This window comes from Fundulus heteroclitus, chromosome 12, assembly GCF_011125445.2.
Source record: "Fundulus heteroclitus isolate FHET01 chromosome 12, MU-UCD_Fhet_4.1, whole genome shotgun sequence".
NCBI lineage: Eukaryota > Metazoa > Chordata > Actinopteri > Cyprinodontiformes > Fundulidae > Fundulus > Fundulus heteroclitus.
This window is the reverse complement of record NC_046372.1, coordinates 29,724,037-29,826,014: the sequence shown is the minus strand read 5'-3', so window position 1 is coordinate 29,826,014 and position 101,978 is coordinate 29,724,037. Positions and strand designations below refer to the sequence as shown.

The 101,978-nt window shown below is 39.4% G+C and overlaps 3 protein-coding genes across 3 annotated transcripts; 2 read left to right on the top strand and 1 right to left on the bottom strand.

Annotated features, from left to right (window-relative positions):
• Window positions 1–41,476: 41,476 nt before the first annotated feature.
• Window positions 41,477–51,216, top strand: LOC105925492 (arrestin domain-containing protein 3). Its single transcript, XM_012861366.3, has 6 exons — window positions 41,477–41,849; window positions 44,571–44,628; window positions 45,742–45,889; window positions 48,274–48,370; window positions 49,837–50,093; window positions 50,257–51,216. The coding sequence occupies exons 1-6, from the start codon at window positions 41,594–41,596 to the stop codon at window positions 50,824–50,826; spliced, it is 1,386 nt and encodes a 461-aa protein (XP_012716820.2). The 5' UTR covers window positions 41,477–41,593; the 3' UTR covers window positions 50,827–51,216.
• Window positions 51,217–55,097: 3,881 nt separating this feature from the next.
• Window positions 55,098–68,108, top strand: LOC105925438. The gene is made up of 6 exons (XM_012861292.3): window positions 55,098–55,278; window positions 57,718–58,100; window positions 58,202–58,340; window positions 59,130–59,252; window positions 59,509–59,599; window positions 64,755–68,108. Exons 1-6 carry the CDS (start codon window positions 55,224–55,226, stop codon window positions 64,951–64,953), a joined length of 990 nt encoding a protein of 329 aa, XP_012716746.2. The 5' UTR covers window positions 55,098–55,223; the 3' UTR covers window positions 64,954–68,108.
• Window positions 68,109–89,831: 21,723 nt separating this feature from the next.
• aqp3a (aquaporin 3a) lies at window positions 89,832–96,765 on the bottom strand. Its single transcript, NM_001309963.1, is given in 6 exon segments — window positions 89,832–91,272; window positions 92,115–92,332; window positions 92,419–92,534; window positions 92,651–92,788; window positions 92,994–93,120; window positions 96,633–96,765. Coding segments are annotated over 6 exon segments (909 nt in total). The 5' UTR covers window positions 96,741–96,765; the 3' UTR covers window positions 89,832–91,070.
• Window positions 96,766–101,978: the final 5,213 nt, after the last annotated feature.

Genomic DNA, 101,978 nt, shown 5'->3' with positions numbered 1-101,978 from the left:
GCCAAGTATTGACATCTAATTGTTTAGTTTAGTATGAACTGTGGGTTTTTTTTTTCAACTCAAGTAACAATGACTGAAATCTTAGGTACAAATTCCAGAAGAGGAAAATTTGACTATTTACCTTAAAAAAAGTGAAAAACGTTTAAGAATTCTTTATATACGCTTCTGTAATCAGATAATTTTCACAATATGAACAGAATAAGGTGTAAAACAGGGTTGACATATCAGTACAGAAAAATATTTAATTACAGGTATGGTAGAAAGGTATAAAATAGTGGACCGCGTTCACGGAATAGCAACAGAAATTCCGAAAGCACACAGATCCCTTCAATACGAGCAGAATTATGCCAGAAAAATACAAAAAAAACGTGCATTAAAAAGAGCTACAGATAAGTAGGACATACAATTAAAAAAAAACCTTATGAAAGCTAATCTAAATGTGTAGATTTCTAAAAGGGGGCATTCTGTGGTCATCTGCTTAAAATGCTGTGCATAGATCCTATAGCTTCTCCTCGGCAAATCAAATATTCATGCTCTACCTTGTTGTCTCTCGTCCTTAGGGTAGAGATGGAATTACACATGCCCCACACGCATCTTCATGAATCATATAACGCTGTATACCAAGACATGCTTATAGAGGCCATTATGGGGTTCAGACGCAAACACCCATACACAACAAGGGGGAGACGTGTATGGATGCAGATCTACATGTGAATACAACTGTCCGGCTTTCAAGTTTCACTCAGCCTCTGGAGGAGAAGTCGGGATTTGAAAGAACAGGAACAAGTGGCTGAAGGGAAGCGGGAGTCATTTCAGGGCGATGTGAGTAAGTGTAGAACGTTTTTTTTTTTTTTTCACATTTTCAAGACGATGGCCTTTCTCGGTGCCATCGACGCAGCCCCCTTCAATTAAGCAGGAAAATTGATGTGTATCATTAATTATGTCAGTAATATCATAAATCATCACAGGGTGCAGTAATTAATTATTTTCTAGTCGTGTGAAGAACATGACAGAGTAGAGATAAATAAGGGGCCGGGAAAGCTAAGAAATTGTAGGAGAAGGAGGATGGAGGAGGGAAAGAGGAGGGAGGGTAGGCCATTCGTCCGTCAGTAACTTAGGAGGAGGGGGGGGGGGACTCTCACACGCTCTATTTACCGGACCATTGGGATGTGACGGGAACGTGACAGCCCCCAACACCACCACCACCACCCCACCGTACCGCTCTCGCTTTACCAGCCTTCTCATGGAGGAACGACAATTAGGCCTGAACGAGACGGGCACTTCCTGGAACAGATGCTGGCGTTCCCCGTGAAAAGCGACCCCCGTCCTGCATCCGAGGTTAAGGTGTGTGGAGCACAGTTACCGTCGCCTTTAAATGAACTAACAGCCTCGTGATGGACCATTTATAATCAAAGGGCAGCCTTACAGAGAGAAGTATGCCTGTAAGGCTAGTGGAGCTTGTCTGAGGAGCTGAATGCATTTTATTGTTCAACTCCTGCTCACCATTATAGGGTGGAACGTTGTTTTTTTGTTTGTTTTTTTCGCTTTTTGTGGCTCGTGTGTGATAGATCTGAGGTTCACAAAGCACGTCTCACAAAGAACTTGATGTAGAATGTTGTTTGGTTTTGCAGGTGGTCCAGACAACTCACACAAATGTATGCAGGATTGGTATTTATTTTATGACACCCGCATTCCAGCGCTGTGATATGGTTCTAAAGGAACCAAGGAGAAAAAAAATTATATATTTGAGCACCAAAAAACAGAATCAATTAACAGTCTATTTTAATTGCAAGCAAATTTTGACAAATTACAGAAGATGGGAGAAAATATTTGCTGCTTCTATAACTCAGTTAATGTATTTATTTTTATTTTAACACCCCTTGTACATAAAATGTCTATTTTAATCTTAAGCTCAAATAATTTTACAAAAAGAAGATGATTGTGAGTAAAATCCATTATGATTCATTGTCTGCCATAGCAGATTGATAGCTGATTGTGTCGGGTTTTAGACAACGTTTTGAAAGAATTTTTTAAGAAGTCCGTTATTTTTCTTAAGTGTTTCACAAAAAGCATAAATAAAATATATGGCATGCATTTGTTCTCAGCTCACCAGAACGCAGATTTTGCTGCAGCTACAGGTGTAAGTCTTTTGGGATGTCCTTTTGCACATCTGGAGACAGCAAAGCCACAATATAGATCAAGATGAGTCAGATTCCACACAGGGCGTCTATAAACATCAATTGTCAAGCCTCGTCTCTAATTCGCATTTAGATTTAGGTCCGTACTATAACTAGGTATTTCAAAAACAAATATGCTTTGATTTAGTCTATTCCATAGTAGCTCTGGCTGTATGCTTAGGGTCAATATCCTGCTAGAAGTTGAGTGCCCAAGTCTCTGGCCTTTTGCTGCGTTTTAAAAGGTTCTAACAGGTTCTAACAGGTTTTCTTCCAGGAATGCCCTGCGTTTTCCTCTATTCATCTTCTCATCAACACTGATCCGCTTATAGTACGGTACTACACCACATTTTACTACTCAACTACTCTCCAATTTGCATTGTTTGCTGTCATTTAAATTATTAACTTTATGTTATCTCTGTTTTTCTTTCTTCAAAGTAGCTACATCGTGGCCTGGCATTCTGTTTAGCTCCGATGCCGTCCTGGAGGGGAGCCCACCGCTGAGCTACAGCTACCAACGACTTCACATTTTCCCTCCACAGAAGACACACATGGCCCTGTCTTCCAGTTAACAGTTAACCCTGATTCTCTCATGGACAGAGCTACTGGCTGAGCTTTTACTACAACTAACTGCATGTGCTCTCTTTCATCCTCTAGACTAGAAAACTTGCCCAGGGCTTATCTGCTCAGTTGTGTTTCTCTCCGAGATGAAGCCACTAACGGAGCTACGGCTGCCATTACCCTTTTCACTTTTCTTCGTTCTACAAAGTCAACGGCACAACGCTTGCGACTGTCCTCTGTCGCTAAATGCTCCCCCGAGAGGAGGGAATGCTTCAAGTCAATGATTTGATGCAATCTGCTTGGTTTTGTCAGATAAAAATAATAATAATAATAATAATAATAATAATAATACTAAAAGTTCCCACTAATTTGAATAATAAACTGAACTAAACAATCTATGATGGACTAGCGAGCTGTCCAGGTTATACCACGCTTCTCACCACCAGCAGACCCCAATAGACGATTGGATGAAGGAATCGCTACATCCCCACAACATGATGTCTCCACCACCATGTTTCCCTGCTGGGATGGCGTTTTCAGACTGACCTGCTATATGTAGTGCATTGCATTTGGCCAGCTGGCACAAATTCAGTTTTGATCACACACTTTGGTTTTGAAAACCACATTTTAATTTCCATTGCACTTTTTTCCTTAAACTATCCACTACTATGTGTCGGTCTGTCGCATAAAATTCCAATAAAATACAGTGAAGTTTGTGGTTGAACGTGTAAAACTGTGAAAGGGATGTGAATACTATTCCAAGGCGCTGTATAATTCTGCCTTCCACCTACGTTACATAAACTCTGCATCTCACACCACACAGATCTGGTAAAGTGGGAGGAAAGGTGATGGAACACGAGCTGTACCCTGGGAGATTTCAGCCTCCATTGCCTTTAGCTCAGTAAGTGTTGACTGACTCACATGCTCGTATGCCTTCTCCTGGACCTTTGTGGATGCAGAGTATTGATCCGGAGGATGGGGAGGAGATGAAGGGAGGAGAACCTGCGCTGAGAAAAAGTAAACATCGCTCCAGATGACAAAACACTGATCACCCTGGAGACCCGGACCTTCCCTGCTCTCTCTTTCTCTATCATTTATTGTGACCTTTGGCACCCTAAGCTAAAGCAACGATCTGCCTTGCTCTTGTGCCATCCGAGTCAATAGCTTGCCGTGTTTTCTGCCCGTGTACGTCCAGTCAGACATGCTGGCAGCAGAGAAGCACATTCTGTAACTTGGCGGTGCGCGTGCATGCGAGGGAAGGTTGTAGCAGCGTTGAGTTAAGAGCTGTTTGGGGAACATGGGCGTCTAAGCCAGTGTTTAATACAAAGTGTGCGCCGCAGATTTTAATCAATACCAGGCCTCTTTTGTTCCTAGCCTGCTGAGGGGAGAGCAGCGGCCGTTCTCTCTCAGAAAGGTTAATGCTGGGGGGTCAAGTGATTTCACACCCACACCAGAATCCTCCATGTCACCACAGCTACCCCGCCTCCAGCCGCCATGACACCAAGCATCCTGATTTATATGTTGCGAGAGTGCGGTGGGATTGGAGGTTAGGGAGGGCTGTGTTATCATATGATAATGCTGTCCCTCTGCACTCCACAGAGAGAAGGGAAGCAAATGAGAAAATATGGCAGACAACCATCCTGGAACACACGTGGGTGTTATTTATTGTTTTATTTTTCCTTTTTCGTTCCTATGTCTCCTTTGACAAGCATATTTTGTTTCTGTGAGCACAACCTGCAACAGAACTAGAATTGTTTCTGTAATAGTTGCTGTGCATCTGCTTGTCCACTTGTAAAAAAAAAAACACTGATGCTTTGTGCAACATGTTAAGTACACCCCAAAGATGAGACTGCACGTATAGAGCGCTTGGCAAGATCTTCCACACATTTACTAACTTTAATGTATCTTGGACCAGCATGTGACAAGACAACAAATTATGGTGCATAAAGTGTAGACTGGAAGAAATACGATGCATGTTTTTAAAATGTTTTGCGAATAACATTCTTGGACTGAATTTGTGTTAGCCCCACTCAGCCTCTGACGGGTTTTCTTCCAGAATTGCTCTCTGTTTTGCTAAATCCATCTCTCCATCAACTATGGCCATCCTCATTGTCCCTGCTGAAGAAAAACTATTACCACAGCATGATGCTGCCATACCATGGTTCCCAAAGTGACGGTGCGTTCAAGGTGCTGCGCAGTCTTTTTTTATTTATTTTTTGCCATGGCTTTCTTTTACCAGTGTTTTCCTTTTTTATCATACAAGACATGACTGTGGAGTGCAAAACTAACATTGTCTTGTCAGTGGACTTAAAGGATTGAGTTACTGAAACAAATTAACTTGAAATGTATTGAATATGACTATATCTGAACAGGTGTTGGGTGTATACTTGAAATTATATTAGAAGCATTCATAATGACCAATATTTTTTTTATATTTGTGAATAGAACACACAATCTGAGGTCCCAGAGTCTGCAGGGCAAGCATCTGCCTAATGTGAGAGGGATGCTTCATGAGGTGCCACAGAAAGAAGAAGCAGCAAGGGAATTAACCAGAGGACTTATCTCACGCAGGCCATTATTTAAACCCTCACTTTCCTAAACACACCACTCCTCCAATGAGAAGGACAATAAATAATCCTTCCAAATAAAATCTATTCCCTGCAATTTCGCCAGGATACAGGCCATCATTATCAGTGGGAGGGGACAGACAGCAATTAATAACACAGCCAACCATCTCTTGAAAGGCATCCATCTTACTTTCATTAGGTCTATTGGGCGCATATGTGTGAGGAACTCTGTGTGAGAGTATGTAAGAAAGAGTGTGCCTGCGTCTACGTCCATGCATATAAATGTGTTGCTGAGCTCAGCCAAACCGCCGCATACCCTCAGCATTTACTCTGCGGGGCAGGACGTATGCTGTTTTGGTTTAATTTGTTTGTGATCCCGCCTTTAATTTTTGCAACGCTTTATTAATACTCTACCATATTCACCTTTGATTATACTCTCTGGATATCCTGCATCTCCTTCATCTCGTGTTTGGAAGCCGTGTTGTCAGTCCAAAAGGGCAATTGCACTTGCAATGGCATCCTCTGGGTCTCTTGGGGTGACAATAGCAATTAGCTTCAATGACGGAGCGATATAAGGGGCTGCTGATTGACAGTTGCCCCCAGAGAAGGGGCTGACTGAGGTGACAGCTGGGCTCTCCACTCTCCCTGGTCGCCCCAGGCTCTGGCCCCGCGTTATCCAACGCGCCAGCCAAACTCTTCCCCCAGCACACGGTCACGTGTCTCGTTCCATCCTGCACATTGGCCGTTCCCTTCCCCATCACTCAGGCTTATGTCTTGTTATATCCCTTGTGTCAGTTAAACCCACCTTTTCACATCGCTCCATGTCTGTTTCTTGTTATTATAATGCAGCACAATGTGACTCAACACTGACCTTTCTTTTTCCCTTTTCCTTCATCATGCTGTGTGCATACTCCCATCCGGAACGCGTGTGTGTGTGTGTGTGTGTGTGTGTGTGTGTGTGTGTGCGTGCGTACATGTATTTGCGTGTGTCTCCGTCTCTATCCTCAAACAGTGCGGCGCGGTGGTTTGTATCTCGTCGGTGTCAAAGCAACAGCTGCGGCAGCCCTGACACATCAGTGAGCGTTTCTTCAGTGGAAGCCCGAGGAAATGAAGCGCTCCCCATCTATTGATCCCCCTACACTCCGCTGTGCATCAGGGAGACTTTGTTTTCACTGCCTAACAGAAACATAGCTCCATCAATACCGTACAGTACTCCTGCTCGACACCGGCTTTTCTCTCCGCGCTCAGCAGCATCCCAGGAGGCATGTGATAGACTCCACTAACTGTACACAAACTGTACGGAGAGAGAATACAATATGTTTGTGTGTATTGTGATGCATTTGTCAAAGCACAGAGGGAGCCTTGTGATGGCAACAGCAATTTAAGGAGTATGAAAGACATATTGGCAACAATGGTTTGTGAATGATGTATTATGTAATCTGCCCCAGGAGTATATCTCTTCTACTCCATCTCCTTTACTTTTTCTTCCCTTTCATCTCTTTAGCTGTTTTCCCCCCCCCCAACTTTATCTTCCTCACTGTGTGCACGTGTGTGCATGTTTGTGTGAATGATTGTGTTTGTCTCTGGCTTTTAAGGCTCGCTTTCACACGCATCAAAATAAGTGGCAATAAACAAATCACTGAACTAAATGGTATCAAGGTCACATCAATCTCAAAACAACAATGCTGACTGGCTTCACTAGAGTCTATTACGCCAGAAAGGAGGGGGGGGGGGGGGGGGGGGGGGGTAATAAGCAGGCACTGGGCCAGGCTTCATGCTTGTGTGTGTGAGTACAAGGAAACAGACCTTTGTCAGCACCGATAGAGCTCTACCACCCTTATTTATGGCATACTGTACTCCATGTTCAGCATTCAGGCTAGCTTTAAACAGGACAGTGATAAGGAGTTTTGACCAGAGGAACATGTGCACAGCTTCTAGGAAATAACACCTGTTATAACAACGGTGTCACTTTACTCGTGTCATCATCAGACTTCATTTGGCTTTTGATCAAGTGGTCCATTTGAAAGTAGTCATAAAATTTAGTAGAAACCCTTCATTCCTTAACCTCACAAGCTGCTGATAGAATAATTCAGTAACTTTTAGTTAAACTGGAGGCTTAACTGGCAAGGCTGCACGGCTCTGCCTGCTGAGCCCTGACATAGTCAAATAATTGCTCTGTTGTTATTGAAAAACAAACTTCTATTGGGATTTGTTAAGATGAGCACTGTATATGTACACGCCTTCAGTGTCTCATGCAAAAAAAAAGAAAATTAAGTGCAGGATTTCACAGGTTATTTAAATCAAATCAAGCTTACAGTCTTTGTTAAACAGACCATGTTAATATGCCAGAACACGTTGTATATTAAGAACTGCCATTTTTGGTTCTTCTTTTTTTTTTACTTTAAGTAAAAAAATATGTTTCTCCTTTATCGGGGTAACCAAATGTGTGCTAAAAATAGCTAATCTCATATGTTAGAGTACATTTGTATTTTTGGCTGGGAATTATTTGTGGTGTCAGAAGAGGTGGACAGTCAAGATGTGGTAGCTGAAAGAACACCACCCATCCCTTGTATAAAGGGGACAATATTTTAAAATTACACTTTGGCAAGCCTGGAGTGGGAAGTCTCTTAAAGACAAGGCAAGGATAATTTATTTGTGTAGCACATTTCAGTACAAAGGCAACACAATGTGCTTTACATGATTAAAACATAGGAAAATAAAAACAGAATAAAAACAGTTGGATTAAAATGTAAAGACATTGAAACAAAATAAAACATGGGAAAATGGAAACTAAAAGCAAATATTAAAAACAGTTGGACAACAAATGTAAACTAATGATGTTTCAGTAAACAGTTTAACTAAAACAGTCAAAGGCTAAATGTGTTTTTGATTTAAAAGAACTCAGGCTTTCAGCACTATCACAGCTTTGATGAAGTTTGTTCCAGACAAGTAGAGCATAGGAACTAAATGCTGCTTCTCCATGTTTGGTTCTGGTTCTAGATATGCAGAGAAGGCTGGAGTCAGAAGACCTGAGGGGTCTGGAGGGTTGATACACTGATAACAAGTCTGTGATTTATTTAGGTGCTAAGCCATTCAGGGATTCATAGATTAACAGAAGTATTTTAAAGTCTATTCTCTGAGTTAAAGGAGCAAAGCGTAAGTTCCAGGATTTCTGCAGACATCTGCCCACTCTGGCGGCAAGTTGAAATGAAACCAGTGTTGGGAGAAGAGGAAAAGCATCTGTTGCAACGGCACAGGTCTTTTGTTTAGAGGTGTAATGTATTCTGAGGTAACAAAGCTATAAATATTGAAGTTAGCATGTGTTCTCTTGCATCGATTATGGCGGGGACTCAACAAAGTAGCCAGGTGAAGCAGAGCGCGCAGCACATCACACCTACACCCATGCCCAAAGGATTCAGCCTGAATCTCTCTCTCATGAACTGGGGGAAGAAAATAAATATTAATCTAATGATACTAATTATAAAAGTTGTAAGAAAGGCAAAACTAAAACTAAATCTTTCATCTTTGCTCAAGTCTATGAATTAAAATTAAAATAACCATAAAATGACATCATTGTGAGTAAAATAATTTATACGTTTATAGAGTATTTTAGCAGCATTTGAAATAATTGTTGTCATTTCTTTTTGTTTGTTTTAAATTAAAGCATTTTGATCACACTACACATTTTATCTTTATTTTTTTGTGTAATTCCCATGTCTGATAAAACTCACATTACAAATCATAAATCATATTACAAAGCCCAATCATTCTCTGCAAAAGAACTGTTATGAGATTTATAACACAAATGTACACAAAAAGCAAACAAATCCACACATTTGGGTATAGCAAAGTTCCTTTTGCTTATTAATTCCATTTTAAACAACCATAAGCTATGGATTTACAAAAGTAAACATTTAGTAAGGCAGCATAAACCTGCTCTAACTATCGCAGATGAAACGCCAAAATTCTGATACAGCAACCGTCTTTTAACCAGACATACATTAAATAGACCTACATTCAATGACTAACCCCTTGATGGACCCATCCCTTATGTTTTTTCTAAAGTGAAAAAGAAATCAGGAGAAGAGATGGAGAAAAAGAGAGGGAGGCGCATGAGACAGCTATTATGGGAGAGAGTAAGGTATGGCAAGATGGGGAGCGATATTTCTGTGTGTGGGAGAGGTGTAAGGGAGAAAAAAAGCACCTTATTAAAGGACAAGCTTTTCCTGGTTTGCACTAATTAATTGCGCGCCGCCACTGACTGCTAATTTGTTGGGAAAAATGCATCCCAAAAGCAAAGGGGGCTCCTGCCTGAACTTTGCTTCAGAAGCACCTAATTCACCAGTGACTGCAGCTGTGTCCCTCTCCTAGACTGCAACACTATTAAATTAGAGCGCCTGGACCATCAATTTAATAAGCGCTGGAGCAGATCATTTGAATAAGGACAGTATTAGTATTCTAGTTGAGCACAACTAAGAGCAGCTGACCTTTTTCCACCACAGAGAAGATCCTTGAACACATCCAGCTAAATCAGAGAACACAGTAATAAGCCCGTCAATGCTTAACATTGTCAAAAAGGAATTTTTTTTTTTTTTCCTTTCTACCCCTCTTCTCTGGCCAATCACCTCTATCCCTATGGTATGGCAAGTTACTGTGGTCTATCAAGGCAGCCAGGGCCTCTGCAATTTAAAACAGACGGATAAGCGGGAGGGAAAATTTAATAAGCGAAGACGAGGCGATAAAAACACGCTCACACAGTGCCAAAAGAGATTTATGATTAATTATGCTATCGCCTCTGCAAGTCCAGTTGTGCGTGTGCGTCCGCACGTTCCAGCGCGCCGCGTGCACAAACGCATTCCTCTTCTCCAGATGCCGAAATTGATTTATGGGCACGTTGGTGGTGTGGAATTGATCAGTTCACTTTAAAATTCCCCGTGAAGTCCTACATAACAAATCAGATCCCGACCTTTAGCCCTGACATCTTTAGCTCCTGATGCACACCTGGGGGACGGCCTATTATGCAGAGTTTAGACACATGCTGTTGCTGTTTTTGAACAGTAACTGGGGTGAAACATTAGCAGAGGTAATGCATCGGGCCTCCAAATAGATCATATGCAGTGACAGTTATGGTGACTGTCACTCCGTGGAGAAAGTGATTTAACTCGCTTTTTGTCTGCATGAAATAAACATTGCACAGGAGGTTAAATACTCCATCATATGACTGCTCGGTGACGATTCGAGCTCTTCCTAAGTAGCCACAGCACTAATGAGCACTTGGTAGAAAATACTGAAAGAGAGAGTGAAGAAAGAAATTCACATTTATAGATATACAGTACATTTTTGCTAATTTTACTTAATTTTATTATGACAAGCAACAGAGTAATCAATAGAGAGTAGTGAGTACAACTGCTCAAAAAAGGGAAAACAAGGGCTTTAGCTGGTCATATGACTGATTCATGTTTTCTTTTTTTTTTTATCCAGGGATATAATAAATAAACAAAATGGCTTCTCATTCACTCACCATGCAGCACTTAAAACGCTGTGGACAAGAAAAATCCATAAATAATGGGGGAGTTAGATGGTAGATATATATTAGGCCTGGGAAATGGTTGGGCTCTGTGTTTTATGGAGCCAGTTGCAATGTTGATGAATATTTGCCAGTTCGGAATCATAGCTTAATGTCAGGCCACAATTTGTTGCAATTAGCGGGATGATTTATAGGAACAGTGAGGCCGAGAGCATGGTAACAATTAGCGAAGCTTTTTCGGGGGGCTTTTTATTAATGGTGTGTCACACCAGAAGAAGGTTTCACCCAGAGCGAGTGCGTCTTTCAGGCCTCTTGATGTGTGGCATGGTCCAGCCGCAAAAACGGAGCGCAGAGGAATCATGTCGTCTTTTTTTGTTTCACAATTTGCGTTATTGTTTGACTATGAGCTTTAAAAACAGATTTCGGCATATACTGGGTGCTGTCGTTGAGCTCATTTTCTCTCCCTTTTGTGTCATTGTATATACATGAGTACGTATGCAATATTTAACTTAAAAAAAAACTATGCTATGAGACAAAAGGAACCAAACAGCTGTTCCGTCTGGCAATAACAGGGTTCAAGTGGAGCGTTGTGCCCCTAAACGGCTAATAAACGGCACAAAATGAGCCTGCAATTAAATTTATACACTTGATTGCACTGCTGTCATGTCCACTACAGGCTTATCGAACACCTGGGATCTATTTCCTAATAGAACCTTGGGGAGAGTAGAAAAGAGAGAAAGCAATGGGGAGAAATGAACAAAGCGATAGTTTGTTGTTTTTTTCCTCGTATTTTTTGCAGGCTTTCTCAGAAATTCTCAGCGATTTTTTTTAAAGAAGCACAAAAAAGGTTGCTTTAATTGTTAATGCTGCAATTGCACTGCTTTACAAGCTTGTGGTTGTGACTAAACTGATTGATTATGCATCCTAAAGTCAGTATTTTGAACAATTATGAAAAAACAGAGATTAGTATAAAGGGTTCTTATTAGGGTAGGGGTAGGTTTAGCTGATCTGAAAAGAAATGAAATGAAATAAGCTTTTCTTATAAATTCATAAGAGACGATCCCCCACTGCAGCACATTTAAATCTAAAGTATGCTAATATAAATTAAATATAAGTCAAGCTAACATCACATAAGCTACTCTACGCTAATGCTTCACATTACACCCCAAAATAAAGCGTTACATTTTTATCAAGGATGTGTTGATCCACTGCAAATCGTCTTCAAGGGTCAGTATGAGAAAAGGCTAGAAATTTTCAAATTAATAGATTTTAATATATCTGTGTTTGACTATATTAAATCTAAACTCTCATCTAGTAAGCTAAGCACTCAAAGGCTAAGCTAGGCTATAATGACCTAAGATTACTTTCTTTATACAATCGGGATAAATTGATTTGTCACAGCCATTGAACATAAAATAATATCAATGTATTTTAAAAAGTATGTTAATAAACTATAGTCCACATAGCCATTAAGAAAAAATATTTAGATTAAGGAAATTAGATAAAGTTTAAAAGATATAGCTACTGTTATAAAAAAAATATAAATACAACAGAAATTGCACTGACACACACATACAGGTATACATATATATATATACATAATGTCAAAAGTTTGTTGTGTATGCAATGTTATGGCAGTTAGGGGGCTTAATGAACCCCCTTTACAGGTTAAAAGATTAAGCTTTCATCACAATTACGTTGATTTATTTCTTTTGTTAGACTGCCATATTCATCAGAGACAGTGAAAATAAAGTTAAACTTTTTTTTTTTTTTGCTTCTTTAGTCTGGGCGCACATTCTTTTGACCATTGCAATTTCACACAAACCACATGGCAGTAGGCCAGTAAAAATTTGGCTAACTCTTTTTTAATTGTGGGAGGGTCATTCATAATACCCAGCAGAAAGCATTAGGCACTGAACTGAAACCGACAGGGTCAGGTTTCCCACCAGCAAGAGGTGCCTTACAGGCATACGAAAGAAGTGACAAAACAAGTAGAAGGAAAAATGACAGATAAGATGAAACCAAATTTAAAGGCACCATTTTAATCAGCAAAGAGTATTTGAATGTTTTCCCAGTTGTTTCTTGTGCTGAATATGAAAGTTGAATCGACTCCTAAATAAAATAGACTGATTGCAATCAAAACCATAAATAAGTCAGTCACATGCTTATTTGATTAAGTTTTGTGACCTTGTCATGCAGTTACATTGCAATCTCTGCCTTTTTCTCTACTTCTCTGGTTCACTGAATAGCTAATGGTGTGTTAACTTGGCCAAGTTTTCTGAGCTTTTGTACGGCATCATAAGGTAACAAGATTAGATGAGCATGCTTCCCTATTTATTTTTCTAAAGCTTATTTTTTATAAGTCGGTGCATTGTAAAAGGGAAATTCACAAATATCGCGCAATATACTTACACTCTTCCCTTAAACTATCCTTTTTTTGTGACAGCTGACCAACAATTATCACTACAGCTTACACAGTCACCTGTGAGTCTAGCCATAAATCTTGTTAAAATAACCAAAACCGTTTACCGTGCTTTTGCTTTTTTTCCCCACCAGGAGCAACCTGCCTGTATGCACCGGCCATCTGTACATAGTTAGATCCAGGCACACACAGATGGCAGCCAAACACTCCCAAAGTTGCTCTGTCCGCACATCTAACCTTACAAAGCAAACTAATTAACAGTAAAATGCAGAGAGAGGAGGAAGGAGCCGTTTAAAACAGAGTTGCAGTGACTATAATGAGGAGGGAGAGAGAAGAGCCATCTATGTAGCAATGCCGGAGGGATACGAGGGGGAAGCGCTTTCACCGAGGCTTTAGCTTTACGGCCCTCTCAAAGATCCATATTAAATGAGGGCTACTTATCGCCAAGCCTCTGTCCCAGAACGCAAGCTTTTAACTGCATGGCACAGGGCAGAGGGCAGGCATCTTAAGGCCGTGAGGGAAGTCAGTGCCAGGAAGGGAGAAAACCTTGATTTGCTAAATTAGACGTTGCCAAAAGCACGTCCTCTTTCACTTTGTTGTCACACACAGGACATCAGAGTTGATTAATGGCAATCAGGTTCACAGTATAGTTTAAACTTATCATTGCCCACCATTGTTGTGCTATGGCAAAATGAAACGGAATGTATGCATGCTTGCTAAATTATCCCAAGACTCAAAGCATATTAACTTAGCTGAATTTTCTCACATTACCACCACAAACTCCAAAGTATTTATTGGAATTATGTTTATGATAGACCAACACTAAATAATGCATGACTGTGAACTGGAAGATATAGGATGCTTAATAAAAAAAATATAATTATCTGAACTTGCAGCATGCATATGTTTAATCCCCATCGCCATTTCAGCTACAAGGGCTTTAAGCTATATGTCACTTTCTGTCCTTTTTAAAGAACATTCTTCTTGCATAAAGACCAATATTAAACTGGTCTATATGCAAGAAGAATTGGAGCACCTTCCTCCATATGTTTGCTGTCTCCCCTGCACTTCTTATAATTTATATTGCCACGGGGAATTCCTTTGGCCGTCATTTAGGTAACAATAATCTTACCTATCTTCCACAGAGGCAACGCATGTGGAGTGCAGGATTAATATTTTCTGTCCATGTCCTTTTGATAGATTCTGTCACCTGAACAGTGACCTCTGCAGCTCCTCCAGAGTCACCACTAGGCTCTTGGCTGATTTTTTATCATGGATGCTCTTTTTGCCTGTCTGTCGTCAGCCATGCTTGGTGGGTCTGCAATTGTGACATATTTCCAAGGGGACTGACACGGATATTGTTATATAACCTAACCCTGCACCAAACATCTCCATGACTTTGTTGTTGACCTTCCTGCTGTGTCCCTCGGTCCTCGTGATGCTGTTTGTTCACTGATGGTCTCCAACAAACCCAACGAGGCCTTCACAGAACAGTTGAGTTTATTTATTGGAGGCTTTATTGTGCGCAATTGCTTGCATGAGATTTTATTTAGGGGTAAACTGATAAAAGGTATTGATTCCATATGCAGACCACACCATAATTTTATACGAAAAAAGAAAACCGTGTGTCATTTTCCTCCACTTCAGATATCCTCTACTTTGTCTTGGTCAACAGCAGCATTCCCAGGTAAATACACGGACCTTTGTGGCAAGGCAGTGCATCTGCATCTTTTCCTTATTTTCCTTGACAAAAACCAGAGGACTTATGAATTGTTCCGGATGTTTTCTTTGCCCACCGCCGAGATGAAGTGCATTTATTTGTTTTCCCAAAAAAGGAGGACAACTCCTTGGAAAGTTAATTAGTAGAAAACAAGCGGAGGAAAAAGCAGGAAAACGAGAAATGACCCAGCTGCCAAAAGTAATAACATTTTCATTATTTATTTCATTATTCATTTATGGATGTGTTCAGAGAGAATTAATAATAGAAGTCCCTAGGAGAAAATGTTTGTGCTGGAACCCTATTACATGCAGGCCAAGTCCGGTGGCACAGTTAGTTAACATGCACAAACGCACTGCCCCTGACAAATAACACATCAAATGGAGCCCTGGATTATTTTGCTCACAAACTTCTCTTTCAATTGGATTTTCTGGTTTTGCTCTGGGTTTTCAGCCAAGGTTAAGGTTGCTTTCTGTAACTCGGTGGCAGCCTCCGCAGAAATAAAAAAAAAAAAAATCTTAACAATTTAAGAAAAGAACAAAGAAATGGAGCAAGCAGCAAGATGCTGTGAGAATTGCACCACAGCGATCGCCACATACTGAAGTGAGATGTCCAGATCTTTCTGTGAAAACTAGTAATGTAGCACAGAATCAATTAGACGTCCCTTCGGAGACTGTTCCGTTACACGCCGCAGCTTTTTTCAGTCCAAACGTCACACTGAATGATATTCCCTGATCTGGGCGGTGTTTGCTTTTTCTTGCTGTTTACTGCAACACGTCCAGGCCAGCTTAACGTTTAATTTCCCCCTGCTGAGTTTCGGAGCACATTTCCAACACACACCCTGGAGAAAATGAGTCCGGAAAAGAACTCTGGTGGCAAATCATTCAAGGCTGTCCAAAGATCTATTACAAAAGCATATTTTATTCTCACTTCCAAGGCAGACATCTCTCTTGCAAAAAAAAAAAAAAAGCATTAAAAAAGGCAACTGGGAGTGCTGGTTTTTCTGTTGCCATATTATTTTTCACTTATCAGATGAGTTTTTCTCACCAAATTCCCAAAGTATGAGCCTCCCACCCATTGCCTGGTTTTACTACATGATGGTAAATTAAGAACGGATGGTGACGGACAAAGTTTCTACATGAATGTAGGTATACATCTTTAAAGGATTAGCTGTCTGTTTGGGGGTAAAAACGGACAAGTAAAAACGACGAAGAAATAATAATATTACTAATAATAAGAAGAAAGCCTTGGCCAAGTGTCAGTGGAAGCGTTTTTACATTATCCATGCACGGGGCCTTTTCTTTCTCGCTCCCCTACTCCGGCTGCACTCAAAGCGCCAGGGCCACAGCCATGTGTGAATAATCACACAGAGGGCCTCAGCGGTGCCCTCGCCATTTTACAAAAGGCTGGGTCCAAGGGCAGATGGGGGAGGCATAGGTTCAGGGAGTAGAGAGATGGGGAGGGAGGGAGGGGGGGGGGGTTTAAACGTTAACACGTTGAGGATTTGGATATCCTCACAAGCTTGTCTCATTAGCGGCTAACTGGCAAGACTTTCCCCTCTCTTTTGTTTGATTTGTGTTATTTTTTTCAAGAGGGAACCCAAAGAGAAGTGAGGAAAAGAAAAAAAGTGGAGGCAGCAGAAGGATTGACCTAATATTTCAAGCGTTTCCAAATTCTGATAAGAGAGAGTTTGTCCATATCAGATCGACAATTTTATTTTTTGTGTTGATATGTCATCAATGTGGTATTATATTCTGTTGTATACTAGACTACATGTTTTAAACCTCTAACTAACTTGGTGTAGGGATTAGAAAGAAAAGTTAGACAAAATAAGAATTCACATTTTTGAGAAAACTTGAACAGAACTAACCATTTTTTCTTAAATTAACTCCTTCAACTGGCCCAACGTACAAAAACTGGGTGCACAGAATGGCCGATACCTTTCGAGTTTCCTTTTGACAAGCAATAAACAAGTCCTAGGCGAAAAGCAATTAAAAACATGGACAGACAGCTGGAGAGAAACACAGGAGATGAAAAAAATAGAATAAATAGCCTCTCACATTACTAATAGACTAGACTTGTTTACACACTTTCAGGTAGTGCAGACGTCGGACGGCATGAGATGCTCACAGTATGATAACCTGGAGTAAAAATACCACAGTTAACACCAAATTTAAAGCAAACATTTCTGGCAGATTGAATTGCTTTTATGCAACACAAAAAAGTTCCTATTGTAAGTGAAATAATATAACACTGATTATTATAGTCGTATGACATTGCTTTATTATTGATTTATTCATCAATCCTGAAGCAAAGTTTTAGAATAAACACCTGCCAAATTCATCAGCTGTTTTAGTGGTTATTGTACAGAGACACACACACACACACACACACATACATACATACATACATACATACATACATACATACATACATACATACATACATACATATATATATATATATATATATACATATACATATATACACATATATACATAGTGTCAAAAGTTTGTTGTGTATGCAATGTTTTTGTAGTTATACTATTTAACCGTTCTGCTGAGCATAAAGCAACACAAATGTACAGAGCAAATTATGACCTGGTTAATTAGTCGAGCCATCTGCTCGAGTGGTGCGTGTTTGACAGACATGATCGCAGCTTGCCAAATTTAGCTTTGAAATAGTGTTACCTTCGTAAGAGTTGCGGAGGCGCTCCTTTAGATTCCACATCTTGAATGTTTTTTTTCAACGCAGCCAAATTTGTATCACTTGTATACGAGAGACAAATGTAGAAGCCTTTCGTTCAGCCAGCTGACTGGCAGAGCTCATCAAAGGAGGCTGCTTTCTCTTCACTTATTTGGTTTCAGGGCCAAACAATCCAGAGCTAACTACCCCAGCTGTACCCAGCGTTTATTGGACATCACTAAACCGATTGGAAAAGCTTGGTGTCTCTTTGTGATTGCTGTAATTCCCAGGATTTTTATGATGACGTGGAAAACAGAGGACGCATTAAGTTGTATAATAAAGTGCTCCATAAAAATTTCTTTATAACCACTGTGCACACGATCACATTGCAGCATGTTTTTTCTCTTTCTTTCTTTCTTTCTTTTTAAGTTAGGTTGAGAGAGAGAACGTACGTGATGAGCTGAGCAATGAGGAGAGAGTATCTGAGGAGTGCATAAAACTGGTTTGATGCTCATAAACAGCATGCAGCAGAAACATGCTGGAAAAATCTGCAAATGCTGTATGAAAGCGAGCGCTCTGTTTTATGTCAGGAGCAATGTCAGGGAGGGTTAGTGAGCTGATTCACAGCCTCCATATGCTGTTTAACACCTGTGTGTTTCACACACAAAAAAGCTGCATTCACCAAGTTTGACTCATATGGAAAAAGATAAGAAGAAAATTATCTGGGAGGATAAAGGCAGGACTAATTCGAAACAGTTACATTTCTGTCAACCATCTAATAACAGCTTGAAAGCATCTCATTTACTACATTTTACAATTTGCTTAGATTAAACATCTAAATAAAAAAAATATTTCCTGATTAGAGCTATCTGACTGATCAGAATGCATGGCTTTCAGAGGAGCAGCGTCGCCAGTGGAAAAAAAATAAAATAAAAACAGAATAAAAGCGCAGTGAATCAACAGCAGGCACCCTAGTAGTCGGTCTCATCCAACATGCAGCAGATCAAGGGCCTTGAACTAAAGTGGTATTGACAGTGACCCCACCAAGACCCAGCAACTGAAACGGTTCTAACAAGGTATTAGCAGGCACCTCTGTACACCCTCCAACTCTCAGTCTGGGTCTAAAGAAACACAGCTGCTCACAGAGTTTTCCAGGGTGGAGGGCAAACTGCGCGCAACGGGGTGCCCCCGGATAAGCTCAAGGGCGAAGCAGGGTCACAGATTCCAAAGAAAGAGCAGGAGCATTTTAGTGGCACTTTGTCTTGTTGAAACAGAATTTAATAGTTTATTGTGTAAAGGTTAGGCATGTAAATCTATGTAAGTGTTCCATATAAAACATATATATGCATTTTCAAGTTTCTTTAAAGGTTGGAAAGAAAAAAAATCCTTAAAAGTCTAAATAGAAAATCTAAAATGTTATCTTTACAATTGCCGGAGTGGGGAACTGATAAATTAGCTGAATATTTGTTTCTAATAAAAAATATTAATAAATAAAGCAATTTAAATATTGGAAAAAAATGTATGGAATAAAATGACAAAAGTGTAACACAACTAACTACAAAGGAAGAAAATAGATATTACTTTTATCATCAGCTGCAGCAAAACTTATCAACCTTTGAATGTTTAATAATGACTGTAGAAATTTCTCCTCTCATTACCGATTCAGTGTTTACTTGTGGGAACATTGAAAAGATGTTTGCCGTTCAAAGGAAACCAATTACGCACAAGAAGACACTTTGGACCAATGCAGACACTGGAAATGTTGAGCAATTACTTGGATATTGCTGGACAATAAAGTTGTCCTCCAGCAAATTATGCTTTTTTATGAAATATGATTTTATTTATAATTATGTCATTACTTTATGTTTTTTTGTTGAAAGTACAATTGAGACGCAGAGGTCCATTTTAGGAACACCCACTATCTCTTGGCCAGACAGTAGATGGATAAATTGAAAGATGATACACCTCTCAGGTCCAGTTTCAGGTGGAGGTTTGCCCATTTCTTAAACCCTTTTAGATTCATCTGATTAATTTCTACCAGTTCTTAAATTGTATTCCACACAACAAAGTAACAGCATACGGCACGACAGCCACGCATTGTACACCACATTGTTGGTGGAAATACTTTTACTTCTTTTGATCTTTTGGAACTATCATATATATATATATATATATATATATATATATATATATATATATATATATATATATATATATATATATTGACATACATACAGTATATAATCTTCTAAAAGCCTCAGTCGGTCACAGCAGATGGACACTCACACTGAGCCAAGTTCTGCTGGAGGTTTCTTCCTGTTCTAAGGAACGGATCCTTTCCCCCGTCGCCACATGCTCACTCCGTATGACGCGTTGGTGTAAAGTTAACAAATCAATCCAATCAACCCGGCTTCCTTGATCTGATAACTTTTCACAATGGGCACAATGAACACAAATTGGCTGAAATATAAACAGAAGTTGAACATGAATCTGACAACATGATTAAATTGATTTGATTGTATGTATATGTATGTAAGTTGAAATGTCTTGTAAAGTGCCTTCAGATATTAATGATGAACTTTACAGAAAAATCAAAAAATTTCAAATCTAGGAAACTTAATACAAAGCTACTAATTCTGTATAACTACACCTTTGCAAGTTGTTCAGACTTATCACCTTCCTTAAAGCTGCTGTTTTATGTTTTTTTTTTTTTGGCTGATGAAAGATTCACATTTCTATGTAAAAAAAAAAAAAAGTGGGGTAAAGTGTTCCTCTGTAATTGGTCTGGAGCGAACGTGAGTGAAATAGTGGTCACAGTCTGAAGAAACTATTTAGTGCGACTTTTGCATTATTCCTGTAAGTTGCTTTAAAGTATTATAAGAAAGCCAGGGTACTTAAAAGCAAAAACAGAAAGACATTTAATCATCAGGAAATTATGCAATTTTGCAATCAATCACTCATTTCTCGCTTTTCTGAAATCGGAAAGATAATTTGTAACATCAGGGCACTCGTCATTCCACTTCATCACAGTTAGCTTTTTAAACAAATCGTCGTGGTGTCTGTCAAGAAGCTGAGATGTCCTTAGAGATGAATCATCTACCTTCCTATCAATGCTCAACTGTTACTTAGCTTTCGAAGCAACTCGCCTGTCAGTCAAGAGTGTGAGAGTCTTGAATTTATCATTTTGGACCTCCATTTTATTCTATAGTTGCAAAATAGGAAATGTGTTCATCCCTATAAACATTATATATTCCATAACAAGATGACTCCAGTCTACAATCACTCAACATCTCTGGCCTCGACTACTGTACATGTCAACCAATCTGATCCAGGGAAACCAATCAATATCAAAACACATCAAGCCGAGTACCGACAGCAGGATCAGTCATTTTACGAGTCCTGGTAGATTAAAAAAACTCACAAAAATACACGCAAAGCAAAACTTTGAATGGATATTGTGTGACAGAGAACCTTTGGTGTAAAAATTAGCAGAAACAAAAGAACTTGATAAAAAAATGATTATCCTTCTATGGTAAAATATACATGAGTTCTATTTGTCCTCTAAGAGTCATATGCAGCTAGGTGTTTCATTGTGTGTGTGTGTGTGTGTGTGTGTGTGTGTGTGTGTGTGTGTGTGTGTGTGTGTGTGTGTGTGGAAGTGCAAGCAAGCATGGTGGTTGTCTCTGTCTGAATGTGGGCGTCTGGAGGAGAGAGAAGCCTCATCTGTTACCAACCCAGCCCGGCCGGCCCGCCGCATGAAGTAGAACGACAGGGTGTCACCACCGGCGACAGTGATGGATGCCCTGAATTCTGTAGGCAACTTGGGCAATTGGACGCATTAACAACAGGCACCTGCTTTCTCCCGTACAAATCTATTAAAAGATAACAGTGGCAGCGGCTCCCACACTATTAGTAAATTATAGCTCTGTCTGAGTGTGAGGTAAGTGTGGGCCTCCGTTTTCCCCACCTTTACCCCCTTTGCATGCTCCTACTCTGTCTCATAGGCAGTCTTACAGCGCCACCCAGTGGAAATATTTGTTTTCACTTTTTTTTTCAACAAGCAATCTTCGAACAAAATAGGTAATGAAGACTCAATGTTGTTGTTTTATTAAACTTCATAGCTATTGTAAGACACTACAGTGAAACTGACCATTTACATTTTATAACCTGCTCTTACAAACAAAATTGCTCCGGCATCAAAACAAATCAGAAATGTAAGTTAGTATTCATCATCTTAATATTGATTTAAACAAAGAAAAGCAAGTTTGTTTACACGACATGAACATCTATTATTATTGTAACAACAACCACTAATTTGTGGTCTTCAAAACCTAAAAATGAGTCTGCAGTGCCTTGCAATAGTACAAACTATACACTACAAAGTATTTTTTTAGGGGTACTTTATAAGAGACAAATAAATATATCATAATTGTGATATACATGCAAAATGATACATGGTTTTTAAAAATATATCAAAAAATCTATAAGTATTACTTGCATTTATATTCACCCCCCAAGCCAAATTATTGTTAGTTCTTCTTGGCATTAAAGCTAGCTAGCTCAAGCTCGGTTATATTGGATGGAGAAAGACTGTGCACAGCATTGTTCAAATCCTGCCACCAATTTTAAATCGGTTTTTAGCTCTAAGGCATTCTACCACATTATGCTTTTACCTAATCCATCTTATTTTAGCTGTGGTTATGTTTAGGTTTATGGTAACACTAGAAAATAAGAGCTCCACCCAAGTTTACATCTTTTGCAAAACAAGTTTTGTTTCAGATTGGCCCTGTACTTAACTCCGCAAATCTCCCTATCAACTCTGAGTTTCCCTGTCTTGCTGGGAAAAAAAGCAGCCCCAAAGAATGATGCTGTCGTCACATATGGGTATAATGTGTTCAGGGGGGTGCAATTGTTTTCCATGCTGGCCAGAAAGTTTGAATGCCTGGATATATGAATTATGCCCTTTCTGTTGTGCCTTTCTCTTTCCATTTTTCAGATAATGGACTGAGAAGTTGTTTAAATAATAAGATGTAAGTTTAAAATTGAATCCTGCTCTACACTTCTCTACAACTTAACTCTTGACCCCCCTGACGTATTTCTTGGTCTTCATAATGGTGGCTTTTCACTAATGTTCATTGAGAAAACTATACCACCTTCATATAATAGCTTGATTTATACTGAGAATAAATCATAAATAGCTGGGTTCTATTTACTAATTAGGTGACTTGTTATTGGTTGCGATGGACTTTATTTACGGGTATGAGCGTAAAGGGTGTTTCAGATTTTTATCTATAAAACACAAAAAGAAAATCCTGATAAAAGGTTGACTGACAAAATATGGAAAAGTTCAAGGGGTGTTAATACTTTAGCAAGGCGATGTATTAATAGCCCCTGAGGTGACACAGTGTAATGTTTCAACAGCACATCTTAGAGTGATGGAGAGCTAGTTTCACTCAAAGCAGGTCATACAAGTTGATTTGTGCATCTTCTAGATTTCTTTTGAGAGCTAATTTTCTATAAACAAGACCATCACAAAGCTGAGTGGGCTAAATGGCTTGCATTCAGAGACAGTGCAGCTGACATAAATCCATTATAGCCAACTCAAGACCTCCTCTTAAAGCATTAACTGGAAGAACTGTATTATCCCCATAACACTCTCATGACATGTCTAGTGCAACGGCTCTGGTGCGCTGAATAAATGGGTGTTAAATGAATGTGCCGTGGATAAATATTTCTGTGTCTTCCAGGGGTTATATGTTTGTGAGTTGGCCAAGAATAAAAGGAGGACAAGACCAATAAATACTTTTACAACAGGCCATTTGTCAGCATGTGTAAATGTCTCCAAATCCCAACAGCGTATGGGTAAAATTTACAGTCTCTCTGGAAGTGACAGTGAACAAAAAAAGCACCACTTTTTTACTCCCTCTCATCTCCCTTAGACCACTAAAACCTTCCCATAAATCTCCCATAGCCTCCAGATGACTGCTGTTGTCAGATATCATGCCTTGACAATGCCTTCCACCATCATTGTCTTGACAGAAATATGATACGTGAAACTGCAATGTCACATCACTTAACATGATTTAGCCTAAGCCAGGCTGCTTCACTTTAATCAATCAAAAATGTCACCTTTTTCCCTTTAATGATGGTGGAGGTATAGGATCCTTGTGTTGGGGTGATCTATAAGACTTATCTGGCCTGCTGACTTATGACTACTGCCAGCTAATGTACAAAAGGAGTTTCCACTCCTCTTTTCACATGGGCTCTATCAAATTGACAAATAAGTATGCCATATGGTGTGTAAAACCCAATCTTATTTTGCCACCATATAAACCTGTTCTTGGAATGTTGTATAATTATATTGCAAAGTAGGTCATACATCTCAAATAGTAGTCTTTAAGCTTGCATGATTTTCTGTTAGAACGCACAGAAAATGTGGTAGAAACATTGCTTCTGTAATGATTATTCCTTCAGGTAATCGATACTGTGAAGCTGGCGGGATTTTTGCTTATACTTTTGTAATTTGTAATGATGCCTAACCATAGCAACAAGGTGTTTTTTTACTGCCAGTAGCAGCTGATTAACCTTTAATGCAGCTTCAAAGGTGGCACAGTATCATGTGTCCTATTTTGGACTCCCAAGTCTGGATGAATGCAGAGGACTGTGTCAGGAAGGGCATCCGGCATGGAACTGTTACCAAATTTACCATGTGAGTCAATAACATGATCTTCCTACTGGATCAGTTGGGGCCCAGGGTTAACAACGACCGCCACTGATGCTGGTTGACCGACCGGATAGTGGTGGAAAGTAAGCCAATGTTTGTCAGCAAAGAAGAAGAGGAGGAATCAAAGTCATTCAAAGTTTATTTATATATCACTTTTCAACAGTCCATATGGTACACAAAGTGCTTTACAAGCTAAAATACAAAGAAAAAGATGCTGAGGCAAAATAGATCAAATATAAAAATGTATAGGAAAATAGCGGGATAAAAAGAGATACAAACTAAAAAGTGCATTACGGCACAATTCAAAACAATTTTAAGATCTACATAGAAAAATAAAACCACAAAATAAAAAGCCCGTCTGAACAGATGTGTTTTTAGCTGTGATTTAAAGACTCCTAGCTCAGTGATGGATTGTAGCTCTGGTTGCAAAGCGTTCCACAACTTGGGAGCAAAAACAGCAAAAGAACGATCACCCCATCTTATGCACCTAGTCCTGGGCACATGCAGGGTTATAAGCTTTGATGAGTGTAGAGCCATAAAGTGGTGGCAAACAGTTAAAAGTTCAGACAAATATGCTGGAGAAAGGTGATTTGTGACTCTAAAAGCAAACAGCAGGAGTTTAAAGTCTATCCTAAAGCAAACTGGAAGCCAGTGGAGAGCAGAGAGAATGGGGGTAATACGGGCAGAAGAAGAGGAATATGTGTCTGTAGCCAGAGAGAGATGAGGAAAGACAAGAGGTGTAGGACTGAGAGTAGGGACTCTGAATGTTGAAACCATGACAGGAGAAGCTAGGGAATTGTCTGACATGATGCAGAGAAGGGAGGAGTACATACTATGGAAACCAAGTGGAAATGTAGCAGGAATTGTCTCCATTCCACCTGGTAATAATTGCATCAATATGAACTCTATTTTTCTCCCGGTCATTACTTGTTTTTTTCTGTTTTGGTCACTTTCTCTTCCCTCTCACTTGGCAAAGAGTATGGCTGGTCCTCCATTTCAACAGAAAACGGCAAATAAAATGACTAGAACTTACTTGTGTTATAATCCAACCTCCACCGATATGTATATGGCGGACAAGTTTTTCCTCTTTCAGCTACTGAAGTCAGAAATAGCGACGTAATATGGCGCCTCCCAGTAGGTGCACCGCCACCTATGCATTTATAAACAGCTAACTCTAAGCTATGAGAACGCTTTCCTTTTCGATGAGATGTTATTAGATTTACCCAAATTATGTATTTATAAAAGCAATACTAGATTTTTACTAATAAAAAGCAGAATTTGTTACAGACTGTCCCTTTAAGCAAATAATCACAGCTTTCAATCAATTCAAGCAAGAGGAGCAGCAAGGACACATTTGAGTAGTAATAATGCTTATAGTAATGGATGTTTGAACCAGCAGTCATCAGCCAGCAGAGGGAATGGCTTAAACAAAAAGCCATAAAATACCAGCAGGGAAGGAAAGAGTGAACAAAATTAGCTGGCCCAAAATTCAGCAGCTTGATTACTTCAAATAAACTCAACTATCTAAACTCAGGCTTCCGGACATTTTAAGATTGGCAGATTGTCACACAGGTTACCTATAAAACAAAACACAGTACAAAAACCAAACATTCAATAAAAACTTTACATAGGAGCATTCAGCACATGATCTGAGGCCAATGGTCAAAAACACACCAAAGTAAACAGTTGAAATGGTCTTAGGGTGGGCAGGAAGTGCTTCCAGATGACTGGAACACTACAGCTAATGCCATCATGGAGACAAGTACAGGAAAACTTGGCACTTCTTCTGGAAAAAGTTGACCAGGAGACCTGGTGATGGAAGGAAGTACAAGAGTGTGTTCGGAGAAAGAGATCATCTAAGAAGTGTGACACTGAAGAGAGTCACCATGAGTACACAGAGATGCAGCATAAAGTGAAGGTAGTGGTACCTAAGGGCTTTCCTGTTTCCCCATGATCTGTTATTTATTTGGCCAGTTGGCTGTGTGCCTACCTCTACTCTGCTCATTAGTGTGAGCAGCTACACCTGTGGCAGCTTGTTTCCCTCATCTCTTCCACCTGTGCTGTTCCCTTTTTATACTGGGTGCCACTCACCGCCAGATAACCCGAAAACACAGGTCCAGTGTTCCTCTTTGCCTGCCTTACCTAGTTTTGAATCAAGTTCAAGTTTCTGGATTTCCTTCTTTTGCCTTTCCTTGTTGGACATCTCACTGGTTTTCTGAACATTGACCTGGGGTCTTATTTATAAAGCTTGCATACACAAAAATGGGGTCTGAAACGTGCGTACATTGCTTCCCATGCAAAAGTTGGGATCTATTAAAAAAAAAACTTAACAGGAAAACATGCAGTCCTCACGGCAATTCTTACCCAGTCGTAATCTCATTTTGGAGACAGGAAATTACCGACGCATAAATTGGGAATTATAGCCAAACTGCATGATAATTCCTCTCAGACGTTCAATTTTACTCTAAATCAGAGTTTAGTCATAGATTGACTTCATTATAAACTTTCAAAACCGCAGTATTATTCATTACACATAACTATACATAAGCACCCTTCAAAAATATATATAAAAGAATGCCTAAGCCATCTGAAATCTGAAATAAAAGTCTGCACAACATTTCATCTACCCTCACATTTCGTTCCCCAATGATCTCCAGGGTGGCGTGTACCACAGATTAACAGATTATTGTGACAAGGTGTGCGGTGATTACTTGCTGTAAACAGTCAAATACACTCGTACATAATGCTGCACGTTGGACACATTGGCATGGTTGGAAACCTTGTAAATGGGAGAATTAGGAGGGAAAGCGGTTTCAGCAATAAAAGGTTTTCTGATCAACGATGATGACTGACTGCTTATGCTGCTTTAGACTACAAGCATTGCATTCTGCTACAACATACAGGGGATAGTCAGTGGCTACAACCCCCCTAGTTTCTGGGTCGAAAGCCCCAGAGCACAGCGAAGCAGGTTTTTTTTTGGAAGGGGGTTCTTTATTATCCTGGGGGAAACTTCTCATTCCTCGAGGCTCCACCCTCCCTTCTCTGAATATCAATCTGTACTGTATTTCAACACAGTACGGCGGTCATCCCTTTAGAACTGCAATCACATTAACTTTTTAACAAGTGCTTATATTGTGTTCAACATATATGCTTTTACCTTTTTTCACATGTAATGAACTCCTCTCTGTGACTTTTTTTTTTAGGGGGGGGTGGGCGTTTTCCATGGTCTCTATAACTATACAAGATACACCTCATGGATGCACTGGGACGCATCATCAGTGATGTATCCTGGGGTCATTGGGTGTTTCGGGTCTCGCAACATCATACACCCTCACCCAGGCGACCCAGCCGGGGGTGATCAGGCCCCGACTTGCGTCCCAGTAGCTGCCCACGGATCTGCCCTCCTTATCCAAAGCCACCTAGTGGCCTTTTCAGCGGCTTCACTTGCGGATTTGATGGCCCTCTTCTTAGATGCTCCTACGATGCCCAGGCGGCTGAGGACCTTACACAGGGACCTCCCTGCAAAACCCCTACAGCCTACCTCTATAGGCTCATAGAATGTCTTCCAGCCTGCCCCCCTGCACTCCTCCACCAGTTCCTGGTATTTAGCCCTCTTCCTCTCATTGGCTTCCTCGATGTTTTCTTCCCAGGGCACTGTCAGTTCCAGTATGATCAGATGTTTTGATGACTGAGAGGTCATGATCATATCTGGGCGGAGGGTTGTTGTTGCAATGTGCTGGGGGAACCTTAGTTGCTTACCCAGGTCGACCTGCAGCTGCCAGTCAGATGCTGTGTAGAGCAGGCCTATTGTAGCCCGTTGGTTTGCTCTGGGTTTTTCTCCAGCTCTGACAAAGGAGATTGCCTTCTTTGGAGCCTGTTGTTTGTTGCTGGAGTTGATGGCTGAGGCTACGCTCTCAGCGACTGCCTTGAGCACCTGGTCATGGCGCCAGCGATAGCGACCATCTGCCAGAGCCTTCGGGCAGCCGCTAAGGAGGTGTTCTAAAGAGCCTCTACCAGAGCATAGCGGGCAGGAAGGGGTCTCACTTTTTCCCCACACATGGAGGTTTGCTGGGCTTGGCAGGGCATCGTAGACAGCCTGGACCAGGAAGCGAACCCGCTGGAAATCTGGCTGCAAGATGTTTGTCCAGGTAATCCTTCGCTGTAAAACGCTCTCCCACCTTGTCCAGGCCCCCTGTTGCCGTAGTCCTACTGCCCTACTCACACGCTCTTCCTCCACACCTGCTCTGACTTCCTCCTGGATCAGGTGGTGCCTTTCCTTCCTTCGTGACTAGCTTATGAGGGTCTTTGGGAAGTATCCCAGGCCTGCTCTGCCTGTTGCCACAGTTCCCACTAGTGCCTTCTGTCGAAGGCGCGACTCTGCCAGCTCCAACGCTTCCCTGGCCTTCCACTTCCTTCCTGTTCTCACCTCTATGCCAGCTGCTGAAACTTTGCCGTCCTTCGAGTCCCTGTACTGCAGCGCTTCTCTGGTGCGTGCCACCATGAATTCTTCTGTGAGACCACTGAGAGGAAGCTGCAGGATGTTACTCGTCCCATACAGGGCAGCGCTGGTGAGGCTGCGAGGAAGTCCCAGCCACTTTCGAAGAAAGCTGCTGATCTTCCTCTCTAGGGACTCCACTGCTGTCATTGGGACTGCATAAATCAGCAGAGGCCAGAGGATGCGGGGCAGGATTGAGTGCTGGTAGATCCAGGCTTTAAACCTACCGGGTAGGCCAGACTTGTCTACCTTGGTAAGCCAGGCTCCAAGTTCCAAGCTGGCCTTCTGGATGGCTACTGAGTCCTTCAGGGTGGAGTCGAAGAGTTTCCCCAAGCTCTTCACGGGTTGCTCTGTGATGGTTGGGATGACAGTTCCTGAGATGGAGAACCGGAACTTGTCCATCATCCATTTCATCATAAAAAAATAAATAACGATCAGCTGACCTATTTTTATCCACTTTAACATGCATGAGGTGCTTTGCATTGACCATTCATGGTTGAATCTGAGCACGTTGAGGCCAGTACCTGAGGCAGAACCCGGTACGCAAACGTTCAGGTATAGCTGTGATCTATAAAGGGAAATGTGCAGGTGTGCGTGTATATGGTTTTATAAATCAGATTTTCTTTGCCATACACCATTTTCTTTTTCTTGCCGTATGTACACTTTTAGTATGGATTCTACGCAGTTTTATAAATGAGACCCCTGCACTGTTTCCTGACCACAATCTTTGCCAAGCCCGTACAGATCTGTCTGCCTGTCTTCAAGCCTGTCTTGACGTACTGCTTTAAGCTTCAGCCCCATCTGTCATCTGGTAACATTTTTCAAGAACAAGGGCGATGTGGAGAGGTGTAGCAACTAAAAAAGCATAAAGATGATGAGTCATACAATAAAGTTATAGGAAAAATATTGGAAAGTGGACTGAAGTCAAAAATGAGCAACTGTGAGAGCAGCAGTATAGTTTCCTGCCAAGAAAAAGTACTTCAGTACTGCGATATTTGCTTAGAGAATGTCGACGAAGAAGCACAGAGATGGGTGTGAGAGAGCTGCATTATGTTTTTGTAGATGTAGAGAAAGTATATGCAAGGGTGCCGAGAAAGGAACTTTGGTATTGTATGAGACATTCTGGAGTACCAGAAACATATGTTAGAGTGCTGCCTGGCATGTAAGACAGCGGTGAGGTGTGCTGTAGGTGCAACAGGTGAGTTCAGTAGGATAGTGGGCCTCTATCAAGGATGGCCCCTGAACCCCTTTCTTGTTTGCTGTAGTGATGGACAAGTTTACATATGAGGTTAGGCAGCAATGTCCATGGATTATTATGTTTGCAAATGACATTGCAGTGAGAGCAGGTAACTGATGGAGGAAAATCTAGAGAGATGGAAGTTTGTTCTGATAAGGAGAGGGGAGGAGAAGGTTAGCCTTAGGAAGACAGAATACATGTGTGTGAATGATGAGGTTTCATAGAGCAGAAATAAAGAAGGTGGAGGATTTCAAGCACTTAAGGTACTGTTCTTAGGATCAACAGTCCAGAGCATTGGCGAGTGTGGAAAAGAGGTGAGAAAACATGTCCAATGAGGTTCAATCGACAAATGGTTGGAGAAAAGTGTCAGATGTGTTGTGTGAACAAATTGTATCAGCGAGAAGGAGAGGAAATATGTACAAGACTGTGATGAGACCTATGATCTGGGTGCGATTTGCTGGGGGGGATTTACCCCCCCTCTGTTTGTGATGTCCCCCCCTCTGGTCATTCATGTTTTATCCCTGGGGGGGTTACATATTCCTCTCCCCGTCTGGTCTGAATAGGTAATATTGTGGATTTTTAAAAATGCATATAAATTAGGGCGGTCAGTTTTAACGCGTTAATAACGCGTTAACTTTGTTAGACTACAACGCCGACATTTTTTTTTTGTCACCGTTAATTGCGCGTCAAGACACACACTCCGGACTGTGTTTCTTTTATCCTCTGCGCTTTCCGTAGTTTCAAGAGCACTAGAGAACTGCAGCAAAACAGAGCCGCGCTCACTGTTGCACAAACTGTTTATTTCATGCGATGGTTTACAAGCAGACCGTTTCCATGGCAGTCGGCTGTTAAGTTTTGATGTTGATTTTCACAGAAAATAGACATTACTGTGGCTGTGTCCTTGATGTGAACAACTCGTCACGAGGGCTCACAGGCACAGAGAGCTGAGAGTGTTCTCCCCAATTCTGCCCAAGCATCGGTCAAAAAAGAGAGATTGTAGCATGGCTAGGGGGTTTATACAGTGTCCCCCTTGCAGTGAGAACAGCCATTTGGGAGGGGTGACTGCAACAGTCCCTTATCCTTGTCCTTATCAGAGATGGACATGAAGGTGAGTATAGGGAGATGGTAGATCGCTTTGTGGCATGGCGTGGAAAACAATCATCTAATTGATGATCGTAGATTTCAGGAGAAAGAGGATTAAATCAAACCTAATCTCCATCATGGGAGATGAAGTGGAGGTGGTTGAGGAATATAAATACCTCGGTGTTCATCTGGAAAACAGACTGGACTGGTTCTGTTCTGGGGACGACTGTGGAACCTCTGGAGATGATGATGCAAAGAAGGATTTTGCATAAAATCAAGAAAATTATGGAAATCCTGAACGTCTTCTTTATGACATTGTCATTGGAAAACAGAGTCTCTTCAGTCAAAGGCTTCTTCATATTGGTTGTAAAATGGACCACTTCAGGAGATCTTTCCTGCCCACAGCCATCACCATCTATAATACCTCATTGACAATTTGCACCCTCTCTTTTCTGTCTTGCTTCATCAACGTAGATCCTATACCTGGTCCTGGCTGAGGCAACAGATGTCAGTAGTTTTCTTGTAAGAGGCACTTTGAGGACCCCCCACAAGCTCTAATGTTGTCACAGACTAGTCTCTGGGCCCCAACAGTTTCTTTTTTTATGTTGCAAGTCTCTACTTCCCTATTAACAGAGACTGCTGAAATCAGTTGGTTTTTGAAGTGTGGGGCAAGTCCAAACTTTAAAATGTAGCAAGGTTTGTCCTTTACACAGGCAAAAGATTTGCCTATTTCTGAATCTGGAAACATTGCCTGGAACAATTCGAATACACCTTCATTAGAAGCATATGAGTGGTATTGCACGGCTGTGTTCAGACACCAGGGCACCTCTGCATGCAGCGTTGGATTGGATCCAAATATTACTCGAAGACCGTCTGATTTTCTGACGTTAGTGGCGGTAATGCTTGCTCCAGCTGCTGCTCTGCTGTTTGTGATGGTTGTGGTAGCTACTGCAGACGTGACTCTGTTGATTACAGAAAAGTAACTTGACATTGTTAGCTGTTGTCTGCCCCTTGCAGCTGATCTGTGACTGTCCAGCTGCTATGCATGTGAGATCGTAAAGCATTGACACCCATTGTGCCAAGCTTATTTTTTTTTTACAAACATGGCAAAATCCTAAGTCATCTTTACCGTCGACGGGTTGCAGCCATGCCCCGAATTCCTCAATTTCCAGCCACTTTTGTTGAAACTTGCATTTTCCCATTCTCTAGCTTTTTCTCTGCCTCGACCCACCACACTTCTTTTCTAAACATGTGGCTTTACGACCAACCGGAAGCAGATTATCAATTATAATTGAACCAATTATATCCGATATGATATATTGGATATAGGGCTGCATAGTGGTGCAGTGGGTAGTGCTGTTGCCATGCAGCAAGGTCCTGGGTTCAAGTCCTACCCTTGCCCTGGGTCTTTCTGCATGGAACTGCTTCCTGTGCATGCGTGTGTTATCTCTGGATACTCCGGCTTCCTCCCACAGTCTAAAAAACATGACTGTTAGGTTAATTGGCTTTTCTAAACTCTCCTTGGGTGTGAATGTTTGCAAGAATGGTTGTTTGTCCTGTTTGTTTCTGTGTTGCCCTGCGATAGACTGGCGACCTGTCCAGGGTGTACCCCGCCTCTCGCCCATTGACAGCTAGAGATAGGCACCAGCACCCTACAAAGGATAGACGTGTTAGAACATGGATGGATGGATATCTGATATGTCCAACAAAACTGTTGAAACATACCTGACCTAAAAATAAATTTTTATAAACATGTTTTTCATGAAAAAAATAAAATAATACTACTGACAATCACATTTAATGAGTTTTAATGCCATTTAAGGCCTTAATTTAAAATATTTTGATTTAATTACTTTTAATGTGTACTTAGATGGTTCATTCACCTAATCAGGAAGCCTCCTGGCGACTCAGAAAAGACACATCACCCACTGACTAGAGGGATGCCTTTAGCATCACCAGAATTAGCTTGGAAATGTTGCTGGGCAGAGGCGTGTCTGTTTTGTTTTTTTCTAGTCCTGTTACCCCCATGGGCTGATCTTGGAAAAGGGGAATAGGATGGATGGATGGATGGATGGATGGATGGATGGATGGATGGATGGATGGATGGATGGATGGATGGATGGATGGATGGATGGATGGATGGATGGATGGAAAGTTAAAATAAAACATTTGAATACAAAAAGGAGAAGGGGTGGTATGCTAAACACATTTGAACAAAATGGGTTCACAAATGCCATCTATCCATGGCTATAGAAGCTAAACTAAATTATAAATAGCAGAACATTTCCAATCAAAAGCTGACCATCATCTACTTGAAAAAGTTCTGACCAAAAGAAAATTGTGTTGGTGAATCCAGCTTGAGAGATCTTTTTGAAAATACTTGTAATAACAATCTTACTATGTGAACTGTACACATATAAGACCACGTGGAATTTATGTTAAATAGATCAGTTATCATACATTTCACAAATAACATCCATCCAAATACATATATTTTAACATTTTCTAAATGAATCACCAGCAACTATTATTTTGATTACATTGAGGTGACTTGATCCAAGTGCTAGCAGCTTTACAATATTCAACTCAGCCTTGGGAAGATGTTTCAAACAAAGATATTGGACCGTTGTCCTTAGTTGTTAATGCCCAGCTGACACAAATTGTGTTCTAATCTTATTAAGTATTAATAAGGCAGGGGCTTTTATAACCCACAGTAAACATGTGATTGTACAAATATATAATGCCAAACGCAAGATCTCAACTGCATGGTGTAAAAATGATTTATACTATGACAGTAAATAGCACAAAAATGTTTGAGCTGTTTAATAAAAGGGGTCCTCTAGTCAGCATCAAGACAAAATAAAACCACTCAGAAGTTATTGGCCTTATTTGCAATAAACTGCATCCCCAATATGCATCTCAACATGTTTATTTATTCACACTTTGCCCTCTACACTAATAAGAATATGACCTCACACACACGGAGACGCACACTGAACAGTGTTTGTGCATTCAAACACACACACACACCCCAAAGCAATATTACCAGCACACTTCCATCCGACAGATATTGGAATTTTCCAAAAGAGCAAACCAATAGATAACCTATTACAAAACTATAAGAAATCAATACCTAATTTCTTTGCATTGATTACCACTTGGGCATTTAACATGCACCCTGTGGCCACAGTGTGTTCCACAATCTCACATCCCTATTGGCCCTCATGAGTATTAAAATTATTGATTCAGCAAGAGGACTTAAAATGTCAAACTGTTCATTAATCTTAATAAAGACTAGACTTGACCAAGACCCATTTTCTCCAAATGCTGGAATACAACTTACACATTTAGGACCACCCATCCCAAATAGATTAATAAGGGATGTGATTTGAGTCTTTGTCATTACCAAATCAATCGCAATAAAAATAAGTATTTTATAACTGTGTTAGGCATTTATTCTTTACAGAATCGCTTAGAATCACAACTATTTGCACAGCTGAAAAATCATTGTGAACCCAAACATGTGGCAATAAATTCTTGTGTGAAATTAAGCTGCATGGAGTTGCATTAAGGTACAGATGGCACTCTGTGGTCTATAGCGAACAAATGCTTTCATTCATTGGCTCCACCTTAATCTCACTAATGTAGATTAATTTAAAAGAATGCTTTATTCATTTATTTCTACAGTACATTTTAAAAGCAACAGGAGTAGCCAAAGACCTGCACATTAAAACAAGAAAAGGTTAAAAACATACACAGACAACATCAAAAGCCAAAAATCAGGTACGTTCTGCAAATCATGCAGAACTTACCTACTCGTGATTAAGTTTCAAGGCTGATTTTGATTTGCTCTCCAAGACAAAGCCTTCTTTTCTAAAAAGATTATGGCAGGACAGCTTAGTTTTTTTTCATAACTTCATCTAGGTCTTCCAGAGCAACAAGTAAGATCAAATTAGAGATGCCTGGTCATGATGCAAAATGCTACTTTTGGCAAAATCCACATGCCACATGTTACATTTATTCAACAGCTGATACCAACAGGGCAGCAATTGGATCATTGATCATGCTAAAATACTTGTCGTTTTTATCTTATCCTTAATAATGTCTATTTCTGCTCTTAGTTTACCAGGTTTGCATTTATTGAATTGAATTGTACTGAATTCCTTTTATGCCGTCCTCGATATGTCTATTAATATCCTGACGGCCAGCTAAACTTTTTCCCCACACCAAGACTCTGAAGGTTCATTCTAGTTCGTTCCACAGGTTTATTGGAGTTAGAGAAAAGGTGAAACTGCAACATACAAACAGCAAAGACGAATCAGCGCCATGCTATTCTACCTCGACCACACATGGATAAAGGCTCTTCAAACATAAAAATGACTTTGAAAAAATAATAAATATCTCCACACAATCTCAAAAACCAAGTATACATACCGACGATGCTATGCCAGAACACAAGATGTTGAGAGATGCGGTTGGATATGCATGAATCTAAAACAAATCACCGAAATGCGCGAGTTGAGCGCTTACTTCCTAACTACGTGTCAAGTCATAGGACATTTTTCAACAACGCTATCTTGCGTGAACATGACCAAAATAGAAACACCTTAGGAATCTGCATTGACAGCCAAAAGTAAAACATATTTAACTTCTGAAAATTAGCTTAATGATATTTTTCCACTCATAACAAAACAGTTCCAGTTCAGTCTGCCCAAGTGAGCAGCGCATCTGCGCACATTCAAGCCAGGGTTCTTGTCTCAGGGGGTAATGACAGACTGACACAGTGGAGGCGGTGAATGGAATAATGTAACCATTGTTGCATTATCAGTCTTACTACAACCGATATTGTATTAATGAATGTAGTATGTTTTGATGACGGTCATTGCTGTGCTGGTAAATTGTCTCACTAAGGCCTATGTTACTATTTTATAGAAAGCTTGTATATGTATGTATTTGCTATATCAGAATAAAGATCCTGAAATAGTTTCTGTGTTTCTATAAATAACAGATTTAGGATTTGGTTTATTTTGTAAAGGAAGCTCGGTGATAAAAAAAAAACAAAAAAAAAAGAATTATGTACTTTCAATGGCAACTTTGATGTAACCCTATAGACCCCTTGCATCTGACGTCACAGTCACGTGATCGGGGGTGCGCGCCTCCATCTTCGTGGGCACGCTAGCCTGACAGCCCGTCTACTACATGACAAAACGGGTGATTTAGAGCGTACTTTTAGTTAGTTTATTTTTGGAATCTAAGCAATGCCTACGACTTGTTGTGCTCCCGGTGGCACACAGAGGCATTCCAAATCGTTGGATGTACGTTTCTGTCGTTTACCGAAGGAGGAAGGATGAAGAAAGAAATGGATATTTTCAATGAAAAGAGCGCAGGCAGACACTCCCAATGGGTGGGGGGGGGGGGGGGTGGGTGTGGCGCATCATACTACGAGAGAATTTGCAGTCTACACTTCATCTCCGGTAAATAACTTAATTCTGCTCTATTCATTGTTCTACTTAAATAGTGGCGGAGGGGAGGTAGCGATCGCTACACGGGCCGGAGAGCCGCTGTTGCTGCACCTGTTCCTGCTGCTCCAGACAGCGGCGGCTCTCCAGCCAGTGTAACGATCGCCACCTCCCCTCCGCCCGTTCACGGGCGTTAGTACTTCTATGTTTACGCTGCAATGTCGCCGACACCCCCACCCATTTTAACAAGACAAAAACACCAAAATAATCCGTAGTGAGTGATGTTTTTTTAACCTACCGGGCGGGTCTTCCTCTCTGCTTTGTGCTGTTACACAAACATGTCTGAACATCCATCCATCCATTTTCTGACCCGCTTAATCCCTCATGGGGTCGCGGGCGTTGCTGGAGCCTTTTTCCTGATATAAAATAATTGCAGCCGTCCAGTGGTTTCAGGGGCTTTCGTGGTCTCTTGTCCGTACTGGCCTGCGTGTTTATAAAGCAGCTGTGTCGCGGTACGAAACCCTTGGCCAGCATGTCCCTTCAGGCTTTTGCTGTGTGGATCTGGCAATCTGATCCCATCAACCATCAACTTACTCTTAAAACGATCTTGTGATACCTTATCTAAAGAAGAAAAATACCTGGAGAACTCGTCATTTTGTCAAATGGCGTGCCAACCAATATGGCCGCCACGCAAGGGGTTCTGGGTAACGGAATCACGTGGTTGCAAGGGGTCTATTCAGTTGCCTTCTAACTCAAACTTGGGTGAACATGTCACCAACCTGATAATTTAGGAATCTGGACATGGGCTCAATCCGAATACCCTTATAGCAGGGGTCATCAACCTTTTTGAAAGAGTCAAGGTTCTTACTGTTGACCCCATGAAAGGTCAAGGTAAAGGAGCTAGAAGCTATTATTAAGTGTATTTGGATAAAGCCATGCTAAAGTTTACATTGAGGAAGAAAGGGGATTTGAGGGACTAAACATTGATGGCTGCTCTCTTTTTCAGATTGAATGATTTCCTCTCGCACAGCAAGAAACAAGCCAGAAATACAGCAGTACAATGACCCTATCTAGTAACGCTTCTACTGACCTGCCACTCCAGTCTACTCATTCAATATATCCAGGCTTGGTCCATTCTGGACTTGTCTCAGTAGTAATTGCTGGTTGAGTCACAAAACTCAGGCCGCCCGCAGACTGTCACTATCAGCTTGTATTCCATGGTGAATGAAAACTGCTTCGTCTCCGCCGCAGTCCTTCACCCCACGTCACAGCCACATCTAGATCCTGATTGGTTGTCGCGGCACGACAAGACACAAAAGTTAAGCTTTTTTAACTCCAGCAACTGTCGCTTTGCATTTCTCACAGGTTTCCCGTCACTCTGTCTTCGCTTAAATCACTTAAATTGCCTAAATTGCACATTTTGCATCGCTAGAACTGCCTCTGTGGCCTCGCTCAGCCTCGTGTTGCGTCACGTCGCTCCTGTGTGGTGCCTGTGCATACGCATATCATGTAATTCTTTTCGCCTTGGCCTGACACATTCGTGTTCAGTGTGAGCGCACCTTTACAGATCAAATCATTGCACAACAATTCTGTTATATGCTTATCACAATCAAGGATCATTATAACCAATTAATCTTGATGTTAAAAATAAAAGCTTTGTATGGTTTTTTTTTTGTTTTACAAGCAGAACAAATCTCAAACTGTATAAATTTGTCTTTTTTCAGTGCAGAATAATTTATACTGATAAGTAAAACTTCCATGCCTCTGGAGGCTTGTTTTCAGAACCACAGTCTATCTGTGTCAGTTTAACTCTGCTTTCCATAGCTTGCCATGCTGAAGACAGATACTTCATGTGCTTTATATTCAGATTTGGGGGGGGATTTCATCAAAACATCCTCCCCTTTCTCTGAAGGCCGTATCAAACATCAGGTCACACCAGTACCTGATAACTGCAGATAATCCATTATCGACAGCCTCAGGTGCCCAGTACTGGCTGGCTTTAATGTCTGCATCATTGTAGTAGCCGGCCCTTGCAGGGCAATAGGAACATCAATTAAATCTGTCCTTTTACGCCAACTGTCAAGCCATCACTACTCGAACAAGAGAGACGAATCAAAAAAGCAAAACATTCAATGACAATGGTTTCAAAATCGGCTTAAATTTGTCGATGAAGATATTTAAATCTATCAGATGCCTTCTGTAAAATCAGCACTTTGGACTTTTTTGTAGTCCATAAAAAATGGTGGTGTCTCTTTAAATTATTCATGTTCGTTATTGATTAAAAAAAAAAAGAAAAATCAGTAACCAGCAACTTTGGTTCTATGGTGTTTACAGGTTGTTCTATGTATATTTACAAATGTTGTACCTTTCTTTTTGGAAGAGGTTTTGGTCAAAATATAAACATTTCTGTTTGTGTCATTATGAAAAAAAAATTATGGAGCGTTGGGATTCAGGGAAACATCACATGATCATGCAGCTTTCAAGCTTTTAATAATAAGTAGTTCTTTTAGAAACAATTTATGAACCTAAGAAATGATGCCAACATTAATGTTTAATCGCGTTAATTTGCTTTACTGTATATTGATGTATGTATTTATGAATTATTTAATTGCATCAACGTTGCATGTATTGGGAAACAGATTAAGCTCAAAGAGAAAATGTTAAATATAATAACCAGGTTTGGTGTGTGAAAACTCTTTATCAACTAACATGCAGGAGGTTATTATTTATTTTATTAATTTCATTATGAAACTGAAGAAGGACCAAAATTGCAACAATTGCATGTATGAATTTAAGCTGTTTAAATAAAAAGAAAATAAAAAATAAACAAATCATTTCATTTATTGTTTAAAATAGTTAATTTTTTAAGTATATAATTAAATGTAGAGTCTGGGATTGTTCCATAAATGTAAGTAAGCCCTTTATGAATAACTGTGCATGCACAAGACCGTCTTACCTGCTCTTCCGCTTCTCAGGGGGATTGCATGAAAAAAATCTCCCAAATACACTCTGGTCTTATTTCTTTTTACTGAGGCCTTCTATTCTTCTCATAAACGTTTCAAAGTATATGCTGAGTGCAGCGGAGCTACAAGCTAACCGGATATATAGACACTGGAAAAGAGCATGCACAGCAAGCAAGCGGAAACTAACAAGGTAAATGTATACACATCTGTGTTACGTGAGCACTTCAGAATGATTGGCATATTGGACAACTAATAGATAACGTGATAACCCCAGAGCTCCAGGGACAGAGGGGTGCGTGGGCAGGACCAATTTTCTGATCATCCCTACTATTCAGTCTGATTTTTACAGTCCTGAAGCTTTCACAGAGATTGATTTTTTAACCTCCATCCTTTAAATTTTTGTTAAATATAAGGTAAAAATTTCTGTACTAATTTGATTATTTCATTGAGGAAAATAAAAATAATCCTAGATTTCTCTATAGTACAGTTGCCAAACTTTCCCATAGTCACAGCTCCATTGATCTATCCATTCCCTTAGCGCTTAGCAGTAATGGCTTTATGGGATTCTTCATAAATAAAATTGATTCCATTAAAAATAAAATAATTGGCATCTCAAAGATGATTACCTCATCCTCGGTAAGTGAGGCAGCATTGGAGGAATCTCTAGAACCTGTGCAGTGTTTGAACTGTTTAGAAGCAGTAGAGCTTTCTGAGCTATCTAAAATTTTAGCTTCGTCTAAACCTTCTCACCTGTATGGTAGACCCAATCCCATTCAAGTTGTTTAAGGAGGTATTCCCTCTGATCAGTGGCACTATTTTAGACATGATTAATCTATCCTTAGTAAATGAATATGTACCACAGGCTTTTAAAGTACCTGTTATTAAACCTTTACTTAAGAAATCATCTCTTGATCAAGATGAGTTAATAAATTACAGACCTATATCTAATTTTCTTTTGGTTTCTAAAATTCTTGAGAAAGTAGTTGCTAATCAACTATGTGAACATTTACAAAGTAATGACCTACTTGAGGAGTTTCAGTCATCATTGCACTGAAATAGCTCTGGTGAAGGTCACAAATTATATTCTCATGGCCTCAGATAATGGACTTGTGTCTGTACTTGTCCTGTTAGATCTCAGTGCTGCATTTGATACAGTTGATCACAATATTCTACTGCAAAGACTTGAGCATACTGTAGGGATTAAGGGGAAAGCATTAGGCTGGTTTAAATCTTATCTATCGGACAGATTCCAGTTCTTTCATGTTAATAATAAATCTTCTTCAAACACTAGGGTCACTTGTGAAGTACCACAGGGTTCAGTCCTGCTGTGGTATATATATATATATATATATATATATATATATATATATATATATATATATATATATATATATATATATATATATATATATATATATATATATATATATATAAACAATCCTTGTAATAGCCATAGTTTAATTATTTTTTTTTGTTGTCTAAAATACTTTGAAAAATTTATATATGACTTTTTCATATAATGAATTGTTATATGTCCCCAGCATTAATTCTCCTGGATTTATTTATTTATATATTTTATTTTTCTTAACTGTTCTGGTCCTGACCTCTGCATTTGGATCCCCAGCATCACTGAAACATGACATTATTGAAAAATTAGGATTATTATACAGTATAATAAATCAATTGTCACATTCAATTAAATAGAGATACATTCATTTTGATTCATTTGTTTGCAATTTAGTAAGTGTAAGGGGATAGTGGCACGTTCGGTCCTCCATACAACTGCTTTCTGTAAATCGCGTGTCTACAGCGGAGGGCAGTAGAGGTCTACTGGAAAAATTATGCTTGCTGTTCTGGGCGTGTCTTTCCCCACAGTCACAGAACAGGCACACCATTTTAGTGAGAGAGGGGGAAAAAAGAGTTACCCGAGTGATTTTACGGTTTCGTTTTGTTATCTTCTTCGTTCCCTGGGTGCTGCGATGCCTACAGTAGACAGCTTTACTCTCAGCTGCGACGCTCTGAATGAGGAGAACACTTTTTCTGAGGGGGACGTTGTGACGGGACAAGTAACTCTGTCCTTATCGAAGGAAACCAAAGTAAAGAAGCTGTTTGTGAAGGCTAAAGGAGACGCAGACGTCCGATGGACGCGAAAGAGCGGCGATCGGACGCACACGTACTATGCGCACCGGAGATACTTTAAACTGAAACAGCATTTAATCCCAGAGGACTCGGAGGGTAGGCGATCTGGTTGCAGCATTCAGTTAGAAAGCACAGCATAGCTACAGTGCATGTCGTTTTCCCTGCATCTTTGTATCAAAAATTATTTCAATGAGGTTATTGATTTTCACCCATTTCTAGGTTACAAAAAGTTGCTTTTGAAAGTACTGCACATTCAGTGCTGTAACATTATTGTGCAAGTGTAAATGTTAAGTAAGGAGTTGGCACACCACCAAGCCATCTTTGTGGCATTTTCTAGTATGAGTAATATATAGCTTATCTATCTATCTATCTATCTATCTATCTATCTATCTATCTATCTATCTATCTATCTATCTATCTATCTATCTATCTATCTATCTATATATATATATATATATATATATATATATATATATATATATATGTGGTGGAGAAAGTACTCATACAATGTACTTAAGTAAAAGTACAAATACACAGACAAAAATTTACTCAAGTAAAAGTAAAGTACCACATTATTATTTTACTTAAGTAAAAGTAAAAACGTACAAGCTTTTAAAACTACTTAAGTATTAAAAGTAAAAGTACTTGCCAACCATAATACCTAACGGCTTATATAATGTCATTAAGTGTACCTATCGTATTTAGTTTTAATAAATCAGTAATGTACCATTTTAATGAGCAATGCTGCAGATAAAGCATGTTTTTATTGTGTTTACCCCCTGTGACAGTTTAGATTTAGATATTTTATTCTATGCATCAGAATTCCAGGGATCAATATCGACAGCGTTTAGTAACTTAACTTACCTCAATATGTTTTTTCAAATTTGATAGTGAATTTTTGAAAGATAGAATTTCATGCTTTCGGGGAAGGCAAAAGCGGCATTGGAATCTCCAGGAAGCGTTTTTTGACCCAGTTATTTCAAAGAAATCTTTTAAATAAGGCCATGGGTGGGGCAGGTCTTCTGGAGGATGACTATCCTTGGACTCCATTCTGGGAGTTAATGATTCTGCAGGTCCTGCGTACTGTGCTGCTCTTCTTGAGGGAGGGCCTAATGGTTATTTCCCACTTTGGATTGGTTCAGCGGACTGATTCTGCTCTCGCCATTGGATACTTTCAAACTAACGAACAAATGAAAAAACCGAAATGCGTCTTGGATGTAACGAGTTACGAAACGCTGTATAGAAATGTAGTGAAGTAGAAAGTACAGATACTTACTGTTAAATGTAGTGGAGTAAAAGTAGAAAGTATTCATTATTAAATCTACTTAAGTAAAGTACAGATACACGGAAATTGTACTTAAGTACAGTAACGAAGTACATGTACTTTGTTACTTCCCACCACTATATGAAAAACTTTCATCCATCTAAAGCTATTTTTCAGGAGTTATGGAAAGGTTACATATCATGATAGCAGCATCTGCTGTCACAACTGGTTACCTCGGAGCAGCAGTCCTAAGTTCTGTCACCTTTACACTTAAAAAAACTGTGCATATTAGGACTTAGCCAGGTTAACGCTGTCTCCTTAAAATTTTCGTCTCTCTGCCGCTTTTCTTTCAGGAGTTATGGAAGGGTCATCAAAATAGTGCCCTCTAGAGTCACAACACCTGATAAGTCGTTGAAAATGGTGTAACACCTGTTTTCTATATAAGTAGTTCCGAACACATGTGTCTTCCTTTATAGTAGCGGCAGTGTTTCTTTTTTTTTAAGTGAGCATGATGTGCTTCAATTCCTCATAAGCCTCCATCAAAAGATATTGCTCGTTTGGTATAAAGTATGCTGCACGCAAGTTATCCTTTGTAAGACCAGTGAATCTGTGATCGACCCAATGGTCTCTTGAAGAAAGCAGCAGACGAGCATTTCCATGAATTACTTGAACCTGGTCTGACTTCCTGAGCCTGGTTTGGCCTTCATGAAACAGGTAAACCCAGGATGCACTGTTCACACTAGGTCAAGCCTAGCTTTATTTATTATCCTTGATTTCTAAATTCTGCTTTTGTGAAACAGACCTCAGGACCACATTATGTTACGATAAACTCCTTATATAGACTCAACTCAGTTATTCTATAGGGATTACAAATGTTTTAAGTCATAGCTATTCAGATGACCTTGGCCCTGTGCACACAATGATCCACTGAAAACAGGATTGGTGTTCCTTTTCTAATAACATCTACTTTACAGCATTTTAATTACGTTCTCCATGCACATGGCACTAGTAAAAGCATAGAAACTTTGAGATTTCCCTGCCATGCCAGGCATGTTCTTTGAAACTCAACAGCATGTCACTCCCTGCTTAAAAAAGGCAATAAGTCATACTGCACATTGGCCAGGGCTTTTCCTAAATAGGCAGGCTCTTGTTTTAAATGTCTACAAGACAACGGAGGCCAGTATGTTTTCAAAATGCTGCACTTTAGAACCCATTTTCAAATGGTGCCATTTTCGGAGAAAACACATGCCATTGGGGTGTAGACAAACAGTAGAAACACAACAAAACTTCCATTTCCATCAAAAACATAGTAGTGTAAACAGGTCCTGTGCGAAGGCTGACAGAAGGGAATGGTTAGCCAGCATCCCTTCTATGCTTGTATCACCTCTGCACACTATAGATTCCTAATAATAGGGCATATTACAGCTTGTACATCAATGTAATCGAAGAAACCACTTTATTGTAAGATAGTTTATTCTGTTAAATACATATTACCGGAAGCACTTTTTAGTCAATTTAACTAAATTCACCAAATGTCTTATCTTTATTTCTAGAAACTGTTTTGCCTGAAGGGATCCATGTCTACAAATTCAGCTTTAAGATTCCATCAGAGTGAGTATTGGAAAGGAGTTGACAAATAAAAAAAAACATATGTCCAAACTTCTACATTGTAAAGTTCTTCCAAAAATGAGTGAAGAACGTTCTCCTTAAAAGGCTCCTGTATACTAAAGCCAGAGTTGGGTAATAATTAGGTTTACATTTACTTAGCTACGTTTACTTGAGTGAAACTTACCTCTCAGCGTAGTCATACAAAACCATTCTTCTACTTGAGTGATATTATGTGAAGTACGGCTAATTTAAAGGCTGGTTCACACGGCTTAAGGTTTGAGGTCAGAGAGGTCCTGACGTTCTATTGAGCGGACCAGATCGCTTTTAAGACACCACACACTGCAGGAATAGCTCTTAAGAAATTTTTAAGAGACACACCAATAATCGGTGCATCTCAGAAGGGGTGGATTAGGCCGAAAATCGGCACTAAAAATCCTGCCATGTGAACCAGCCTTTGCTTGAGTACAATTTCTGGCTACTCTACACACCTTGATTACTTTTGTCACAAATTCTCTGTTGTTTATGTTTTGAGGGTTGCTGTGAAACCAACGACAATGCAGATGACTGCCCACTGTGGTTACAGATTCTTTCAGGAGGGTCTAATGGTCCAAGTCAATGACTTGATGCAATTTGCTGGGTTTTCATAGATAGAAAACTTTTTAACCAATCTGTCTGGATAATTTGATTGATTGAGGGGGATTGTGGTGGGGGTTCCTCTGCCTTATTTATTTTTTTACTATCTTATCGTTGCAGGGTTGTGGGGTGCCTTGTGCCTATCAGCAGTCATTAGACAAGAGGCGGGGGACGCCCTTGAGTACAGAACATTTCTAATTATTCTTAGTTTTATTAATTTTAATTGGGTTCTTTAAAATACCAAAATTTGCACATAACTTCATATTTTTCACAAATTAAATCAGATGTCTTGATCAATGTTACTACTTGATTATCCCTTTTACCAAATACTTTGTTTTTACTCTTACTTGAGTAATTTATTGGACGAGTAAAAATACATAGAAGCGGTGCTGATGGTGTGCTCCAATTGGAGCACACCATTGAATATATGATATGATATTCATGTGCCTATCATTACATAACCATCACCTCTCTGTTATACAGAAACATGCCATCATCTTTCAAAGGAAATCATGGAAGTATTGTCTACAAACTAGAGGCCAAGCTGTCCAGGAGCTGGAGGATGGATTCCACTGCAGACAAAGAGCTAAATTTTGTCTCCAAGTCCTTTTCAAACTTCAACACTCTTTTAGTGCGTATAATATTACAGCATGTATGTAGACATCAAATAAGCCACCTCAAATTCTGCCCTTTTACTTTTCTATCATGAACATTTTAGGGTGGATATTCTATTTACAGTACACTTTTGTTCTTTGCCCCTACATAATAGTTCCTATAGACTCTTTTTTAGACCTAATATTCTTGATTCTTATATGCATTACAGTTTTTACATGCAACATGAAAATGACACCAATGGAAATTTTATGACCAGCACTAATAAACCAGAAAAATAAATCAAAGGACTGCACGAACAAACAGCAAGTTGAGACCCATGACAGATCCTCTGAATCCATGTGTTGTGTTTAGGGCTGGGCAAGTTAACGCGTTAATTTCTCGTTAACTCATTAGACTATTAACGGCGATATTTTCTTTAACGCGCGTTAACGCATGTTGCTCACATGCTTTTATTTTGTGAAGGTCTGTTGCTGCGGTGTAGGGGTTTGAATCAGAACAGTAGGTGGCGATAATGCGCCAATAACCTCACTGTCAGCCAAACCTCGGATTCAGAGTAAGAAAGGTGCTGGCCGGAAAAAAACAAAGCTGACATGCGGAAGGCGGTGTTTCCCGCAGGAATTTGCTTAGGCGAGGCGGTGAGTTGGCGGCCGGAACAAGTTTTGTGCGGAGCGGAGCGTGGGGGGTCTGCTTAGACGCAGACCCCCAAGTTAATCTTTGGTATTGAACATAAAATGGCAATGCTGCTCCCTGCTGTTACCTCAGAAATTGCCTGTTTTTGGTAGATTTTTTCCCCATAAAGAGAATTCCCTGTCAGTGGCAATAAGCTTTAATTTATTATTATTGCTATTTTTTGTTTTGTTGAGCTTTACACTAAATATGTGTTACTGATAAGTGCTACAAATGTTACAACACTTTTGTTCATATGGCAGCAGAACATTAAAATAAAAGTGCTCTTTACACTACTTTTGAATTCATTCTTGGAGTTTGTAAATACAATGCAATTAATCGCGATTAATCGCGATTAAATATTTTAATCGTTGCCCAGCCCTAGTTGTGTTATTACACACTGTTTTAAAGTTATTTGATGTTTAATAAATAACTCTCTGTCTGTTAGGTATTGTCCGGTGAATATCAGCCCAAGAGCTGATATCAGCACAATAGTTGAAAGGGATGATTCGAGCACTGCCGTTCTTTTAACAGCAAACTCTGCACACATATAGGATAAATGAGCTCCTGGAGCGACGGGCAAATGAGTTTCACAGAAAGCACATTTTACCCAGCTTGTGAGTCTTTGAGCCCATGCGGTCTGCAGGGGCGGCTGGTCTTCCCAGCGCGGACCCTCTCCTCGAGAGTCCCCAGGATAGAAGACAACCAGTGAGGTGTAGCCTGGCTGCATAGCAGGGCACCCTGCTGACGGGGTTGTCTCTGCGTGGATGTGTAAAATTCCTTTGCTTACAACCCATTCAGATTTTTCCTAATGGCCTGATGGCACAACACATGGCTCTCAAACTGTACCTCAGGCTGCCTCTAGTGGTTTAAAAAATTTGATGTCAAATATTTCCAGAGTCAATTCATCAAAACCATATCACTGTAATCCAAAGTGTGAGGTTAACCTGTCACTAACCCTGTTTGATCCGATTGTATCTTGGCAGTACTAACAACAAATGCACTCAAGATGCATTTAGAACTGTTTTTCTCAGACCCCCTTCAGGGGTGGTCTCCTTTATAAAATGACCCATACAAAGTCTCTCTTTATGTGAAATGTTCACATTTGACCTGAGAAATGTGTGTAAACAACTATAGATTTGTGCAAGAAAGCCATCAGTTGTTTACCTGCGCTGATGTTTAATGGCTAAAAGTCTTCTGTGACTATGCTCTGACACGGCGCACAGTTCCAGATTTAATCCTTTTCCTTTTCCTCTAATATTGTGTCCATTAGTAAGCACAACTAAGCTTCTCAAGAGTTTGTAGCCAAAATAACTAAAAAAAGACAGTCCAGATGATTGTCAACTGTTTTAATATCTGAATACTGATGTCGTTCAAGTGATTGAATTGATCTGTAAGGTTGCAGTAAGTACAGTAGACCTGCAGATACCCTGTCTTATTTGGTCATCTGATAGCTCACTCTGTGAACTGGCTACATGTTTATTTGCATTTACACTGGGAAACTGTTGTTAATACCAGGTATGACTGGTCGTGATTAGTCTTGTCTCCTTATATCTGAACCAGCCAGACACAAGTGAAGCTCTTGACCCACTGAGGCGGTACTGCTGTCTTAGATTAAAAAGGAATACTATCATAAAATCTATTCAGGGGCACCATTACATGCTGTAATGTTGACATAACCTCATTTTCATGATTTTGTTACGACTTTCTTGGTTTTCTTTCTCTGTCCTCAAGTGTCAGCAAACCGATTCTACAGAGCAGGAAACAGGGATTTTCTCTAAGGGACAGGTGCACATAGATGCCACTGTTAACAAGACGGCTTTCACTCCAGGTAGTCGCATTCCTTTTCACTTATAAACTGTTTAAATACTAGAAGTCTTCTTGGCATTTTGGCAGGTATAGAGGTTGACTTGGATTTGTTATCTTTCTCTTAATCTAAATTCAAATTGCATGCCATGTATTGCAGGTACAGCGGCCTTCGAAAGTGTACACACCCCTGTTAAAACAACAGGTTTTTGTGGCGTGACAAAAAACGAGATTATGATAAACCTTTTCAAACTTTCTCTTCCCTAACTGTGCTATGCATTTATTACAATTCAGGTGGAAAAATAAATAAATAAATTATATATATATATATATATATATATATATATATGTATATATATATATTATATATACATACATATATATATTATATTATATTATATATACATATATATATATATATATATATATATATATATATATATATATATATATATATATATATATATATATATAAACTTGAAAATCTGCATTAACCCAGTGGTTGAAGTGTCCTGCAGAAACTTTTTATTCAGTTTCTGTCTTTTTTTTTTTTTTTTATTGGAGGGCGGGGGGGAGTAACTGGGCTAAGTAGTTAGTTGGGTTAAAAGATCTTCAAACCTGGCTAACTCTTAAACTTTGCGGCGGAATGCATGAATCGCTGATCAAACCAAACTCAAAACCTTTTAGCAATACATTCCAAATGGGAAATTAAGCGCCAGTACGATGGTGCACATCAACTAAAGAGCACCAGACAGTGAAAAATGGTTGTGGCAATATCAAACTCTAGGGTTACCTTTCTTCAGATGGATCTGAGGGTTTTTGCAAGGTTGAAGTTATTAATATTTTCATCTGTTTTCCTTAAAACCTTCAGGTGTCCACAGCAAAGCTAAAGGTGAAAAGGGAAAGTGAAGAATGTGTAAAACAGACACTGATGTTGCAGTCTTTCAAAGCTCTTAAGATTTGTTGTGAATTTCAATGTCATGTGTTCACTCAGGTGAAAATATAAACCAGAGTACATTATTAGACCTTTTTCTGTAACTCCCAAGGGTTACAGCAGCATCCCAAGCATTTAGAAGGTTGCTTAGGGATATTTATCATTAACTATAGCTGATGATTAATTGGCTAAGGCCTTGTGGTGTAAAATCAATAAGAGCAATTTAAACAATGCTGCTACTTTGATCTTTGAACGTATTCAATGAATAAACAGAGATTAAGTTAGGATTAAATATCATATTTGGGATCATGGCTAATTTGTTCTGAAAACAACGGGATGGCTTAGATTTATTCTGTGATGGTCACCACTGCCAAGATTTTGCAAAACAGTCACCAATATAAGTCAACAATGTTGTTCACTTATAGAAATGATAAGTCACGAGTCTTCTCATTCAGCGTATCATTCTCTTTAATTCTTACGCTGAAGTCTAACGTAAAGATTGAATTTGAAACTTTAAGAAATGTAAACAACTGAAGGTGGTTTTTCTTTCTTAACAGGTGAAACTATGCTGATAGTTGCAAAAGTCAACAACGCCACTTCTCGAAACATGACTCCCAAATTTAACTTGTTACGGCGTATTGAGTTTTTGGCCCAAGGAGACAGCAAAAATGAGGAATACAGCGTCCAAAAAGTGGTGGATAAGGTAATCAAACCCCACACCCAGCACGAGGTCAGGTGTGAGTTGCAGGTTCCCACTGATGAGATGCCTTCGATCGAGAACTGTGACATCATCTCAGTGACCCACCAGTTAAAGGTACGTAACGTTTTGAAGCACAAAGCGTGTCAAGCAGAACCTTTTATTTCTAGCCATTTTGACTGGATGCTTTTCATTTTTTTCACTCTGATGTTCTTTTAAAACTGTTTCGTTTGAAAGGGGAATCGTCATCTTCTCATCAGGTGTGCGTGTTTTCTCATAGGTCTACCTGGACATCAGCTTTGCTTTTGATCCAGAGATCATCTTCCCGGTGGTTATTGCACATCCAATGTTTCGTGACAGAGTCAGTGGGAATGTGGGTCCTTATCCTGTTGAGGGTTTTGGTGGTCCAACTAACAGCGACTTCCCTCCCCCTGCTGTGGCTGGTGGTCTATATCCTTCACTACCATCTTGCGGTCCTTATGGCTACCCAGGCGCCCAAGGTCCTTCTGCGCCACCACCTGCGTACCCAGAGGTTCATAACGGACCGCCTGGTGCTTATCCTCCTCAGCCACCTCCCATGTACTCAGTGCCACAAGCGCCTTTTCCATATGGACCTCCACCGTCTTTCTCCTCATCCTCTTCACCGGCTGCCCCAGCATTCAACGTGCCTCCTTCAGGCCCTCAGATCCAGCCACCTTTTCCCTCCACGATACCGTCAGCTCCTGGTTTCAACCCACCGCCTTCTGCTCCAGACATGAGCGCAGACTTCCTGTCTCAGACGAATGATGATCCTCCGGCATACCAACTGCTTTTCCCACCTCCTAATCTGGAAAATGCTGATACTAAGTAACCAAATATGAAAATCATTGCTAACATATGTATAGTAAACCACAGATTTAACCACTTAAATGTATTGCTTTATGAGTATGAATTTATAATAAAGCCACTGTATGCAGTATTGGAAATATTAACCCTTAAGCAGCATCTAAAACAGGTGTTTGCTGTGACATGTTGCAGATGTCTGTGGTCTTTTTATCAGGTGCTAATATTAAAACCATAAACCTACATTCTCAGGATACACTCTTGGATTAAAAAGCCTTATGTAACATTTAAAGTGTCCTTCATTCTTAGCATGAATTTTGCCTGTTATACCTCTACCTCTCTATTAGTCCTGTCTAAAGCATTTTAAAAGCTTGTGTTTTGTGTGTTTGCTATATCAGAATAAAGATCCTGAAAGTGTTTCTGTGTTTATTTAAATATTATATTTAGGATTTGTTTTATTTTGTAAAGGAGGCATGATGACATTGTAAGGTGTTTCATTTTATTTGAAGAAATAAAAAGCCACATTGATCGACAGCAATATGCTTCAAAGTCTGTGTATTTGCACTGTGATCCAGGGACCAATTTACCTTTCAATACTCCTATATTCTCCTCCCAGCGCTGTGAGCTGTGCACTGGACAGAACAGCTGTCCTGCTCAGTTTTTTTCAACATTTCTTTCTCCATTTTATCTTGTCGTTTTGCCAAATACAACTGCTTTATACCAGCAGACAATCCAAATAAAATGTTGACAGGTATGTGTACATTATCATATAGATCCATCCATCCATTTTCCAACACGCTTATCCCTATTGGGGTTGCGAGAGGTGCTGATGTCTATCTCCAGCTGTCAATGGGAGAGAGGTGGGGTACACCCTGGACAGGTCTCCAGTCCATCGCAGTATCATATAGATAAAGTAGTAAAATGACTGGAGAGTTAAAGTTAATAAGCAAATCAAAATAATGATGAGGATGTAAATAAGATACACTCAAAGATTTTGATGCTGTGTGACAATCAATTAATTTCCCAAGTTTCCTAATGAGACACATTTTCTAATCAGTGTAATCGGTTAATTTGCATTTGCGTGTTTGTTTTTCTCTTGTACTATCAACCAATCACAGCTCTTGAAAGACAGCATCACACCTAGCAATGAGGTTAACACTTCTAAGATAAAAAATGATGTCATTTCCTCACTCAGAGTCGCTATCAGCAGCCATCTGAATCGCTCTTAAGCGATGACTCTTTTGTAAGAATTTTTAGGCTGAGATAGGAGCTCTCTGAGAGGACTCTGGGGTTTCCTGTGAATGCGGGCACACATTTTTTTTTCACAAGCAGATTAAAAGTTTCACAAATCAAATCATTGCACAATATTTCAGTTTTGTGCTTGTGACAATCAAGGAGCATCACAACCATTTGATATCGATGTTAAAAATAAAAGCTTTGAGTGGGCTTTTTGTTTTACAAGAAGAACAAATCTCAAACTGTGTTTAAAGTTGTCTTTTTCAGTGCAGAATAATTTACACTAATAAGTAAAATATCCTAATAAGCTGCTCCTGGAGGCTTGTTTACTGAACTACAGCCTCTGTGTGTCAGGTTAACTCTGCTTTCCATTGCTTGCCATCCTGACGACAGATACTCTATATGCTTTGTGTTTAGATGTGTGGGGAGATTTCACCAAAACATCCTCCACTTTCACTGAAGGCCGCATCAGACATCAGCTCACAGCAGTATCTGATAACTGCAGATAATCCATTATCCTCAGCCTCAGGTGCCCAGTACTGGCTAGCTTTAATGTCTGCACCATTGCAGTATCCGGCCTTGCGGGGCAAGAGAAACATTTATCATATCTGTCCTTCTGCCCCAGCTTTTAAGACATCACCTCACTGGAACAAGTCAGATGGATAAAAAAAAAAAAAACTTCGAATGGCAATAGTTTCAAAATTGGCTTAAATGTGTTGATGGAAATATTGAAATCTATCAGATGCTTTCTGTAAAACCAGCACTGTGCAGTCCGTAATAAACAGTAGTGTCTCTTTAAATTAATCACATTTGTTATTGATTAAAAAAATGTAGAAACCAGCAGCTTTGTGTTGTTTATGTGTTGTTCTATGTATATTCACTGGAAATATTTCGGAGGAGGTTTTGGCTAAATGTGAACATTTCTCTTTGTGTCCTTAAGAAAACATTCTTTGTGCATCAGGATACAGGAAAACATCACATGATCACGCAGGCCAACAGCAGCTTTCAAGCTTCTCATAGCGACGAGCAGGGATGTTCCATTCAAATGGTAGCACTGTTTACCTCTAATAGCAGATTTATTCTCTTTAAAACTCATTAGTAGTCTATGGGGCATTGGCAGAGTGCTTGTAGAGTGCTGCTCTCCCCCCGGCTGGATGTAACAAAGAGCTCGGTTTACAGTAGTGGTGGAGGGAGTGCTGTTAATCTACTGTAGGTTTTTTTTGTTTTGTTTCTTTTTTCCCCACTTTTCTTATTTGTTATGTGCGTATATAGTAATATAGGTTTTCAGTTGCTTGTTTGTCATACTCTTTTACTTTCAGAGTTCTTTTCAGTATGTGTACACATTTTATTTGGTAATAGTTAACATATTTGTTAACATGATTCTCTGTGTTTGCTGCATTCTGTTTGAAAAGAGCATCATCGCTCTTTTTTTTACTGCTTCCTTATTCTTAGAACTGTTGAAATAAATACTTCCTTAAAAACTAATGTTCAACGAAAGGTACTCAGTATTCTGGGTCTGTGCAAGTTTATGTAATTGGATGTTCTCATCACAAACCAGCAATAATAATAATAATAATAATACAATGTTATTTACTTTTGGTAATAACATAAATGTTCAAGTAAGGTATAAGCGATTTTTCTTTCTTTTGGTCAAAAACAGATGAGCTGAACTTGTATGTGGTGTGATTTGTTTTATTTGGTTTTTAATGTTTAAAATAAAAATAAATTGATTGCTGGACAGACACCTAATCTTTCTTTGTGGTACTGTGCCAATAGAAGGCGCTGTTTCTTCTCTATATAGCAAAGGTTTTGCCACAAAACCTTTTTCCACAAGATTTCCCTTTTAAAGAAAATAATCAATTTAACCCAACAAACACTTTCTGAATAACTGCACGCATGTGCATGGCCATGCTACCTCCTTTTCCGCTTCTCAGGGGGATCTCCTAGAATAGAATATCTTAAATACTCTTTGGTCTTAGTTCTTTGTTCTGAGGCAGGGCCGGAGTGGGACTCATTTTCAGCTCTGGAGTTTCATACCTCAGACCGGCCCACTTAAAATAACAACCTATTATTTAAAAAATGCATGTTTATTTCATCCTATTCCCTTTCACTTGTGGACTTTGTGTATTATCTTTTAATGATACAAAATATAACAGGTCACTAATATTGTTTGGGCATAGAAAGTGGATATATTACTTTACAACTAATGCTTGTTTGTTCACACACTGGTACAACAGCTCACCTGTTTCTTCCATACTAACAGGAGTAATCCCGTCATCACTACTGGCTCTGCTTCTGACACTAAATCACATTTTGAAATAGGGCTGGGGCTTAATCAATTAATCAACAATCAATTTTAGCGTTATCTTTAAAAATTCCTAATCATGATAACAATTTGGATTTATCTTGACGATAAAATCCAGCTAGGGGTGTCTGAAAACCCCCATTACTGCCAGGGTTGTTATTTTTGCTTTTTTCTCCACTGTTGGTTTATTGAGAGTGTCAATAAATTCAAAAATATAAATTAATGCAGTTACTGTGTGTAGTTTGGAAATAAAATAAAAAACAAGAAAGAAAAAAAATCACACTTGTTTATGTAACTGGAGTCCTGATGAAACATATTTTGAATATATGTTACATCTTTAAATGTTTTTAAGGACAGTATTGGTGTGTACCGGGCAATATTTGACATGCAGTCACAGCCATACAGTTACCTGAAATAACTTTTTTCATTATAACATTACCACAATATATTGTGATAAAATTGAAACTCCAAATCAATCACCCCTATTTTGAAATCAAATCACCCCTTGTTACAAGGCCGTCTGATAAATTCAGGTCAGTTTCATGCATGTGCTGAATCATCTAACATCTAAGGGCACTATTACTACACAACAGCACCATACTTTTCATTATAACATTTAGTTAATGAGTAATACTACCTGGCCACTCAGAACTTGTGGGCTCATGGCTGGTAATGTTCAAAGCTCAAGTTGCTTTGAACATTATTAGTAAAACAACATGTCCCCTTTAAGGAATTTTTCTGGCCCAACTTGCTGTCGGCCCTCTCCTCCCTGCTGACCACAGTGGGGGTTTTGCTCCCTCCTTCCACTTGTTGCTGCTGCTAAACAGAAGCCAACAGTCTCAGGGGAAAACCCAAGCGTACTATTATCTGTTCCTGTCATCGCTATGAGAGGAAAGGGACTGCCTTCCGTCTGTGTGCTTATCCTTGTCGTTTTCAGAGGTAAAATCTGTTGTCATTTGCAGTTTCCACAGATTTATCCAACACATGCAGCTGTACTTTTTTGACCCTGTCTGTTCTGATTTAGCACAGGTTAGCACACTAACCAACAAGAACTGCGACGTTTTATGTTTTATACTCAATTTGTGCTTCATTGTCTTAAAATAAAATAGCAGAAAGAAACTACCAAAGTCATAGACCAATCCATAAGCTTATTTGTGATGCTTTTTTCAAGGATGGGAAATGTAAAGGATACATGTAACTTGTACATGTTTTAAAAGCAAGAGCTGAGAGCGAAAATCTGGAATAATTGCGGATTTTCACGCACATAGGTCGAGGATTAAACAGGTGCATCATAAGACGTTATCGAATAACAGTAAAGTTGATTTTGTTTTTCATTATATCAGTTCATGTATTATGAACTGTATCTGTATAATACTCATGTATTATACAGATTCACTAAACACAGTGATTTAAATATGTCAAGTGTTTACTTCTGTTGATTTGTTTGTTATGGCCAACAGCTAATGAAAAGCAGAAATTCCGTATCTTGGAAAACTTTAACATATCATGCAAGCAATAAAATAGTTCATAAAACTTTGTGAATAGATTTAACAGCAGACAGACACCCTCCTCAAAAGCTCATTTCTAAAGAAACTTTTCATTGTTACCTATCTAAACTTAGGAATGAAAAAACATTTTCAAAAAACTTTGAATCGCGATTATCAATGCAACACGGTTTAATTTTACACTGCTTAATTTTATTTCCAATCAGTTTTATATCTACATTATTCAATTTAAATTTACTGTTTGTTATTTTTCATGATTATGTTTTCTATTGTTAAATAAGAAGTGCTATTATCGACATTAGGCATCATTTTCATTATTTTATAAACTTTGTGAATGAAATAATTATTTAGATAATTAGCTATATCTTTAGGTTTGATTTTTCATCTTCTTCTAAAAAAGACTGAGAGCAATTAACATTCTTTGCAAGCAACTCTTTTATAGTATTCCACATTCTCTTTTGTTCATTTTTACTAGAATTTATATTATTCTCATATTTTCTCCTTTTATTTCTATGTAATCTTGTGATGAAATTTCTAAGTTTGCCATATAATTGATTACCAGATATAGTCACATTGCATCTTTCTTTGCTTGAATCCTTTGTTTCAATTTTTTTTTTTATCAAGTCCAAAAGTCAGTCCAGCCATCTGGCAGGGATTTCGAGAGCACTTTATGCTTCCCTGCGCTGGCAAGCTGTCTCAACAGGCTGATTTTATGTTCCAGCATGCCTCCAAGAGCACCTTTACCTGGTTTAATGCCCATGGTATGTGTCACTGTGCTTGATTGGCTTGAAAACTACATGGGAGAGGAAGATCAGAGACACCAAATCCAACAATGCAGATGACCTAAAGGATGCTGTTAAAGGGGACATATCATGCAAAATCCTTTTTTTTTTAGCCCTTAAACACATTTTGTTGTGTACTTAGAGTTTCTTGCAGCGCAGAAAATGTGAATTAGGTGCAGAAGCTGTGTAGATACCTTTATATTCTGTTAGGGTCATATTTTTTGAGCCGTTTTTCTATTTTCTGTTGCATTTTTTTTAACAATAGCATCAAAGTATCTGCTGCGCAGCTGCTAAAAAATGTCATGGACTTCCAGTTTCACGAATTTAAAAAAATAAAAATAATTGCCGCTTTTTGTTGATCTTGATGTTGTCCGAACTGAAGGATGCTAAAGCTACAAGTGGATGAGTGAAAATGTTTAGTTGTTGGTGGTATTAACCCACACAATTCATTACACCGTACGCCAGCATACTACGAAAATGGCCAAAACAGAGTGGAACGCTCTGAGACCTGGATGAGGGCGGGGCGTGAGGTGCCTCCTTTGCATTTAAAGAGACTGCACCAAAACAAGTTGCTCTCTGGCGAACCTCAGAACAGGGGTGAAAGTAAGGCTGTGGGGCAACAAAACAAGGAATTCAGACCAAAACATTGCAGCTCCACTTTATATAGACCACAACTGAATGATTTCAATGTGAAAAGGAAGGCATTAAAAATGATATGTCCCCTGCTGCATCGATAAAGTAATTCAAGTAAAAGGAACCTCAACCAGGAAAAGAGAGTATACTTTTTAGTAGGTCTGCATTTATGTATTTAAAAATCCATTTTTATTGCTATTATATAATAGTTTTATAACTTCATCTGTTGCTAAAATGAGCAAAAAGCAAACATTTCAAGTCGTTTTCAATATCTTGATTGTTTCCACCCCTGTTTTATGTTTCTTAATTATTTAGTATATTTGTATTCTTCTATTTTATTCCCTTTATGTTTGGATTTTGCATTTCATATTATTTTGATGTCCTTTTTCCCAAAAGGACAAAAGTGAGAGTCCTCTGGGTTGTTTCAAAGTTCGTCATGCGTTATGTTTCCTCCACAGAGTTGTCTGGATTAAAGATTCGGAACAAGCTTCTGGGCAAATGCCTGCAGGTTCCAGGGGGAACAAGAGGAGGTCGAGTATCACTGGGAGAGTGCAACCCATTCTCGCCTGTGCAGGAATGGCGCTGGCTCCCAGAAGGCCAGGCACTCAGCAGCCAGCACACTGGAGAATGTCTGACCGCACCGAAGGATGAGTATGAGGGTGTTGTTCTGCAGCCCTGCATTTTAAACGATGGAGCTGGGGCAGAAGATGTGGAAGGAGAGACAAGTAGCCAGGCGTGGACGTGCTCAAAAAAAGGCCACATAACTCTGATTGAGAATAGGTTTCACTTGAGTGCTACGAAAGATTCCTCCTTGGTTTTTCTGTTGAGGGAACATAAGCAGGTAATCTCTACCTCATGTACAATACCTTTATTATATTTAGTTAGTTTAGTTATTTTAAAACATCTCCAGATGCTCTTATGGGTCCCCATCTTTATAAGCAGGGCAGCAAGTGGCGAGCTCTTGATAACCAGACGTTGTGCAACAACAGAGACCTGGATCAACCTCCTCATCATGTGGGGGAAGAAAAGACAGAAACTTCTCAACGCCCTTTATCTGAAAGGCAGATGCCAAGGAAAACATGTAAGAACCAAAAAGAATCGAATGCATATTTCTGTACCAGCTATTGTCATTCTTTGGATTGCTACAGTACTTACAATTTAAGAACTGCCTCTGTATCAGTGTGATGGAGGTTGTTGATTAAGTTTCCCTGACAATAGTGTAGAAAACGTAGAGATAGGGTGCAGGCTATACATGTTTTAACATTTAATTTATGTTGCATCAGTTCGTGTATGTGGATAAAAATAATTACGCGGTCATACCTGGTTTATAGTGCAGGAATCAAAATATTAAAAAAAACGTACTGAAAAAATTACGTAAGACTGCTTGATCTGAATGAACCAACCAGAGCTTTAATAGGATGACCCATGAAAACTTTTTCACTGTGAAGACGTTGTTTAACGTGAACAAGCAGCTCAAGTCAACAAAATAAATGTATCCAGCCCATTACCGCCATAACCAAATCATGTAGCTATTATATCCATATGATAGACGCTTCAGTTGTTTTACCTATATTAAAAGATCAGCTTTCTGCCTAAATGTTAGTTTTCCTGCCTGTTTTCCAGTAGGACAGCCAGCCTCTTCACAGAGGCCATGGGAACAATCTGCAGAACTACAACATGAACAAAGGAGCAAAGCCTATTTTAAATTTAAATAGAACAGAATTTTAAATATGTTTCACCTTTAAGCCAATATGCTTGCCACTTTTATAAATAACTTTAAAAAATGTATCTCATTATTTATTTTCAGCAATGGCCTCTATGTGACTTGGATGGTTGTTTTATTTTTATTTATTTTTTTCTTCATATCCAGTTGGTGGTATATTGGGCTCCAAAGGGACGGAAGCAAATTCTGTACAGGATGGGATGATTCCCTACTCCTCTGGCACCAAATCTCCTGAAGATCCCACAATGGTTTTTTTCACCGTGGACTATGGTAACTTCAGCAAACTATAATCCATTGAATGAGGTTGAATTTAGGTTGTCGCAATTTATCTGACATACTGTAGTTACCTTACACAACCTCTAGGTGGAGGTAATGCTTCAGAAATTGTGGCACAGGGTTCTGTGGATGTGGTGAAACATTTATAAAACTCAGTTACAGGCTCAGTTTTGCTTTTATTTAAACACAAGTTTTAAGGCTGATGGGAGACAAAAAGGACACTGGTCTCTTTACATATATGTGTGTGCAGGAATGGGATGGAAGATAACCATGCTGGTGTTGAGCTCCTTGGCTCTGGTCCTAGGAACTTTAATTCTCATCATCAATGTGTACTCCAATAGGTGAGAAGTGCAACACACACACACATACGCCAAACATTTGTCCTCAGTTTATTATGGGGACATAAACTTTTTACACACATTCATTAGCCACTTGTCTATTAACCATCATAATAGAATACTTAACCCTGGATTCTGCAGCCCATGGCTCTAGAGCCACATGTAGGTCTTTAGGTTCCACAGCAGGTCTCAGCATATGTGTTTTCTTTTTTTAAAGAAAGGAGTGATGATTTTTTTATATAAAGGTAGTAGGAAAGGTCTTTTTTTTAGCAGTTCCTCTATTGGTATGCCTGCATATAATATCCTAAACAGAGATAGGTCTTGTGGCTTTAGACCAGGGGTCAGCAACCCAAAATTTTTAAAGAGCCATATTGGACCCAAAAAAAAAAAAAAACAGATCTGTCTGGAACCGCAAAAAATTAAAAGTCTGATATACAGTAAGCCTTATAATAAAGGCAAAATGGGTTGTGTCTATATTAGCTATGTTAACTTACTATCAAATGGCTAAGTAGGCTACAAATACATAATGAGCATTCATGATACATTTTTATTTTCCCTGCTGCACATCCTGGAAAGAATAAAGCACCACTTGACTATACTGCTGTATGATGTGGCTTTAAATTTAACTTCCATAACAATATTAACATATTATATTTCATTGCATTGAGGAATAATGAAGAAATTATTTTTATGTAATTTTTATTTTGAGGATTCGAAAAAACAATGGAGCATGCACAATAGGCCTCCTACAACTTCAGACCTCCCCATGGAAATAAAGTGCAGTTATCTTTAATGCTCACAAACACAACAATCCCCGTATCCCTTATTTGGGCTACAGAGTGCAATAAAACAGCAGCCCTTTGACACGGTAACGTATATAAAATAAAACAATAGAGTTTTAGCTTAATTTTGTGCATTATCCTCTTCTCTTTGGTTTTGGGTGGGCCAGAATCTGTAGGATGACTTTCGTATGAAATGTCAGGGGGCAACTTTCTTCCACTTGGATCAGTTGCTACAGATAGCAGTGATCTCAAAAAGCCAATGTTCCCATCCTGGGGATTTGTCCACGCAAAAAGATGAACTTATCAGTTATTTCAATAACTCACAATATCCCATTATTAATTGCATATGTTGAATATAGCAAATTAATGATTTAGTTGAGTATGTTTAAACATAAAAAACTTAGAACCTAACCATACCTGAATACACTTCATCATGATTGGCTGCCATGTCCTTTCAATGCTTTTTGTAATCAATGTGCCCTCCCCACTTCCCCTTTTGTGTTGAATTAGTGAAGTGTAATAAAGCAGCTTTAATTCTCCATCAAATAACTCTCATATGAAGCCAACTCGCTTTTTCAGCAGCAACAGCATTATTTCTTTTGGCTAAATATTCTTCATATGCCTTCATTAAAAATTTCTAATTCCACTCACGGGAAATGCACACTTTAAGGCTTATTTCCTGTCGTTGCCATGGTGAAACACGTTATCTGCGTTCCATTGATCAGGGCGTTTTTAATGCTTGTGCTCGCGTTGAAGTCATGGTTTTTGGACACTGAGTTTAGTTACCTGACTGATATCACCTCTTCTGAAAGCGAAAACCCAAGTATGACAGAGGGAGGAAGAACTACTCAGAGCAGCAGCTTTCTACTTTGGGTAGATCAGCCATTTTTTTCTGAAACGGGCCCAGATCAAAGACGCACACAGCAACTTGCCCAACTATAAAAACGTCTGCCCCACCCATCAATCAGCGGTGCCCTCTGATCAGCACCTGGCGCTCACAGAGCGGGGCTGTAGAATACCGTCTCATCAGAGTTACAAAATAACTTGATTTATTATTATTTTTGTTTACAGTTCAGCTTTGATTTTATTTTCTGCGCAGCATAGATTTGTTGACAGATATTTTGAAATATGTATTCTACTGTGTACATTTTACATCATTGGAAAACATTTAGAATGTATGTCTCGGGGTTTCCCTGTTACAGAAACCACACTAGAATAGAAAATATATTTTCCCTCTCATCGTTTTCCATTTTCATACAATTTTAAAAAAGCTTCAGGGAGCCACAAGGGCGGCGCTAAAGAGCGGCATGCAGCTCTAGAGCCAGAGGTTGCCGACCCCCTCTCTGCACTTCATCCAAATAAACCTAACAGCGAACACATATTTTATAAGCCTCAGCTGGCCCAAATGTCAGAACCACAATCAATGTAATAAATTCTTCAGAAAATAACGTGGAATTAAATTCAATTATACACCAAGAGTGAAGCATTTCTGTAATGATCCATTAGCATGATTTACCATATAACTCGCAGCACTTTCTCGACAGATTAATGGCCCTTGAACTATTTCCCATTTTATCACACTACGACCGGACAGGCAGTAATAGACCAACACAGAGCAGTACTACTTATAAGTTGGAAGAGACAGGAATTTGTATCTGTAAATAATTAATAAAAAAAATATATCACCTTAAAATACCAATAGAAGTGTACAGTGTTTTTGTTACAAAATGTAAAACAGTTCAAGGGGTATTGATCCTTTTGCATGGACCTGTAAAAAAACAAGAAAAATAAACTGATTTGAAATAGCGATGAAAAGATTTACATTTACTTGCGAGTACAGAGAGGATGTCTATCTGAAATGCTAATGCAAATTGGTTATGGGTCAATTTAACACAGGACTAAATGCAAAGCTTTATTGACGTTGGGCTCAGATAACACATTAAAGCTCTAGTTGTTATTCCTGTTCAAAAACACTTTTTGTTATACTGGGTAAAATTGTCCTTCCATCCTGATAGTAGTTAATATGTTATGTATTCACAAAAAGGAGGTTAAAAAAGTCATTCTCTGTGGCAGCTGCAGGCCTGTAAAAACTCTGACCAATCTCTGCAGTTCAGTCCGAAGGGCATGGATTTGTCAAAGTTTTATTCCTGCTTTCACCCATAGACCTTATATACTCACTCCCCTCTGTCCCTCAAGTTTTGGGGGAATCGCCCTATCTGTTGGTTGTCCCACATGCTAATCACTCTGACGCGCTCACATAATGCCAGTGTTCGTGCTCTTTCCTGCTGCATGAAGCTTACACCCCGCCAATGTAAAAAAAACTCTGGTAAATAGACTGAATGGTTAGTGATTTGTTTGTGCTGGTTTGTGCCATTAAACATATTGTTTGTGCTGCTTTGGTTTCGAAAATATTAAAGATTATTTTTTAGGGTCATCCAGAGTTCACCATCCCCTCATTTTGCTCCAAATTCAATCAAAGCGGTTTACTTTTTTAGTGCTTCCTTTGTGCAGGTTTCTGACGTTAAAACTAACGTTTGTGCGGCTTTGGTTTCAGGGATATTATGAATTGTAATTTTAGCCTATGACGTCATGATCCCCCATTTTGCACAAACAGCGCTGACGTCACATCTGCATGAACAAATGACTGCTAGGAAAGGCAAAGTCGTGTTTCAGAAGCAAGTAATGCAATATCATGAACACTGTTTAGTTCCTAACTGCACGGCGTCTTCCAAATATAATGGTCTTCTAAGTTTTCACGGATATACAAGTGATACTGATTTAAGTAAACAGTGGTTAGTCCGTATTCATCGGGACAAGTTCGACATAACGGCACCCAGCGAAGTCTGCAGTCTGCACTTTACTACAGATCAGCTAATTCAGCTGGCTGCGCATGCGCACATCTAGTGTTTATGTAGCAGCTAGGTTAGCGGTTGGCCGTTCATTGTAGCTCCACTGCATACTTTGAACATGACTGAGAGTCGCAAGAAGTGAACCGCGTTCATGTTTATTAGATGAACAGGAAGGCCTCAGTAGAAAGAAATAAGAACAAAGTGGATTTAGGAGATTTTTTTCACTCAAACCCACTGAAGAGCAGAAAACCAAGGTAAGACGGTATTAAGGGACTTGGGGACACCTACGGAAGAATCACTGACTCTATCTTTAACCCTTAAAGCCCCAATGTGTAAGATTTACAAACTGGCACACTATCAAGTGCTTTGCTGAATGAATTACAAACAACAATGTATGTCCTCCATGTTTTGGTACCAAATCAGCTACAATCAGTGTCCAAAATGTTTTTTGGCACTATTGCCATGTCCCGTTATTATAGGTGATCTCAGGCTTGTTTTTGTTTGTTTTTTCTAAAGTCCCTTGTAAATTCCATCAGTTGAATTTTTTTGGGTTTATTTCTGAAAGTGAAGTCACTTATTTGGGCTCTAAAATACCCAGTAATAATTAGACCAGCTAGCGCTGCTGCGCTATAGACACTGTGAACCGGCCAGCTGATATCACTGCGTCCCTTTGTGTGCACACATACTTCCAGGGAGGGAGAGGGAGATGAATAAACTAACCGTCTCTACAGGGAGGACAGAGTAGTTGCTGGACTACACTGACATGTTTGTAACATAACGCCAAAATAAACTTCATTGTTATATTGAATTGTCATACCTGTCCACCTGAAAGCGGGCAACCTCTGCATCATTTTTAAATCCTTTCTCTTACTTTCTGTTCCCTCTCACTGGGCAAAGAGTATGAATGGTCCTCCATTTCAACAGAAAATGATCTACAGTCATCTTTGCTTGTTTTCTACACCTCCTCCACCAACAGCACGTCTTCATATAGCAGACAGACAAGTTTGTCCCCTGTTGGCTACTGTAATAAGAAATGGCAAGGCAACATGGCGTCTTCCATTGGGTGCACTGCCACCAATGTATTTATTAGCTACTAATTCAAAGTTATGAGAATGCTTACAATTTTTATGTGATGTTATTAGAATTTGGCAGAATATGTATTTAAAGAGGCAATACTTGATTTTTGCTAATTAAAAGCCAAATTAATTACACACTGTCCCTTTAAACGCAACTTTTTACCTACGGGAACTGTAAATTGGTCCCCAAGGATTGAGAAATCATACAAAATTGTCAAACATTTGTGTGGATGTTTGAATGAATTCAATATTTTTCTTGTGAAATTATATTTTGGACTGAAAAAGAAAGGCCAAACCTCATCTTCTAAAACCTCTTCAAACTGCCTGCAGCTACATTTTAAAACTTGTGTGTTGACCTTGCCTAAATCTAGCTGTAATCCTTTAATCAAAAACAACATTCAGGCATTCCACGTTCTCCTGTTTTTCACTCTGGTTCTTTATGTCGTGCCAGGAGGAAGAAGGTGGTTTGTGTTTTGAAGTCGTACTCCCCGAGGCCAGAGATGAGTGTTCCTGGATCGCCGGTACCTAGTGAAAGAGCAGCCTTGACAGAGCATGCCATGAACTTCCCACACTCCTCCCCAAGCTTACAGCGAGGGGAGATCCTGATTGAGTGGAAGGACGGCACAGTAACTCCGCTGTACGAGGCCTGAAAGAAGATACCACTTCTGATAGACATCAGCGTAGTTGTTTCTCTGAAAGTAAACCAGTAGGATAGTTTCCGTTTGAACAAGAGTGTATTGCAAAAGCAGAAACCAAGAAACAGCAGCCGAAACTGGCCGTTTTGCTGGTAAACTGTTAACAACGTTATATAAATTGTGTCACAACTGTATACATTTATGAATCACATGAGAGAATTTCCTCATTGCTGAGCTGCCTGAGGAGGAAGAAGAGCACTGTTTAGATTTCGCCCACGAGTTCACACTAAATTATGGGCTAGGGTTCAAAACAAAAAAAAAAAGCCTCACTGAAAAACTGCTAAATAATGATTTAGTGTAGAATATATGCAACTACTTATAAATGTAGTTAATTTGAGTTTTTTAATTAAACGACATTTATGATGCTGACATAGAGTGTTACTTTAAAATATTACATCGCCTGGTAAAATTTTTTACATGTACACAATAAAAATTATCAGTTAATACCAGGCTAAAAAACAAACAAAAATCTAAACAACTGTGCATAAAAACACAGGATATGTTTAAAATGGTCATCAATTAATACACTTTAAAGGAAGCGAAAAAGGAAAAGCTGTGTGTGCAAAACTAGCTGCACCCTTGCTATTTAAGATGTTAAGTCATAGCCCGGTACTCCTAATCAAGTGCACTTCATGAACTGATCTTCAGCAAGTGTGACCACCTCCAGAGGATTTGCTTGCCTAGAGGATACGATTTGTTTTAAGACAGTGGCGGAGAAAAAAAAGTTGACCATTTAAGAGAAGCAGTTGCTGCTGCTCACCAGTCTGTGGTAAGGGGGGTTTATTTCCAAACTGTTTTAAGTCCGTTATTCTACAATTAGAAATTAAATTCTTAAATGGAAAAGATTTAAGAGAGTTGCCGAGTTCAGATCATACAATGGTGAAGAACTGAAGAACTTCTTGATGTTGGATTTGACCTCATCATCTCAGTCGACATCTTAAATGGAACACTGTATGAGTGCAATTATCAAAAAAAAAAAAAAAATTTTTTTAAAAATTTAGCTTCTTTGAAAGGATTTGTAGAAGAAAGTGTGGTCTTTCTAACAAAGCTTCAGATCCAACCTGTTCTTTGGTAAATTAGAGATGTTAGGCAGAAATGCAAAGCGCCATCTTTGAGGAAAATCTAATGCAGCATATTGGCACAAACCTTTCAGATTCAGATTCACTTTATTAGCCATTTGCAGTTTTACCTGCATTGGAAAAAAATGTGCAAGTAGCTCAGAGTGCAGAGTCAACGTAAACACATCAGAGGACACAACATAGAAAACAGACAGACAAAGCCACATGAAGCCTCAATATTAAAAAAATGCTCCATATAAAAGTAAAAATACTGTACAATAAAATCCATACATACATACATACAAGTGCCTAGTTTAAAGATGCTTTGTTCAAAGCAATCACAGCTTGTGGGAAGAAGCTGTGTAAATGGCGATCAGTAGTACATTTTGCAGAACGATACCTTCTCCCTGAGGGAAGCATCTCAAAGAAAGCCCTTGCTGGATGGCCTGAGGCATCATTAGCCAGCTGTAAAGCTCGATTCAATACTCTAGCCTTATATGTGAACTCATGCTAGCATTCCAGGATGGTGGTGAAGGGTGATTATTTAAACTCATGCTGCCACGGGTTCTGGTCCCCTTGCAGTCATTGAACCTATAATGAAGTGTTCTGTAAATCCAAGGTCAATGTGGTGTCTCAAGTATTCTAGAGTTCGATGTGAGACCATCTATCTGATGACAAAAGCTTGACCAAACTGGGCCATGAAACAGCGGTAAATCTACAACAGAGTGGCTGAAAAAGAAAATAATGAAGATGCTTTAAAGATCTGGTCAAATTTCAGACCTCAGTCTAATTAGAATATTGCGGTGGGACTTTAAGGAGCAGAGATTGATGTCTGCAAACCTCGAGATAAAGCAAAAGTGGTCCAAAATTCCTTCATAATGACGGAATTGACTATCAAATCCATATTGAAACCGACTACTCCATCTTATTGTTCAATGTGGGTGAGTATTTTTTAGTTTTTCACACTAAGACTTTACATTTTTGCTTGAAGATATTTCTTGTCTGATAGATAGTCACATAGTAAATGCTGTAGTGTGTGTTTTTGTATGCTTGATGGTAGACGTGAATAATTTAAAAAACCTGATAAACATCGGAAGAAATTAAATTCTGCCCTGCTACTTAGAGTCCAAGAATTGATAGAAGAATTTCAAGTGTATGGTTTGGTAGCTCTAAAACATATTTTGACAAAACTAACACTTTGACAAAATTCTCTCTTTTTTCATATTTTTGCTCAGTCTATTATCCTAGGCTTATCCTTAACAATAAATAAAAAATGATCTATATAGCACTTAAAAATAATCAGCTAAAGCAACCAAAGCACTTAATAGTGGAATCACAATACTTAAATACATACAACCATAAAAGCAGACAAGAAAATAAAAATTGTAGATAAAATGCCAACATGTTAGTTGGTATTAAAAGCCTTTCTAAAAAAAAAAAAAAAAGTCTTAAGCTTGGATTTAAAGATGCCTGGGTCTGCGATGGAGTGAAGGTCAAAGGGAAGCTGGCTCCAAAGACAATGGAAAAAATGTAAAATGTGACTGAAGGATGTCAAAATGTTGTGGCATTTCCCACCGCTGCCTTAAAAGACACAAGAAAGTTTTTGGTGCCAACTAGGAATTCAAATGATGTGTGGATTTTGTCTTTGCTTCCATTGCCAGCTTTGGATTTCCCCATTTCTTCTTATCTGTTTTTTATTATTTTTTTTATTTTTTTTCTATTTTAGCAAATATGCATGTTAAAGGTTCAAGGGGGAGAATAAATTGGTAACAGACGTATGTTAAGATCCTGGCATTCCATCCCGAGTAACTTGCCTCTCTGTGTAAATCAGCTGGTATCCATTCTGGACCCAAGACAACTCTAAAAGAGCAGAGGGAGACGAGTTTGCTCCCCCCGCCCTGCTCCCCTTTGAATTTTGAAAGGTCTAAAACATTAAGAGTTTATTTTTGAATGGTGAATGATTGAGTTATTTTTATGTTCTGGTAGAATTCTTTGTTTCACATGAAATGTATTCCGTATCTAGTCTGGCTAATAAAGTAACTAAAATACTAACTGTTTTGTAGCATTTTTATGAATACTGTTTGGCTTTTTTTAAAGTAAACTATGCTTCCATGTAGTAGATTTTTGGTACATCTTAATAAATTAGAATATGATTAAAAATGTCAATACTACTTTTCTAAGAGTCAAACCCATGTATTATGTAGATTCATTGCACATGTTGAAACATTTTAAATGTTTATTTCTGTTAGTTTTTAATGTGGTGGTTTCCAGCAAATGAAAAATAACTGAAATTCAGTTCCTCAGAGAAATGAGATCCAACAATCAATTTGACGTGGCATGGAGGAGATCATCCTGTGTTCAGGAAGCCCAGGTTCGTTTGACTCCAGCCCTCAGCTCATCTGCGTTATTGGCTCTGGTCAGCTTCATCTTGACAATAATCTACAGACTCTCAGTGGAGTTTAGACGGGGTTAGTTTGCCGACCAATCGAGCACAGTAACACCATGGTCATTAAAAGGTATTGGTAACAAGTTCTGCAGGAAAATAGAATCGGCATGTCCATGAAGCTTGTCTGCAGAGGGAAGAATAAAGTGCGCCAAGTTTTGCTGATAGATGGCTGTGCTGACTTACCACTTGATGAAACACAGTAGGAAAAACACCAGCAGATTACACGGCTGCTCAATCACAATTTATCTGTTATTCTGTGGTATATGTCACCCTGGTGCTCATTGGGGAGAGGAATGTGATGGTAGAAAACCCTTTTTCTTAAGACTTTAGTTGACTTGTGGCCATTTTTGATTTATTTTGAAAGGTTCTTTTGCATAGTTATGTATCACCAGCACAACCACAAATAAGTAAAACCGAATGTCTGAGAGGAAATCCTCATGCAGTCTGGCTGCAATTCACCACTTTACTATCTGTGTTGCCAATTTCTCCTGTCTCCCAAATGAGCATACGCATGGGTCAGAGTTGCCGTGAGGACCGCACATTTTCCGGTCAAGTTTTGTTTATTTATTTAGATCCCAACTTTTGAGGGGAAAGTGACGTTTTGCACACTTTGTGCATACGCAACCTTTATAAAAGAGGCCCCAGTTCCTTCTATAGCACAGGTAAGATGTATCCACCATTGTCTCTAATCTGCTTTTAACTCTTGAAATACTGCACCTGCACACTTTATGAATCCCCTCAAATTAAACATACATTGTATAAATCCCCTGTTTCTGTATTTTACAAAAAAGTATTTTTTATTAGGCTGATAAAATATTCTAATCTTAAATATTTTTATTAGCTGTAAGGAGAATATCATAATTGACTAACAATAGGGCTTGAATACTGTAATTAAACTATAGCTGTTTCTCTTAATGAATTGAGTTCTTCTTTTGACTTTTCCATTTCACTACAGCTGATCATCTGTCTCCATCTAACCCTATCTTTTTGTATCTTCTCTCACACTATGTCCTCTTTTGCTTCATCCATAAATATCTTCTTTGGTATTTCTCTAGGCCTACTGCATCACCTTCATTCTGCCAATGTTCTCAGTATCTCCCCTCTGTACATGTCCAATCCATCTCAGCCTGGCCTCTTTGGTGCCTAACATCAGCTGGCTTTCTGATGTACTCATTTCTGATCCTATCCATCCTCATCACTCCCAAAGAGAACTTCAAAATATTCCTATCTGCTACCTTACGCTCATCACAGTTTCACTTCTGTCTTGTACACCTTTCTTTTCATTCTCGCTTATACAACACTCCTGACACTTTTACCTCACATTCACACATGCATTCTGCCTTGCTATGGCAAGAATGGGCATAAATACATTATTCAAATAAATCCCTCTATATGTGAAATAAATCTATGTGTTTCAGTTACAGAAAACATTTCTTTTATCATTGGCATTGAGATGCACCTCTTGCACGGTTACTACAAATGGCAGCCTTTAAAGTGCTTGAAAATGAATATAAAAAAAAATGCAGCAAGAGTTACAGTAGTTTCTTTGTCTCCCTCAACCACAAATAGTATATCAGCCAGCAGGTGGAGTCTTTTTGCAAAGAGCAGACAAAAATATGTTCGTGTCTGGGAGGTAGAGGCCTGACAGGCATTCATGTTAGTTTCAGCAGTAAGCAGTTTACACATGTTTGGACATTTTCAGAGTTTCTAAGGAAAACCGTAATCTACATCCAACATTTGCATGTGGTTGCAGCATAATTGCCCTTTATGAGTTTTCCTTCTATTGCCTTTTAAAAGAGAGTAACACGATCCCAACAGCTGACACCCTGACTGGTTTTGTTTTCAATAATGAGAGGACTTAAAGTTTGCTGAACACACCAAAGCCTTAAAATGACAAAGGGTCCCACACCCCACTAAATCATGGTCGCGTGCTTAGATTAAAACAGTCCCAAATCTCACTGATTATAAAGACTTTTATTACTTTTTTTTTTTGGTAATAGAAACATCTTGTGTATTCGTGTTTGAACAGTCTGGAAGGTGAGAGTAACCCAGTCGTCTCCTTTTTTCATTATTGTTTGTTGTAAAGCTGCCACCTTTGCAAATACAATAGGTACATGTTTGCAGGGAGGACAGAACAGGGCGTGGATCGCACCTGTATGAATAAGGGGTGTGTGAGAAGCGACCCAGCGCTAAGAACATGTCGCAATTTACATAACAGGTTCCTTTTATAATACTATTCTGAAAACTTATGTCACTAAAGGTTTCTTAATGTTTCTCTTCACAACAACTGCTTGTCTTAAGTATACTTGATTAAGGGATGATGTTTTAAATTCTATAATCGCCTCATCGCACATTCAAAATTCTCAGGTAAATGTACAAAATGTGGGTACTTTTCATTGACAAACATTTTCAATACTGGTAAATTGTGCAGTGGATTCCAAAACAATAAACAGCCCTTTTAAAATGTCCATTTATTGCAATGTAAAAATAAGATTATGATAGATTTCAGATATCTTTCCCTCACTTTTATTAATGTGACAAATCTTTTTTGTGAGATGCATTTGTTCACCTGTCCCTAAATACACGTGTAACATTTTATTTACATCCCCTTTTTGGTATATATGTGACATTGGCCCACCCTCTGCAACTACAATAGCCTAGACACTTCTGGAAACACTGACTACAAGTTTAGGACTGGCACACTGCCTTACGTCATCCAAGTCTTTTATCTTTTGGTGATGTAAGGCTTGGATGTCTCTGCTCATCCTATTTCATGACACTCTACTGTTCCCAAGCTAATGAAAAGGCTACATGAAGTTTGTGGAAAGCTGGGAACCTCTGGGCATACTGTGATTTCACATAGCCTGCTACTTTGTGGCTGAGTTGTTGTCATTCCACTTATTGATTTTATTCTATTATATAACTACTAACAGTTCACTTTGGAGTACTTAGTAATGAGGAAATCTAATACTAGAGTCAATGTACAGGTGGCATCCTAACATAGTCCCTCACTAGAATTCACTGAGCTCTTAAGAGCGACCCAGAATCAATAAGTGTTTACAAAGATGCATGGCTGCACAGGTTCTGAACTGATCATGAATCAATTACGCTGTCTCTCAGACACTATGGTCTATTTGCAAACACTTTAGCTTCTCTGGAGTATTGCTTACACAATCATGCATATTGCATATTTTTCCTCCATTGTTGTGTAAATTGGCTGTTGTTTCCTGTTTTACTTGAAGATTGCATTTTTGTCTGAATATGCCGTATTATCCATAATTACGTAATACTTACTCTCTTTTTTGTTTTTATTGTTTGCCTTTCTGGTTAGTTCATTCTCTGTTGTTGTGGAACTTCACTATATACAACGTTTTGACTCGCCTTCTCATTCAATGGTTTGCCTTTATTTTTATTACTACCATTGGACACTCCTTCAAGCCAGTTGGAAAACCATTTCAAGTGACCACCTCATGAACCTCATTGAGAGAAGGTCAAGAGTCACCAAGGCAGTATTTCACAGTTTTGTGTTCTACATATTTTTGAGTCATAGTTTGAATGTATTTACTATGTGTCTGGGAACAGTGGCACCAGCGCTGCTCGTAATTATCTTGCAGTAGTTCCAACTGGGATTCTGCCTATAAGTACCTGCTTCTCACAGTCAGTCCTTGCCAGATTCTTGAAAACATTCAGCATTTTCTAATAACCTTGCTTGTTTTTGACCCAGTTTATAACTACAGATTTTTCTCTATTTGCCTTGCCCCTGTCAGATTCTCCATTGGATTAGACCCGTTTCCTCAAACTTGCCCTCTGCATGTCCCTCTGGATTATTCCTGTCTGCTTCTGCCCACTGTGTATGACCCACGCCTGGACTCTGGATTAGCCTCTGCCCCATTCACTGTTTTTGTGAGATTCCATTTTTTCCCCGTTGTCTGGATATTTCCATCAGATCTTGCTAGGGTGAAAAGCAACCAGAGAACAAACAAACAGAAGCCTCAAAAAACAAATACCAAAGGATGATAAGCATAAAGGGACAACGAAGGAAGGCACAATCTTGGAACGTGAAAACAGCAAAGATATAGTCAAAATAGAAACACGTGGAGATGGTGACAGATTCTCCAAATGTATGGAAATACAACAATGAAACTGGTTGGGGAAGCTGCTCAGAATTTGATAAAACCAAACTTTTGGTACATAATTGTAGAACATAAAACTGGCATAAAAATAATGCTGCAGATATTTAGAAGATTGCACAGCCACAATGAAATATGATGTTAGTGGCATTATAATAGGGTTTGTTTTTCTTCAGATGAAACTGGGATTTCAGTAAAATTTAGTACCATTTAAACTTTCCGTTAATGACATTTTTGAGCATCACAGTGATTTCAAACAGCGATTTATTTGAACAAAGAAAAATTACTCCATGAGAGGAAAGCTGAACTTTTAGAATATCCTAACGAGACTCTAAAACTAAAATCTGTGGACATACCTAAGAAAATATAGTAAAATAGAGCAGGCTAATATTGCAAATTCAAGAAGTTGGATGCAAAAAGACATTGTACTGCAGAAGACAGAATCCTATTTGTATTATTATTATTGTATGTGCACACCTATGCAATCAGATTTTCAAATGTTTTTATTTGTTTTTAGATTTTCTTCACACTAACCTTTCATGATTAAAGTCTTATATTTTCTTTTATTCGTGATCTCACTTGTTTACATTACAACACTCTGTCAAGGTGTATAAACCTTTAAGAACCAAGGCGCAGATTTGGGTCAGAAAACAGGAAGCAGTAAAAATGTCCATTCTACTGCAAGATAGTCTGAGGACATTAGAAATTTTGCCTTTGGTAAAAGGGAGGAAAAGACAAAAGGAAGGAACAGAGACAACCAAAAACAGATGTGTTCTCGGGATTAAGGGTTTATGGGTATCCTTTTATTTTCTTCCACACCCATAACCCCCTTTCCTTTTAATATCCAGAGCACTTGCCATGTTTGTTTCATTTTGATGTACAGCGTCAGAATACCAGCAACACTAACAGAAAAAAAATGTCAACGCAAATCAGCAAATATTTGATTAGACTGTTTGTGAGGGATAAAAGCATTTGACCCCTATAGCATCAGAACCCTGGCAGAATTTGGGTTTCCACAAACCAGCAAATTAATCTGTCACAAACACTCCTGATCACACTTATTTGTATAAGGTACACCTGTCCACAGAGTTAATTTTCTTCTATTCCAACTGGTACTAAAAGATTTGATAACATTTTTCCATTCAGTTTTATTTGTATAGCGCCAACTCACAACACATGTAAACTCAAGGCACTTTACAAAATCAGATTAAATCAAATTATACAGACAGATTAGTCAAAAGGTTTCCAATCCAAGAAAACCCATCAGATCGCGTCGAGTCTTAATAAGCAGCTTTCATCTGTCCTGAAGGAGCATGTAGCCACAGTGGACAGTCCTCTGCATTGTCGATTTGCAGCAATCCCTCGTACTGAGTATGCATGAAGTAACAGTGGAAAGGAAAACTCCCCTTTAACAGGAAGAAAAAAAAACTCCAGCAGAACCAGGTTCAGTGTGAACAGCCATCTATCACGACCAACTACGGATTAGAGAAGACAGAGCAGAGACACAAAAAAATCATAGAAGCACATGTTGATCCAGGAATCTTTTCTATGTTAGAAAGGGTATGTTAGGAATGCTGGAAGGTCTACTCACACAGTGGGTTTTGAGAATCTGGCACCAGCATTCAGGAGAAGGCAGGCCTAAATAGCGCCACACCACAGGTGCCAGTAATCAGGGCAGTAACAGGTGCTAGCAATCAGGGGATTGGGTTGGAACCATCCAGAATGACTACGATTCTCTACGATGATAGTACGATTGGTATCAACAACAAATTGGTTGTTAACCCTACAAGATTATGGTCAAATATGCCCAAATATTCTCTGCTGACTTTGTGCAGTTTTCATCTAATCTGAAAACAAGTAGCCAACCAGTTAAGAGTGGCTAAAAAAGAAACATGTTGGCATCATGGAGTGGCCGAGGCAGTCCTCAGACCTAAATCTCTTGGCATTTAAGGACGGAAGTGGTTAAAATATTCAAAGTTTTATCTCATTATCTGCAACTTAAAGAGATGCAACTGTATGTTCCCATTTCTGTTGTGTTCTCATTTCTGCAGCAAAGAACAATAAAGATAAAATTCTAAATTAATACCATCAACATATGGACATTTTGAACTGTAGGAGGAAGCCAGAGTTCCCAGACAAAACCCGCATATGCACAAGGAGAACACACAAACTCCAGAGAGACCCAGGCTGAGATTTGGACCTTTTTGCTGCAAGGCAACAATGTGGGTATCAAGACCAAAATATTTTTTAAATGATTTTAGCCAGAAATGCTATGCTCCACAAAGAATTCCTGGTTAAAGAAGCATTTTGATTCTTTGGTGAGACTGTTATTAAGATTAATTACCAAGAATTTGTGTTCATTACATTTGCTGAAAATATGTACACTCACAGTTCTGTGGATACATTATGTGTTTATGTGTTGTGATTTTCCTTTGGTTCAACAACTTTTAAATCAGTCATAAAGTTGTACTTATACAAGACTGACTTGGACGATCTTAACCATCACACGACAATCAAAATTAATTTAGTAGTAAAATATAATTTTCTCAACTGTCTTCATCTTTTTACAATGTTTAAAAAATTACTTGTGATATTTAATGTAGTTGCTTCTGTCAAAGACAGCATAATGGACAACAAAACAGCTGTAAGTTTTACTTGGAGTTGCGTTGTGAATGGGTTGAACACATACCAAATGTTGTTCTAAATTAGTTAAGCTAATTTAACCTCATTCCATTTTCTGACCCGCTTAATCCCTCATGGGGTCGCGAGGGGTGCTGGTGCCTATCTCCAGCGTTCACTGGCACACCCTGGACAGGTCGCCAGTCTGTCACAGGGCAACACATAAACACAAAGGACAAACAACCACTCACACACCTAAGGAGAATTTAGAGAAGCCAATTAACCTAATAGTCATGTTTTTGGACTGTGGGAGGAAGCCGGAGTACCCGGAGAGAACCCACACATGCACAGGGAGAACATGCAAACTCCATGCAGAAAGACCCAGGGTTGGATTTGAACCCAGAACCTTCTTGCTGCAAGGCACATGATGCTACCCACTGCGCCACTGTGCATATTCACATTCCTTAAGATGAACTTTGGTTGTTTAACTTGGATCTGCAGTCAACCCAAGATTCACCGAATCATTCTTATGATGATGGTTTTCAACTATCTTTATTTGTCCATTTGTGTGTACACAGTTCCTTAGTTTCTTTACTCTTAACTTTGCTTAGTAGTTTTAGTTAAGTTTCACTAACCTCGTAGAGAGGAATTGTTAATGCGCAGCCAGCCCGGCTATGTTAACAAAAGATTGGAGAACAGCACAGAGAGATAGTGTGTGACATTTAACCATAATCCATCTAAAAATATATATTTAGTTCTTCACAAAGCAATTTTTTGTTCTTTCTATCTAAATTAATAAAATTTCACTTATTGCTTCTATAAATAATTGAAAAAGGTGCGTAACAGCACAACACAGTCAACCGATTCCTCCACCCGAGCTGTGGATCCTGCAGCTCCTCCAGTTAACATAGATCTGTTGGCGGTTTCTGTTAATATTGCTTTCCCTATTCAGCCCGTCAGTATAGGCAAACAACCACAGCTTGGGCTTCACAAAGCACCTATATTTATAGTGAGATAAAATTATTTACAACTGGACTGCTAATCAGATGGCCTCCAAAGTCAATTGCATTGATTTCTTTTGTCAGAGAGAGTAAAGGGGGGTGAAAACAAATGTACAACATATTTAACTTTGACAGTCAAAGCAACAAAAAAATTTTATCAGCCATAAGAATATTATGGTTATTCTGCAGTAAATAGATCCACCAGCAATCTTTGCTATGTGTGTCTGATTACACATGTCAAATTCCCAGTTTGTTATTATCAAATTACTCCAATGCAGCCAAATAGTTTAAGTAGCTGTCATATGGTTTGGATTTGCTTGGATTCTTTTACCTAAATATTGGGAAATCGCACATGGCCTGCACATGGTGCCAACTCTTCCCTCAAGTGTTTCCGGCTTGAGGCTATTAGTATCCTGTCTGTCCTTATAGCTGTCTGAGAAGCATTTTATTGCTCTATTAAAACAGAGAAAAACAGTTGATGGAACCAACCTGTCAAGTCACTTGTGGTTTTCTTTCCTGCTTGGTTCCTTCTCAGTTTTTATATATACATACAAAGGCATATGGTGGATTTATCGACGTGCACAAATCCCAGTAAAAATCCAATGTTTTGTGTTAGAACACTTCCAACCTTTAATATCTCAAATATATTTTACAGTTCATCTGAAAAGCTGTCAAAACTGTCATAATAGAAAATTAAAAAGTGAAATAACGCCAACAGCCATGGTTACTTTAGTGTGCACACTCTTTAGTTAATACTTTCTTAAAGCAATTTAGATCTTTTTTTTTTAGCAACATTCAGATTTCCTTTGTGGCAGTTTATCACCATATCAGATCTCAATTTGGTGATATTTGCCTACTATACCTTGTAAATGTATAAGATTGTCAGAGTATATATTTTTTTCCACAACCTTTTCAGGCACATTTTCTGTCCAATGTCTTTCCATTCCGAGCCAGACTGTTCTAAAACTTCATTTCAAGCACCAAAGGTTTTTATTCACACCTGACTGATATTTGGAATAAATTTATCCACCTTGACTTAAAATATTCACCTTCATCTGGCAAAAAGGGACCTCAGACTATGGCGCCTCTGCCACCATATTTACTGTTGGTGTGGTGCTCTTTTAATCATGTACAGTAACGTTTTCGTGCCAAACACACACCTTTTGGAAATTTGGCCAAGAATTTCATAAGACATTATTGCACAAGACCTGAATGTTTTCTTAGGAAGAAATAGCTTTTGTCTCACATTCTCACTCCTTAGTCATTAGGAAGTTCGGGAAATTGTCATCATCACATGAGTAACTCAACCAGTATCCAACAGAATATTTTTGAGTATGTTTGCCTTTTTACCCTAACTGCTTTGTGCAATGAAATCTTTATGAGCCTTTGCAACCTCTCCGCAAACTGTGTCTTCAGTAAACAGATGCATTTGAGCAACCATGAGGAAAAACTTATCTAGGACAGCTGAACTTTATTTAGGATTAGCTAGCTTCATTATAAGGGTAGGTTTAAACATAAGAATACAGAATGTGTAAAATAAATATGAAAGTGTTTCAGAAATGTAATAATTTAAGGGCATGCACACTTATGCAACCAGGTGTTATTTAACATGCCCCCCATAGAAGTTTTGTGGGTTGTGTCAAATTTGAGGCGCCAATTTATGTAATTTACATTTAGACTTCTAGCTTTAAGAGAGCTGGTGTTTTCCCACATCAGCAGCAGCTTGTTTCTCCTGTGAAAACATGTTATATAACTCTGAAACCTGGCCAGGTGTAAATGCTTTGATGGGAGTAAGGCACAAGTAATCTTAGCTGAAGCGTATATTGGAGGCTTTGCAGGCATATAGTCCCTCGGTCTTGTAAGACCTCATATTCCTGGTAGGTGAGAGGGTATTTGAGGATATTATGTTGCTGACAAATAAAAGATTTTTTTTCTGCTAGGTTTTCTGCTTTTTCTAAAGCATGAACCTCCCACAGGGCGAAAAGTAAAAGTAGAGACATGTTTGCCTCGCCTATGTGATTAATATAAAGGTTCATGTCTTTGTTTCCCTTGTAAAGCACCCTGGACCTGCTGAAACAAGCAGAACTTTCTTCTGTATTAGTTCACTGCTAGTGGCAACCTGCTGGCTGGTTTTCTGTGAGAGACATCAAGACATCGGATGAAAACTGATTGATTTTCCCCAAAGTACGGACAACCAATCATGTTTTCTTAAAAAAAAAACATCACAAATAAAAAACGGATAAGCAATTCACCATTTGAAATAAAATTTTAGTTTTACTTTTAAATATATATGAAAGGAATAACTTCTCTTAAAGGTTCACATCTTTAGTTGTTCAGGTGGCTGCAGGATGAGGAGAGGCTGCTCAGGGGTCACGGTACCTTTCTCTCTGCTGGTTCTGGTTAGTAGGGGGGAAAAAAACTTCATATGATCATGACTCTGTCTACAGAACCCTTAAACATTGTATAAACCAGTGTAGCCACCAAAAATACCATGTAAATTGCAATTTATGCTGGAATATAAGGAAAAATACAAAGTTAAAACACAAAAGAAAATATATATGGTTCGACCAATATATTTTCATTGATTCTCGTATGTTTAGAGTGCTTCAGAGTTGCTATTACTAGCTAGTTGTTCTTAAGAACTTCCTTCAGTAATTATCACTCTATGCATTTTTGGCCCCACACAACAGACAAATATATAAGATGGAAAATAAGAAGAGCAGACACCCGTGCATTGTGACCTACAAGACAAAAATATATTTCAGGGACAGACTGCACAAAGCTGTTGGTCTGGCACCCTTTATCTCTAATTCTGTAGTAGTTTTTGAATTTTGTACTTATTTTTTGATACTACATGAAAGTTGGCTGTCACGAAACTGGAGATAGCTGTTGGTCTTGAGCTCAGAGACAAACTGTGGCCACTGAAGGGGAAAAGCTGCATCTCTATGACCTTTTGTCCTTTAGTTGTCATCACATCATTTTTATTCATTCACTTTACAGCAAATGAGCAGACAGAAAACTTTTTTCTACTGTTCCAATTTAAAAAAAATTATGTCAACAAAAATTGTTGCATTTATATTCACACACACTAAGAAGATTCAAAAAAGTTCACAGATTCATGTGAATGTTTTGTCAGTAATGGTTTGAAGCGGCTTAAGCAGTGTGTCTGTGGCTTTTAAGAAGCTGTTTCATTCTCTGCCTATTCTTACGCTTAAGACCCTGAACCTGAAAACGTTTGGAATAGGGTGTGGCCAGGGTGTGGCCAGGGTGTGGCCAGGGTGTGGCGGCGGTTCAGGCACAGGTCGTTTAGGTTAGTGAGTGTGGAACCAACAATCCATTTTGTAGACTTGATTATTCTGTGACGTCTGTTCTGTTCTGCCGCAGTGCAGTAAGAGCACCAAGTTTTGTTACAAAGTCAGTGCAAAGTTGTTGTTTTTTTGTGCAAAAGGGTTCCGACGTTGCAAAGGAGCTGGTGGACATTTTTGATGGAGTGTACAGTGTTTATGGTTCAGCCCGGGTCTTAACTCTCAAGAATTTGAAAGCTTGGGCATGTTCCTCCTCCTCTTCATCGATGTAATTTTCAGTTCATTGTTTGTTCATTGATCATTTGTTTTCTCCATGTTGAGCGGCAGGTCTTTGTTTTTGTACCATGTTGAGGATGATGAGAGCTTTTCTATTTCTGCTTCTTCACCATTGTTTGTGATTTGGAGAAGCATATCCTAAGCTAATTTAAACGTGGCATTTGAGCTATGGATTTTTGCATGCTCATATTTATACAAAGACATGGTACAGGAGGCTGAGGATCCAACCCCGAGAGATTTCTGGTCATGGTATACGAACTGCATGTTGATGTCCATCTTATGAACACCCATGCACGTGAATTGTGCTGGTTGTTCGAAACATTGAGGAAAGGGATATTAGAACTAAAAAGACTCTACTCATGAATGTTATGCTCCTTTTCAAAGATATTTTGATCAATTAGCTATTCAGTGTTTTCAGATCCATATTAAACCCCAAATAATTGCTTGTCAGGAAGGTTTTGCATCTGGATGTTGAATTATTTTATTCACTACCCGGGCTTCATACACAAGAAGTTCTGAAAGCAATAATCCAGTCTCACTGAAAAATCTGAATTAGCCATGTTGGTCCACGGGCTAATACAGCTTAGCATTGTCAGAATAAGCGAAATGCACATTGCACTTGCTCATGCACGAGTCACATGAGTTTGAGAATTTTGGCTACCAAATGAACCCCGCTGTCACTGTAATTAGTGTTGAGTGAAGGTAGCAGACGTGAATGGTGACAGAAAAAAAACGCGAGGCTCCACCGAGTTCACCCAAAGACGGAAAGAAGAAATGTGGTTGTAAACGTCTCGGACTACAGAAATATAATAAGGTTTACAGTATCATATTGCTTTCCAAACTACGACGATATGTTCCTCTTTATCATCACAGTAAGGTGCTGTCAGGTTTGGGGGTGTGGACCCGAAATGAGCCAACACAGGGTATGTTAATAAAAGCTTTATTGAAAATGTTCAAAGCTGGCAAAACAGGAGTTGCTGGCAGAATCAGACTTGACCAGATGGAGGCAGGTATATGACGGCTGGATACAGGTGAGCAGAGTAGGAACTGATTGGTGGCAGCCGGTGTAACTGGTCCGGGCTGATGACTGAGGACTGGACTGAGCTGATTGGATGGTTTCTGTGGCTGAGAGGTGACAGAGCTAAATCCAGAAAATTGCAAGGGACAGTCGGTGTCATTTGACAGTCAGCGTCTCGAAGACAACCATAGTTCTCTTCATCGCTTTCCACGATCTTTGAATGTTGTTTGGTCGTGAAAAAAAGAACTTACCCATAATGCACCACGCAACCGAAAACTTGCTTATCTGGCTCCCCGATCAGTCCCACGTTTTATTTGGCCTATTCATTTCCAACACAAACTAGTTATCAGACTGTATAATCCTTTCTACTCCTACACTGGAAGTGTGTCATATCAGGGTATTTCTGGTCTCTCCCAATTTCTGGCAACCTCCTGAACTGTGGAAGTGCCTTGATGAGAAGAACAGATAATATCAGCTTGTGATTATGATCTGAAGGCACCAACAGTTTGCTTTGTGCACACCACAGCTTAGTCTGGACCCACGAGCACAAGCAGCATGTCCGTATTCTTGCTATTTACATTTCGGACTTATATTTTCTATGAGAGTCCCACTTTATGTCAGTGAGCCGTTGCCAACCAGACTGCGTGTCATAGGAATCTTTTCCAAGTTATGAAACACCAAGGTGGAAATATTTTGTTTTTGTGGATGTTTTTTGCAGCTTTTTGTCACAGAAAAACAAAGAACTGTTTGTGCTAAAAGGGTGAGTGAAGGCATCCCTGCAGCTGTATGGAAGTGGGGAATTTGGCAAAATGTTAGTTAAGCTGAGTGATTGTGGAAGAGCATTTTATCCACTGGTGTAGATTTGCAGGCCTAAGACCTTGAGTAGTAGCATAATGAAAACCACACTTACTAAACTGCCCTTTTGAGTCTTTTGGGTTGTTGCCCCCTGTATCTTCCCAAACATTGCCTACGTGTTTCCATCGCATGTTTCAACGTGTGACTGGCTCTGAAATCACCTGGGGTGAAGATTAAAGGTTTCATTGGAAGTGTTAGATAGGTGGAACCTGAGGGCCAGATCTTCTGTTTAATGTTAGTTATTAATGTTTTACAGGGATGGCTTTTTTTTTCACTACTCCTCTAAATTTTCCAGAGGTCTACAGTGTGTCAAAATACCTCTAAAATCGGTGGTGTGGTGAGCTCAACCATATTCTCTACCATTCACAAATTAAGAGATAATTTGGAAATTAAAGGTATTACATAAAAAAGATAACATAAAGAGCTCTTTAATTGTGTATTTAAATTGATTGTTTTCTTTTTATTAAACTGCATGTTTTGACTGATTGTTTTTCTTTCTTAAAAAGATCAAGCATTCATGTATTAAATGAGTGAAATGATGATTATTTTAGTGCAGTCCAAGTGTCAGACAGGCTAAGGAGAAAATAGTTTGTGGAAAAAGGAAGTAGCGCTTGGAAGGAGACTGCAGCTGCTGGCTACAGGAAATCTGCCGAGAAGAAAAGAGGAAGTGGAATCAGATGCTTTGGTTCAATGACCTGCTGCCTGGGGTCGGAGAAAGAGGAGCGAAAACTTTTGACTCGGCCAGAGATCTGCATAGGGTGAAAGGTTTATGAGGTGATAAGGTACTGGGTGCAAGTGTTCGGTGGAGAGAGGGGGGGGATTGAGGTTTGCAACCTCCCAACGGCTCTCTCAGCACATAAAAGAAGGGTGATTTGGGTACTCGTTGCTCAGTTTTCTCGTCTCAAGGGACAGGCAGCACGGAGCTGAAGAACAAAGAACCCCGGACAGGAAAAGAAGAGCAATGAGCCGAGGAGAGAACACCTGTCTCTGAGAAACACCGGGACTGAGCCGTTACCCATTTCACTGTGTTCCTCCAAATTATGGGCCAACTTTTCAAATCCTGTCAAGAAGAACTGCTGTGGTTTGACCTGGTCGATGAGCTGAACCTAGATGCCCCGAAGATGCGAGTTGCACCTGCTAGATGTCAGTTCTGCAGTTAAACCACCCTCTCGAGCCAAGGAGAAGCACCTCAGGCACGGACATCAAGGCAGAGACTCGTGGTGTGAGTCTTTGTGAGTGGGGCATCAACGGGACGTCAGGTTTGCCATCAAGAGAAGGCGCGTTGTTCGGTCGAACAGCTCTTCATCCAGCAATCAAAGCCACTATGAGTTTCCATCATAGGTTCGGGTCAGTTGCTCCTCTAAAGTCAAACTCCTCTCCTGAACGTATTAGTAAGCAGCCTTAGATAAGAGATAGGAAGTTGATTAAATATTAAATTGTAATCTGTTAAATTGCTTAATGCTGTTTCTAATCCCCTGCAAAAGCATACTAATTAAAGAAGCATATAAAATTTTATTAGAAGTTGTGGACATTCAATTTGTGAGTCAACATTTTTCCGAGTTCTTCTATGATTGTAAAATAGTCATGGTGCATGATTCTAGAAATATTTTGGAGGTCTTAAAAGGTTGCCTATAGCCCAAACTTTAAAACAACACCCTTAGGGACTTTTGAGTCTTTAAAAAATACTGATCGTGTAACAAGTGCTGATTTATAGGAGTAGGAGCCACCGTTAACTAGGGCGGTGGATGGGTTACAGGTGGCTTCGGGCTACTAGGTTGCCTGACCTGTCCACTGAAGAAGGGTGTGGCCCTAGGACGAAGGTGGTTAGCTGGTCAGTCGTATCCTACTCATCTAGCTGAAAAGGTCTCACAGGAATTCTAAACAGGGTAATACTCGTTAGATTCAGAGGTCCTTAGAACCCCAGCTAGTTTGAGCTTTAACCCAAAATAGGAAGTATGTGGGGGAAGTGGGGTTTTAGTTCAAAGCCAAAAATCTGACATGGCGCCCAACGTGGGGCCCTGAGAGAGGGAGACCCCAAAAAGTAGTGGTAGGGAGTAGAAAGGCTGCTTCATAGACCACAATCTGTAACAATCTGAAGGCGAGTAGGATTGTTAGTGGCTGGCCCATGCCATCAGTCACAACCCTCGCAGTAACTACCGTCGGCGTAGGTGAGGGATGAGCTTTATTGAGGGTAACTGACCCAACCCATACAGTAAAGCTAGTAGACAGTGGTCTGCACCCATCCCTGCTCCGATGTGCCAGGAGAGGGTTTGGGGGAGCAGACAACTTGAGACGACAGAGACAAAGGATGGCTGAAGCCAGTGAAGACAAAGGATCTCTACTCTCAGTTGACCTCTCAGAAAGGAACATGCCTTGGGACACAGGAAAACCCCAGGGTCAGATGGCTGCAACTCCACGTTCTCCCATGAGAAACATCACCAGATGGGGCAGGTGGGAAGACATCCTACACGACCCTGATCTCAAGATCAGACCAGCACAGCCAGCCTGCAGGAACCAGCCAGCGCCCACTGCACCATTTCAAGATGGACAGAAGGTGTGGATGAAGGCACGTGATCAACCTGCAAGTATAGCTGTTAAACCCAAGTATGACACTGTCGACATTGTGAAGCAAGTTTTAGATTGTAACACTGTGCTGCTGCACAAGAAGGGGATCCAAAGAGTGGAGCAGCTCAACCAGTTCTTAGCTAAGGAAAACCAGAGACCGGAGAATGGCCAGTGAATCATGCACCTTGCCACCCTATATCAGACTGGCCACTGTAACAGGGGTGGTTGTCATTAGAAGAACCACTTCAGAGCTCTGGGTAGGAAGAGCTTTGAAGAAATTGAAATGGGTTAAAAAAGGACTCCTGCCAGAAGAAGATGAGAAGTTCTTGTGGCAGAAGCTCAACTACTGCTGCACCGTTTGCCAATCTTCAATCCAGCTTGAAGTCCGCTGGCAAGTCCCGGGGAAAGGAAAAACCCTGAGTCACCATGCCTCAGGCAGAGATCTCACTCGACTACTGAAACATCAAGTGAAGGTCACTGATGCCGAAGTATGTGGGGACTGCCGAGTACGACACCTTCCTAGTGGGATTTTCATCACCTACTGGGACCTGGGTAAAGTTTTCCCTACCTCGTGCTTCTGGTCATGAAATGAAGGTAATCTCACGTACTGTACTGCCTGTCAAGAAGAGTTTAAGGAGGGGCGGCTTTTAGAAGTCGGACGTGCCTATGGTGTATAGGCTGCTGATTATCTCAGATCTTCCATCCATGATGTTGGTGATGACCTATGCTGCCGTGTTCACCTACACCAATGCGGCCTTGGACCCTGACCTGCTGTTCAGTTCCCCCTGGCTGGCTGCCCAGGCCGGAACCTCGGCGTTAAAGGGCCTGTTTTTTTATTTTTTGCTTGCTGCTCAGCTGCGAAGATTTTTTATTTTTTTCCTGCCAAGATTTTTTCTCTTCAATTTTATAATCATGTAACATTAATTTCCCTAGGGTAAGGTCAATTGTTTTGAGTGGGGAGTCACAATCTTAAGGGTTTGATTCATATGGTTAACTGAAAACTCTGATGATGTCCTGGAGATTAGCTGTTTCGACCTGGATGGACTGTTCTAGGGTCCTGCAGGGACCTTGGCTGTCGAATCTGGTTGACCTCAAGAAGGGGGTGTCAAAATACCTCTAAAATCGGTGGTGTGGTGAGCTCAACCATATTCTCTACCATTCACAAATTAAGAGATAATTTGGAAATTAAAGGTATTACATAAAAAAGATAACATAAAGAGCTCTTTAATTGTGTATTTAAATTGATTGTTTTCTTTTTATTAAACTGCATGTTTTGACTGATTGTTTTTCTTTCTTAAAAAGATCAAGCATTCATGTATTAAATGAGTGAAATGATGATTATTTTAGTGCAGTCCAAGTGTCAGACAGGCTAAGGAGAAAATAGTTTGTGGAAAAAGGAAGTAGCGCTTGGAAGGAGACTGCAGCTGCTGGCTACAGGAAATCTGCCGAGAAGAAAAGAGGAAGTGGAATCAGATGCTTTGGTTCAATGACCTGCTGCCTGGGGTCGGAGAAAGAGGAGCGAAAACTTTTGACTCGGCCAGAGATCTGCATAGGGTGAAAGGTTTATGAGGTGATAAGGTACTGGGTGCAAGTGTTCGGTGGAGAGAGGGGGGGGATTGAGGTTTGCAACCTCCCAACGGCTCTCTCAGCACATAAAAGAAGGGTGATTTGGGTACTCGTTGCTCAGTTTTCTCGTCTCAAGGGACAGGCAGCACGGAGCTGAAGAACAAAGAACCCCGGACAGGAAAAGAAGAGCAATGAGCCGAGGAGAGAACACCTGTCTCTGAGAAACACCGGGACTGAGCCGTTACCCATTTCACTGTGTTCCTCCAAATTATGGGCCAACTTTTCAAATCCTGTCAAGAAGAACTGCTGTGGTTTGACCTGGTCGATGAGCTGAACCTAGATGCCCCGAAGATGCGAGTTGCACCTGCTAGATGTCAGTTCTGCAGTTAAACCACCCTCTCGAGCCAAGGAGAAGCACCTCAGGCACGGACATCAAGGCAGAGACTCGTGGTGTGAGTCTTTGTGAGTGGGGCATCAACGGGACGTCAGGTTTGCCATCAAGAGAAGGCGCGTTGTTCGGTCGAACAGCTCTTCATCCAGCAATCAAAGCCACTATGAGTTTCCATCATAGGTTCGGGTCAGTTGCTCCTCTAAAGTCAAACTCCTCTCCTGAACGTATTAGTAAGCAGCCTTAGATAAGAGATAGGAAGTTGATTAAATATTAAATTGTAATCTGTTAAATTGCTTAATGCTGTTTCTAATCCCCTGCAAAAGCATACTAATTAAAGAAGCATATAAAATTTTATTAGAAGTTGTGGACATTCAATTTGTGAGTCAACATTTTTCCGAGTTCTTCTATGATTGTAAAATAGTCATGGTGCATGATTCTAGAAATATTTTGGAGGTCTTAAAAGGTTGCCTTTAGCCCAAACTATAAAACAACACCCTTAGGGACTTTTGAGTCTTTAAAAAATACTGATCGTGTAACAAGTGCTGATTTATAGGAGTAGGAGCCACCGTTAACTAGGGCGGTGGTCGGGGTACAGGTGGCCTCGGGCTACTAGGTTGCCTGACCTGTCCACTGCAGAAGGGTGTGGCCCTAGGACGAAGGTGGTTAGCTGGTCAGTCGTATCCTACTCATCTAGCTGAAAAGGTCTCACAGGAATTCTAAACAGGGTAATACTCGTTAGATTCAGAGGTCCTTAGAACCCCAGCTAGTTTGAGCTTTAACCCAAAATAGGAAGGAAGTGGGGTTTTAGTTCAAAGCCGAAGATCTGACAAGTGCCTTGCAAGAGTATTTGCACAGCTTGAACTTTCCCCATTTTGTGTACAAACTTCAATGTGTTTTACTGGCATTTAGTCTCATAGACCTACAAATAAATGAACAAAACACATGGGAAGGAAAATACATGTTTTAACTCAAATTCTTACATATGAAAAAGAAAATCCTGACAACGTGGCAGGGCTTTGTACACAGCCCCCCCTCAGTAAAACCTAAGAACCACAATTTCCTGCCATTACGCATATTTCAGGGATATGTCTCTACCAGTTTTCCTCCGGGGCCGCCATGCATTTAGCTCCAACCATATTTCCATTAGCACGGATCAGCTTCCCAGTCCATGCTGGAGAAAAACATCCCCATGGTAACGGTGTGCTAAAAGCGATGTGCTTACTTTGCATTTTGTCTAGAAAGCTAAATTGTGGACTTATTTGACCAGAGCAACTTTCTCCACGTTTTGCTGTGTTTTCTCTCATGACTTCTCAACAGCCAGATTTGTGGAGCGCACAACAAACAGCTGTCCGGTTGACAGACCGTTTTTAGTCAAAGAACTCGGAATAACTTTCTGGTTATTTAGTATGGTGGACAACAAATGTATGAAATGGTACGTTATCTACAAATCAAGAAATCTGCTCAGCACCTTGTGAGTCGAATTATGAAAAACTGAAATGAGTATGTTTGTCTTGAGAGGAAATTGTTTGATTCTTCACATATTAATACTAGCGTTTGAATAAAGTATTAAGACACGCTTGCTTAAATATTGCTCATGACTGAAGCACCTAAATGGAGAAAATTTGCAAAAAGCAAAGCAGGCAAAGCTGGTATGTTTCCACTAGAGCCTGAGGCAGCAAGTCATTCTCAGCACGGCAGCGTCAATGGAAAACACATGTTTACAGCCATATGTTTGCTCAATGTTGTTTGGATGAGCTCTTTAAAGAGCCATACTGGTAGTGTTGCAGGTTTTAGTGTTTTTCAGACTGGACAATGTGCTGCATCATCACTGACAGAGCGTGTTCAACATTAGTCAGTGAACCTGTTGAACCAAGTTTACCTGCGTTCAGTCCTCCTGGCTTTCCCAATGCCGTTTTCTCACCTGCTGTAACCTCTTTCAAACTACTTGTTTTGAGTTGATTACCTTAGATAAACCTTGAGGGAAGTGGATGAGAAAAGCTTTACCGGATGGGAAAAATACTCCCACCACACACTAAAAAACTCTCTTTTGAACTCCGCCTACTCCTGGGGAAAATATCAGGCTTTGTACATGGGTTCAACAGCTAATTGCTACCTCTGTCAGTTATGCAATATAGGGAGTTTTTTTTTTTTTTGTCACTGAAAACAGCTGTCTTTAGTGGGCAGGGATGCTTGTTCTCATTTCTTTTAGGAAGTTATACAGTCTTTGTCATTAATTCCCATGTGTTGTATTCCTGTTTTTCTTTGTTAGTTTTTTTTTTTTTTTTTAAGCAGCCTTCCTTTCAAACATTCCTTAAAATACACGGTTAAAATAACTGGCTTTTTTTTATTCAGTGTTGATCAAAATGTTGTTTGTATAGCCTATTTGTAAATTTAAAAGATTTTTTTTCCATTGAGACGTTATAGTGATTTTCAATAACTCAGAATAGTATTAAAAAGGGCCTGTATTTCCGTTACTTAGTTCAATAAGCGAAGCTCATTATAGAAATTACACATACACAGAATGATTTGTTCAAGCCTTTATTACAGCTAATTATAGTGATTTTTAATTTCCAACTAATGAAAACATGACAACTATATTCTAATAATTCTATATTCTATATTCTATATTAGAATATTATATCAGCCTAATAAAAAACATTTTGATATATTGATGTGGGCTTAATGAAAGTTATCTTAAATACGTGCTTAAAAGTTTCTTTTTTTTAAAAAGTACTCCACTCGGCTTTCCATTAATGCTATAAGATGTAGCACTCTGTGAGCAGACAGCATCTTTTTAGTAATGACCTTTTTGTGCCTTACTCTAAAGAGAATTAGATTTTTTGAATTCAGTTACAGAGATATATTACCTTTTTCTGATTTTCAAATGTATTGAGATGCAACTGTGCAAATAAACCTTGCTTACATAAACTGTTTTTGAAACACAAAAGTTGTAAAGCTTTTTGTTTCAACGATGATACAAGCTGAAACTAATGTGGCGTCACTGACATTGGGGATCTGTTGCAAACAAAAATCTGACTCTCAAAAGCTCCTCAGAAATTGCTTTTCCCAAATCTGATTCGCCACAGCCTTTCAGTGCACAAACCCACCACGGTCAGGTTCACTCTTATCTCATACCGAGGAAGTTTACTTCTTGCTATTGGCAGCGTGAGCATCAGAAGCTAGATGAAGATCAAGCTATCGTAAATCTCCAATTATTTCTTGACAGATCTGGCAGGAAATCTTAGTAAGAGGAATGTTTGGCATTGGGTCCCTGGCCCGAGATGATTTGTGTATTTAGAGGAAGCCTAGTTTGGAGATATTGCTTGGAAAAGACTGTGAAATGGGAAGATTAAAATACCACAGTATCAGCTTTTGTATTTTGTGCTTTTGTTGATTTTTCTATCCAGTCTTGCTCGTTGTTTCACTGCTTTGCAGCAAATGCACGTCTTTTTGTAGAACAAAAAAGCTCTTAATTTTTACTTGGAAACTGAATTATGTTAAACAGTGAATATGACCAAACAGTCTGATTTGTGGAGCGCCTACAAAATGTTCTTTGTTGGCAAAAAAAAAAGGTGTTGTGTACAGAATGGCACTGTAAGATTATACTTTTATACAGCCGTTCTTTTTATTGCATCGGATGTAATCTGAATACAGGCACAACAACAGGCAGAACAAAAAAAGCTTTATCGGCAGAGCGTAATACAAGCTTCTTTCATGCAACAATGTAAAAAAAAAAAGAACTTCATTGTGTTGATGTGAAGGCATTTCCTCTCAGCATTTGCACAAAACTCAAACCAGGAAACATCCCCGTCATAAATGACTGCAGTTGCTCATTGTGCAAAAAAACATCAACAAGTTTAAAAATAAACAAGAGCATTTGGCTAAATGTTTAATGTCATCTTTACATACAATATGACAATAGCTGTACATCATTATTGCAAATTAAATGACTTCTGGTGATAATAAAGCGTTGATTTCAGAAGATTCTTCTACAACCTTCAATTCTTTTCTCCTATGATGAAGTTGGGCTATTCCTGCAGGTCTCTCAACTGTAAAAATAATACTGACTTTTTTAAATCTCTCTACTAGTCCAGGTCCTCACATTCATGTGCCCAATATTTCTTTAAATTGGAAATACAAGCACCAAAGGTTAAAAAGGACAGTTTCTTCAACTTAGCGTCCCCTATTGAAATTACATTTATTTTACATGGAACAAAGCGTGGGGAACTTTGAGTAATGCATTTGCTTTAGTTTTTTTTTCTTAGTGGGCTGCAATTGTATGAATAACAGCTCAAAATAGTTGTTTTAAGAGAGCAGTGGTAACCCTCAGAAAGTTGCAGGAGGACCTCTGTCTGTCTGCTCAGCTCGACACAGCTAGCACACTATATGTAGATGACAGCTTACTCACTTTTGTGTTTTTATGTAATGCTTAGACAATTTGACACTCTGCTAAAAGTTATCCCGAAATGACCTCTTGAAAAACCTGGACAATGTAATAAATTGCTGCATCTCATCTGTCTTAGAAATTTTACAAGGAACCTAACTTGAAAGACTATAACGTAAAGTATAAAACACTTAAAAAATAAAGAGCGACAGACACACTAATCCAGATTTCCATCTCTCAAGCAAACATCCTTTAGAAATATACTCATACTGTACATAGAAACTCATCTACAATATAATACAGCTACACAGTGATGTGAAAGAAATCAGTTATAAAGACGGTTTCTCAACTTACAACTGGCAGGAATTACAAAGCTAGGTTATTTACATGTGTAGATTTCATAGTCATTGGCTGCGCTTGTCCAATGCCCTCAGGCCTTGCCTTTCTGGGCCTCTTTTTTAGCAGTTAGCCTCTTTGCCGTTAGCGTTAGATTTTGAGTCGGGGTTGATGGTAAGTTGTAGACTCTCTTCCGTGTTCTTTTTCTGATCACGTGCTTCTCCTTCCACATGGAAACCAACCATCAGCTGATAAATTATCGTGCCAATAAGGGCACCAAGGAATGGGACGCAGAGTGGCACCAAGAACCAGCCATTTCTAGCCCTGAGGGGAACAAGAGACATTATATCATGAGGCATGATTTTAAAAAATATACTTAAGAACATAAAATGGAAAACACCATGTATTTTACAGCCAGATTCTTTCTTTCTTTCTTTCTTTCTTTCTTTCTTTCTATCTATCTACACACTATAATATATATATATATATATATATATATATATATATATATATATATATATATATATATATATATATATATATATATATATATATATACACATATCCATCCATCCATCCATCCATTTTTCTACACGCTTATCCCTATTGTGATTGCGAGGGGCTCTAGCTGTCAATGGGCGGGAGGCGGGGCACACACTGGACAGGTTGCCGGTCCATCGCAGGACAAATATGTATATATATATATATATATATATATATATATATATATATATATATATACATATATATATGTATATGTGTGTGTGTGTGTGTGTGTGTATGTATGGAGAGAGGGAGTGAGAGAGAGCACCACCATGAATAAATTAATGTTCATCTCATGTAGTGGACTTTGGTAGCTTCCGTTTTGGCCAAATGTACAAATGTAGTCCCATCATTCTTTTGCGACTTTGAATTCATTTGTACTTGCTATTTTCTTTCACGCTTCATTGACTAGTTTCATTTGTGGATGTTGAAATGAATACAATGTTCATAAGAAACAATTCTGAACATAGCTGAAAGCTCAAGTTGTGACAACGATGTTGTTTAAAGAGCAATGCAGGGGGTCAAGGTAACTCTGCAGGCTTCAAATGCATCTGGTGTCTTAGACCTCACAGCTATCCCCAAAATACTGGCCAATAACTAAGCCCAAAACAGGGTATACTTACGTAAAAACATCAGTTCCCCAGCCAGCTATAGCAGTGAAAAGGCGTGGTCCGATGTCTCTGGCAGGGTTAACAGCATAACCAGAATTGAAGCCCATGGACAATCCAATGACCAAAACCACAAATCCCACAGTGAAGGCCTCCAACCCTTGGGGAATGGGGTTGTTGTATGGGTCCACAATTGCCAGAATGCACACTATGAGGGCTGCCGTGCCAATAATCTATGTCAAAGCAAAACATATGGGGGTCAAAACATGAGTTTAATGATTTATACATGAAGTTTTCTGTTAAATTTTTTTTTAAGTACCTGATCAAAGAATCCATTCACAAGAGTGAGATGCTTTCCGGGGTAGGTGGCAAAGACGCCAGCAGTGGAAGAATCCCCAGTAACATTAAAGCACCCGGGAAAGTCCCAAAAGGCATCTAAAACAGGAGAATAACATATAAACGTTTGTCTTGTTTGTAGATGGTGCTCAGTGCAATCTGAAACCGAAAACTCTCTGGACATTACAGGATAGCCCCTCAGAGACGTCCCTTACCATAATACATGCCAAAGATAATAGCAGCGCCGAAAAATGCTCCGATTGTCTGAAAGAGGAAGTACATGGGGAACTTTCTCCAGCGCTCTCTTCCAAGCAGGCAAAGTGAAAAGGTCACTGCAGGGTTCAGATGGCCACCTTTAGGAGAAACAGGACATCATGTAAACATTGTGAGAACTGCAGTGCGTGTATTCTAAAAACCATATAAGAAAATAATGCTAAGCAATTATATGTGTTCATAGAGAGATCATCTTCAAAAAAAAAAAGGCTGTTCAGTTAGAACAAATAAAAACTAGCAATAACTCACCACCTCAGCCCAGGTAGTCTGTTTTGATCTGCTTACCTGATACTTGGCCACAGACCAGGATCCCTAAGGTGGCGCCAAAGCCAAAGGCAAAGTTGATAGTGAGGAACCTGCCATGGGAACCACGACTCAGCACGCTTTGGGCCACAGCGCCACAGCCAAACATCTAAAAGGTAGAAAAGCAAGTTAAGGTATTGATGCTGTTGAGACAAGTCATACCTTGCAGTGAATATCTGCTTGTGGAGCAATAATTAAAAAAGAAAAAGACAGACATTAGTAAATTGCAAAGTTCTGCTGAGTTAAAGTCGGTTCTTATTTCTGACCTTCCAGAGTGGTCCATGATTTTTATTAGTATACACATTTCTAAACACAAACCCACCTTATTTTTTATTATTTTATACTCAATAAACTCTTCTTTTGTCCATCAAGGCCAAGCTGAGCGACAAAAATGTGCCTCTATGATCATCATTCAGTAAACACAGTCAAAAAAAAAAAAGAGCTGTAGGATGGGGAAATAAATGAGTTCTATTGTGCTTATGAGGGCACACGGGACAGCTGTGCTCTGTATGTATGAACAGGTCACTAAGGTGTCCTCATTTTGAGCAGGAACTGTCAGAAACCAGAAAGGTTTCAGAATAGGAACCAGATAACGGGCCAGTTATACCCAGGGTGGCACACTGAAACGGAAATAGAACATTGTTGCCATATTAAAGCTTGTCTTCTCCAAATGCGTCATATAACAAAACTAAATAAAACTAAATTTGAAAAATTCTATCAAAATTCTAAAGAAAATCTGAATTTTAAAACTTAAAATCTATACATATATACAGAGAAAAAGGAATTTACCACAGTCAACCTTTCTGGCTGTATCTTAGTCAGAAGAGTTATCCATGTGGGGAAAAACAAACTGAATTTACAGCTTTGTTGTTTTGGTCAGAGAGTGCTTCAGCCCATTAAAACTATTTTTCCAGCCTCCTTTTATATATAATTGCTATGCATGTTTTTTTTTTTCTAAATGCATGGCTTAAAACATCTGTGTGATCCATGTTTAGGCTTTGACTTTTCAAATCTCTGGATAAGCATGCGATTCAGCAAAACCGCACCACTCAGAAATTGTGGTTAGGCTCTGGGGTTACCGCAGTGAGAAGGACTGGCGCCTGCGTGTCCAAAATCACTGAACTCGTTAATCTTGACCACGAAGACCTGCTTTTATTGTCATTTGCACACAGGCTATGAGAAATGATATTTCAACAACAACATTAATGCCTTTGCTGCTGGGACCATTATGGGCTGAAAAGATTATGTTTACAGCTTGGCTGAAAGTGTGTGCATTCCATTTTTGTAGCAGAGGCATCTCAAGAAGAGCCTTAAGGAAATTCCTTCAAATTTGAGACCAAAATGAATTAGGACTTGAAGGAAAAAAAGAAAACAATGGTCAGCTTTTGGCTGTCAAAGCATACCGTCATCCTAGGCTCATGTTGATACTATGCAATCCATAGCAGCATTGTTAATTATTGAACATACAAAGGGGGAACTTAGTTACATTTGGCACAAAGAGGTATTGTTAACTCGTGAAGGGGTAAGATCGAAAAACATCATTTACAGATATTTACTGAAACTTCCAGTACAATGAAATTGAGGAATTGCACATATTTTTTTCCCTCAATGGCTTTTATAACGTTCTGAAAATAAAACGTTCACCATTGCTAGACCCTCCCTCCAGAACAGAAAAATAATACGCTGGAAAATGTGCCTGCAGACAGAGGTATGCAGCAACACCAGTGCCCAGTCTTTAATGTCAGACGCATTGGATTACAGAGGATGAACCTTCAACTTAAAAGAGCCTGCATCCTCGCTTAGCTTAAATTCTACTTAAAGGATTTTACTCTGTATTTCATTTGAAAATAGGGGTGACAAATATTACATAATTGCCATCCTGCTGTAATTAGCTTCAGAGCAGCAAGCGACACAGAACCATCTGATTCATCTGACTATGCACTCCTGCAGGTACTGAAGAACTTTAAAGACGGTCTGGGCGGGGGTGGGGGTGTGTGGGGTGGGATGGGGGGTGTTGTAAAAAGAAAATCCTCTGGGACACACACTTGGGGCATTGTCTGAAGGAAAACTACCTGCTTGGCCTGATCCCTGTCTTTAAACCTGTGTGGTATCTTTTCAAATTCAGGAGGAGGGGCTCAGATGGCCCTGGAAGTATCGTCACAAGCCTTAGTGGAAAATGCCGTCATCTTTAAAGGGCTTAATTGTCCTGCTGCATTACAAAGACAGAAGACATCATCTGTCTCTTTTTGAATCTCTAATCAATACTCTAATCAGTGCTGGTACTCACAAATGTTGACACCGTGCCATGTAAATGTATTACAGTGGATGCTTCTTTTTTAGATTTTGTTCACATGAAACTCATCTAAGTCATCCTGTTTGATAATGATAATGATGATGATGCAATAATTAAATGACGCCAAGCCCATGCAGGTATGTAGCTACACACCCACATCCTAATATGCCATTCATCCCTTCAGCTATTCTGCATTTACCAGTAACCTATTGCTTTCTTTAAAAAAATCTAAATTGTCTAAACTGACTTCATGAGTTCATATTAGAAGAAATATAACCATTTATATGTGGAATGGGTTCAAGGGCAAATTTCACAGAAGAAGTAAACTCCTGTCATTGTTGTGAGACCTACTGTTCCAGGTATGCAGCTGACATGTGTTACCTGAAAGACAACTTGACCACACCTAGAAACATGACAACAGTCACACGCTGTGTCTTTTTACGTAAAATAAACAAAAAAAGAAATATTTTGGAGGAGATTCATCAGAGGGATCATTACCGGAAGGCTCTGTATTACTGATCCAAAGCAAAGGCTAAGTATTTATTTAGGCCTTAAGGTTTCCCACTTACCATGATGTTTTAGTGGCATTTAAAGTATTAGCTGCAAAACTAATTTGGTCCAAAGAAGCAGTTAAATTACACATATTATAAGCCAGGACTCACTGAGTCATTGCGGTGGAGCAAAGCAATATTAGCCCTCGAAATGATGAGTTATGAAAAGCAAAATGAAATGTTTCTTTCCTATTGGAATTAATAAAAATGGAAAACATTGGCAGCTCTTGACATGCCTGTTTTAATGCAAAAACACACATGCCACGTGATGAAAAGATTTCACGAGGCTGTCTGCAACAAACTAAATAAGCAAATAAGCTTTTATTGAAATAACATATAGCCCCGAACAATGTTACTTTGATGTTTGATCTCAGTTCATGTGGGGTTTGTAAGAATCAATCACGCCTTCCCTTTCAAGTTTGTCACCTGTCATCCATCACTTTTCTGCACTTGAAGATGTTAGATAAGAAGTGCAGCCATAGTTACAGTTTTATGAACCAGAATATTCTTTAAAAACTAAACTGCCTGACAGGTGCAAAAGGTCACATTTTATCAGAATACACTCTATCTTTCATCAGATTATGCTGTTTTGCTCATATAATCTGTGTAACGTGTATGAGTAAGACACCTCAAACTGTATACTTTCTAAGGCTTCACATTAAGTCCACTGGAAACACTTAACATTGATTTTCTTTTGAGGGATGTCACATGATTATGAAATTATCCCAAAATGTGAACATCGTCAGTAGCACCTGGACCACAAGTACTCCGACTTACCACAAGGATGAGAGTGCCAAGGCACTCTGCCAGGGCCTGGCGGAGCAACAGGTGACGGATCTGAAAGAAGCGGGCCAGTTTGTCCAAATAAATCTTCTGTCGACCCATTTTGTCGAAGGCTGGTGAGATTTGGAGAGGATACAAACAACACAGATGCACTGGGACCCCTAAGTGTCTCTGAAGGTGGAGGACCAGCGCTTGCTCTTAAATAGTAGAACTGGGCTTGGAATCTGGACCTGCCCCCTCTGTAGCAGCCCATCTCGTCATGTGTGACTCACAGACTGGTTTCTCTCCCAGGCATCTCCTCCCTCTGAGCTGCTGCAACACAGAAAAACACACACCTTTTTTCTTCTTTGTATTTTTCCCTTCTTTTTTCACGCGAAGAATAACTGTTGTAGCCAAAGCATTGGAAAAGCTCTTAGCTTTTTTTGTTATGTTTTTTTTTTTTTATGTCATTTTTTTTTTTTGCAGATCTGAATCACTTCTCTAAAAATATATGAAGTACAGCACCTTCCGCTGTAATGAAACAAAACCTACACAAATACCCAGTTGAGAGTAGTCTTTCAAATTTGCCGTGTCTCTGTTTGTCCCATAGCCCTTGTTCTAACCCATAAGAGCCTGGAGGCTCGATGTAAATAATGCATATCCGATGAACCAACTCAACGATCACATTTTTTTTTAAAAGAACGCTGGCATTTCAATATGTAGTATCACAATCAAAGACTTCTTTTCTGCGTGGCTTGTAAAACTGTATTAGAGCTTGTGAACATTATTTTGATCAAAACTGTGTCTTAACCTAAGGCCTAAAATGGCTAAACACGAGGGGCTCTATTAGCACCCTATAACCTGTATGTTTATTAGGCTCTGCTAGCTGTGCTCAGGTATAGCCTACACAAAAGGTTAAGTCATTAGATTACATGACTTCAAAACTAAAGCACCAACTTTCTTATGTAAGAGAACTGATTTTTCCTGTACGTTTCGTCCACACCAGACTGACTAGAAATGCATTTGAATATGCCATCATATCCACAAGTCTTCCAAACAAAAACAAATGCTAAAATGAGCCTAGCTACAGTGCTTAACATGAAAACATCAACAGGAGCAAGTTGTGTGTTAATTCATTGACGACTGAAGACACCTGAGTCAGATAGATTTTATTTAGAAATAAAGATATAACGCATTTTCGGGGATGCATTGTAGGTTTAGCCCAGTGTTTAAGCAACATATACGGGGTGCTCCTGCAGAAACTGTGGTTGTAATTAAGTATTTATCATTTAGATTGTTTGAGCAATGAGATCCACAGATTGGATTGTATGTTTTTCAGAATAATTGAATCTGTAAAACACTGCGATAGACTGGTGACCTGTCCAGGGTGTACCCCGTCTCTCGCCCATTGACAGCTGGAGATAGGCACCAGCAACACCTCATGAGTCATGACCCCAATAAGGATAATCAGACATACTTTATTAAGTGTGTATAGATAATGGATGGATGGATGGATGGATGGATGGATGGATGGATGGATGGATGGATGGATGGATGGATGGATGGATGGATGGATGGATGGATGGATGGATGGATGGATGGATGGATGGATGGATGGATGGATGAATCTGTAAAACCCTGAAATATAGGCTTGAATGCTGCTGTTGTGTTTCAACACTCCCAGTATCTGCATCTTCTCAGCCAGATGCAGTCTTCCCTCTTAAACAGGGTAAACCTCGACTCATCAGACCACAGGCCTTTCATCCATTGCTCCAGAGTCCGATATTTTTTTTTTTAAGGCTCTTTGGTACCAATTACTTCACATCCTTTCACACTATACATGAGGAAATGCACTTACTTTCACTTATAAACATAGCCGTCGGTCCTGCTGTTGTTCTGTTACGATTTGATTGTTACAAAGATGATCATTACTCCCAAAATTCTTCCAGTTGTAATAATGTGTGTTAATCCATTGATATTAGTTTCAACAACCTCCTTAAATGATGAAACTTGACACTTTACAACAGATCAACATGTCTTCCATGATGGGGAATGTGTCATCTGGCATGTTGGAAATGAAAACGGCATTGGTTAATTTAAAGATAATGAGGCATACAGCAGTTGTACTATGAGAAAGGCAGAGTATCATCCCAAATCAGTTTGTCCATTCTCCTTTGACTTCAACAAGGTGTTTTTGTGCACGCAGCTGCATTCAAAGGCACGTATATCCACCACACACACACACACACACACACACACACACACACACATATATATATATATATATATATATATATATATATATATATATATATATATATACACATATATATATATATACCCCTTGTGATGCCTGAAATTCAGCAATTAGTCTTCAGCAGGTATAAGTGGATCGACTTGCTGCCATTTTATTGGCCGAGTTACAATTTGTGTTAGCAAACATTTGAACAGCTGTTCCTAATGAAATGAGCTGTGAGATAATGTAAATATCTGCATTAAGAGCCAAAAAAATTGTATGTATAAATTTCATTGTCACAAGTATTCTTTCTTACTTTTGCAAAGTAGGTTTAACGGCCAATAAATCCTTTCTGTACATTGTCATCTGATTCCTTAATCTCCCAAACTATTTGGTTATAAGGTTTGAACTGAATTAAATCTTTTTTTCAACATAAATTAGCACTCCTCTAATGAGATTAATCCAAGTTTGTAGATCTCCTCATTCAGGTTTAACGTCTTAAATCTCTGTGCTCCGTATTGTGACCTTCCGGGTTTCATGCCTGTTTCATGCCTGTTTCATGCATTTGCATAATCCCTCTCACCTGCTTTCACCTGTTTTTGTCTCCTAATTTATTTATCAGACCAGTTATTTTGTGTCCTTTGTGAAAGCTCCCCCACAGTATTGTCTCATTCAATAGAAGTGATTACATTACAAAGCATTCAGATACTCTCTGATCAGGAGTTAATCAAAGAAAGATTTGAAACAAACAACTGGACTTCAGTTCTTGCTGTTAAAATTTTCCACTCTTCGTTCAAAGGGTGTTCTCAATTCAAAATAAGTGAGGTAGAGGTTTCCAGCTTTTGATCTGTTAGGGATGTGTGTCAGGTATGCGGCTGGTTATCTGTGCCCCCAGCAGGAAGTAAAAGGTGGACGGCAGCAAAGGTATTTTCTATCCACTCTAATCAACAGCTGAATTTGAGGAGGCAGAATCCAGAAGAAAGGTGTCAGAGCGTTAGCTCTCCTGAGCGGTACCTGGCCGATCTGACTAGACCTGGACCATAATTCAATAACAATATATATATATCGATCGATGGAAAACAAGGGTCAGTAAAAATATTACAGTCATTACATCCTCCAAACCAATCACAAACACAGACCCAGGAGCCTAGCTCCGCCCATTTCACAGAGTTCAGAGAGCAGGCGTTGTTTTCCTTTCTTTAAAACTCGCAGTCTTGGTAAAAAGTTGGTTGAATAAAAAGTTGAGTTTGAATTCGGTGTTTGTGTGTTCTGTAGGTTGCGTAAAATAGCCATGGCTGCAGTTAAAATATATGTTTTGAATTTGTTGATAATCATAGATATCGATCAATATGATTTCTATTTTATCAATATGCTTTATTTCTATATCGTCCAGTCCTACATCTGACTCCACTGTTGCTCCCTGTTGTCTTGCCTGTTTCTCATTCCTGTGTGCTCTGTTCAAGAGCCTGTTCCGAGCGTACCTCGAGCCATCCTCGTAGCCCGCACCTCCGTGGTTTAGGACCAACATTGCCTGCTCCAAGTCCCTGAGCCTTCCTGGTGCTCCACTGCCGTTTCACCTCCTGTCAAGCTGACACCTGTCCAAAATCCTGGGCTCACCACCAACAAGCTTCATGCTATCTACCCTGAATATCCACCCAGATACCACCGCTGCCTGCTCATACCCGCCTCTGGAGTTCTGCCAGCCATCTGCCCGTAAATCAGCCTCTGCTCCGTTTTACCACCTCCTGACCTGTTGTCGATGCTCACTCCCTGTCCCATATTTTCCTGTTTCTAGTCCTCCATTAACTACTCACTTCTTTAAATTAAAGATCTTTAACTGACTGCCATCTCCGTGTTTGTTTTCTCAGGGTCAATGATGGTTGGATAACGTAAACATGACAATGTGCCGTTCTGCATATCTAAATTCACATGCAGGACGGACTCCCCTTACACGGGCGGCGTCAGTGCCATTATTCTCCTGGCTCACTGAGAGATGTTTGGTCACAAGCAAGAAGGTGTGAATTGGCTCGAAACTGCTTGGGTATCAGGCTTAATGCTGGACTGCATGTTTTTGAAAGCTGAGGCCTACTTTTGTTTCTGTTCCTTCTGAATGGCTTCCTTCAGCCCTCTCTCAAACCATCAATCTGCTCTGTCCAGAGTATGACCTTTGTGGTCCTCAAAAAAACTGCCCCTAGTTGAGCCATGTGTCTGGAGAGGTTGTGTAATTTCTGCGGAGGTCTGAAGGTTCCTCGCTGCACTAACCTAGATATACTACAGCGCTAAGTTTGTGTTTGGGAATCTTATCCTTAGGATGAACCAAACTCTGTCTGAGAGTTTGGTTCAGTCTAACATGCATAGAGATGTTGTGCATGGAGTTTCTCAGATGTTCCAGCAATGTGGCAGATGACAATGTTTTTGTACTTGTTCTTTCTCTTGCTCTGCTCAGTTTTGTGTTTTCTGGATTTTCTCGCTGCTTTGACAAGGCACTAGTAAGAGTATCCATAGATTTATAAAGTTTTTTTTATATTTTTCTGAAGTTTTTTCTCACCTTCTGTCTTCATTTGAAGTGTTTGACCCGAAGGTGCTAAGGTTTGATGACAGGAAGTTTGTGTTTCAGTGGGTGGTGAGAGCTAAACAAAAGGTACCGAACTCTGTGGGTTAGTATCTGATAAACAGTGTTGAGGCTTCCTTCTCTTTCAATGTGCACCAAACAGTCCAAAAAAGGCAGCTTGTTGTCATCAGACTGTGACTTACCAGTGACTTTTCAGTAGTCTCTGTCATATCAGTCCCTTATTCAACAATTGTCTAGTAATTGTGTTTGTTTGGCTATCACATTTGAAAATCTGATTTACTTGACTCAATTATCTGAGTACTGTGGTATTTTTCAATAAGACACAGTGCGAAAAAACATCTGGAAACATTTTAGATTGCACCGATACTTTAGAAACTCAATTCTGAGTCAGAGCGTCAGAGTCGTTTTAGTGTTTTTTCCTGTTAAATTACATGATCGATCCTGACTTGTGGCGTCTTACCAACAACATGTCCGAGCAGTGTTTGGAGCAAATTGCAAATTGACATGTTGGATTGCCGAAGGCAGTCTGAGTCATGACATAACACATAACTGC

What these genes read in the sequence shown, in the direction of transcription:
- LOC105925438 (XM_012861292.3), top strand. Translation starts at nt 55,224, where the DNA reads ATGAGAGGAAAGGGACTGCCTTCCGTCTGTGTGCTTATCCTTGTCGTT. An exon ending in TGTTGAGGGAACATAAGCAG is followed by an intron (nt 58,101 to 58,201) that starts GTAATCTCTACC and finishes CTTTATAAGCAG; the next exon opens with GGCAGCAAGTGGCGAGCTCT. An exon ending in TTTTTTCACCGTGGACTATG is followed by an intron (nt 59,253 to 59,508) that starts GTAACTTCAGCA and finishes ATGTGTGTGCAG; the next exon opens with GAATGGGATGGAAGATAACC.
- LOC105925492 (XM_012861366.3), top strand. Translation starts at nt 41,594, where the DNA reads ATGCCTACAGTAGACAGCTTTACTCTCAGCTGCGACGCTCTGAATGAG. An exon ending in AGCTTTAAGATTCCATCAGA is followed by an intron (nt 44,629 to 45,741) that starts GTGAGTATTGGA and finishes TCTGTTATACAG; the next exon opens with AAACATGCCATCATCTTTCA. An exon ending in CAAGACGGCTTTCACTCCAG is followed by an intron (nt 48,371 to 49,836) that starts GTAGTCGCATTC and finishes CTTTCTTAACAG; the next exon opens with GTGAAACTATGCTGATAGTT.